Below are 118,867 nucleotides of genomic sequence, written 5' to 3'. Positions count from 1 at the left end.
GGCGGTGGCTGGAAAGTAGATTATCAGATTGATCCCATTCCCATTAAATCCATAAAGCAATGCCATGCAAGAAAAACCTAAAACGTAACAGAAAGATAAAACACTGACCAGTACCAACACAAACAGTGTTCAAATATAAAATTACAATGGTATCTTTTTCTACTCACACTTCAACATGCAATGATGACTACCAGGCTCTTCTTGAAAACAAGTTAGGCCTATATTGAGGTCTTGAAGGCAAATTACCTTGGATAAAGATGTCTGCTAAATAAACAAATAATAATAATAATAATAATAATAATAATAATAATAATAATAATAATAATAATAATAATAATAATAAATATCCTAAAAATATTTTGGCCATTATAACTTTTAAATAAAACCACTTGATTAATAATAATATTGGCCTCAAGTTTAAAGCATATCATGTTATATTCTAGCGGTATATCAACTTTCACTGAATTTACTGTATACACAAACCAGAAATGAACACACGCTACTCTTTGCAAAGCAAGGCAACCAACTGAGAAGGTTGAAACGCATGAAAGGAAACCCTGTGCTAAACAGAGCAGAAGAAATCTGAGCAACAAGGCCAACCTGCTCTGAACTGGTTGAGGTAAACAGTTTTTTTTGGACCTCTTCCAGGAGGTAAATGTTATAAAGTGAGGCAAGTCCTAGTCTGTGCAGTTCACAGCAGATTTGCAGACTGCTCAGACTGATGCTGCCTCATCATTTTTAAGGTACTTCTAAAAACCAACACGAGCGCAAGTTAATTTGTCAATGTTAGCAGGTTTTTACACCACCACATTTCCAAATATTTTGCATCATATTAATTCTGTGAAACGCAGACAGCTTAACACTCAGCACCACATACAATGTAGCAACATGTGTCAAAACGCAAAACCCCAAAGTGTCACAGACTGATCTTTCAAACACAAATATGCATAGCTGGCTATGGATTTCAGAAAACGGTTATGCAAAGGGTCAAAGTTCATTCTATGAATGAACAAATGCCTCCCTGTTAAACTAGCTGACCCTCTTTCCAAATCTCATTTAAATGAAGTTGAAGCCAAGCAAGTGTCTATTGGGCATTGTCGATGTCACACCTTCCCTGTCTGTGTGCAAATTAGACTGAACAGAGTACTGCTATTGAAAGATTCAGAAAGAGACAGAGTGAAAGGCAGGCAGAGAGAAAGCAAGAGAGAGAAAGAGGGAGCACGAGAATAGGCATGCAAAGAAAGTGTCTTTGAAACTTCCTCAGGGCATTCCCGGGGAGTGATCAGGGCAATACCTGTGAAGTCTGCCTGCCGGGGGTTGCGTAAACATCCTCGCACCCCGCACACAGCACACTGCAGGCAAGGACGATCAAACACACACCCACACACACACACACACACACACACACACCACATAATGCCACTGGGTGCTGGACAACGAAAGTACTGTCTTTGAAGATCAGCAGCCGTTTACAAAGCACAGGGACTGCTCTGATTGTGTACTGTTGGGTAAACCTATACTCTCCTCCTCCTTTCACCATATTGTATCAGGAGCCTTTGAAAGATACCAAGGCACCACTAAAATTGCAGACAGTACCCATAGTTTTATGGACAATACTATAGTGTTGGCTCAAAATCTTGAGAAGTTTCCTCTCTCATTAAGTGTTTAGCTACCTTCTTCAGTTTATTGGGCTTGTACACCCCCTTAAATACCTTGGCAGATTTTTAAAAAATTTGCAATTAGCTCATTGAGTTCTTTAAGAACGGTATAGATATGCAATCTAAAACTGTCAAAATATTTTTAGTTAAAGGGGTTTATTTATATTTGTTGTTTTTTGGGGGGGGGTGGGGTTTAAGCTTTTGCTGGAGACTGTACTGTAATTTAAAGAACTTATGATCTTGCAATTTACAGCAATTGTCTAAAAAGTTGTTGCCATTGGTAACACTTTTCCAAAATCAAATACTTTTTTTTATTCTTAAAAAAATCAATTTAAAACCTTTGTAGTGTTCATGGGTGACTGCACACAACCCCAACTCTTAACTCAAGTTTCGCACTTTCCCACTATCTTTCTAGCAGTTTACAGAAGTGCGAAATACCGAACTGTGATGAAGGTACAGTATCTACAATTCTATTCTACCTGAACTGTTAAAATTGCCATGTTTTGTGATCTCCACAGCTGGAGATCACAAAACATGTCCTGACATGCAGGGCCACACATTAGTAAAACATTATACAATCATTTACATAATCATTTATAGTATCTTGATGCACTGCAAACCACTTGTAATTGAATGTTGGATGTTAAATAAATGTCAAATTTCAAATAAATAAAGTAAAATACAAAGACCATCATTTTAAATATGAAGGTTGACACTTACAACTGTTTACGCAAAGGGGTTTAATCAATTAACGCCGATTTATAACCTTAGCTTATGTTAGTCTTTTTGATCAGGTGTCACAATTCATCGATACACAATTATACATTTAACCCCTATTCACACTGTTAAAGCCAGTTGCAAACGTGGCCGATACGCACACTGACCCATTAAGAAAGAGAGCTGAAACGGCTGAACTCTCAAGGATCTAACCCAGAACCACGGTGATGGCTCTCGCGGCACTCAGCCGAGCCCTCTCCACTGGTATCAACTGAAACCTTCTGCCAGAAGACTCACAGGGAGACCCACTTACTGAAAGACAAGCAACCTTGTGGATGAACAGACAGCCTCAACCTCAATTACTGTCAATCCATCACCTGAAGGCTCAGGTATGCAGTGCCGAGCTCTCGATTAGCAGAGAACCTTTCAGCACATACTGTATGTGATGGAATGCTGGAGAACCCCTTTCTTACCCTTCAACAGCAAAGGGCAGCCACCTCACCTGATGACGTTTTTAAAAGAGGAGAACTCTTCCTGCCTCATTTGTCAACCAAGCTCAGACTGACTGGGGGTGCGATCCACAGCTCTCAACTTCAATACAGAATTTCAGTGGCAGGTGTGTGAGGTAACTGACAAAGCCAAAGGGGCCTCATACTGCAATTCATGCAGAACAGCACTGGAGAAGGATTAATCAAGGTTTTATAAAACTGAAATCAAACTGTGAATGTTGCCAAGCTAGCAACAACCTCAGGCCTCATACGGTTCATATGTAAATGAACCCGGTAAAGCTTGTTTGACAATAAGCTGAAGAAAAATCTATATAAATTCCTTTTGATTTCACATCACACTTCAATGCAAAATAACTCATTTTCTCTGGTTCACTTCTGTATTATTGGGAACTGTTTTTATTTATTTTTTTATAATCAAATTCATATTCCTAAACCCAAGACAACATCCTGAAGGGACTGTGTTTGTTTGACACATTCATATATGCTTTTAAACTAACCAAACCACACTCAGTTTGAAATAAACATCCCCGGTGTAAACAGGCCCCTGAAATAATGCATGCAGGCATCAGCAGGCCTAAGCTTCCACTGACCATATCAATGAGGCACAAACTGAGGCGTGTGTGTACTTGACTTGACTTTCTTATAGTTACACTTGTTTAAAAAGTTTGAAGTTAAGGATAATTATACAATGCTCAAGATCACTTCAGCCAATCGGAAACAGACATTTCTTATTACGCAGCAAGAGGAAAAACCTTTAACCATGCAACTGCAATTCTAGCCATGCAGTTATACTGCAGCCCCAGATGAAACCTGCATAACAGTTCAATATTAGATGCAATGTATGTGGCCTTGATTCAACTCAAACACAGCACATCTGTTTTGTTAAAGTTGCATAAAGAACTGTAAACTTTAATATGAAAAGGCATTGCATAGATAAGTAATAGAGCAGCATCCTCTGGTAACCTCTGGAATGATTACATTTGCCTTCAGCCTGTGTTTACTAATGCTGTCTGCCAGTCACTTTCACCTGGGTAACCAGGCATTGCAACATGATAATGCCATATTTAAATTACCATTCCAGCAAAACAACCCACTAGCCAGCAGTGCTACTGAATTAACTGGGGCATGCCCTGTTTAACTGCGGTCAGAGTTTATGAACATACTTGATTACCCACTGTATTCCATGTGGAATGTGTTGGATTGTCCCCTCACTCAACTAGAAACCACACGCTGCATTTGTCTGTCTGTTTCAGTGCGAGTAATAGGACTCTTATGTGGCTCCAAAGTCCTAAGCAATTGTGAGCTTGCTTTCTTTGTTCACCATGAAAAGTGTCTTTATATATTAAAATAATCTCTCAACTTTAAGGCTGCAGGGTCAATTTGGTTCCACGGCCTAGCAGCTCAACACCCTCACAAACTGTGGTCCCTCCGAATTCAGAAGATCTTCATCACAACATTAAGGAGTCAGAATTATTCATATATGGTAACAAAGGATTTAATGCCTTGTTTATCACTCTTAAATACATGCCGGGGTTATTAATGTGAAATATTTCAGTAAGCGTGCATACTGAACAGCATAAAAAAAAGTTTTACATATTGTCCTTGCTTTGAAAAAAAAAAAAAAATGGCAATATTGAAATATTTTAAAAAGCTTAGATTTGCACTGTTTTCTTATCCCAGCTTTCATCTGATGTACCTGCTTTGTGGATTTCATTTTGAAAGATTTCTCTTTGTCCCTGTATGTTGGATAACCTGGTTAAAGGTCGTCTGTCAGAAAAGGACACGTCCCAGGGCCTGTGTAATATATGTTATTGGAATTGCCACTGTGCACCGAGGCAAATGGAAGAGGGAGATCAGTCCCATTCATACGCTTCAGTGTACGTCGTAATCCTTCACTGGTTTCCTAGTCTTCAGTCAGAGTAGGGTTGCTATGGGTGACCTATCAGAGAACCCTACACCACAATCAAAATGGCTGACCTTATTTCCACCCATCATGTGCTTCTATGCAGCCTTTTCTCAGCCTAGGGTTCCAAGAGACAGAGCAGGGTTTCATAATGACCTGTTTGAACAGCTTCCTGAAAATGACAGGAGTGATTACCAAGGGAATTAGGGATGTAAAAGTACAGATTTGTAAAAAAAAACAAACATGTAATAGAATCAAGAACATAGTATAAGTTATAAATTGAATCTCCTTTGCTGTGCAATCAGTACAAAATCGAGCTCTTTATTTAACCAAATTATTTGATCAATGCGGCAATACAAATATGATCACACACAGAGGTTTTTCACGGTACAGGTTCAATTTACCATTAACATGGTATAACCGTGAGAAGACAACTTTGTGAATTATGGGATTGCGATAAGACGAGTGAGCCCTGTACTTTTACGCCTCACAAACAAGTGAAACTGCAGCTTTAGCAAAGGTTTTGTTTGTGCCTGCTGCAACACATAATCCCCCTCACCCCAGCCTGACCTGCTGTATGCAACAGAGGAAAGACTGCTACCTGGGTTGGAGATTAACCTCCCCCAAGAACACACAAACTCACTAAGCACATTATTTTACAGTCAAAATCCACATTTCCTTTACTCGTTGTGGAAAATGTAAGACAATTACGAAATATTTTAGTAAGGAACAAATAATGAAATGGAGGAGTCTAATGGATCCTTGGGTAATACTAATAAGTTTATTAATTGTAGAAAATGTAAAACAGAGGAGATTATGAAATATCTTAGCAAGGAACAAATAAAAGTAAAACTAATCCGGCATCGCTTGGGAACATAAAATTGTGCTGGCTTTCAATGGCTTTCAAAGATATGAATGACAAAATTGTCTGAGTGCTTTAAAAAACAGGACATTTGCATATTTATACAACATGCAATGACTTTGTGCCAGACTGACAGTTAGAGGAAGACAATACTCACAAATCATGCAGGATTCTAGAATATAGTCAGGTTCCGGATTGGAGAGGGTATCACACCATTAATTTAAATAGGGATTATGCCGAATTATACAGAATGTGGGATGCTGAATGAGGCACATTTTACTGTAGGGAGTTTGATTCATGTAAATAGATGATTAGGTGGCCCAAACACTTATTACTCCTTTTACCTAAACTTAGTTTGATTCTGGACTAAAAAGATTTATAAAAACTACTGAACAACATTAAATTCTGGTTTGTAAGGCAATTTGGTGGGGCACAAGGCTTAGTACTAGAACATTTAAATAGGTATTTCCTTAAGGCACTGCTGTATTAGGACCTAGTGTTAAATGTATATGTTTGTGTGTTTACTTATTCAGCATTGATAACTATAGATCGTTTAGGGGTTGGGTGCTCATTACTGTTTTAGTTGACAATCAGATAGAAATTAAAAAGATTAGCTCTCTTTTTGTGGGCTTTATAGAATAATGTTCACGGCTTTCCCACATAATAGGGGAGACTGAATTTATCTCCCGGAACATCTTTTTGGACATATCCAGGGCATAGGTTGGAGAGATTAATTTTTTGGTAGCCATGGTGCTCATCATTTTCGGATAACTGTCATAAACACATTCTGCAATAACACAATTATAGATCATGTTTTAGTGCAATAAAAAAACCACACACACAAATCGGTACAGTACAGTTTATACACACAAAGAAAACTGATAATGTTAAACTGATCTGTAGGACTGCAGTTCTACTTTTCATTTCTCATTTGTTAATACTGCCTTTTTCAGGGCACAGATGATACCGTTCATCTATATGACAACTGGAACCTGCCTGGCAGGCTGGTTTCTCTGTGATCTCATCCCTTCAGTTAATGCTGGATTGTGACGCAGATAAAAGAGATAAATGTCAGTCAGATTAAGACAGCCATTAATCCACTGCACCAGCAGCTAACCCATTAATAATGTATTCCCTTTGCAGAAACAGCCGCACTTCATAACACATAGCTTATTCAAGATCTACTCTTTTGCAGGAAAAATCGACACTGCGATCTGAATGCCAATTTTGTTCTGATTAAGAGCTGTGTGGAACAGATTGCTGTACCATGGGATTGATATAGGAGAACACTCTGTACTGCACTAGAAACTGCTTCAGACTCTTCAATGAAAATAGATTTATTCTATTTACAAAGACACACAGGCAAAGAGACAAATAGACACAGACAGACAGAGATAGACATATATATATATATATATATATATATATATATATAAATATATACACACACACACACACACACACATATATACATATATATATATATATATATATATATACATACATATATATATATACACACACACACACACAGTAATTGCTCTAGTTCTTCATTTGAGTTAAAATGTCATGTTTTGAACATTCAATTTGATTATCTTATTTAGTTAAAAAAAAAAAAATCTTTCTTTAAAAAATACAAGTTATGCAGAAAGTACATTCGGTAAAGTGAAGGTTTCATTTATATTTTTGAAAACTAATAGAAAGTTGTCAACTCATCACTTTCATTAATACATCTGTGCCTTTATTGCAAGTGTTAGCGCTCCCTAATGATAACAGCATGCTGTAGCACAGTAGGGTAGCCGTTAAATGTACCGTAAATAATTCGAGAACGGTTTCAAACTATCTTTTTTTTTGTGCCCACTGTTCATTTCAATTCAGTCTTGTTGTTGTACACTTGCCTTCCCACGTTATGGAAGTACAACGCATATACAAAAAAAAAAAAATCAATAAAAGCCTACAAGATTACAAAATGTGAAATAAAAACAAAGTTACTGTTTTGAGCTTGTTCTTAAAACTTTATATCACCTACATTTTCCTAATAGATCTGAAGATTTCATACTGTTTATTAGATGAACTGTGGCACAAAATCAAAAGCTATCAATACCTGATTTTAGATCACAGTTCACCTTATTAAACATTGAAATCTATTATTGTTATCATATTGATAAACAGCCATGACATTTCATTTCTTACCTGTGTTCTGTATGGATCATCTGGTCATTATTTGTCATGGTACTACTAAAACAAATCTGCTCCTGAAAACTCCTCAATGTGTATAGTGTGGTGGGGAAACAAAATCAGCACTGCAGTGTGCAATAGGAGAAACATTCATTTAAAGAATGAAAAGGTTTTACAGTAAACTCTTTCCCTCTGACCAGCTCCATATAACAAGTCCAGCTTACTATTAACATAATATTCTGCTTTTCCGACAACCCACTATTTTTTAAAAGATATTTTACAATATTGTGCGACAAAACACTTCACTATCAGAGGAGACAGAAACCAAGTTATGATACAGGCAACTAAAATTAAAATAAAGGGTTGCCTGCCACAGTCTTGATCAACTTGGAAAGAGTCTAACCAATGTTTTATTAAGACCATATCAGTCCATTTACTGGTTAGAATGGAAAGACTTCACTCCATCATGTTTAAATTGTGTTATTCCTTTTTGTAGATAGATAGAGAGAGAGATAGATAAATAGAGATAGAGATAGATAGAGATAGAGATAGATGTGTGTGTGTGAGTGAGAGAGAAAGAAAATACCCTGATCCTGCTTTTATTACTTTGCTGATCTCTGCAATACCTTAAAATCTATCCGCAGTAGCATACTCTACCACTGTAACTACTACTGCAAGCTATGTGACCCTGGGGCATAGAAACATTGCAAGCTCCACGGCTCTCTGAACCTCTACTTAATGATGGTATAAGAGGAGACCGACACATTCCTTTACCTCGTGGCCAGCAAATACATAGCAAGGTCTCTGAAAAATAAATTATTTACAGTGACAAACACACCGAGTCTCTGGAGCTGGGGATGAAATAATGAAAACGGCAATAAGAAGTCTGAGCATGCATGACCGAGATTCATTGGGAAAGCATCACAAAAAAATGCAGCAGCTCTTTCGGGTTTGGTTGCAATCCAAAGCTTCAGTGCTTGGAAAATATCACATTACCCACAGAACAAAACACAAACATATCAACTGGCCCCTTCAGCAGGCTTGCTAAAGAGACTGCTAGCTATTATAAATCTAGCCTCCAAGAATAGCACAGGTTTGCATTGGTTAAATGAATCTTACTCCAAAGGGAATCGGGAAGAATGCAACAAAACAGGGATTAATAGAATCGATTCAAATTAACGGCCAAATTACACCAGGCTAAAAAGAAGATCCCGTTTTTTACCCCCAGAAAGAGCTGTCCATTTTGAGCAGATTACAATTAAATACAAGCTGGGACACAAAAATCAGAGCTGCATGTACTTATCTGCTTGTTTGAATTTCCATTTGTGGAGTGTGTTGTTTCCCTATAACAGCTCATCTCTCTCTACTTGAAGAATGCATGTAGGCTGGCAGGATGATTTCCTAGCATTCTGAGATGGAAAGTTGTTTATCTGAGCAGGATATTGGGGCCAGTATCTCTGTGGTGTTTCCTAAGTAGACTGTGTGATCTTTAAATCTGTTTTAAAACTGAAATGCTGAACCCACGGCAATACAGAGGAGCCCTCCCCCAACCCCGCTTTACACTTCTTTCTGGTAGGGTGGGAAAAGCAATCACTTATCGTCATTGATCATTTGCTTAGTCTTGCACTGAAAAATGTTACAGCTAATTGTTTCATCGTTATATATTCTGATGCTCATCTAAAACTAAAAAAGTAGAAGCAGCACTGCGTTTCAGGGCTGCTGGCAGTTCCAGCTCAGGTTATCCTTGAGCAGGATTTGAACTCCTGACCGGTGCTATTGACAGAGCTCCAGTCCTGTCATGCCTGTAAATCTCCACCACAGGCAGCCTGTGAGCGGACGGGTGTGATGGACGGGACAGCGTCAGAGCAGATGACATGAAGACCTTTACTGTTTAACAGCATGGTGGCGGCTGCTGCTGCTGCCACCAATTTATAAAGCAACACTCATTCTTATTCAACAGGACAACCACAGGAAGAAGTGACATGTCCTGGGTTGGTTTTGTGCAAGTCTATGTTAACCAGTTCAGCTGCATTATTACCACTTCTCAATAAAAATGATAAATTAAAAAGCACTTTTAAACCTGTAACACTGTAAATAAAATGTAATCTACATTGTTATTTTTTTTATTTTATTTGAAAATGAAAAACGCAACAGTCCAAGTTTTATATCAACAGCTCACTGGGCACATACATAATGTTATTTACATTTTAAATAGTGAGCAGATAGCTTTGTTAATTGTTGTTTGAGTAGTATTGTTCCTTGGGATAACCAAATACTGAGCTCAAGTCTAAATACTAAGTTTCATTCATTGTGTTGAGTTTGAAAAATAGTCGGAATGATGGACACAAACAAAACCGGATTCATTCTCCTGTGTCTTTTTGAGAACTTGTATAATGTATAGCACAAAACAGACCTCTAAACCACTCAGGAATGCTACATATATATTTGACATGCACGTTAAACCTCCTCGAATGACATGGAAATGCCAACTAAATCCTGTATCTGTACTACAGTGTTGATTTTGATATCCCAGCTGCCCTAGCGGTCTGGCGGTGGCGCAGTAGGAAAAGGAGAAATATGTTCGTTAGACCTGTTTTGCACGTTTGCGGGAAGAAAAAAATTCTCTTCTCTCACAGGTATTTTTTGTGTTGGTCAGACCAATTTCTTGTGAGGGTTTGGGAAATTTATTCTTAGGAAGCCTCTTATACGCGCTGCCTATGGGTCAGGCTTTATTTTAAGGGACTTTTTTTTTATTAACTGTTAACAAAACAGCTAATAAACATGTTAATGTACATTATTTTCTGTTAACAGATAGTTAATATTAAGAATAGGCCAGCTAAAACTGCAAACACCAGAGCCTTATGGACGATCAAAACCCAGTCGATCATATGCTCGAAATCGGTTCAAATTGTTACTGTAGTAATGTTTAGCAAATTAAATCAGGTTCTTATTAACCTTAACCCCAAAATTAGCAATGTTTGTTAACAGTTAACAGTTTTAAAAAAAAAAAAAAACAGCACTTAAAATAAAGTGTGACCAAGTCGTGATTTCATAAAACCGCCAGGTTCTCGGCGTTTGACATTTAAGTTGAGTTAAAATTGCAAAAATCAATTGATTAAGAATCTGTATAAATAGCCATTCGAAAAGACATGATTTTAATTAATGCAAGAACATCGATTACAGTTGCACGACTTCAAGAAAGCAATGTCGAGGTCTTCTGACCTGAGTCCAATAGAACATCTGTGGGACCAAATCACCAGTGTCATCCACAGGAAACAGCCACAACCAGCCAACCTTCACCAGCTGGCTGCAGCTGCACAGGAAGAGTGGCGGAACATCCCACAGCAGTCTATCCAGAGGCTGATCAGGCCTATGCGTCACCACTGCTCAGGGAGGTCATACCCAACACTAACTATGTCATGTTTTCATTTTGACAGTGTGTCATGTGCCAATGAATGATAACAAGATAACGTTTCCTGGGAGCGTGAATTAATATAAAATCACCTAGTAGCTTGTAAGAAGCTAATCTGTTAAAACCGCTCATATTTTATCTGCAAGTTTCTTCTTACTGTTGGAACAGATCAGGTCCTGACAAGCTCAAATCCGATGGACAGTATAAAGACATGCAAAGAGAACCATTTTCACACACATTCTCTAAAGTTTTACTCAATTGTCAAGTGCTGTCCACATTACCCCGGAATCACGTTTAATGACCCTCCTTCGTGAAAAATAAACACAAACCAGTGAATACTTGAAGCCTTGTATTGCCAGGCTTTCCTGCGAGCCTCAATTGCGAGTTACCTGTACAACACATAATATATGTGCGGTTAAGCACTAAAAGCTGGAACTGCTATGGAACATATTCGTATTCAAGACCTCAAGCACAACACACGTAGGTTTCTTATGCAAGTTCAATGACAGTAAAACCTGGGGTATTGATTTCCCCTTCGTAATTATACTGGCAGGACCAACAGGCTGCAATTTATAAAACTGCTTAAAATAACTACCAAGGGTTCGCAATAAACAATAAGTTAAAGCACGTGGTGTAGTGAGGGTGCGTGGACGATATTCTCTCCACTCACTTACGAGTTTCCTGGACTGAGCCAGGGAGTTCTGCAATTGCTTCATGTTTTGAATCAAGTGCTGTGAAGTAATGTATTAAAAAAGTTTTTTTTTTTTTTTTTTGTGTAACGATTTTATTTCGCGTGCCCCCAAGATCATCTGTTATACAGACTGACATCCCCAACCAGAATTTTCGTTCACCCCTTTTGTTGTTTTATGGTTCAAACTGTTGGCGCAGACGTTGGAAATTTTGGATTTGGTTAAGGTTGTGCTGCATTCCTAATAACCTCATTGCTTTGTCGGGTGTCTATTGGCAGATACTTGGGGTACTTAGAGCAGTGGCTACCAAACTGGGTCCAATTCACTTCTAGGATGCATTTATGAAAACCCATACTATTAGATGCACTAAATGAATCAATTTGTGGGCCACAGGGAGCAGTGTGGTTTGCAGGAGTACAAAGGAGAGTCCCCATGGTGTTGTAGAAACAAACACAGGAGCAGCGCTGCAGAGAATCAAGCCTGCAGCAGAACTGAAAGCATGTCTCTTATATGTAACAAAAACAGGATCTGTATGTCATTACCAGGATGAGTCACAAACACAAATCAAGATGGAAAAACAAAAGGAAAATCTTACTAAAACAGCAGCTTTCTCTCATTTCCTGGTTGCTTTTAATGCATTCCTAGCGCTCATAATTCAATCTGAATAAAGATACCCATCTCCTGAGAAGGGTAAAAACAAGACGAGGTTTTCTGCACTGGTGTAATTTACAAGGACAGCATACATGGTAGCTTATTATAGAAAATATCCGAGCAAATGTTCAGTCAAATTCAGGCAAATGGTTCTCTTTATTATCACAACCGATGAAAAGATCATGCAAAGTGAGTTACAGCAAGCTCAAAACTGAACCAAGCAGAAGTGGTAAGGATGTGTAACCAAGTATGATTACTATTCTATTAGCAGTTTTCAAGATAATGACTTTTACAATTATCTTTCTGTCACACATACCCGTCATCAGGTACATGCACCCCCCATGGCTCTTACACAGAAGAGCGCAAAGCTAACACTCACTGCCCTTTTTTACATTATTATAAACCCACGCTGCAGGTTTAATCAATGAGCACAGATACCGTCGTATTTCCACTGGAAAGCTCTCTGAACTAACGGGAAACACAAGCCTTTCATTACATGCATTCTGCCTCTTAACAACATCAATCACACCGCAGACACAAATCAAAACTCCCAAAGAAGAAATCAGGATAAGAGGACAGTGTCTAATAAACCACTTTTGTGACACCAAAGACATGAAAGCAGTTTAACAGGATGAGAGAGCGAGATTAAAAAAGACTCAGCCCAGCACTGGAGATAACTGATTTATTATGAATTCATTGAAGGAAGAAGAACCACTCTCTCTTCTAAGCTTCGCTCAGAAGAGTTCAGCACCATCACTACACATCTCCTCGGCGAAATTTAGCTGCTGTGTTAAATATGATTGTTTGTTTCTGTTTAATTTCCAAAACATCTTAACTTTAAACTTGAATTAGAAAAGCCATCATAAGAACTATTTAATTACTTTTTATAAATAACTGCATCTTGTATGTGTGTGCAAGGCTGTACTGTATGTGTACAGCATTTAACTGTACACGGATAATGCAGTGAGTAAATCTTGAATACGAAACAACACTGTACCCTTACTGCGATGAAACACTAAATCTATATTTACCCTGCTTATTTTTGACAACTTTGGCTAAATTCATTGACACTTGCCTGACATTAAAAAAACGTAACTCTAAACTGTTAACACCCTTAGTTTTAAATGCATCAACAGCACTGTTTAAATACTGCATAGCTTTTTTTTTTTTTTTAATGCTCACAGCGTTGCAATAAAGACGAATTCACCAAACTCACTTGACCTCAACACAGGCCACCACAGGAGAATCGCATGAGTGTATTATGAAAGCGTTTAAAAACATTCAAATTGTTTATTTATGGAATACTGCACCCCCTAGTGGTGGGAAAATAAACAGCATGGAGAGAAATATTATTTAACAATGCAATCGAACTAAAGGGAATAGTGGAATACTAGATTAAAATCAGGGAGCCCAAAAAAGGGGGTTCAAACTTACAAAGGGACTGCGCCAGGACTAAACAAAGAGAAACTGTTTAGAAAAGATTTAAGCACAGGGGGCCCACAATTGTCCCCTTGGCTAGGGTTTGTTGGAAAGGGTCTTTTCAGTTCGAAAGGGCCTAACTCTGAGGAGGGGTTTCCTCCATTTGTGCTTGGGGATACAGAAATCTCATGCAATTGAGAAAAAAATGAAATCTCATGCGACTGGTGAGCACTGTGAGGCTGCAGGCGATACAATTACATCCAACCTCTTTATTCCCCTACATAAATAAGGTTAGTATCAGGGGAAAGCTTATTTCAAGGGATTTCTAACAAAAAACAATTAACATTGGTCATTCACTTAAAGGGTTATGCAACCCCACTTGGTACGCTTGAGCCTCAAGATCCATGTACTCTGTACAGAGCTGCAGACTCAAGATCCATGTTCTCTGTATAGAGCTTCAGCCTCTTTGTTTAAGGGCTGTGTTTAAGGCTTTGTAAAACAGCTTACTCTGACCTGCTCTCTGAACTGCTCCTGTGACAGGCAGTCTGCCATATTCACACACCCGAGAAGGCATCCTGTAGGGTATTCTTTGGGAAATTCAGGGACTGGAAAAAAGAACAAATATGGTCACATACACTGGATCTGTTATAAAAGCAAGGCAATTCATTCTTCTCTGACAAAGATCCAACATTAAGCAAACACATCTTGAACAGCAACACTTTAAATGGATTAGGTATGTTTTTAAAGGGACTGAAATGGTGAGCCAGTACAAAACAGTCACCCAATCATACATAGAAATCTTTTAAAAAATGCAAATCTGATGAATTTGTAAACTAGGGTTGGGACGACAATCAATCACTGTGCTATTACACTATACTGCATTAGATACTGTTCTGGTTTACCTCTTTTGTACATTGTCCTGTAAGAGGCTTCAACCTGGGAGATCTCCTGTGGAGTGGGCCTCTTCCCTGCGGCTGCGATCCACAGACGACCCCTGTGAGACGAGTACCAGGTCCTACCTTCCACCCTGCCACGAATCACACAAAACATACAGGCTTATCACTTCTACAAACTTACATGCTTGCTTTTTATTTTCATTAAAACATGTTAGGAGAGGTTCTTCCATATCCCCAGATTCTGATCACTACCTTAAGTGAAGAACAGCTACAAGCGCTAGATATAGACGAAACTACAGTTTGACACACTAAGAGGGTCACATAGAAATAATCAGTGAGTGAGGAGATAAACACTGAGGAACAAAACAAATGTTACCCGTTTAGAACCACTGTGTGTCCCCTCTTTATGGTAATTGTGTGGGAGTTCCACAAGTCAACCACGAATAGCAGTGACATCACAATAGTAATAGTGATATAAGCAGTTGTAAATACTAGTACGCAATGGTTTTACAGTCAACTCCCATTAAAGATGAATTTCAAGAGACCAGAAAAAAAAACAGTAGTAGAAATAAAAGAAAATAATGTCTGTGTCCAAGTACACATCTGTACTACAAATTCACTTGGGTGTTTTGGAGGGTTGCTTTGGATGCTTTCCTCGTCACTCAAAGCTGCTTTCTGAGGGCCGTCAGTCTACACTGCCTAACATCCCATGGAAGGCAAGTGGCTGAAGTCATTTCGGACAAAATGTATGTCGCTTATATTTTTACCCTGCTCTTCCAAAAATGTCTTCCCGTCTTCTGCAGATAAACCTTTAAATCTGCAGGGCTTTGATGTTTGTTTTACTATTGACTGTGTTTTGTTGTGTTCATGTACTGCTGGTTGAGTTTGTGTTCAGAAATTATGCTGAACAGTTCATCATCAGCCTTATTATACACAGGCAATCTTTTTTATACATGGCTCTTGTGCCACTACTGTGTATAAAACCGTAAAACACCAAAGTTTATAGGATAATTATTTAGCGTGTATCATAAAGCTATTTATTAACTACTAGCAACACAGACATTTGTTACCAACACAAAACAAATGTTGTGAAGACCTTGATAGAGCTGTCAAAGTTGTGTGCGCTGAAACAAAGTAACAGCAGCAGTGTGTGCTGTCAGAGAGCGCAGGAGCTGTGAAGAGGGCGGGACTCTACCTCTTGATTCCCTTGATAAGCAGGGAAGCCCAGGGCTGGTGCATGCTGAGACACCAGCCGTCGTCAGCGATCTCCTGCAGCTCCTTGTCCTGGATCCTCAGCCGGGTACGCTCGGCGCTGGGGTCACTCTGAGTACCCTTCAGCTGAGAGCTCTGTGGCTTCCTGAGGGGGACGGGGCCGTTTGGGTCCACCCACTGCAGAACAAAGCAAAGCATGGGTCACTGAACGCACAATCAGAGTGCTGGGAAGAACAGGGTCTTTCATTCAAACTAAAAACAAGAGTAAAATGAACCCGATACCCCATCAAATGACCTATTAAACAAGGAGAGAAACCCATTTCGGCAAGTGTTATTCATATATTTGAATGCCTGCCCCAACGCTAATAAATCATCCTTGTGAAGTCGTTGCATGGAGCAAAACCTTGTCAGGAGCAACTCTCAGACATAAGCGGGGTTCCCCCACTTATCTACAATATGCTAAAATCAGGGAGTTCATTCAACATGATGGTTTTCCTTGTGACTGTGAACCACACAATAGCTGTTCCTCCCTGTCCATCAGCAAACTTCTATTAAAGTTCAGAAAGAGGTCCTTAGAATAACTAATGAAATAGTTATACATATAAAATAGACAAATGTTATGTGCAATGCTATGGGACAGATATATACATACATATACATGATGTAAAAACATATAGTGACGTTATAATTTTTACATTAACACAGGTTTCTGTTCATCTCTTCAGCATCTGCCTTTATATTGTGTGCTGTAGATACCTACCACTGGTGCAGCCTGAATAATATTGGGGTTCACCAACTCTCGCAGGTGCTGTCGGGGGCTGAAGTCAGCTGGCTTGGAGCTCTGTCCCAAGGACCCAGTGTTCAGAGCATGGACCGTGTCATCAAACCTAGAAAGAGAGAGCGCTCTTTAAATATTGTGATGTACTCCATGAAGCATGACAGTGCAGCTCTGATTCACATCTATACAGAACATTACACATGTACAGGGTGATTCATAAAAAATGCACTACAGTTTCACAAAGTTCCATGAAAACTGTATCAATTTATCAAAACAGGTTTATTAAAAACCATCACAATTGTGCTCAATATATTTATATTCATGTTTTGCAGGTATAGCATGCACTGCCTGCACGTCTGTCCCTCTAGGTGGCGTTGCTCACTTGCTGTAGTATTCGGTCATCTTCTCCCCCTCCTCTAGGATCTGACGCCCGGCGAAGTCGAAGGTGATCTTCCTGCCCTGGCGGGAGGCGTGGCGCAGCTCCCGTAGCTCCTCCCCCCGCTTCCTCAGAGCCTCGCGCTCCGCCTGCGATAGCCACTGATTGGAGTCCGTGGAGAAGTAATCCGATTCGTCATCAATCACCTTGGTGCGACGCACGCTGAAGAAGGAGGTGGGATTACTACACACTTGCAAGGAACTTTTGGTATGGACTAGGAGCAACGGTTTTGATCACTATTGATACAAATAAGAACTGAAATGTACCGAAACCAAACAGCAACCGATTAGGATTAAAGGGACCGTTAAAATAGGTCTTGAAGTGAGCATATGTTAGTAATGAGTGACAACAAGCAAAACTTTGTGTTTGTGTACTGTTCTGCAGTTCAATGCACAAAATACACACTGGGGTACGAACTGTTTGCGTTCACTTTCTATCCTTTTTTGTTTCAGTCGTCACATCCTGGTCACTTTTTAAAATGCTGAATCCCCTGCAACACTCTGTCCATAATGGATGTAGAAAATGTAATAAATACTACATTTGCTCTAAGATGGACAGTCGGAGTTATTCCACAAACGAGGGTGGCTGGGTAGTTTATGGCCATCATCACAGCACTCCATTAAATCAAGCTCAGCACCTGCTTAGCAATGTGTTGCAACTACAAGTGTTACAAAAAAAGTTTTACTTCTTATTAGCAGTAGGACCCTTATAATTGGTACCCATTTTCACTGCGATTACAAGTCTCTTATAGATAACAATATAAAAATGGTCGTATTAATAATATGAGGAATGGAATAGAGTAGTGAAATCAGTTTACGTTTGTTTAGCTTTTTAGCTCACCACCACGAAGTGACGTCTCTTTACACTGCATGTACAGGAAGCAATTACACTTAAAATAAAAGATAAAAGAAAAACTTCTGCAGATAAGGTGATTTACTAATACCGTATTCCTTCAAATTTAAGATTTGGAATGTTTCAAACCAACTTTTTCTTCTCAAAAACATACAGGCAACAATTTTCAAAGAAGCTGAAGTCCGGAAGACGTCAAGTAACACAGAGGGCTCCTCCAATTCAGAAGAGGACTCCTCCAATTCAGAAAATGATGACTAGGAGAGATCCATTGTTGTTACACGCATGCTAATTTGCCAATATACAATATGCTTTACTAACATGCCTAATAGACGAGTTTGTAGCATTGCATTGCACAACATTGAGTATTCCTTTATAGAAATAGCTCATAGGCATAACTGAGGTATCTTTGTAAATGCATCTCTTTATTTATTTTTTCCTCAAATTAAGGGTGGGAAATTCAAAGGAATACAGTATTTCCATTCCTTTTCTGTGGCCAGTCAGTGTATAATGAACAGGAACATCATCCTACAATGACTATAGGAGGTGGAAACTGTGAATATTAGCACACATTATTAGGATTTTCCCCTCTGCTACCAACCTGTTCTTGTCGAACTCTAGAAGCTTGTCCTTGTGCTGGAGGGCCTTCTCCAGCCCTGCCTGCACGCGAGCCTCCTCGTGGGGCAGGACATCCTTCTCAGAGCCCTCACAGCCCCGCTCCACTCCTGACAGACAACAAAGGCCACGCATTTAAGGAAAACTACAATTCTAAAGGATGCCATGCAGTGTAGTTTTAATAGCTAGAAGAGTCTTGTGAACATACTGTTGTGCCAACAAGGGGTCAGACAATTCATTTTGATCTTAGTTACAACTCATAATTAGGGCTTCTGATTTAGGTTTTAACCGATAAAACCCCATAAAACACCCCCGATACAAAAAAAAATGAAAACTGGTGGATAGCCAATAAACACCAAAAAACTATGGAAATGCTTAATCTATTCACCCTTTTTACATAAAAAAAATTAAAACCTACTACAAAAATAATAATAAATTCATTTCTCTGTGCTGCTGGGCAATGTACCGCCTTCCTGACTTGTACCTACCATTGATTAGTTCTGAATACTTTAAACCCGCCCCAACTACTGAGTGACAGCACATTCCTACACTTCTACTGGAGACTCGGCTTGCGAGATTTAAAACGAGATTACAATCAGGATGAAGGCTTGTTAGAGGGATTTAAAGCTTTATTACAATTAAGATATGGAGGATTTAAAACTTGTGGTGAAATATACAAAAATGCCTCCACACAAAAACCCCAGAAGAATGTGCCTGTGACCAGAGGGATTTTGTTGTGGAAGACAGCAAAGGAAAGAAGGTACAACTTAGTGTGCAAGCACTGTCGTGTTACTATACATATTTTGACACACAAAAAAAAAAAAAAAAAAAACGCTCAAGCATTTTGGAAAGTAACCGAAAACACTCATTTCATACAGTATATCAAAAATGAAAACCCCGAAAAAAACACTTTACATAAGACTCAAACAGCTAAAAATAAGCACCGAAAAATACAATTAATAAAACCTGAAAAACAGAAGCCCTACATATAATATTGTAAATACTGTTTTTTAAAGCTACAGGGTTCACAACTGACCTACCTGCCATGAGTTTCTTCAGAAGCTTCTGGCTTTTGTTGGAGTCCCGCTGGAGAATCTCCTGTTCTTCTTTAGTGCAAACCTTACAGTACAAACATGAGAAAGTTTTCAATTAAAATTAAGTTTGTGTTTTGTTTTAAATGTGTTCTGTGCAGGGATAAAATATTAGGGAAGCACTGCTCTCAAGAGACGGCTTCTCATTAAAATAATTTTCATGTATTTCTAAAAGTAAAATCAAACTGACAATGTAACAGAAATAACAAAAACTAATGTACACATAGGAGCTCTTAAAATAACCGCACAAGGTATTTACTTGAAAATGTGTAACATCATTTTTTATGTTTTCTAAATACAGCGTTTAGGAAGGAAGTATGTGCAAGTGAGCAATCTGATCAACCTGGATAAGCCACAGCCAGATTTTACTGGATCATTTTACAGCACCAGGGATTCACCTTGGACACCTCTCTGTGGTAATCCTGGGATGTTTTTTCCTCATTGAGGTACAGATTAAACATGTGAATCCCCTATGTAAAATGGGCAATAAATGTTCCAACCCCACAGCATCACAATCCAGCAAGGGAATGACTTTTTTGTACAACGCTATCTAGCATGCTAGCAAGTGCGGCAGTTCATTGAACGCCTCCTGCCTACAGCCACTAGACTCACCAGGCTGCCACAGAAGAGACAGGGTCCCGAGCCCTCCTGCTCACAGACGATGCGGCCGCAGGTCAGGCAGTTGTTGATGAGTCTGTGTTTCTGTGCCAGGCACTCACAGGTGTGGCGCCCTGGAAGGAGAATCGCCAGTTTGTCCTGCCCTTCCTTCGCATACAGACTCACAAACTTCTTCTTAGAGGAGGAGGAGGAGGAGGAGGGCCTGCTTTCCTGTGCCTGAAATCAAATCATTCCAGGCGTCTGGACTTGCACTTGTAGGTGCCCCATTCAAATATATATTTTCACTATTCATTTAGTATCCAGTGATACATTTAGAAATAGTAAACTAAAAAGAAGCCTCTCAGTTTCCATTTATCATTACTTAATACATTACTTTTAGTATTTCTAAACGTTTTAAAAAGCCCATGTTGAAATTCAATTATTATGTACTTAGCTGTATCATTCCTGCCATCAGGAACACAAATATACCATTCAGAAAAACAAGGTTATCCCCCTCCTTATTCAATTGGAGTTTTACTTAGTATAATATAATCTCCTACCACTGTTTGTTCTAGTAGCAGTGTTAGCACAGAAACGGACGTAGTGCCATGCAGGTTTCAAGATGGGAGAGCTTGCATCCCTAAAACTATCATTTAGGGAATGTAGACAAACTGTTAACAAGGTCTGCTTTCTGATAAACCAATGAAAGAATGTAGTAAACAAGACAGCAAAGAATTACAATGTGTTGTTACATTGACGTGGATTGAAACGCTCTGCTTTCTACTGGCATGAGACTGAGACACTGGATGTTTATTAATGCGTACCTTGGCCAGATCTATGGGTGTCTTCACCTCCTCTGGCCCAGGCGCTTGTTCTGTGTAGATCACAGTCTCCTGTTTGTTCCTCCCTTTCCGTTTGGATTTCTTCAGCGCATCGCAGCCTCTCATCGTCTCTGAAACCTCTGCTTAAAGAAACAGCTTGCTTTAGATAATGTAACACAATTTTTCCCAGATCAAACCAAAAATAAATATTATTGGGTAAAACAAAAAAAATCTATATTTTTTAATCAAAATAATATTTACTGATTCATGAATGTTATACTGCCCAGATGCTAGAATTGATCTTGGCAAATAGTTTGTGCTCCTTCCACTGAAGAGTTACTGTATACAACAAATCAAACAGCCATTCACTCATTGTTTGCCTGACTTTCTCAGAACAGGTCATATATATTTTATTATCTTTAAAACATTGGCATTATAATGTTGGATGCAGTTCCCTTTAAAGTAATGCAGATATTTAGGGATTGAATTAAAGTGCCCGTTAATAAAGTAACAGGATGTCACATGAAATATAGATGTGGTAAAATTACAACAAAAACAAATTAGGCACAAAAATGTTCCTTCTGCATTCATTGATAAAGTTTGGAGTTTTTTTTTTTTTTAAGAAAACTATAACGTTCTCTCTTACTATTTCACTACCCGATAGCAGATACTGACTCTTTCTCTCTGCAGATATCTTGGACAGTCTAACCTGTGTCCATCTCCTCGTTTCTGTGGTACAGCTGTACGATTTCCGGGGCTCGTTGGCGGGACCTTTGCCATCTCTCCAGCAGCTCACAAATAAACTGCCGCTTCTTTCCATCTGTCCCCTGGATCAAGTCTCCTACATACTCCTCAATCTCCTCTGCACTTTCAATGGATAAAATGTACCTGTGCAGTAGACATGTTATACCCTGTTAGAAGTCACAGCAGTGGTCAGAGATGATCCCAGACTCAAGCTGGTTAGAGCTTACAGCCGAGATATTCCATCACAGGTGTTTGGTTGTTTGATCACTCTGGGTCTGATACTGAATGTCTAATGAACCTCATTAATTTATATATATATATATATATATATATATATATATATATATATATATATACACACACACACACACACACACACACACACACACACACACACACATATATATATTTTCCTCAACAACTTAGCCACAGCATTTGAAATCTGTACATTTGGTGTAGCATTCGCCTTTAAACCATTGAGATAAACCAATACATTTGTCAAACCTGTAAAAAAAAATTAAAAAAACACCAAGCAAAGCTGACCTCAACTACATTTCCCATCCTCCTCCTGTTCACATATGTAACAGATTAATTTACCAGTGAGCAAGAGGGAAATGTAGTTCTGAGAGGTCTATGCAGGTAAATCGGAAGCCATCTTGAGGCAGGGAATGCAGTTTAAGTTCAAAATAAATAAAGGTAAATAAATAAATAAATAAAACAATAAAATGGACAAGTGAGAGCTGGCCTGCATCACAGAAAGTTACTCGTTACACGCCAAACACTGCACGCTCTGAGGCATATACACAAACCAGAATTCTTAACAAAGAACAGCTACTTGAAACAATCATTTAAATAGTTCAGGAAAAAAAAAAGTCTGAAAGAGACTGGATGAAGAAAAAAAACATATGCCTTTGTGAAGAGGTACTGGGTACTGCGTTTCTGAAACCATCAACAATCAAAACAAACGAATTAAACACTTTGTATTAGGTATGACACAACCAATGTATGCAAGTGCATATAACTCTATTGTGTGTTCTTCAGTGAAACGTCACTGTCCCGATCACTTTTATTCATTCGTATTGCATTTATTTTACTCACTGAATGATGTCATCACTGGCATCCAGTCCAAAGTTGTGAATCAGCTTATCCTGACACCAACGGAGTAGCGGCTCCGACATTATCCTCCTGTGAAGTGTCTCTATTGAACCTGAATTAAATCAAACGATATGTCACTTAGCATCTACTTATCTACCACAAAAACACAACACCTTTTCCGGGTACACGTGAATACCGTTCCCAACTGTCACCGTGCCCTCCAGGAAACACATAACTCGAGGACAATGGTTCCTAGTGACATCGCTAAAGGCGCAGATGTGTCAGTTACACTTAAATAAATACATACATACATACATAAATAAAGAAATAAATGACATTGTCTAGAGTAGTAAGAGTACAATGAATAGCTGGGGTAGCATTGATTTCTTTTTCAAATCATTAGCCTATATTTGACGAGGAAACGAATATCTAATCAGGGATACCGAGATATTTAGAGTTTTGTCAAATGAGGAACACATGCTTCAAAATCTCACGTCGTTTGCATTTATCTATCAGTATTTGTAGTGTATGCACATTTAATTCCACTCCCACGCTGTTAATTGTATTCCCCTTTTCACCGCTAGAGGGAAATAAGCTTTACCTGTAAAGCCCGCAACGGCTCCTCACACTGCATTAGGAGCCTTTGCCCCTAAGATTGTGTGTGAATGGTGGACGATTTTCTCAGAAGCAAATACTTTTCAAATCCTTTATGAAGAAAGTCTCAAATGTATTTAAACATAAAATAATGTTTATCTTTTAATATAAATAAATATATTTTGCTAAGAAAAGCCAACTGCCTAACCTTTCTTTAACTTCAAAGGCGTGCTTATTTTAAACCAAATAATGACAGTATTGTAGGTTTCTGATGGCACGGCGGCTATTTTTAGCCCTGTGCCAATCTCTTCATATTGTTATCGGCTGTGCATCTAGCTTGATCTTGTAATTCAACCCTGTGATTCACAGGATAATATTACCTGGTGTAAATAGAGGATACTCTTTGAACGTTCATAGCAATGTAGTTATTACACCAATTAGAATAAATTATTAACTTAATTTTAATTTTGGTCAAGCCAATATATCCTGCCAGCACACTTCCGATGGCAATACAAAAGGGCTTCATGTGAGTCCAGATGAAATTCAACTGAGAATGTTAATATTAGAAAATGTGTTTTAAGCCTTGATTGTAACCCGTTCACATTAACGACTGTTTGGAAGAATGTCCAGCCGGTCACTGGCTGTGGTTAAAACAGTAATAATTGACTGATATTTAATCTGTGTGGAAACAGTAACGGGGCAGGTGCCAGCAGTGCTCTAGCAACGGCTACCTGCTGCACCTGAGCAGCTATGAGAGAGTTGGCCAGGGTGCATGCTGCTCAGAAGTGTGGGGGGTCCTACAAGAAGAGACATTGCGTGGATCTCTGTGACAGAACTGCTTGGAGCAACACAGGCTGTAACTGCTGTACAAGTATGCGAATGTCATTTTATTATTAACCGTACCATGTTTCCTAATAGACAACTGTTATAGACAAAAGGTACTAAGATTACTTCCCTCGGCTGTCACTCGATAAGCTCAGGCTGCTGTGTGCTGTGTACTGTTCAGTTTGCAATAGTCAAAATAATCAAAACCGGTTCATTAAAAAAAACAAACAAACAAGCAAACAAAAAAAACACACACAGGTATTTGTGTCTGTCTAACCTGCGTCACAAAAAAATTGTATGTGTCGTCCTATCCCAGTGAACAAACTGACAGTTGCGAATCAACACTTTCAAATTCATTTTCTTTCTTAATTATATGCTTTATTAGCATTTTTGTATGCGGGGTGCTACTGGATTTTAAAACCACGGTTAGAACTCCTTTAACTAATAAATGTCCTAGAATAAGATGCATAGTGCTTACCAGCCCATTGTTCCAGAGCAGGTACGAGAGCACAGATGCAAGGTAACCACATCTAAGAACAGACAGGGGTCAACGCACCCTGTAGTACACACCTTAATTGATATTTAAACAATATGTTTTATTACTTTTCATCAATCCAATCTTTTACATTTTTTGAATTTCTAATTTAGGCCACTTAAATCAGGAGTGCCTTACACAGCACACTATATTAAATTAAATAAGAATAATGAACCGGTATGAATCATTTCAGAGGGCTGTATCACGAATAAAAGGGTCTACTATACTGTATATTAATTTGGATGATGTCTGTAGGTTGTAAAAACTAGTCCAGTGGTGGACACCAAGGGATTCCAAACCCCTGCTCACCTCCAACTGAAACTTAAGAAATTACAGGTAATAAATACTCAATTTCAAAGAATTCATTGGGGAGTGCAGTGTGTCATAGTGAAGTAGGAACACAACGGTGTGGAATACGTGTCCAAAATCATTACTTAGGTTTTGGAAAAACAGATACTGACAAAATCAATGTAATCATTTTAGAACACATTAATTGCACATAAGCCTACATGTAATGACCAGACAAGTAACATCACAGCAATAAAACCAGTGCATGGGTTTTTGTGCTCAGAGGCATTACATTATCAGATTTGAGGATGACAAGAGGGATTGTTGGATGATACAATCATATCTATACAGCTGTACCATTATGTATACACTGTCAGCCAACCAGAGTGTAGAAATGATCCTTACTGTGTTCTGCTGTGCCTGTGTTATGAAATCCCTGTGGACATCTGTCCATCTGTGTGTCACGCTTACAATGCTGTGTATAGCTGGAGAATTGCTTTTCCAGTTTTCATGGAACTTGTTATTAATATTATGCAGCATGAGTTGTAAGAGAATATCAGAGTGAGGATATATTGAAGTGTCTGTCTGTATGTCACAGAACTGCTCATCAAATTGTCATGAAACACTTCATTGCTAATTCTTAATCTGTACTATCCTGTATGGCATGCTGATCAACTCTTTCATAATACCGATGGCTGTAATTTTCATTTGCAGCTGTGGTGGTTATGGCTGTTACTGACCTACTTGTTTTTACTCTTATTTCCCCATTTGTCTGTGAACCAGCTGGAAAAGGAGCGCCTGGCCACCATCGAGAGACAACCACATCTTGTCATCAAAACTGTCGGACATCATGAGGTCTGAAGGACTGGGGGACCATAGGAACAGCTACCCGAGAGAAGGTATGACTGGTTCAGATTATCAGTGCCTCCCTGCATTCCAAGCACCTCATATGTAACCACTCACCTACATTTCCCCTTGTATATTTATGCTGTGCCATCCATTTGCACATCTCATGAAGATTACAAAAAATATCTGTATCAACTAAAACTGAAAAGATTGCTATGATTCAACCCAAGCTGTTTGTATAAATAAAAGATAACAAAAACCTTTTCAAAATAAGTGGTAGTACTAATAACTTTTTTTAATACAAATCCTCTGCTTAATGTGTTATTCTGTTATTTTTGACATGCTAGGTAGGTTATTTTATCTGCTCTTTGATAATTAAGTGTGGCTGCATATTATCTGTAATTCCAGGCTAAACTGGCACATCACAAATTAACAAATAAACCATTCCTTCGGTTGTAAGCATTGTTATATATAGTTTATTATATAGATTGAGATGTCTTGTCACAACATCCTCTGGTCTCCATTGTGTTGGACTGTGCTGCAGACTAGAATCTGTACCGTTACTGCTCATGCAGTTTGTGTGTTGTAGTGACACATGCACCAGTAATCTCATCATACTCCACTAAATCACTGATGACCTCAAACAATTCACATCCCTCCAGTTAAATCATTCAGTTAGTTAATATGCTTGGTACTAAAAAAGTGTATGTTAGGAAGGGTAGCCCCTCCTGGTCAATGCTATGGTTATACAGAAGTCATTATTACCAGTGCTGTTAACACTGGGATAGAGGCGTGAAAGGCTGCATGCAGTCTAAAATGGTCATGAGTGAGAAATGAATCCGGTGTGCAGAATTATAACCCTTAATATGAATACCCTTAATAAATGCCATTTTGGAAGAGTCATAATTGGGTTTCAAATGTAGTGCTCAAAGTGTTATGAAACTATTTGACTATCAATCACTGGTCGTTCTACCCTTTGTCTACATACAAACAAAGGAATTGTTAGAGAAGAGGTGGCAGCAGCTGCAGGAGGTGACCCAGAAGAACCAGGGCATCCTGGAACACAACAAGCAAGTCCAAGTACCAGCGCCAGAGGTGGGAGGAACACTGGGAGCGGGCAGAGGCGCACAGGGAGGACATTGCCAGGTAACCGCGCAGTCACCAACCAGCAGGTACACACCCAATTTGGAACATGCAGACAACACTACGGGTGTAAACGTGTTTCCTATCAAGCTCTCCAGCGGCCCTGCTGCAGTCACTACATGCAGCCTGCAGCAAAGCTACAGGAAGCAGCAGTTTATAGAGTGGGATCTGAAATACCTGCATATCCTACATTAACATTAAGATGAATTCTCTGCCTCAAAATGGTCTACAGTAACGTTTAAAAGGCTGAAAATATAAATGAATGCACTGGAAAGCATTCCCTTAAGGCTTTGTAATAAAATCTGATTACTTACCATGTTTAGCCTCACTATTCAAGCAAATCGCCACATGAATAACCATTTCTGAAAGTTTTTGTCCCTTAAGCAGTTATACACACTTGACAAGTAGTGTGCGTAGAAAGCTACAAGTAAACACAGAACTGAATTGCAGAAAGTCAATTCAGGACTCGATCCACAAGAACTCCCTGACCTGCCTTGGGGAAACTAAGAATTACAGATTACTTTAAAAATTCTGCAATTCCTGTGTAGATTAACCAGACAAATTAACTAGGACCAGTAACCTTTTTAGACCTGCAGATTGGAATTATCCACTAAATCACATATGGTTCAGCAAATTTTCATTGATGATAAACTAGTCATTTATTTCAACTGTAAAGTTTTACACATTTGAAATTAACCGCCAGAAAGTTAACACAATGAGATATTCCTGATAAAAGGATAAAACGGCCAGTCTGCCAATAAATTTTCCAGTCTCAGACAGCAAAGATGGTTGCAGAACTCCAAGGTAAAGGTGAACAAATTGTAACACCGCAATCATTTTTTTTCTCTTTATTGAGAGCTGTATTTTACAAGGTCTAGACTCCTCTGGGCGTTTTGAAGTTCATTCCGACAGTTGGCTGGGTGACCTGCAGGTTGGACAGGCTACCGAAGTCCTGAAAAATTACAAAAAACAAATCAGCAAGCGGAGAATACATCTGAAAAACACTCTCTACAAAAGCATGCTGCTGCAGAATACAGTGCTCACTGAATCAGAAACCATGACACGTTTCTTTGATGGATGTGATAAATGTTTCCCATTAAACCTTAATATTTACATACAGCTCAAGTTAACTCAGTCTCTATACAATTGACAGAAGCTGAAAAACTGAAGTGCACACACACCAGGGGGGAAAAATACAAAATAAAACAGACATCCCCCATCTGATTAATTTTTACTTAAGACCTGAATGACACATCTAAAAGGATTGCATGTCAGGTTGAAGATTCTCAAAACCTAAATTTAACAAAATTGTAAGCAAGACATTTCCGAAATGCAGCTTTAATATGCAAGCAGCATAAACTGGGAGGCATCTAATGGATTGACTTAATGGCCAAATAATTTAAATATCATAACAGACATAACTCACACATTTGCTTAAAAGTTACACCCTTATCCGTGTTACACAATTCTTTTTAAAGCAGAACTAAAACAGGAGTGTCTGAAAGCTACGAGGTCTGACAGGGACGAGGGATCCCAACAAACACGGGAAAGGCTTTCAGTTTGCTCTCCCTGCAGTATCAATGATCAGGCAACAGTGAATACCAGAATCACTTTCGATACAGGGTACCAAACATATTTAAAATCTATAAAGTCACATGCTTTAACATTGCCAAGATGGGAGATGTACACAAGACTATTTAATGTTAACCAGTGAAAGCCTCTTAATGTCTCAGGGTCTTGGCAGCTAATATGCAATACAGATTGGAAAATGGCAGGTTACAAATTAAATGAACATTCACATTTCCATGTGTTAGTGACCCTATATATGTTGCAGTACTGTGCATTAAAAGGGGCTGTCCTTTAAAGGGCCATAACTGAGATGCAGCCTGGACTGAAGACAATGATCTTAAAGCATTCAATAGAATGAGTAGCATGCCTTGAATTGGTTGATTCTTTGACTAGGAACTAAACTCACCAGCAGCTTCAGCATCTCCTTGGTATCAGGATCAACTTCAATGATCTCCTGGTCCAAGGCAGAGACCTGAAAGACGACATTGCATTAGCAACCAGAGAAATGATAAAAGAAGTTTAACTGGACAAGACACTGTCACACAATGTGATTATCCACTGAACAGGACTGTTGAAATGTATAGGGCATACTTTGTAACTTAATAAAGTAGTTCTAACTGCAAAATAAAGTTATGGCACATTTCGCAGAAGATACATATTTCTATTTTAAGCAGTTTATCAAGGATTACGGAAAACCCTTAGCATACAAGTGCAAACTAAGGCTTTCTTCAACTAAAATCAAATAAATCTAAAGAGGTCACCATTAGTTATATAAATTAAACAAACAAGTTTTATCTCGTGAAATTGCAACCAAAAACACATTCAAAGCAAACATCTTTTACATGCAGCATTACTATGAAGTGTCTGAAAGCTACGAGGTTTGACAGGGACGAGGGATCCCAACAAACACGGGAAAGGCTTTCAGTCTGCTCTCCCTGCAGTATCAATGACCAGGCAACAGTGAATACCAGAATCACTTTCGATACAGGGTACCAACATCTGTTCAAGAATATCAGGAAGAAAGACCTTGCTGTATTCCACTACTGCTCTTAATTAGAACGACTTCCTGTATCTTATATTTGACTTTACTCATAGATATTCATATTCAGGTTTTCTTTAATTGCTCTTATTTGAAATCATTCTCATCCATTCATCACACTTACTACGTGCTCATACTAGACTTGTACAAGCAAATATTTTTTAAGTTAACTACTCTTGGTCAAACCCGTTCTTGCATGCAATTTACTGTAGTCTTTTTTTTTTTTACTCCTATTTGAATTTGATCTTTTGCTACTAATTGTATTATACTTTACAACTGCTCTTACATGTAATGTGAAATTTTGAAATGTGACACTTTACAATGTGATATTTTCTACTGTGATACTTTGTAACAATTGTAAGTTGCCCTGGATAAGGGCATCTGCTAATAAATCAATAATTTTGCAGGTCCTACAAGCTACCCTCCTCCAAGTGGTTTCTTTTAGAATACTGCTGACCATCTCAAAAAAACACAGCTGGAAACTGCTTGCAAGACTGACCTCAGGAACATAGTTGTCCCTCCTCTCTCTCTCCTCCTCCTGCAGTTTGATGGAGATGCCTCTGACTGGTCCCCTCTGGATGCGCTTCATCAGATGGGTAACATACCTGCAGCAAAAGGGAAAAAAGAATTCAGGAAATACTGTGTTTTTTAATTTTAAAAACAAGCCTTATGTTCTGTGCACGGGAAGACATCTCTATCCAGGACTTTAACAAATCGAGTGACACTTGATTTTGTGATTGGAAGATGTTACATTGCCATCACAATTTACATGGAGCAGAAACCCTTGGGTGTAACTATAGTCAGATTCCAAAACAGAATGCTTCTCAAACTCAATTTGACCTAGGGATGAAATTCGTGATAATCGCATAGTTAACATTTTTTAATTATTCGATAATACTATGTAACACAATTTTTGTTCCTGGGTAGTAAGTGTTATTTCCTAATTGCTTATGCCTCAGAAGTATAGAAAATGGCTATTATTCCCCACAAACTTTGCTTTTGTGACCAGGACAGTGATATTTTGAAATTTACCTATCTTACCTATTTACAATTTGTCAGAGCTCTAGATAAGGAGTCGGCAGCCTTCAAGTACCTTCAAGACTTCTTCCCTAAGCTGTCTGAGGCAAAGGTCAAAGCCTGTGTCTTTGTCGGACCACAGATAAAGAAGATCCTGGAGTGCAATGGATTCCCCAAAAAGCTCACTAGTAAGGAGAAAGCGGCTTGGAACAGCTTTGTCGCAGTGGTTCGGGGCTTCCTGGGCAATCACAAGGCCGAAAACTATGTGGAGCTGGTTGAGAGTCTGGTGAAGAACTACGGCACAATGGGCTGTAGGATGTCCCTCAAAGTCCATCTCCTTGATGCTCATCTTGATAAATTCAAGGAGAACATGGGAGCGTACTCGGAGGAGCAAGGCGAGCGCTTCCACCAGGATATACTGGACTTTGAACGCCGCTACCAAGGACAGTATAATGAGAAAATGATGTGAGACTACATTTGGGGACCGATTCGTGAAAGTGATTTACAGTATAATCGTAAATCTCGAAAAACTACTCACTTCTAAATCTTTTGTAGTCATTTTTGTATTACTTTAGTATAAATACATGTTAATTTGGATTCATAGGTTGTTTTTTTCTGACTATGTGAACGAAAAGACACACATTTGCCCGTTCTCATTGGAAATAGGTACATTTCAAAATATCACTGTCCTGGTCACAAAAGCAAAGTTTGTGGGGAATAATAGCAATTTTCTATACTTTTGAGGCATAAGCAATTAGGAAATAACACTTACTACCCAGGAACCAAAAAAAAAAAAAATTGTTACACGGTGTAATCGGAGAAAACGATAAAATCATCGGTGTGTACTAGGGCTGCTACGACTAAATAAATCTATTTTTTGATCGACTGCATTCCTAATTATATACATGGATATAAATACTGGATAATCGATTCAATAATTACATTTTTGTAACGCGCATAGTTAATACAGTTATTTATCAACAAAACTGCTCAGAACACCCTACCTTGCAGTATTTCTACCAGACAAACAGAGGGTGTGCTCTTGATTTCCTGCTTGTGTTAACTAGCATCTGATTCGCTGGTCCAATCTTACCAGCGAATCAGTTTTGAGAAAATTCTTTGTAAGTACACCCTTCTGTGCAAATGTGCAAAAAAAAAAAAATGCAGCGACTATGTTTTGGGCTTAGATTTCTGCATTGCGTTTCACAGATAGTGAAGGTTAGGTGGTACAGTTTAAACAAAATGCAATGAGCGATGATGCAGCTGTTGCTGAATTTAAAAAAAAAACGTTTTTCCTAAACTTGTGTCTAGTTTATATAGCTTACATTCCAAAGTACAGTAATCTGTTTGGAATAAATATTTTAGTAACACTCCTGTAGTGTGTTAAACTTGCTAGGCTTGCTGCGAATGTGTTGTGTTTCTTTTTCTCTTGACGCTACCCAGGCGTAATTACCCCTCGCATTCAGTGGTTGTGCACATGCTTTCACTGAACTGCAATGATATTAAAATGACAATGTCACAGGAAGAGGCATGCACTGAAAACGTGTGGTACAATCATCGATATTTACTAGAACAGTATTTTGTGCACGCATATTAATCGACTGCTACTTTGAGGCTTAACTGACAGCCCAAGTGTGTACTTTCACAACAAAAAAATATATATAGCAGGGAAATACAGGACCATTGGATGTACGAATGTGGCAAAAGCACAACAACGAAAGCAGAGACAACTTCAAAAATGCCCTTCTGTACTTCACTCCTGTGGTGTTAAAAAAAAAGTCAGCAGTCAACAAGGTCACTTTAATAACATACTTTCTTTCCAGTGCAGCGCCCTCCCTATACTGTCCTCAGTTCCACCCTCAATAACACTATAACACAATTTTTGTTCCTGGGTAGTAAGTGTTATTTCCTAATTGCTTATGCCTCAAAAGTATAGAAAATGGCTATTATTCCCCACAAACATTGCTTTTGTGACCAGGACAGTGAATTCAAAATATCACTATTTCCAATGGGAAAACGGGCGAATATGTCTTTTCGTTCACGTAGTCAGAAAAAAACAACATATGAATCCAAATTAACATGTATTTATACTAAAGTAATACAAAAATGACTACAAAAGATTTAGAAGTGAGTAGTTTTTCAAGATTTACGATTATACTGTAAATCCATTTTCTATACTTTTGAGGCATAAGCAGTTAGGAAATAACACTTACTACCCAGGAAAAAAATAAATAAATAAATAAATAACTGTTACACTGTGTTATCAGTATATAATTTCAATGCATTCATTAAAATGTACACGTTATAGGCTGTTATGCCACCAGAAAAACAGGCTACCTCGGGCAAAGTTGATAACGGTATTGAAACGTGTTTTCTTAAATTATAAAAGAAATAGATAAAAAATGAATATGCATAAAGATCATCATGCCCATACCGTTTTATTCCACACTTACAGGTTGTATAGCACAAAATAATTTATTTTGCAGACTATCTGAAAAAGAATTGAGAATAGTTGGCAGTATGTATGTAAAGCAAGTACTTTAAATGTATTGAAAGAAATACAGATGCTTCATATTTTGTAATCATGTACTGTTCCTAAGTACACTTAAATACATAAATAAAATGTGCAAATAAAGCAGGAGGTAAAAAGCTTGCAGTCCCATTTTGACAGACTTAAAGGTATCACGTTTTGCAACTGTTTTGCAATGAGTAAATTCAGACAATATGAATCAGATTACACTCATCGGATTAAGTGCATTATTTCGCTCTTTAGAAACTATGCCATTTTTCTAATTACAGATCATCTTGCAAAACCCACTGCCTCCAGAATGCATGTGATGTATAGTGTACAATACCTGGGGAAGGGGGTGGCCATAGGATATACCCTTAAGACATTACAGAATTCTTAAAGCATTATAAAGAATTAAAACAGGAGTGTCTGAAAGCTACGAGGTCTGACAGGGACAAGGGATCCCAACAAACACGGGAAAGGCTTTCAGTTTGCTCTCCCTGCAGTATCAATGATCAGGCAACAGTGAATACCAGAATCACTTTCGATACAGGGTACCAACATCTACTAGTTATGCAGTGCATTTGAAGATTGTCAGGCATCTTTTAAAGGGTTCATTTGGCACTGGTGGTAATTAACCTTTCCAGGTTGTTGCCATCTGAGGGAGTTAGGATCCTGCAAGTTCAGGCTACATAACCCCTACTATATAATGTAATTATATGTATTAACTCCTCAGTACAGAGTAAAAAACACTTAATATTTGCAGAAGTTGCAAGAGATTTGTGAAATTTCAAGATCCCAAAGCATTTTTGCAGGCCATTTCACAAATTATGTAAAATGCAAAAAGCCAAGTTGTATGTGCCAGCCAGGTGTCACAGTTCTTTATATCGGCAGTTATAGGAATCAGTGGCACCTGCTGTAGCTCAGATTCTAGTATAGAAGAGTTGTCAGGAGGCTAAAGCAAATCCTGCTTAATGTATTGAAATATCGTCACAGGGTACCCAAATTTGCTGCTTGACTGCACAGATCCTTCCGGAGACAAAAGGGCTACCCCAAAGCCTCCAATTGTGTTACTTAGAATTTTTCATCAACAAATTCAACATCAGTTGAATGTTATTAATCTACTCTTGTATAATGTTAGTGTAGCAAACACAAAACTGACTCTCCAAAACAGAGAGAAATGTTTAGATTACTGAATGGAACGATACTGACCTAAAACCTCTTACATCTGAGGAGCCAAAACCACTTCTGTTACCAGTTAAAGCCGCACGGTTCCACAATCCTGTTGCATGTACTGGGTGCATTTGTTCTGCTTTTCCACACTTTGAATTCTACATGTGCAATTTCTTTACATCCACACATGTAGTTTCAGTTGAAAGGTCACCAAACCGCCTTGCTGTCTTCAGTCTGCATGCTGAGTTCTCATGAAACTACTTGCAGCAGGTGGCAGTTATAAATCACACCTTTGAGCTCTATTATAGCTCAAGAACCACAATAAATAAGTTACCCTGACAATGTTATACTAAACATTTTACAGGAAACACGTCACTGTTCAGGTTTGTGGAGTCCACTTACCCAGCAATCTTGTTGCGGAGTTTCTTGCTGGGGATGATAGCAATCTCCTCGCAAACTCTCTTGTTGGTGTGGAAGTCATTGCCCAGGCGGGTGTAGTATTTTTCAATGATGACCCGGGCGGCCTTTTTCACAGTCTTTGTCCTGACACGTCCCTAGAATTGAAATGAAAGAAACCAGTTTAGTAAAAAGTGCAACTGACAGAATCAATGACCAGGCAACAGTGTACCAGAATCACTTTCGATACAGGGTACCAACATCAATTTGTCTTTACTAGTTCATTCCTTTATTGAAAGTGTGCCTGCATCTTGAATTTCCCACAAAATGAAAACGGTTACCAGTTACTGAAGTAATGACACCTCTAGTCAATGCGGACCCACAAACACCTTTCAGACTAAGGTGGTTTAATGGTATAATAATTTCATTTAAAAAAGGCACACATGTAAATTAAGCTGCCTTGATGAATAGACTGACGGTATTTCTATAGAACATTATCAAAAGGTGTATACATTAGGGGTTTTCATATTTTAATGTATCGTACAGAACATTAAAAAACAAAGTTGTCTTTACATGTACATTCAAAAACATTGGCCAAACACCTGCAACGTGATATATGAACATTTTGAACTGTAAATAAAAATACATGTAACTTGCTAAGTTGTCAGAAATCAATAAGAACACGTTTAATAAACGTGCTTTTCACATGGGTAATCCCGCACATAAATGCGGTTAACACAACTGTATTTACGTAACTGGCACATTACAATTTTTACACATAACGTGAAGTCATTTTCAAAACACAGCTAGGGTTTTTTCGCATTGTATTTCATAAGTTTCACATTGCAAATACGAATGATTACTTTCAAGTATGGAATCACGTTCAAAAGAGAAAATATATGGCTGACGAACACATCTTGGTGCCGTACAGTATTGAAAACATATTACTGTACGGGATTACTTTCTACAAGTCTGTGCAACACCGACCTTAACGTGCAACCATTTAAAAGATTTGTCAGACCACCGGTATAGCTATACAAGGAAGAAGAGTCCCGACCCCTCGCTTCCACACTTCACATAATGGAGAACAGAGCTCCGTCCGACACGGAGTGAGTGACTGTCACCCTCTCTTATAAAACACGTTTTAACACTTTAATCCTGGTGCTTTCGCTGCCCATACAATTTTATAGTGCATGTTACGTGTTTAAATGCTGCACTAAAGTCAGAAAACAAATCGTTACGTGGTTAAAGCAAGAGGATTGAGAAGGATTTTAAAAAGAAGAGATTTCCTCAAACACCCACCATGTTGGATCAGGCTGGTAGAAGAGGGCAGGGCATGCCGGGAAAGGAAGTTTAAAGGGTCAGAGGCCCGAGGGGACTCGGAAGTGAAATGGGTTCTGGCGTAGGTAATGTCCTCTTTATTATTATACTGACCCCTGGCGGTGGAGGAATAAGCACCCTCTTTAATTAAAGCCAGTTTTTCTTTCTAAACTCGGGAACTCAAGATGTTAAACCAAAAAAAAAAAAAAAAACACGTGTCAGTAACTTTACATTACAAAAATACAGCAGTAGTAATTACATTAAAAAAGTATATACAAAAATTACAAAACTCACTTAAAGCAACTTAATACACAGCGATTTCTTGCCTGCTACTGTGAAAATGTTCGCGCATAGTAACAGACCGTTCGATAACGCTTAACATAATTTTACGGGGCTCCATCAAAGAGCGCTCTGCTCATCTTGAACACAAGTTAGATCAATCAGGATGCAATATTAATTGGATGTCACTAATATAGTATTAATATTGTAGCGTGCACGGGGAAGGCAGCAGCAGGGCTGATAGGCAACGCAATCACACACAAAGGCTCTTTTATACACAGGCATCGGCGCTATGCTTTGCAAGAGGTCCCGGGTATTCGCGCCCTGCATCTGCTTGTGTGATGCGCCGAGATCGCTACAATATTATCAGTGTTTCTTATTGGATTTCAGCTGTTGAATTGCAAGCAAAAAAGAAAATCACAGAAAAAAATTGCCTTGTCACAGGCTGGCTCCAGTTCTGTTGTAACCCTTTAGTTTAAAAGGACTGTTGTAGTAAATTAGTTTAAAAATGATGGGAATATCATTGGGGCATATATATATTATATATATATATATATATATATGTGTGGTTATATATATATATACACACACACACACACACACACACACACACAGAGTACCAGTCAAAAGTTTGAGTACACCTGCTTGAAACCAGGTTTTTCATGATTATCTATGCTTTTAACTGTATAAACTTGTCTATAAACAATTAATATTTCATTATATGATACATGTACTTATATAAGCTAATAATCATAAGTGAATTGCATGCAAAAATTTAATTTTTAAATGAAAATGTAAATCTTGTCAGTTTCAATAAAATGGTCACCCAAAGCAAGGGGATTTCAGTTTGAAGCCCAAGTCATTTAAAAGTCTGAAATGTGTATAACACGGTGTTAGAACACCGGCCTAAGTATAAAAGTGTCTTTATTAGATGTTCTCTGAGATAACTAGCATGTTACCTAATTAACCTTTTGTCACCAATTATTGTTAACAGGTGAGAGTCCATGATTACTATAAATACAGGTAGCATAGGCACAAGTTTGTCATTCCTCAATGTAAGGGAGCAGAAAATGACAAAATACGCTCAGTTAAGCAAAGAAAAGACGGTCTGTAATTACTTTCAGAAATGAAGGTCAATCTTTAAGACAAATCACAAGAACTTTGCAAGTGTCTGTAACTGCTGTGGCAAAGAATTTCAAACGATTTGAAGAAACACTCATGAGGACCGAACAAGGTCAGACAGGCCAAGGGTGACCTCAAAATCAGAGAACAAGTTAATTCGAGTCACAAGTCTGCAAAACTGGCGACTAACTGCCCCTGAAATACAAGCTAAGTTAAATGCTACTAGAAGTACAGATGTTTCAACATCAACTGTTCCGAGGAGATTGCGTGAAGCTGGCCTAACTGGAAGAATTGCTGCAATGAAACCATTGTTGAGTGCAGAATAAGAGGAAGATACTTGCCTGGGCCAGAAAACACAGACATTGGACGTTTAAGGAGTGGAAGTCGGTCTTATGGACCGATGAGTCCAAATTTGAAATATTTGGGTCCAACCGCCGAGTACTTGTAAGATGCAGAGAGGGTGAGTGCATGAGTTCTGCATGTGTGGTTCCCACTGTCAAGCATGGAAGAGGCAGTGTCATGGGCTGGGGTTGCTTTTCTGGTGATAGTTGGTGATCTTTACCAAGTCCATAGCAAACTCAACCAGCATGGCTATCATAGCATACTTCAGAGGCATGCCATTCCATCAGGATTACGACTAGTTGGGCAGTCCTTCGTTCTTCAGCAAGATAATGACCCGAAACAAACCTCAAAATTGTGCAAGAACTATCTGGCGAAGAAGGAAAGTGAAGGACAACTCAATCTAATGACCTGGCCTGCCCATTCTCCAGACCTCAATCCCATAGACCTTGTATGGGACGAACTGGACAGAAGAGTCAAAGCAAAGCTACCCACAAGTGCCCTACATCTCTGGGAATTGCTGCAAAAGAGCTGGGAAGACATGTCGGGTGATTTCCTGCTGAAACTTATTAAACGAACGCCTTGTGTTTGTGAGGCTGTCATTAAGGCAAAGGGTGGCTATTTTGAGGAATCCAAGATTTAGAGACAATTTTCAATTTTCTTGAACATTGCTTTGATACTCCTTATGTTTTGTTTTGTATATTGTAACATGTGTTTTCTTTTTCAAGTAAATTTACAGAAACGTATATGATGTAAAACATTGTCAATTATGAAAAAAACCTAGTTTCCAGCAAGTGTACCCAAACTTTTGACTGCTACAGTATGTGTGTGTATATATATATATATATATATATATATATATATATATATATATATATATATCCCTTACCTCTTATGATTTGATGAGGTTCGCTGTTTATAAGTTGCCATTCAGTTTGGGTTGCCAGACAGATATATGCAAACGCAGGCAGGATCAGCTCAAGTGTCCAAGTTACCTAGCAACCATCAACTCTATTGTCAGCATTACAACAGTTGATGTTTACTAGATGGCACTAGCTCTTACTAACAGATCAGAATAAATTGTTATGTTTAATGTTCATGGACATTATAATTGCCCTTTCCATTTTAAAAAAATAATGAAATACAGAACAGATTATGGTGTGGCTAGTAATTAAATTATTAAATCATGCCTCTAGCTATAGAGTTACACACGTTTAAAATATCTGATTATCTATTAGATGCTAATAGTTTGTAATACTTTCACATGCAGGTAAATCATAGAGGAATTTAATCTTCTGCTGTCCTTCGTCATCTAGTCAATTGTTCAATACCTACTGGGTTACTGTACCTACGGTAATGTGTCCAGGCACAGCACACAACCTTGAATATTGCAGCAAAATGCATGTCTGATCAAAAGTTGATTTATAATAATAAATCGGCAGAGTTTTAATTTCAAACCGTGACTTTGTATTTATTCTCATAATGCATTAATGTACTCTTAAAATTAAAACTCATTTTATTGGCTAGGTAGCAATGCTGTTTAGCAGCCAAATAGCTTTCATATCAAGAAAAGCTATCAACTATACCAAACACAATCAAGGTTAGTGTCAATTCCTTTTTTTCAATTCCAGTTATTACTGTTAATCTTCCAGTGAGTCAGCGTATGTATGTTCGCTCAGTAAAGTCTGTATCGTAAAAGGAATTGGAATACATTTTTTAAAAGGAATTTGAATAGAAAAAAAATTGACCCAACCCTGAACACAATATTAAAAATCTATCCAGCAACACATTATACATTACATAAACAATTCTGCAGAGTGGTAAAGCACTGAGACACCAAGTGGCCATCACAGGGTTAAAACGTCATTTGAAGCAATTTGCTCCAATAGAAAAGACTGGAGTTTCAGGTCCATGTCTAATCATGATGGAAACTTGCGTAAATAGTTTTTCAGATTGTGTTCTTCTCGTCGTGACATTTTGCATGGAAAACCACGTGAAGCCATGAAAGTTACTTTTGTGGTACAACAACTTTATTGGTTAAAAAAAAAAAAAAAAGTCACTCTTTGGAAACCAGTTGCGTTTGAGATACCAAAGAAAACGTGTGGATAATTAAGTTTATCATATTTCTGGTTTGTAATATAGAAAATAAAAGAACACAAATACTCAAGAGAAAGGTTGAGACATTTTATTTTACAAAAAAAGGGTGCAAACTTGAGTTTCCCTTTGAATGCGGAGGGAATACAAAGTGTCATTTCAAAGGTCATGTGATGACTGTTTCACACGAAGCCCTGGAAAATAGGCATTAAGACAACAGCATCAGGACCTTTTCCAGCAAAAAAAAAAAAAAAAACCCCTCACAATTGAAGCCCTTTACTAGGTTAAACCATTCAAATACATTAAGCAACATTCATATTCAACACAATAATATTATTATTAATAATACAATTAAGATTTCTTCACCCCCTGCCCCCCCCCCCACTGAATAGTTTTGAAACCAGTGCCAAGAGTAAAAATATGAATAAAGTACTGTAGGACACATTTTAATTTTTTTTTTCTGGAAATCAAAAAATAGAATCTGAACAAAAGGCGGCATTTTCTTTTACAGAACTGTTCCATGGAGACATGTCTGCATTTTAAAATAGATTCGAAAAAATATTGTACAAATTTCAACTTAAAACAAAGCGACAATTGCAGTCAATTTTAATAACCAGAATCCCACCAAAAATTAACATAAACAAATACAGAAAAGCAATAAAAAAAGGGCAACATACAAGATAATAAATGACAGCACATGAAGACATATGTTTTGTGAACATCTCCCATGTTTAAACTTGAATTCATCAGCTTCTGTAGGAAATACAAAATGCACAAATGCTACAATGCTCAGGAATAAAAAAACTCACAAACCTACACTTTAACAGGATTTAACAATCCCTCTGAAACGTGAAAAATATTTACTTTTTAAACTAAACTCCTTACTTGCAATTCCTTGCAGTTAAATAAAACCACATTTAGTAGATATTCGTATGCTATGCAATACCCATCTATGTTATACATTTAACTTGGGGTTGCTCAGTTGCGCAGATGGAACAGGTATCTACCACTAAATGCAGTTTTATTTTAAAAAGGAGAGTAGAACCAGTGGAAAATCTACTGGCAGCAGCCTTCTTGGGATTCCTTATTATCAGTCCAAGTAAGAAACCCTAAAGACTGCTGCCAGCAGTTTAACATCAGGGCTAAAGAAAGAGACGTATTTATAGTTTACAAGTTCAGAGAAAGAGAAATGGGCAGTTAATGGGTTCATTTGTTTTGTGCAGCAACTGGTGGCAGTGAAATCGCCTGTCTTTAAATCTCACTGGTAATTACATCTGACAAATAAACAAGCTAAAACAGTAAGTAATGCATCTATCCCCTCCCCCCAAAAAAGAACACAGTAATCTGTTCAGTGGAGATGCAATTCAGAAACATGTAAGAAATCCCAAGTGATTGCATTTGACTTGATGCAAACATTATTTGATGTTATGGAAGACATCCAGTGAATTTAGACAGCAATGTATCTGCAGCTAGAAAAAGTAAACCCAGTTAGTTCCAAGCACTTGTTTTAATATCTGCCACTTCAAAAGAGGGGATGGAATTGCTCAGTACTCTGATCTGCCAGCAATCAGTAAAAAGACGGAAGTTCAGGGGGCCGTTTCCCACTTTAACTCTAACTCTGAGAGCATCATACAGCATAAGCAACTTTTGCAGTGTTTCCTACACCTCTCTGTGCGTCTCAGAAAGTAATCAAACTTCAACTTGAATTCACAAGTGGTCTGGGGTAGCTGTGCGATTTCCATGGATGCACTGCAGCACCATCGTGGGAACTGGTACAATTTACAGAAATAAATGACTTTGAACCCAAGAGAAACCTTAACCCATTTCACATCCAAGACCACTACATTTATTTTCACCTTTGATACCTGCAAACCAAATGATGCTCAAGACAATATCTAAGGCAGCAGATTACTGTAAAAAATGATCCTAAAGTCAAAATGGACTAGGCACCCTATGCGGTCAGTGAAATCTACTACCAATAATTCAATAAAATATTTGTGTTCCCACCTGTGACCTCATCAACCTGCTTAGCTTAAAAAAAAGGCACAGATTGCTCTTGCCTCTATGCTGTTGTAGGCTGTACAAGCATTATTCTACAGAGCTTTTCAGATCAAAAATCAAAAGGTTGTATTAACCATATCTCAGACCTCAAAAAAAAAAAAATACAGAACATATATGAATTATTTGTGATTCATCTTGATTTGGAAAACTACTCCAAGCTTACCACAAGGTAACATTCAGCAGTCCAAGATTACTGATAAATCAGGGTCTGTGAAAGCAGCCATCAAAGATTATCAGGTAACACCATTAAGAAATGATTCATTACTAATGTGATTCGGTGCTGATAATCATGGCAATCGTGACCATGCTAAATTTGCATTGGCTAAGGTAAGCACTTTTCCCCTCTGAATACCTGGATCTCTTCTAGCATAAGAGACAGTATTACTGGTTTGATTTTTATTAAGTCAGATATCAATTCATATTTTTTATAGCAGACTTATTGGGGTTCCTAATTGCCGAGATTGATCATTTCATTAAAAAATAAATCAGATACAGTAGGGAGATTAGATTGGTCAGGCCCAGGTGTTTCTTTGGCTTATGATTTCAGACCTCTGAATAACCCTGCACCAGCTCTACTGGGCTTCCTACCACCTACAACAGAGCAAACTTTCCAAAGCCGGTTTCTGACCCACGTCAGACCTACTGTATACTGAAGGCATCTTTAAAATAACCAACAGGGGGCCACTCCACTGAGTAACTGGCTAAAGGGAATAAATAAGGCAGCTTTTTGAGCTTTTTCTCCACCAATGGGGAAAGTTTAAGTAACAATGTTAAAATGGCTTTTATTTAAGCATAAAACATGTCTAAAAGTATCACATACACATAGTTGCCTTTAGCAAAGGCCTCATTGCCTTAACAAGAGTCCTACTAAAATTACAAGGTCTGGATTAAAAGAGGCTTTGGAATTAGTAAGCACACTAACAAACAGCACCGCCCAAGATAGTAAGAGTTAGAAAAGCCCTATTGTCTGTTCTGTATGAAATCTATTCCAAGGGACATTGGTACAACCTCTAAACTAAAACGGAAATGGTGTAAACAAGAGACCAAAAAAACAACATGGCTGTCATGGTTATAGGGGCTAACAGGACCAGACATTTTTACATATTAAGCCTAAAATGAATCAGGAGGCACATTATGTATTGCAGCAGTGTAATACCATTCACTCTTGTTTTATTTTTTAATTAATGCAAAGTTTGTTTACAAGTGTCTCAGAATTCATAAGCTGAACTATACAACCCGAAACTACCTCCCATTTTTTTCAAGTAAGTCTTACATATAATTTCAAAGAGAGTAAAAACTTAAAACTTCAGTTATACAGTTGTGCACATATACAGACCAACTTGTCAAAAAGAATACCTTTGCATGAAAATCAGCTATAGGAGTGGTTGTATCTTAATAAAGATGACCAGTTTGTCGATAAAGCACAATATTTTCCATTACTCCCCGCACTTCTGTTCTAGCGGAATTATAAATAACATTTTTTTTTTAAAAAGAGAACAAAAGGAAGAAATAAAAAGGAAGCATGTTGGTAATGATTTCATAGGTATTGTCCATTAGCCATCTTGCTGCCTTAAGACTAAAAAGGCCATCTGTACCAGGCCTCGCACGATTACAGTACTGGTGTTCCTTTCAAGGTAAACATTAAGCAAGCAATGTAGTGCTGTCAAATTCACCAGCTGCATTATACAGCATGGCCACTTGGGTAAGCAAAAAATAGAAGTTTACAAAAAAAAAAAAAAAAAAGAACCCACTCACATATTTTCCAATTCACATTTAAAAACACTTAAAAAAAAAAAAAAAAAAAAAAAAATAAAAAAAAAAAAAAAAAAAAAAAAAATAAAAAAAAATACAGTTCATGTTGCAAACTTGCAAGGTGTGGCCAGCACAGACGGGATGGCAATCACCACTTTTAGAACTGCGTTCACAAAAAGGTAACCCTCCAATACACATTCATTCAAAGTTTGAGAAAAATAAGAAATGTACACGAGTTTACAACCATGGTTCCCCCCTTTCATTCAGTTTTCCCAAATATCTGATTTTTTCATCTTTGTAAAAAAGATCCCAATGATTTCAATTTCTTTTGAGAGACATTTTGTTTACTGCCTGAACTGGGAACCGACACAACTGAGCTCCAGTAACAATCAGACCAGCCCCCCAGTAAGAAGATCCCCCCTTAAATTCATTTCAGCATGCTTCTGTATCACTTCTGAAAGCATGTTGGTACATTTATGAATTTGGTATTAGCTATTTTTATCCATTTTCAATAAGCACTCTATTCCTCAGCAATGAAGATCCTGCGAGGCATTTCTAAGTGGCCAGCATTCATTAACCTGTACTAAACTACAAGATCTTCTCCCCCCCCTAGTTCTTCCTATGCAAGCCTGTGCAACCAAGTTCCCGATACCTCTTAATACTGAACAGTGTGGGACATCAGAGTGCACTGAGGTTAACCTAATCAAGTACTGCACTTGGTTTAACTGGTATCAGTCTAAAAACACTATCAGTTGGCCAATATGTTTGATACAAAAAAATAATAAAATGTTTCACTTTAATTTATAAGGTTAAAAAAAAAAAGTTTCTCATCCCCTGATCTGCATGTAAAATGTATTAATGGACAATATTTACAGAATAGAATTCTCCAAAGCAAATCCCTCTACAGCATTGGTGTTTTAACATTCTCTCAATTAGTCAAACATTTGTACATACATTTATACGCACATACAGACATGTTTCAGGAAAGCACATCGAAACTATTTAAAGTTTATAAGAGCTGTCCTCAAAGATTTTGGCAGTACGAAGATGAGGGATTGAGTCAAACTTTTAAAAAGTAAGAAAAACCCAGCAAGTCCTGTTTATTGTTTTGAGCGACAGATTTACTTATTTAGTGAAACATTTACAGATATTTTTTAGACAATAACTACGTTATAAATCAGCTATACTTAACATGATTACTTGAGTCTCTCAATCAGATAAAGGATTTGGCTGTATGTCAATACACTTTAGTGACACTAGGTGGGGCTCATGTTGGAGAATCCATCCATCCATTATTATCAACCGCTTAATCCTTTACTGGGTCCCGGTGAGCCGGAGCCTAACCCGACAAACACAGGGCGCAAGGCGGGACTACACCCTGGACGGGACGCCAGTCCATCGCAGGGCACAACACACACACTCTCACAGGGCAATTTAGAGTGACCAATCAACCTGAACAGCTGGAGGAAACCAGAGAAAACCCACATGAACACAGGGAGAACATGCAAACTCTACACAGACAGAGCCCCAGGCCAGAATTGAACCCAGGAGCTGTGAGGAAGCAGCGCTAACCACCACGCCACCATGTCGAGGAATTATGGTGGGGAATTAAATGTCACATTATCTTAACGGTAAAGCAAAAATCAGGGCAACATTGCAGGTCACAGAGGGGCACAGGCCCAGATTAGCCGACAACAGACAATGTTTTTTAAAGTAGGTTTAACTAACACAATGAAGCACATACCGAGGAAAAGCAGGCACAAAAACACATGCCCGACAACTCCTCTGGCTTTCGCACTAATGACATCTCTCTCTGACAGACAGGACATTGCCCTGAGCGTCTATGGCACAGAAAGCAGCACTGGTTTGAACCCAGTGCTAGGTGCTAAGCTCAAATATCCAACAGACAAAGTAACTACTTTTGGTTTCCACTCGCTATAGACTAGGGCTCACTTAAACCATGTCTGGGTGTCAAACTGAAGTAAAATAAAAAAAAAATAAACGCATCAGGCAGCACTGTATCTGCCAGAATCTGCCTTTACAGGTACGTATGTAGAAACCTGGTTACATGCATGAAAAGCTTATCAATTTGTATGGTACTGGCAACATTACTCAATTAGCTTAAAAATAAAAAGGCATACACCTTAAACTGCCCTTCATTTTTTACATTTCTTCTAAACCCACGCCTTGTGTACTACTAGCTGGCCCCACATTTTATTTGCATGCATATACAGAAATCACTATTGATTAAGTATTAGATGCTGTCTTCTATGCAAAGGAAAACAGTGCAGTGCAATGGGACTGCAGTCCTAACTGACCTCAACTTGTAGATTGAACCATCACTGTGCCAGAGTTGGCAGTGGGCACCCATATGAACAGCTGACTTCACAATAAACAAAGTCTTTTTTTACTCACATTCTTTCTATCTCCTTTCTTTCTTTGTTATCACACAAATGATCTCATTTAGTACTATTCCTGTTGTGACCACTATCTGAATAAAACAACCAGGATGTGTTATGTACTTAATTCTAAAAATGTACTGCTACATGCTGAGAATTAGGTTTAGGATCAAACTGTGCGCCTGTGGTTAACAGTAAATGAAAGACCTATTAAATAAGCAATGTAATAGGCCACTAACCAGGGTCCATATCGGAGTTACTGCTATTAAGCCAATAAGATTTTAAAACAATATGTCAAGTTTCTCAGAGGGTTCAGTTGTCAAAAGCACCACTGATTGCCCACAAAACCTGTTCTTTCTTGGTGAAGGAAATGGCGCAACTGAAATCAGGGATGTTCAATTCCACAGCAATTACTTCCTAAATGTTTTTGTTCTTGTTCAGTTACTGGGTAATTCAGGCACGTTTGAACTGGGGGAAGAAGATTTTGGTTAGTTTTAAACCCTGTCAGGTAATCTTTTTTTATTTCTGAAAGAGAATAATGCTGAAAGACTTTTGACAGAAATGCAAACTGCTGCCGGGGCAGGGTATGTCAGTGTATGTGCCTTCATCCCCTCAGCAACCCGACTGCTAGATCCACACCAAGGCTTTCACAATCGTAATACACGAACGGCTAGAAAATGACAAAGGTGATGCAGTTTTCTTGCAAAGCCACTACGACCTTAAAAAAACAAACCAAAAAAATCATCACAACTTGTGTATTGTAGGGCAGATGCGATTTGAGCTGCTGTACCATCTCGCCAGTTTTTCTGTCCATCTGTCTACGTCAGCTTGCATGTTCTCCATTCGCACACATTCCAGGTCACCCCCACCCCCCCATTCAGTGCGAACAGGTCCTGATAAAAAGCATGACTTTAATCCTCATGCAGTGTAGCGGGTCAGCTTTCTATGTGCATTAAAGAATCCACCTAAACAATAGGCATTCTGAAATAAACAGAAATCCTTTGGGGCGAAAAATGAAACAGTAGATCACAAATGGTTCTCACAGTATATACGCTACATAACTATATAAATGTATGAAAAAAAATGTGTTTCTTGACTGTCAGTTTTAGTTTACTCTCTTTAATTTAAGCCAGGACATGCCCCCCCCACCCCCCCGAGATGCAAAGTCTTGTTTACAGTGAGGTCCTGGGTAGACCGAGGAGAACAGGGGGAGGGATGTAGGAGGGCACACCTCCCCTTTAAGGTAAGTCATTGTCTTTCTATATCCCCAGTTTCTTTCAGTGACACAGTAGGAGTACCAGCCAGGAAAGCTGGAAAGTCATTTCAGAGGCCCCTTGTAAACTGAACTGCTGGAAAAAAGACATTCAAATAAAAATAATAAATCAATAATAAGACACGGTAAGAAGTGCAATCCTGCCTGAGTGGTTTGTAGATCCTCTATCCCAGCAGAAGGCTCAGGCTTGAAGCAATAAGAGATCCATTTAAAAAAAAAAAAAAGAAACCAGACAATTTCATTTCCTTTGGAGACGAGCAGATTGGAGCGTACACGCCGCTCGCACACACAGGTCCCTGGAGAAAGAGGTTGGATTTTTTTCCTTTTACTTTTTATTTAGATTTCTCTTAAAAACGGCGTCATTTGTGTCTCGGCGTGTTCTTCTTCCTTTTCCGCTTGAAGAAACAGCAGCACCTGAGGGAGACGAAGATGAAACTGGTTAAAAGTGTTGCGGGTCTCGCTGTACAGCAAGCCGTGGTTTTATCCGAAACCGTTATAGAAATTCAAGAGCAAGTAGCTTCAAATTCTTCTTTTTTTTTTCTGTCCCCTTACCTTGATGCCTGCAATCATTCTGAGTTGTTCTTGCTGTAATTACTCAATAGTACTGTGTGTGTTTATTTATTGAGTGTTAGGGTGCTTTTACTAGGACCAGTGCTTTAGTTCTATTTGCCTGCCATAAACATGTCTAAGAGACTAGATGAGCCAGTGCCATCCAGTGATCAGCTGCTTTGAATAAGGGCAGTTTTTCTGGCAATACACTACTGTGCACTAGATGGTGTGGGTGCTTACTCATATAAGACTCTTTGGCTGATCTAGCCTGAATTATGTATGTCTATGGCACACAACTAGAACTGAAGAGCAGCTTCTTAACCCCCAGCCAAAACACCTTAACACAGACTTCTGAACAAAAAATCTATACGAACCGCACAGAACAACTGCAGACAATAACTCCGAAAACAGCATTTAAAGCCACTTACTTTTTAGGCAATACTAATCAAATTGATTTAATAATAGCAAACACATATTTGGGGTCTGAAAATAATCATTTTTACCTACATAATATTCATCTCTAGGTAAACATCTCTAGCACCTCTACTATCCTCATACCAAAAACACCACAGGTTTAGAAGACTGATCTCAATCCTCATAACATGAACACCAAGGGTTTAGAAGACTGATCTTACTGTGGTTTTTTGGAGAACATATTTCTCTGTTTTGAACCTAGTAAGGTTGATCATCGGCATACATGAGATCAAATATTTCCATGTTGAAAAACTGTCTATTAAAGACTAACTGCATGAAGGGATCACTATAAAACTGAAGAAAGGGCTCAAAGGTGCTTTGTGAACTGTCCACCGATCTAAACAGATTGGGCTGGAAGAGATACTGCATCAAAAGGCACAATCATTTTCACAAGCCTCTTCTGTACCTCAGCAGTTCTACATGTATACATAAAAAGAAAGAAAAAACACTAGAGAACATGAGTTTAAAAAGAGCATGCACACGATGTGAAGAGCTCCAGATGCACACGGTGTGAAGAGAAAGCTCCAGACTGTGACATACAGAAAGCGTCAGAGTGGATTACAGGTGTTCTAGACATCTCTACAGAGAAGAAAGAGCAGGCAGGCCGGCTTGGAGGAATCTACCCACATACAGGACCCTAGAAGCATTCAGTGCCAGCAACATGGCAGGCTGCTCTGGCAAGCACAGATAGAGAAGTGATAAAAACAGCATTAAAGAGTTTACAGCTTCAAATGACATGTCCATCACTCCCGTTAACTTTTTATATGAATTCTTATGTACAGTTAACCCCCTCTCTTCTGGTAGAAGAGTCTTCATGTGCTCACTTTGGGAGGACAAGAGGAACTCAAAGTATCAAAACAACAGTGTTGTGTGAAAAACGTTTGTGCCGGTTTTCCGGTGATACGAATGAATTAACTGCTTAAGTATAATGAGTTGCATTCATATTAAATGTCTATAGATGACTGAGGTGACGTCATACACTACCTAAAGGTTTTGCAGAGCGTCTAGTGCAAGGCTACTGCAAATAACATTGGCTTTTTTTTTTTTTTTTTTTTCTGTTGCTGGAAATACACACTAGGTGGCACTGTGTTCATCCAGTCATCTGTGGTGCAGAGCAACAACATTACAGAACAAAAGCAGCTACAACTAAATGACTGGCCTTGAAGCCAAAGCAGTTGACATATTTGACCAATGGCATTCATCAATTGCATAATGAAGCGATTTACTCTTTAAGGCTCATTTACCCTCCTCAGTCCTTAAAATCGACGTTGGGTTTTCTTTATAAATCTCGCAGTCATTTTAGGGATGACTTTAAAATGGGGGCATTACAGAGGTCTTGACTTTAAAAACAGCTGCATCCTTGAGCCAAATGAGGATTTTAGTTTGCACAGCACTGCAGCATTCAACAGCTGATGCAAGTATTACAAAAGTATGCATTTAGATCCAGTGGGCACATTCCGTTGAAAACAGCGAGTCAGCCCCTTCTCGGAGGAATCAGCTGTGCTGTTACTTTGACCGATACCGATATTAATGCTGTGTAGGTGGATTGTGCTGAAAGTGCTGTTCAGTGAAAGATACTTTGGTCTACTGAGAACAAGTATGTCTAGATCATACATCCCCAATAACAACTGCAAACACAAAACCCATCTGTATTGCGATAATAGATATACAGGATATCCATGTTAAAAATATGTAAGGGAAAACATTGTGACTGTACTTGGTACTACGCTATTGTAGCATATCATAGCTTTAAGGGTACCTGGGTGTACTGAATGACATCACAGTGACACCTACTGTACACAATGAATGGCAATGCACTGCAAGATGGATTTATTTTTCTAGGTTTATATTAGCAAATGTCACTGTCTGGTATCTACTCTCTAATCTATGGGATTTTACATGCTTTTCTGCAAATGTTTAACTAAAGACAATGAGACTGAGGTTCTGTAAAACTATAACATTAGGGGTTCTGTAAACAAAATATAAAGCATCCCAAGGGGCATAATGTAAGCCATATGGTATCAATAATCAAACAGCTATGCATGGTACAAAGCAAGTGCCTTATAATAATGAAATAACCCTGTGCTTACCACCAGGTTACAAGTCCTACCTACTAGGGAAATACACAGCACTTAACCCACACAAACCACCTTGGAAATACAGCACCAACATCCCTCTGCACCTCTCGCTTTTTAAAAACCAAATTGTGAGAGCGAGCAAGTCAGACCCAGAGAACTGTTTGGTTTTATTTGTAAATCCCAAAGTCTAGTCTGGTCCACTCCCTGTTTGTGTGGACTGGAGAGAGGGACTCACCACAAGTTGAGCATTTTCACGCAGCTACAGAGAGTGTAAAGAGAAAAGACAAAGAGATTAATACACAGAGGTGAGATGGGACTGTCCTCATGCTAGCCAGACGTGCAGGAGAGAGAGCGAGAGAGAGAGAGAAAGAAAAAAAACAGAGATTTACCCAGGGCAAGTGCCAGGACTTATTCGGTTGTCCCACCTACTGCAGTTCGAATATTCTTTCAAACTCAGTTCTAAAGCTAGCACCACTACCTCTAAAATGTACCAGTTGTGTAACTGTAGGACTGTTTAACATGTTGGCAATCCTGAAATGAAACAACTTGCTCAGAAACTTGTTTTGTTGTGAAGATCGAACTATGTGAAATACTGGAGCAAAGTTAACAATTTTGCCCTAAATTGCCTTTTTTTTTTTTTTTACATAAAATCAGCACTAAAGGTTTTCTTTGGGAAGGCATGGCTTCCTCAAAATAATAAAAATAAAATAAATAATTTTCTTTCATGGAAATCTATCCTAGCTACTGTTTATCTAGCTTCTAAATTCTAGCCTGCTCTGCACTCTGCAATTTGCTTTTTAAACTAATAAAATACAGCATCTATTACAATATAAATGCTGATTAATGGCTTACAATTGCAACACTACCCTTTAAAACGATGCTCATGCCCTTTCTGTCACCATAAACTGCTCTCTGTTTCATCTTATGCTATTAACCAAACTAAAACAGGCAGCCCAGCAATCAGGGGATATTGCTATTTATGACATCCAGGATTCAATGATTTGACAAGCACTAAACTCATTTTGAACTTCTATATATATATTTCAAACCACAGGTGCCTCCTACAGCACAAGCTTGGTCTACTGACTTGACCCAAACCTGTTAAGTCTCGGGATTCCTCAAGGGAAATGAGCTATGTTTTCACAATGAGATATTGGAAGAGATCAAGAGCAGGACTTTCTAAAGCAATCACAAGGATTTCCTTTCTGTCGCTGTCTTCTTACGCTGGGTAGCAATATACCTGTGTTACAATTTACATGGTTATTATAAAACACATTAGTAGTAATAAAGTGGGAAAATCAATTTGGCTCTGGATTAGGAACATTTATATCACAAGAGAACACATCAAAAGGAACACCTGCACTGCATTATAGAGTGGTCAGGCTGGCATCCCGGATAAATCCCTTTGGAGTTGGACTAAAAGCAAAAGAGATCATTCGAAAAACAGCAGGCAGCAGATCACACAACAAACACTACATCAGATCAGCCCCAAAACCAACATAATGAAGTATTTGTGGAGTTTCACCACTGGGTTGGCATGGTTTAGGCTGAAGTTGCCTGTACCATGCTTTTGGCTAAACACAGCTGCTATCAATACATATACAAGGTCCCAAAAGCAAGAGGGTGATTTCCAGCGCTTTTGGTTTCCTATTGTAAATTTAAGCATAAAGATCAAGGGCGGTACATGCGTGTTCAGGAAGGTCCACTGCCACCCCATAACTGAGCAGGAATCCACTCTAGCTCAATAAGGGTTTTTAGTCACTGTTTAAAGAGAAAGAAAAGTAGGCTTTTGTTTTAATGGAGGGCACATATGTTTTGTTTTCTACAGAATGAAACAAAGCTGAACATGCCAATGTATTCTACCGTTTTAAATTGGTATTTTCCATTATGGATCCATTTGATGAAACAAACGATGGTCATATAAATCTTGCAATGCAGTGATGCTGTTTATACACTAGGTTTGAATAAGTTAGCGATGACACACTCCAGCTAGACGCAATTATGTCTGCTATCAGACAAGGAGGCAAATTAGAAAGCAAGTTCACCAAACTACCAAATGAACTCATCTTCACCCAGAGGTAACCCAACTAATTCAAAGTATCGTTGGGGTTTTGGAAGGCTGATAAAGCAAACCAGTCTGCATTGCACAACCCCTGCTTAATGTACAAGCACCTTGTTAATACCACTTGTTTCCTGGTATTCAGACTCAGGCACAGATCAAATTAGTTGTCAAATCCAAAATTATGTTACAGGTGTCAGCTACAGGGAATGCAACAAGTTATGGTGTTAGTCCAAGAAACTTGTTTGCCTCCACCTGCTAAGTTTAAAAAAGTACATATTTTATCTACAAGGGGGTTGTAAAAGGACTTAATGATCACCTCTTGTAATTTTAAAATGCTAAAAACATTGACTAATGCCAAGCAGGACTGCAGCAGGTTCAAGAGACAAAGTGACCAGCCCCATTCTAGAGGTCAATGAATACCAAGAGCACCAGTTTGTCAGTCCATGTTTTGATAGTGTGCCAAAGCCCCACTATTCTGTTTTGCCTTAAGGATCTCAGGCTTTTAAATATTTTACATGTGTCAGAAAAACAGGGATGTATCAATTGCATTTCATTTGATCTTTTGGTTTCATGTTGTAACCATGGAAACCTTTTTGTTCTTATTTTTACATTTGAGATGCAAATTGGGGTCGATTCATTACTGCTGTAACTGAAGCAACATGTTTATTTTTTATTTTTTCCTGTAAATGATTATCAAAGGAAAAAGCTCCAGTTGTTAGTCAAATGCTAGGTCTAAAATGTTTGCATTATCATATCAAACTAGGGTTTGAAGGGATCTTGTGTAAATCAGTGCACAGGAAACAAACTTCTCTCCGCTTTAAATAAATGACAGAATCAGTTTTCCTGTCTTTCCTATATTTATCCAGGCTCATGAGGTGGTGAGTGTACCAGACAAGCATTATATAAACCATGACTGTTTCAGTGTCAATATTCATTTTATTAGCCTTGGTTGTGTACATGACCCAATAAGGTATTCTAAATCAATTTTTATTATTGTTTAAATTTAGTTTTTAACTATTTTAAACCCCATAAGAATGTCCAATTCTGTTCCCTCACCAAAGCAACTCCCAACAACAGCTCTGGATAACTGAAGGTCAGTGGACATCCTCTGATACCACTGTGGCAGCTGGAGCAAAAGCAGGCTTGTTTGAGGGTTTCCAACTTTACAATAAACTACTAGTTCCTTCCATGATCATATCAGACTAAAGATATTCCAACAAAAATGACAGCTGGAATAAAAATAGCTATTCAAATAACGGACATGAGTTAACAGAGATTTAGCAAATGCCTTTGTAACGCCTAATGAGAACAAATGAATTAGAAGATGGGTAAATAAATTGTTCTGTAATGTGGCCTCATGAAGAGATAAATTCCCTGCACAATTAACAATCACTTTACCCAGCAATTAAAAAAGGCAGAATTACAGAAACCAGGAGGATGTATTAAAACAGTAGATTTGGGAGCAGCTTGTGGATAATTATCTATCTGCTGGGAACAGGCAACTCCCCCACCCCCAACTGGAACAAATGCATACCCAGTTGCAAAATACTCCCTCCCCTTGCCAACCACATCACCCTCCCACCCTGGCTGTTTTAGAACGGAGAACACATGGAGATGGGTGCACACAGTCATGCAGAAGCACATACAAAGTTGCCATCACTGGAGAGATCCAGGCAGTGCTGTGGAAAGGAGTAAGGGTCTTTCTGTACATACTTAGCCTCGTCCACCACCTCCACCTCCGCCTGGGCTGTGATTGGTGCGCTGGAGTGGGCAGCCAAGGGGTCGTCTGCATTCAGCTCTCCATTGGTCGAACTGACAACCTGTAGTAAGTGGGAAGAGGAGCAGGCGCTCAGGATTGAAGACCAGTTTCTAGTAAGAGTGCTAAATACTGAGTTCCAACGTAAAGCAACATTTATATTAGAGGCTTAAAAGAGCAACTTGGTATGGGTTTGAGTTATCTTAACTAGTTTCACTCCGTATACTTTTTTCTTTCTAAATCAAGCCTTTGTGACTCTTCAAACTGTTTAATGCACCAAGGTTGCCTCAATATAACTCATTTGCACATCTGGTACACCAGAATGTAACCAGTAACACTATGCCCACAGTGGACATGAGAAGTGCCACATTTGTTCTGCGTGGTATTTCCTTACTGATGCATTTCATAAACAGAGTTCTATAGTGGGCTGGTTAATAGCTACACTCTGGTGTGTTGATGTTACCATAAGAGCTCTACTGAGGACACAGCGGTGCTTTAAGGATGTGAGAACACAAAACAGAAAATACAAAAAGTGAATCTAAACAAGTAGAATGCATTAGTGAAGATAACCAATCGCAATTTTCTTACCCCCGATTAACTTAGTAGTATTTTCACAGCACCATTTAGTTACGGATTGTATTCTTTCTGATGCTTACATCTTATTCACAACACCTACAGTGGACTTACCAGCTGCTCCCAGTTCACACCTACACAAAAAAGACCCAAAACAGAAGGGGCCAAGTCTTGAATGTGTGTACCTGTACTGATCCCCCGTGCCTGTCCGCGGCCAGGTGGGACGTTAGGTAAGAGGTATTTGTCTGCCGATTGGGCTGCACTTCCCAGGCTCCTCTGCGGTCTGAAGAAGCCGTCTGCTCGGAGGGTGTTAGTGAGTGCAAGAGGGGGAGGCGAGTGGTGCAAAACCGGGGTCATGCAGCACAGCAGCGAGTGGAGCCCAAGCAAAGCAATAAGAGAACGTGTTAGTTATTAAAAAAGAAATCAAACAAAGAGCTGGGCAAAGCCTGACATAAACACTGCAAGAGAACAATGAGCTATACCACAGGGTTGGTGGATATTCTAGTGCAGAGTTGTGAAATATTCATTCCTATGGCAGGTGCAGTGGCGGTAACCTTTTGATACTGTGCTAGTTTAGTGGTATCCAATGAGCTTAACCAATGCTTGGTATGTTAAAGGCTTACCGAACAGAGTGTGGGGTTTAGAACAAGCCCATTGTTTACAGTAAGTCTTCTGTGTTCTACCCTAACATTTGGTGCCAAGATCAAAGCCATGTCTCTATCTATTCAGCTTATTCCAGCTCATCTGGACCAAATTCTGGGATGGCGTTTCTTCCATTTGCAGTTAATGATACATCACACCACGTGTGATTGAGAAAAGGGTTCGAGTGTAGGTGTTGTGTGGAGGAAGAGAAGAGCTGTGAAACTCACAACCCACATAGGAAAAATGTGTCTGAAGGTGGGAAAGCATGCCCATTTTGAATCATCTTATTTCTCTCCATGTGGGGGTTAACAAATTGCATTTATTTTAAATCTTGTGTCAAGAGCTTTCTAACAATTTTAACGACAAGTGACTGATGTAAGGGGTTGAACAATTCCCCCCCGTGGCCCGAATAAGATTATTTTTATATTTATTATTCATGTTCCCTGGGTCATTAATAAAACTATTGATTTGATTTGAACAGATACCCATGAATGAATTTGTAGAAATTCAGACAAGGCAACTCTTCAGCTGAACATCACATTGAAAAACTCAATTCTGCCAGTTTCTGGGTATCTGTTCGGCATTCATTCCACTGTAATTGCATTGCAATTATTACAACTAGTTATATTGTCAGTACTGACACCCAGTAATACATATTAAAGTTCATGGCTTGTGTGAGGATAACAAGCAACAGCAATTACTGTGATTTGAAGATTACTAAGTAAGTAACATATGTGCAGTTTTTATTTCCCAGTTAATATAAGAGTGGCAAACCAAAGCTCCAAAATCAATTTCCTTACTTATCATTTTTATTATGTAGAAGGTATTTTTATTTTATTAAACCTAAAAGTACAACACTACGGATACAATAACTATAACTACTGCTTACTGTGCTGCAGGTCAAACTGTCTTCTTGCAGCTTGACCACACAGGAAGCAATAAAATATTTTAACTTGCAGCGTTGTGTTTTAAATTATCGGCACGTCCCAAATTCAAATATATCTGTTTTAATTAAAGAAACAGGCAAGGGCCCAAAATAACAAACACAATAAAAGGGAGGTGTTGCTGGTAGTAAAATGGTACAGTAATTAAATTGATGTTAAAGCCTTGGTTATCACTCCTTTAAACATATGGCATGCATTCTCTTGTGACATGAGTAAGTGGACTTAAGTTCTCTGTAAATGGTTATTAAAGGTAGATCCAGGATTGAACACCTTCTCAGTGTAAGCAGCAGAGTGGTATAAACAGCTTGGCCTGACTGCCTTGTGAAACAATCACGCAACTCAAACCGTGCTTTTAGCAGCCTGATAGGGATTTAAAAGCGGTTTTAAAATCAATTTCCATTATTAGCATCTGCGGCATTGTCCATGCTCCTTCTCCTGGAGTTCTTTCTTTGGCATGAAAATCGCTTTTTGTACTGCAGATCAGTTTTACACTCATGTGTCCTACTACACAGAAATTGATTAGATAGAAGAAATTGTTTTTAAAAAAAAAACAAGCAAAAGATGTTCAACACAGGAAAAAGGGCAACCAGTTATAATGCTAAGGACAGGTAAAAAAAAAAAAAAAAAAAAAAAAGGATTTGGTTAGCAGTCCAAACATTAGAACGTGCTCATCTCTCTTCTCTGGCAAGCTTTAATATAAATGTGTTCCCAGCGTGAACCCACAGGTCCTGGGAAAGCTGATACAGCGCGCTGCAGAGCTGAGAAATGAGGGATCGCCTTACCTGCTCAGGGCGTCCCCATTGCTTACTGATCAATAAGCAGCGTCCCGGTTGCCCCGCTTCCCATCTGTCACTGATGTTACAACAATACACTGGCAGATGTCTTCCCATTATTACTTCTTTAAACCGGTCTTAAAATCTCAATGTATTTTTGTATTAAAAGCTACAGTGCACCACAAATCAGGTTAAAGTTTGCTCAAATACAATTCCTTGCGTTTGTTTATTCAATTTTTTCAGTTATGCGAGGTCGTTTTAACTGCAAAGACAGCTTCTTACAATTACATGATGCAACATGGACACTGGAAAAGACTTGAATGTACAAATGAATGAAAAATATATATATATATATATGCATGTAGTGAACTTGGTTAATCAGTACACTGAAGGCACTAGCTGGAATGTTTGATTCAGCTTCAAATAAAAGTCTTACCTTTATATACAGCCCAGAGACTGGTTTATTACTAAGCAGTGAGGGGAAGAAAGCTTGTGTCCCAACAGCTGAAATGCCCTTTGTGAAATGTAAACTGACTGTGGTTTTGTGATACTGTAGGAGTTCACAGCAGGTTAGCCTTTGGACGTGTGTAGTTAACTGGCTCCAAGACTGGGACAAGGCAGGTTTTAACATGAACACCATTATTAAATCATGAAGCATCTTTAAAAACACCTTGGCTTACTCTCTGTGATTTTAACAATTACAGATGTATACAGGCATACAATAACAGGGTACATTTTGACAGGAAGAGATAGCAATCATTTAAATTGTGATGCTATCGTCACAAGATATATAGGTTTTGGGTGAAAGTAAACACCAACAAGAGACTGGGTTCAATGCAAACTGGGCAGTGCACATTTCAAAGCAAGATATTATCGTTAAAATGCAATGAAAACATGAAAAACTTATTTTGTAACCAAATTGTGATACATGATGCATCCAGTGTCTTTCTGATGTTTTGTGCATTTCTGTACTTTTAGAAAGAGAATTTTAAATTGTCACGAATAAAAGTACATTTTAGTATCAACTATCAAGTTCTTGATTATGAAAAAAACTGCATAATTTCTTGGTTGTAGGAATGATAAGAGAATCAACAGCCATGTGAATCATAGGAGACACAGCGATTGGAAAAGACCACATTGTGTTTAAATGTGCAGCGTTACCTCGTTATAATGTAACCCTTTACTGTACATCTGTTTATAAAAGTGGTCAAGGCTCCCATTTGCCCCATAATGCCAGCTCAGTAGCACTGGATTGTAGTGTGCGAGTGCCTTGGGCTCAGTGGATCGTGTACCCACCTGGTTGCGGAGCGGCTGTTGGGAAGGCCGGTCTCTGTGGGCGTGACTCTCACGTGTGATCGCTGATGTTCCCGAATCCACGTGAACCGACCCTACCGGCGTGGGCTGAGTAAAGAGACAAGCAGAGGTTCTATGTAAAAAGGAGTGAAAGGTTTCTTCATTTTATAACTGAAAACTCATCTTATTTATATAACTCAGCCATATAAAAAAGTACAGCATTTGTTTTGCAACATTTTCCAAACAAATGCAAATGATAACCACACAAAGAAATGACCCAGTTACTGGTGGTTTTACAATCAAGACACAACAATAAATAAAAGTAAATACTCACAATCTGCCGTCCGACCCAGTCGTAAGTGTAATCAAAAGTGTAGCCTTTCCTCTCAAACAGCTCAGTAAACAACGTCCGTAAATATTCATAGTCTGGCTTTTCAAAGAAATCTAACCGTCTCACATAGCGCAGGTACGTTGACATCTCTTCTGGAACAAGAAAGAAGAGAGTTATAAAACCACAGTTCTTCATGTTTCTAATACAGCAAGACATGGTTCCAATCACTTATTTTCCTCTTAAACTGAAATCCGCACACACACTGAAGAGGCAGATATCTTCAAGAAGCGATCGAGAAATAAATATACGTTTACCATAATGTCTAATGTCTCTTCTATAGTGGAAAATGTGAGATCTATGAAGAAAAAAAGACCATTATTCCTGTCAAGACATGTTTGCCATTCCTGTTGGTATTGTGCTGATGAGAGCCAAACTGTGGTGAGAACATACCTGGGAAGTTCTCACAGAGAACCTCTATGGGAGTGTTTCGTTTTGTGTCTCCGATCTTCTGATAGCGTTCCTTCAGGGTGTCTGCCTACAAAACAACACAGATTCATGGAGGTTCAATTAGCATTTCACAGTTTATAAAACCAGCAGTTTTTATTAGTCAATTAAGCAAAAAATCTGTAAAACATACCTTTAGCCCCTGCCAAGGAAGACTGCCCCGGAGAAAATACATAAACATATGGCCTAATGCTTCCAGGTCATCCCGCCGACTTTGTTCTTTGGAAGAAAAAGATCAAGCAAGATGTCAAACCCACCAACACAAACCATTTAAGAAACCCTACATTTCAATAAAGCCCTTAGTCGAGTTCAGAGGCTCATGTAATAATGGTATGTTAAAGGGGTTGTCAGAATGTAGTGCCTGAATGACACTGGACAATAAGGGAAGAGAGCTAACAAAACAATTCCAGTAAATCTTACCTAATAGGAATTAATGTCATTTTGTAGGCGTCTCATTCTCTTGTGATATGTTATGATAAAAGATCAGTAGATTTTTTTAATTGTGGAAAAAAAAAATACATATTTACCATAAGGTGTGCATATGTTATAATGGATAATATAAGTGACATGGCATATTAGGTAATATTTACTGGGACTTTTATATAATTTTTTTTTTTCTAAATATTTAGTGTGCCCAATTTTTTTTTTCTCCTCACCGCAGCAATTTCCCACACAGCTCAGGAGATCTGCAGGTTCTGTTGGCATCCTCAGATCCCACAACCAAGCCAGCTTCCCCTTTTACACCAGGTACTTGACAGCAGATGTCCATGAGCTACCGGTCTCTGGAGGACAAAGGCCAGCCCTGCACGTGTCTGCTCTGAGCTCACTGGGTCCCTGGCCAGCAGGGTTTGCTGCAGTGCGATGAGGAGAAACAGTCCCTGTCGGTTTTACCTCCCAATGCAAACGCTCCCTTTTGAATCCCCAGCAAAGACCCATGACTCTGCACAGCCAGGACGCAAACCTGCACTGTATGACTCACACTGCACACCACTTGACTGTGCTTCTACCAGACGTGCCACTCAGGGACGCCATTTACTGGGATTATTTGTCAGCTCTATGTACTTTAAGACACATCAAGTTTATAAACCAAATGACTCTACTCATTTAAATGGCGTGCATTTCCCCAGGATATTTTCCTTAACTGAACTGGCACAGCAGTTTGCAACTAAATAGTGTTTGCTTTGTTTGGTTTCGACTTCAAATATGGCAAATATTGCTTACTCTGCGCAACATTACAACCCTCACCACCCTACACACTGAAACAACAAACACAAGCTGTTCTTTGGAAATATATTAGCTGCTGTTTACAGTGCATCAACAAGAAACAGTCTGGAGTCACCTAGGAAACCTGCTTTGCAAAGCTGTCGAACCAACCGATTCACAGGCGAGGAAATCCTTGGAGACAGTTTACTGATAAGGAGCCAAAAGGAGAAAGTTTTGTGATTTAAAAAAGCAGAAGCCTTGAACCAACTGAACTGACAGCAGCACCTATCTCCCAGTATGGGGCAAGACCCACCTTTCCCTAGATGTGTGTTGATGGACATGTATCTAGCAGTCCCGGTCAAGCTCTTGTGTTCCCGGTAGGGGATGTGTTTTTTGGTTTCAGGGTCTATGTACTCCTTGGCCAGTCCAAAGTCTATTATGTGAATAATGTGTTCCTTCTTGTTGCCCTGCCGTCCAATGAGGAAATTCTCAGGCTTCACGTCCCTGTATATCAAGTTCTTTGAGTGCACGTACTCCATCCGCGAGATCTGCAGAGAAAGACACAAAAGTAATATTTCAAGAAGATTAGCAATAAAAACTGGCAAACGTCTTCCTAAGGACATTTAATATATAATTTAATACAGAAGCTAGAGGCATCAGCTTGCATTTGAGTACCAATCTGCTGCTTTTCCTATGATTGACATGTTTTCAATGCAGATTTAATTTTTGTGACCTTACGAAGTGGACCAGACATGTAGCATTGTAGTATCTGCAAGGAGTGTACGATAAATATTCTTAAACTATATTGCCACACAAAACCAAAATTCCCCTTTACCATAATGAATGTGTTTTCCATAAAGGAATATCTGAAACCTATGAAATGTTAGCAATATATAATAGGTAAGATGTACTGGATTTACTCTATTAGCACCATGTATACTTTAATGGTTATTAAGAGAAATTAGAGTACACTAGTTTTAGACATAGCAAATACTAGCCTAGAGTGAATGTGTCAAACTATTGTTAAACATGTGTTAACTATTTGTATTTCACATACGTAGAGGACAGAACTTGTGAAAGACACTATGAAAGACTTCCAGATCCTTGTCTTGATTTTTTATAAATACTACTGTACAATAAGGTCTGTGAAATATGGTTTATACATAGAAGGAGTGAGGTAATAAGATCTGCCAGTGTTTATGATCATTAGAACAGATTCCTACAGTATGTTCATATTACAGGGGTCAAAATACAGCAAGTCTCCCATTGCATAGCTGTTTGATCCATTCCTGGTGTTGATCTTCCCATAACCAAAAACCGAGATTTGTTATGTCTGAACCACACAACAACATTTGAATTGGTAATTTCCAACAAAATCAAAAGCTCCCAAGTGCTGTGTTGAAATGACCGTTAAGGGTCCAGATTTGTAATAAAATAACCGAAATGCATTAAACCAGTTCCACAACGAGACTTACCAGTTGTATGGCTATCATTAACACAGTCTTGAGTGAGAAAGTCCTGTCGCAGAGGTCAAACAGGTCTTCTAGGCTGGGACCCAGTAGCTCCAGGACCATGGCATTGTACTTTCCACAGGGGCCAAAGTAAAACACCTGGGGCAATCCCTCTGCTGTGGGACAGGGATACAAGGAGACAGAGTCAGCAGCACTCGAAAAAGAGGCTGGACATTCATAGGACTGCTAAGTGAACTGAATCTTTCACCTGCACCATTCGGATTTAAATATTTATTATTTATTTTTAAAAAATGAATACACATAGATGGAACGTTTTGAACCTTCATTAAATTCCAACAAGCACTGCTTCAAATGTATCCGGTGGTGGGGAGCAAAAATGAACACTGTACTGGTATTGACGCCTATAACACACTTCTAAAAATAAACGCTGCACAGAATGTTTCTCCCCTTTCTTTAATGAATAATCTGATGGGGTACCAGGCTGATTACATTTTTTAAAACTGTAAAATGGTACAAATTATACTTTTGTTTTCCAGCTAATTCAAAATGAAAAGACTATTCAAATATTCACTCAATTTTTAAAGAACATCCGAACATGAAAAATCCACGTTCGTCCCAGCACTACTAATACTGTGTAGGTTAGCTGAACTACCTTCTTTCCTCCTCTAGAGGGCAGGGCTAGGTTGCCACACATTGACAAGGCTGTTTGTGAGAACGCCTGAATGTCCACCGGATCGATCAGTGGGACCCAACCGTGTCTGCTGGTTTTCATTCCAACTGAGCTCTCAGTCACTTAACTAGTCCCTTAACTGAACTGATAACTTGCTTAATTAAACCTTCATTGTTTAACACTTAAAACAGTTGCAGAGTTCAAGTTACAAAATGTTATAGCTAACTTGAAATCTGCAGCTATTTAAGAGCTGAAAACAGGTAAAAAGGTCTAATTAAGTAAATTATCAGTTAAGGATATTTCTTCACAGTTTACTCCATATACACATTAGTGTTGTACACATTAATAGAGTGCCTTAAGGCAGCCCACAAAGCCATGCCCACAAAGCCATGCCACTTGCACTGTCCTTCTCAGAATCACAAATAGCACGGTCTCGGAACTGTGGCTCCCAACTAGGAAATGAACTGGAATCCAATAGCCCAGTGCTGCACTGTGTGCTTATGTTGACAATACAATCCTCTGGCTTGAAATGGAGACAATGAAACCAATTTCTCTTAATCAACTGGAACTTCTTATTGTATGTAACTTTGCTTGTAGTCTTATTCTTTGTGCAGTTCTGAAAACTTTCTAAACTAGAAGCATTTTGAAATACAGGAACGGACTTCGATGTCTAGGGAGATCATTTTATCAAAACCACAAATATGCAATTGATGCGTATTTAAATAAGTTAAACATTTATAAAGGATAGGTAAAAAAAAAAAAAAAAAAAAACTAAACAATTTAAGCTTTACAATAAATACATTGTACGGGCCTATAACACATATACATAGGAAGAACTGATGAAAAATAAGCAGTAACCCAGGTGAGTCACTTTCCATTTTACTGAAGAACTGGGCACTTAGACACAGTATAGATTCTGCACAGTACTTTGTAAGGTTAAACAGGGAGTTGTCCTTTAGTTCATCTAGAGTTCAGCTTCATTTCAGCAGTGCAAGGTGTCGGCACAGTAATCTGATGAATACCAGCAATAGTCCTTCCGCAATAAAAACCTGTTAATGATAATAATAATGTATTTTTATATAGCGTCTTTCCAAGATACGAGACTAGGGTGTGTGAACTATGCATCCGCTGCAGAGTCACTTAGAAGAACATCTCACCCGAAAAAGACTGAGCACAAGGTTAAGCGACTTAAAAATCAGGGTTACACAATGAGTCAGTGGCTGAGCTGGGATTTGAACCAGGTACCTCCTGGTTACAAGCCCGTTTCTTTAACCACTGGACTGCACAGCCTCCTATGAGGTTAAGTCATATGTGGAAAATCTGTGGGAACCTCCTGCTTTAAAAACCAACAAATGACACCAAGCTTTCCTCCCATTCTATGGCTTATTATTGAACACACTGAAACTACTGCTCCAGCAGGAGGAGCCTCAGCCTGCCATTGGTAACAGAGGCTGGTTGGAAACGATTAGCCGTCATTTTCATTTTAAAAATACTAACTAGGGACACAGGCCTCCAGGTGCCAAATCACAAGTGACAGAACAATGGCTCCATTTTCAAAACCCCATTACTGGTTTTACCATTTAATTTTGAATGACTATATTTTGAATTTCAGCTGATTTTCCTATCAGGATGCTAAAGTCACTTCCTGTGTAACAGATAACAGGGTCACTCCTTAGCCCAGGAAGTGATTTTATATTAAATAAATAAAACTAATGTTTGTATATGTGCAATAAGACTTTGACTGAAGTCTAGAAAACCTCCGGTCTACACAGAAATGTACAGTTTTCCATCAGTAGTTACAGCATGTAAACACCGATAACATTTGTATTTGCAGTTTCCTTAAGCAGCTCCCACATGACTGTCATCAACTTCTACGCAAGTGTTCCAGCAGCAGCCACAACATATATTGCATTCTCTCTCTGTCTCTCTAACTACCGTTGGAAACAGCAGTTGTTCAATGGCAATATTGTAAATATTACAGTAGCCTCCAAACAAAAAAGTTTAAACTTGAATAATCTGCATGGTGATAGGTAGATTAACACAAGTGATGCACAACAGAAGAATTGCTTTGACATCAGGAGCAAGGTTTTACCATCTGCTGCCTATATAATACAGCCTCTGCCTGGATCTGGACAGCTAACAAAACCCAGCCGATTTTCCTCCCTAACCTGTAGAAGCTCAAAGACTGATGCAGCGCTGCTTATAGGCCCCCAGCCAAGACCCACAGTTCGACTGAGATTGTAACCACTTACGCTGCACGTCACACAGTGAGTGCGGTAAGCCACTGAGGACCGCTGTCCCTCTCCATTACTGAACACTTAATTCATAACATTTTAAAAATCTAATAGTACCTTTATCCTAGATCATCACACCTGTGTGTGCGTGTGTTCAAGCCCACAGTGAGCACCGAGCCATTCAAGAGCAGACACAGACCTGTACTGTTTAATATGGAAATAACAGCCCTGATTTCCCTTCACAGGAAACCAAGCCATTTGCAGTCAGGTAATCAGGGCTTGTGCTCCGTCTCCTGCATTCAAAAGTGGGAATCAGTAGATATAGAACTAAACAAACACTCTCCTTCTAAAAGTCTCTTTGTCAGGCATAGCTGATCAGCTAAAAGAAAAACAATTTAAGTGGCAAATCCGATGGCTTACAAAAGAAATAACCTTCAAAATGAATACTCTTCAGTAGCATCCGTGAATGTAATGCCGAGATGACATGCGATCTGACCTGTTTAAGATTCAGCCAGCATTATGTGTTTTCTGTAGCTGTCAGGGAGCAGACGGCCCTGCATGGGTTTGACCCAGTGATTAGACTCCTGCTTACATTTCTCATGATTAACAACATCCAAAAGTTTAACCTTGGCAGTCTGCCTGAAGGACTAATAGCCACAAGGCCTTTTTAAAGTGTTCATTCACAACGTGGACCCCAATGATTGTGTGTCTGTCTGTCATCACACTGTCCACGGTGAACACGACAACTGCCTTAAATATTCACTGATCTTCTCCAAACTTCTAATCGCGGCTCCTGTTCGGACTGTATTCGAGTATAATTGAATGTTATCCATATAGTTGTATTCTCTCTCTGTCTCACTCACTGCCGTTGGAAACAGCAGTTGTTCAACTGCAATATTGTAAATCTTACAATAGCCTCCAAACAAAAAAAGGTTAAACTTGAATAATCTGCATGGTGATAGGTGGATTAACACAAGTGATGCACAATAGAAGAATTGCATTGAAATCAGGAGCAAGTTTGCACCAACTGCTGCCTACATATAGTGGCTCTCAAAAGTCTTAGACATTTCCACATTTTACTGTGTTCCAACATGGAATCAAAAAGGATTTAATTAGGAGTTTTTGCCACTGATCAACACAAAAAAAAAGTCCATAATGTCAAAGTGAAAAATAAAATCTACAAATTGTTCTAAATTAATTACAAATACATTGCTATGACACACCTAAATAAGCTCTGGTGCAACCAATTGTCTTTAGAAGTCACATAATTAGTTGAATGGAGTCCATCTGTGTGCAACTGAGGTGTTTCACATGATTTCAGGTTAAACACACCTGTCACCTCCCACAGTTGGTTAGTACATTTCCTAACAAAAAGTACATCATGAAGACGAAGGAACATTCAAAGCAAAATCTGGAATAAGGTTCTTCAAAAGCACCAATCAGGAGTAGGATATAAGAACATTTCCAAGGCTCCCCCAGAGCACAGTAAAGTCCACTATTAAGAAATGGAGAGAATATGGCACAACTGTGAATCTGTCTAGAACAGGGTGTCCTCATAAACTGAGTATCTGTGCATGAAGGGCTCTAGTCAGGGAGGCCAGCAAGAGGCCTATGGCAGCTCTAAAGGAGTTACTGTCTTCCACGGCTGAGTTGGGAGACACTGTGCATATCGCAACAATAGCCCGGGTACTTCACAAAACTGGCCTTTATGGGAGAGTGGCAAAAAGAAAGCCATTGTTTAAAAAAAACAAACAAAAAAAAAAAAAAACTTGCACCAAATCTTGGCTAGATTTTGCCAGAAGGCATGTGGGAGACTGAGACCAAGTGGAAGAAGATTCTATGGTCTGAGGAGACCAAAATAGAGCTTTTTGGCCTCAATGCTAAGTGCTATGTTTGGCGCAAGCCTAACAATGCACATCATCCTGAGAACACCACCCCGAGCGTGAAGCATGGTGGTGGCAGCATCATGCTATGGGAATGCTTCTCTGCGTCAGGGCCTGGAAAGATAGTGAAGATAGAGGGCAAAATGGATGCAGCAAAGTACAGAGAAATCCTGGAGGAAAACCTGCTGAAGTCTGCAAGAGACCTGGGACTTGGGAGAAGATTCGTCTTCCAGCAGGACAATGACCCCAAACATACATCCAAACATAAATGGAGTGGCTTAAAAACAAAAAGGTCAATGTCCTGGAGTGGGTCAGTCAAAGCCTGGACCTCAATCCAATTTTTGAGCAATTTTTCAAAGAAGAATGAGCAAAAATTGCAGTGTCCAGATGTGCAAAGCTGGTAGAGACTTATCCAAATAGACTCATGGCTGTAATTGCTGCCAAAGGTGCCTCTACCAAATATTGACTCAAGGGGGTGAATACTTATGCAATCAATTATTTTCTGTTTTGTATTTGCAATTCATTTAGAACAATTTGTAGATTGTATTTGTCACTTTGACATTATGGACTTTTTTTGTGTTGATCAGTGGCAAAAACTTCTAATTAAATCCATTTTGATTCCATGTTGTAACACAATAAAATGTGGAAAAGTCCAAGGGGGGGGGTGAATACTTTTGAGAGCAACTGTAATACACCATCATTTGTACAATAAGTGGACCATTTTGTCTAAGGAGGTGAATGTCATGCAACTGCAGTTTTATAAAGTTAAACTTAGTTCTCTGACAGAACAGTTTAAACAATCACATTCTGAGGTAAAGTAGTACATCACTGTAGGCCAAGCAGACTTATTAAAAAGCTAGTAGCTTCAAATGTCATTTGTTTATTGTTCTTCCTATTTTATGATGTTTGCTATCAAGTTAAATCAAGGCAATATAACCTTACAACTCTGTCAGCCGTCATTTTTGAATGCAGTGCATCAAGAAATGAACAGCCGTGTGAATTTTAAAAGGGTTAAATAGCATTGCTAGCAATTAATGCTTTGAAAACAAAAACACAACCAGACAGGATATTGGTTTCATTGTCAGATTTGCATTTAGAAGCACATAGGGGTGTTCTCACACTACGACAGCTTAATAAAAAGAACGGAAAACAGCCCAAAATCAAATTCCCCGCTGTGAACGCCTCTACCTATCAAAAAGGAGCTACAAAAGGGTAGTTTGCCCAAACTCATTTTTACACAGGCAAGATAATGACTGTCTGAAAGTACTGAGGCTAGAAGGTATTTTACACCTTTGGAGTTTAGCTACGCTTTAGGGATTAAAAGATACTTTCAACTGGAAAAATATTAGAACAGGCTGACTTTTACATGCCTGTGGTGTGAATGCTTAGTATCCTCCTACTGTCACTTTGCACAGAAGCAGATGAGCCACAATCCAGCTCAGATTACACGGATCATAGGGTAATTACTGCCTGCCATGTGTCAGAGCTGGATAATGACTGCACTGCTGACTCAACCCCAAATCATCATCTGAGATCACCATCTAGTAAAATGTCTTCATTTTATCATCCACATTTTATGACTGCTCAGACAATTGGAAGCATGTGTAAGCACACCTACATTTGTTTTGTATACCTTATTGTGATGTTTCCAACCACTACGAGTGATTCTTATTGCAATTACTCAAATGCGGTGCTCTTTACATTTTTTGATTGAGTCGGCTCTTTAGTTCTAGTCTGTGATGTACAGCTATCGCTAAAGTTATGCATCACCTACAATTTTAGGATTGAGACAATATCAAAATTAAACCTATAAAAATTAAATGAACAACGTTTTGCTCCTGAACTCAATCCAAACACCTTCCAGAGACTGCTCAAAAATGAAAATTAACAATGCAATAAGAAACACTTACAAAAAGTTATGTGGACAGTATCTCTCTCTATTATTATAATTTTTTTTTTTTTTTAAATTTGCAGCTATTTAACCCTTAGAGGTCCATTTAATCAGCGCCTGTCAGGTGCATCAGGTCCAATTTATTTTATACGCACTGTTTAAAAGCATTTTTTTCACATTAAAATCGGTTTAAAAAGGAACTGCATATTAACAGGGCGCTCAGTCTTGCATCTCCAGCCAAGCCCCACCCTTTGTTCGCTGTATTTGTCACATACCTCTTTCACAGTAGTGCATACTGATAAATCCTCTCCATCACTCGTTTTATCACCAAACTCCTCAATAATGTGATCCAAGTCATTATTTTATTACTATAACATCTCAAAAAAGCTTTGCAAACATCTGTGATATTCTTTGAGCTCTGGATGCGGAAGCAGCTATTTTGTTTTTACATGTCCGTGCTAGGTCTGTGGTGCATGGCCTCTGTGTATTATTCAGATAAGCCCCTTGGGGGTCAAGAAGAGCTACTTCCTTGTAGTGACCCCTGGGCAACGTCTCCGACGGCAAAAAGCTCTTCAAATCGAACTTACCATGCAATACTTAAGCAAAGCAATGTTGGGCTTGGTTAGTACTTGGATGGGAGACCACCTGGGAATACTGAGTGCTGTAGGCTGCATGTTAAGCTCATACGAATATATAGATACGCTCCTTTTTTTCAGCTTCTCTCAGCTCCCATCGGTCTCACTTGGCCATTGAAAGGTTTTCTCTGCTTTTTCCAGAGAAAAAACAACTGGAGACCTGGGCTTGACGTCTTTTTGATGATATTGGACAGGAAAAGGAACATTGTAAAGTCGGACCTCGTCCAACATAGGACCGCATAGGGTTAAGGCTCAATAACTACAGTATGTCACATCCTGCATCTCAGCCAGAAGGCGAAGGCAACAATGGAACGATTTCGAGGCAACCGGGAAAACCCCCTCCTGCGTTCTTCAGTGTTCCCCCTCCAGGTTACACTCCTACCCTGACTCTGCATTCATCATGCTGCACACAGAGGTGTGCAGGGACATGTCTGGGAGTCCTGCCAAGCACAATGCACACAAGTTATTCCAAAGACTAACAAAAGGCCAAGATGTGAAAATGACAATTTTCATTCATCTATTATTGGCTAAAAACCACAATTATCTTAAAATTATGTTTTAACACCTTTTGTTTTTGTTCTTATTTTGACAGGTTATTGCTGAACTATCTATTTTTGCTCAGTCCAATTGAAGTAATATTAATTAGGGTTTCTCCATCTTATATTTTTAAATATATATTTCAAAACAAATCAAATTTACAAAATTGGGTGTAAAAAAAAATAAAATAAAAACAAGAGGAATTTAAATTGCTTGACCTCCGAGCAATAAAAGACTTATTTACTTTTTTCTAAAAATAAATGAATCACCGGCAAAAATGTTGCACCTCGTGCCTCGACACAGTTTGGATTGCATTTAAACTGGAACCTGGGGGTAAAGCACTGAAAATTATGCCCCAATATTGTAAACTGTTTAAAAGAGACTGCACTGAGCTAAACCAAACCAGCTGCAACCAGTACAAAGAAATCCCTCTTAGAGACCGACTTCAAGGCCTTGGTGCATTAATAAAGCAGAAGTGGCTGGTATGGGGGCAGACATACAGTAGCGTCACCTGCCTTCCAACATTACTGCTTGGCTGTGTGGAAAGCAGTGCTCTGTGAATACAAATGAGGCCTCACTGCTGGCATTCCCTCATTAACACACAGAGCTGGTCAAGGCAGGGTAGGGGAATCACACATATAGTGTCATACTGATCTTACTCTGCATTTTCAAGCCTCTTGTGATATTGTGATGAAAAATGCAGATGCTTGTGTAGCTTTGAGTGCTCGTGATTTTTATTATGGATTGAAAATTCATAATATAAGGCTAGGGCAAATATTTGAATATTCAAAACACTGCTTGAAATGTATAAAATGTTTGTTCATAGAACAAAACTTATAAAAAGGACTGTACCAAACCGATATCATGCTAAGAACACCAACGCATTCACTCGATGGGCTAGTGGGTTTACTTTAAAAATTGTGATATTTTTAAAGAATAATCAAACATGAGAATGTTAGTCCCAGGATTAAAAAAAATAAAGATTCTATATGAATACATTAATACATTTTATGATCAAATTTATCAAATATCTTGTCCCCCGTTTTGATCTGAAATGCCCAACGCACCACTGCCACCCGCAATGATCTGGCAGGAAGGAAGATCAATGAATGACCTCCGTTCCCCCCCCGTCAAGCCAATCACCTTGTTTCACCTGCCAATCAAGCTACTGAAACCCCTTGTGGGGTGCCTGACCAGTATGAGTGGGTGAAGCGCAAAAAGGTAAAACTATCCTCAACTGACTTTCCTTGCCAAGGCAGATGGAACCTCATGGCCTCACTGCCTCCTTGGTATTTCCAACCTTTTCTGTAACTGAATTTCTTTTCCACCTTCCTCCTCCACTGTTCACCCTTTTTATGCAGAAACCCATCTTATTCACTGCACCTTTACTCCATGTCCACAGCAACAGAAATATGACAATGGTTCCTGTGCTTAAATAAAATTAATATTTAAAAAAGAAAAAAAGTGCTACAATTAGTACTATTAGGTATCATATTCAGTGACTATAGAAAGTCTACACCCCCTTGAACTTTATTGAACATGCATTTAATGAGGATTTTTTTTCCCCCACTTATCTACACACCATACTCCACACTGTTAAGGGGGAAAGTTTTTATTGAGAAAATATTTATATTAAAATACAAACCTGAAAGATCTTAATTAGATAAGTCTCCACCCCCCTGACTTAATATTGGGTGGAAGCACCTTTGGCAGCAATTACAGCTGTGAGTCTGTTGGGATAGGTCTCTATTAACTTTGCACACACATATTTGACCATTCTTCTTTACAAAACTGTTCAAGCTCTATCAAGTTCCTTGGGGAGCGTTGAAGGACAGCAATCTTCAAGTCATACCACAAATTTCCGCTTGGATTTAGGTCGGGGCTCTGACTGGGCCACTCAAGGACATGTACTTTTTTGTTCCTTAGCCACTCCAGTGTAGCTTTGGCTGTGTGCTTTGGGTCATTGTCATGCTGAAAGGTGAACTTCCATCCCAGTTTCAGCTTTCTTGCAGAGGGCAGCAGGTTTTCCTCAAGGACTTCTCTGTACTTTGCTCCATTTATTTTCCCTTCTATCCTGACAAGTGCCCCAGGCCCTGCCGATGAGAAACATCCCCATAACATGATGCTGCCACCACCATGCTTCACAGTAGGGGTGGTGTTCTTTGGGTGATGCGCTGTGTTGGGTTTGCTTTGCATTTGGGCCAAAAAGTTCCATTTTAGTTTCGTCAGACCACAAAACTTTTTGCCACATGGCTACAAAATCTCCCAAGTGTTTTTTACAAAATGTGATTCAAGGTTGGCTTTCTTGAGTAACGGCTTCCTTCTTGCCACCCTACCATACAGGCCAGATTTGTGGAGTGCTTGGGATATTGTTGTCACCTGCACACTTTGACCAGTCTTGGCCATAAAAGCCTGTAGCTCTTGCAAAGTTGCCACTGGCCTCTTGGTAGCCTCACTGATCAGTCTCCTTTTTGCTCGGTCATCCAGTTTGTTGGGACAGTCTGATCTAGGCAGGGTCTTGGTGGTGCCATACACCTTCCACTTCTTAATAATCATCTTGACCGTGCTCCAAGGGATAGTCAAAGCCTTTGATTTTTTTCTGCTCAAGACTGCAGAGATGAACACTGCAAACCCTTGGCAAGATGCATAGATGAAAATTGCAAACCCTTGGCAAGATGCACAGAAAAAAAAACTGCAAACCCTTGGCAAGATGCACAGATGAAAAATGCATACCCTGCGCAAGATGCACTTAATTAATTTTACTTAATTAGTTTAATCACTTAAACTAATGTTGATGTCTCACTGCAACCTCATGCAGAGGGTAAACATTTGTTATTCATATAACACTCATTTTGTTGCATTCTTTCGATGGTTCAGCAGAGGTGACTGTTTTAGTTGACCTGCCTGTGGATGAAAAATCTACAAAAACCATTTGTAACACAAGTAAGGCTTAACTTAGTTTAGGTTAATTTCAGTTCAAGTGAGTATTTTTTAATCGTTTCTTTTACCACATTTTACTATGTTACAACCAACATTTCTTTTAAAGTACTAAGTTCACAGTACTTTAACAAGATTTCTACCATGACTAAAAAACTACAAAACTAAGGCTACACAGCTCTTGTGAAATCATCTGACCCATTTCTACTTTATTTTGGTTCAGGCCTTAGATTTAATATAAATAATAATTCTTATTTAAATCATGGTAGAATTCTCATACAACTACAAAATGTTAAATCTCACTTGTGAAAGTAGGTGTTTTGCTTAAAATAACTTGTGAAATTTTGCATACTTTACATCACCCAAGATTAGATCTTACCTAGTACAGCGCTCAATAATACTTTGAACATCAATTACAGGTACAAGAAGTGGATGAGCAGATGAGGAAGGTGTGGCTGAAATATATGACTGCCTCTGGAGCTTACTACCGTTGGCCTGTAAAAGATGACATTTCCTGAGAATCGTGGAGCAGGATTCAAAAGATTCTTCTGCCACCTAAACTTGTGGTGGAAAAAAAGTACAAGCAGAATTCAAATGTTCCATTTTGCTATGAAAGAATATTGGTTTAGAGTGAACTTTAAAAAAAAAAGGTTTTATTGTGTCCTTGTTACACGGTGACAAACTACTCAGAATTTAAAAGTGCCTCAATTAATACAATTAAGATTAACCATCCAAAAAAAAAAATGTATGAAATGAAAAGATGCATGTTTAATGTGCCAAGCAATATCTTAATAAACTGACGTTTCTTTAATTCATCTATTCGTTTTTATTTAGTAATAGGGAAGAAAGAAAAAAAAAAGAAAATATTTGAAGGATAAAGGCTAGCTTCATCTCACAGAAAACCAAACAGTGCGACACAAGTTCTCCCCTATAAAAGTACAACAGATAGCTTTAATGCATGGTACTTATTGTAAGAAATTTTACTTGCTTGTTGGTTTTTAAAACAGAGTTTGGTGTCCTTGTTACATGGCAACAAAGCTGGTGAGCCTCTTGCTTTAGGGCTGCTTTGCAGAAGTGCAGTGCTATACTATCTTTTCCCTCTGGAAACCTAGCCTTCAGGAGTTACTTATTTAAATCTTATATGAAATTAATATATTGAATAATATTTTTTTTGTGCTTTGTAATCCATTTATTGTGGAATGACCCTGCAATAAGAGCTCACTGGTCCAATACGGACCCATAATCCAATGATAAACAACATCCATCAACACACACCAGCATGTTTCTATTAAAGAGAACTATTCTGGGAATCCTTTTAATGAGCTGTTGTGGTGACATTTTAGAACAAAAGGCAAAGTTAACACCTTTAGATACCTCAATGCCATTCAAGTACCTGAAGGGCAATAGTTACAATTAGAGCTGCATAACTTGGTACAAATAACTACTACCTTTAGCACAGTAGTGACGGACTGCCCTAATTATAACTATGACCAATTATAAACCAAACTTTTAAAGGTTTATGTTTACAGATGCCCCTGGATGTTCTAATAAACCTTATTTATTTCAAACCAGAAATCCATCTCTGGCTATGCCAAGCCAGGGATTGTATTCCAGTTCAAGAAAAAGCACTTCAGCCTATAACTATAAAGCAATTGTTAAATCAAGGAAGCGTTATTCAATTTAGTATTATAAATCCAATCTTTCGTTCTCTGCCAGATGGTTTAAGGAAGGCCTTTTTCCAATGCCCACAATATCAAAAAGTTCTGTCTTATCACCTTCCAGGTGTCAAGTGAAGCAAGCATTTAGCAATAATCTTCAGCAAACACAGGCAGGAACACAGTTTCAACAGCATGCCCATAAATCACAAGGACAGGCTTTTTAGTTATTATGCAAAGCACAACACATGTTGTTCACGGGACTGGAAGTGGAATGTACTGTTCCTACTGTATCTCTTTTATTCTTATCCACTACAAAGATATCCCCACATTCCACCCACTGAAACACGTATGGAACTCTCACATGGCCTTGAGTCTGAATCATCAGGCCACCCAGTCCATAAGCTTTAACCATGAAGAAATGCTGCCTTGAAGGTCCCTCTTCTCTAACCACAAGACCACACTCACTCAGCTCTAACCTGTATGCCACACTGCCTCCCTGTTCCTAATCTCAAACCACACTGGCCTCCCTGTTCCTCATTTCAAACCACATTGGCCTCACTGTTCCTCATCTCAAACCACATTGGCCTCCCTGTTCCTCATCTCAAACCACACTGGCCTCCCTGTTCCTCATCTCAAACCACACTGGCCTCACTGTTCCTCATCTCAAACCACATTGGCCTCACTGTTCCTCATCTCAAACCACATTGGCCTCCCTGTTCCTCATCTCAAACCACATTGGCCTCACTGTTCCTCATCTCAAACCACATTGGCCTCACTGTTCCTCATCTCAAACCACATTGGCCTCACTGCCTCCCTGTTCCTCATCTCAAACCACATTGGCCTCACTGCCTCCCTGTTCCTCATCTCAAACCACATTGGCCTCACTGCCTCCCTGTTCCTCATCTCAAACCACATGGTCACACTGCCTCCCTGTTCCTCATCTCAAACCACATGGTCACACTGCCTCCCTGTTCCTCATCTCAAACCACATGGTCACACTGCCTCCCTGTTCCTCATCTCAAACCACATTGGCCTCCCTGTTCCTCATCTCAAACCACATTGGCCTCACTGCCTCCCTGTTCCTCATCTCAAACCACATTGGCCTCACTGCCTCCCTGTTCCTCATCTCAAACCACATGGCCTCACTGCCTCCCTGTTCCTCATCTCAAACCACATTGGCCTCCCTGTTCCTCATCTCAAACCACATGGTCATACTGCCTCCCTGTTCCTCATCTCAAACCACATGGTAACACTGCCTCCCTGTTCCTCATCTCAAACCACATTGGCCTCCCTGTTCCTCCTCTCAAACCACATTGGCCTCACTGCCTCTCTGTTCCTCATCTCAAACCACATGGCCTCACTGCCTCCCTGTTCGTCATCTCAAACCACATTGGCCTCACTGTTCCTCCTCTCAAACCACATTGGCCTCACTGCCTCCCTGTTCCTCATCTCAAACCACACGGTCACACTGCCTCCCTGTTCCTCATCTCAAACCACACGGCCACACTGCCTCCCTGTTCCTCATCTCAAACCACATGGCCTCACTGCCTCCCTGTTCCTCATCTCAAACCACATTGGCCTCACTGTTCCTCATCTCAAACCACACGGCCACACTGGCCTCCCTGTTCCTCATCTCAAACCACATGGCCTCACTGCCTCCCTGTTCCTCATCTCAAACCACATGGCCTCACTGCCTCCCTGTTCCTCATCTCAAACCACATTGGCCTCCCTGTTCCTCATCTCAAATCACATGGTCACACTGCCTCCCTGTTCCTCATCTCAAACCACATGGCCTCACTGCCTCCCTGTTCCTCATCTCAAACCACATGGTCACACTGCCTCCCTGTTCCTCATCTCAAACCACATTGGCCTCACTGTTCCTCATCTCAAACCACATTGGCCTCACTGCCTCCCTGTTCCTCATCTCAAACCACATTGGCCTCACTGCCTCCCTGTTCCTCATCTCAAACCACATTGGCCTCACTGCCTCCCTGTTCCTCATCTCAAACCACACGGCCACACTGCCTCCCTGTTCCTCATCTCAAACCACACGGCCACACTGCCTCCCTGTTCCTCATCTCAAACCACACGGTCACACTGCCTCCCTGTTCCTCATCTCAAACCACATGGTCTCACTGCCTCCCTGTTCCTCATCTCAAACCACATTGGCCTCACTGCCTCCCTGTTCTTCATCTCAAACCACATTGGCCTCACTGCCTCCCTGTTCTTCATCTCAAACCACATTGGCCTCACTGCCTCCCTGTTCTTCATCTCAAACCACATTGGCCTCACTGCCTCCCTGTTCTTCATCTCAAACCACATTGGCCTCACTGCCTCCCTGTTCTTCATCTCAAACCACATTGGCCTCACTGCCTCCCTGTTCTTCATCTCAAACCACATTGGCCTCACTGCCTCCCTGTTCCTCATCTCAAACCACATGGCCTCACTGCCTCCCTGTTCCTCATCTCAAACCACATTGGCCTCACTGCCTCCCTGTTCCTCATCTCAAACCACATGGTCACACTGCCTCCCTGTTCCTCATCTCAAACCACATGGTCACACTGCCTCCCTGTTCCTCATCTCAAACCACATGGTCACACTGCCTCCCTGTTCCTCATCTCAAACCACATGGTCACACTGCCTCCCTGTTCCTCATCTCAAACCACATTGGCCTCACTGCCTCCCTGTTCCACATCTCAAACCACATGGTCACACTGCCTCCCTGTTCCTCATCTCAAACCACATTGGCCTCACTGCCTCCCTGTTCCTCATCTCAAACCACACGGCCACACTGCCTCCCTGTTCCTCATCTCAAACCACATGGTCACACTGCCTCCCTGTTCCTCATCTCAAACCACATGGTCACACTGCCTCCCTGTTCCTCATCTCAAACCACATGGTCACACTGCCTCCCTGTTCCTCATCTCAAACCACATGACCTCACCTTACTCAGTGTTACAATCCACTCAGCACCTGAACTGATGGGTAAACTCGCACGATGTGTCACAATCTGACTGTGTGTTAAGAAGTGAGGTCAGGTTACCTCAGATTCGTAGCCCCGGCCTCTGAATAATTGACTTGCTTCTGCTCTGAAGAATGATTAGAGCTGGCCTGACTGGGAGTGCCTCTCTTGCCCCCGAAGGGGCTTCTCCCAATTAGCTTCACACAGAGTTGAAGAAAGAGCAGAGTGGGTGATGCGGCACGCAGACTTAACACTTCAAAGTGAATAGGAGTTAGTACAAAGAGAAAGCTTCTGTCAAGCACTGCCTTCGTGTCAGTGCTACAGTACAATGAACTGATACAGCCTGACGAGCCACTTTCAGCTGTAACTATAAACACTTGTACGTTCTAAAACTAGCAAATGATGAACTATTAGTTGGCCAACGATTCAGATGACTTCTTGACCATTTTTGACAATTGGACAAAACTGCTTACTTACAAGATTTAAATGGAAACTGTATCGGTTTCTTTCTAGTGGCTGGTTTCAGAGACCCTCATAAGCCCTAATCGTGGATGGCCTAACGATACCTAAAATATTCCAAGATTGCTGCTAATCGGGGTCTGTGAAACCATCAAAGTTGACTTCTGCTTTTTATTTCTGTTGACGGTTCTAGTTCTCAAAACTTTTGAGGAATTCCACTGTTCACTCTTTTCATGGAGAAACCCATCTTATTCACTGCACCTTTACTCCTGGGCTATGTACACTTCAGAAACTTTATTCGTGAGTGCAGGAAAAGAGCATAAAAAAAGTTAAACATATTGTTCACGTATTATATATTTAAATCAAACTCTTTGGGAACTATGAGACATTAACAGAAATAAAAGGAACATATTTTTATTTAGAAATAATAGATTTATTATACAAATATTTTATTATGTTTTCTGTTAATAGTTCCTGAGGACTGTAATCAATCCACAATAGTGAATCCATAGCAGGTTATAGTTACCAAACAAAATGAGATGCAATGCAAAGTTTCACAGATTCAGATTTACAGGAACAGGACTGTCTTACTGAACACTGCTATGCGTAATAAGATCCCAAAAAGCTTTGGGATTTATAAATTATGTATTTATTTATTTTTTTTAAAAACAAGACAAAAACTGGAGTTCGCTATGTAAAAAATAAATACATTGCGAATTAACTGAGATTACATTTATTTATTTATTTAAGGAATGAAAAAAATATGAAAATATTTGAAATAAACGGAGCACAAAGAGGTTAAGTGACCTGCTCAGGGTCACAAAATGAGTCACTGGTTGAGCCAGGATTTGAACCGGGGACCTCCTGGTTACAAGCCCCCCCCTTTTTTTTTCTTAACCTCCGGACCACACAGCCTCCTTATTCACAACCATAGCGGAGACCAGGGTAGACCATTTTGAGGGTACAGTTTTAAAAGATTATGAAACTGCCGTTTGGCAGTGCAATTAAGTGGCCATCAGTTGTTGCTGTTTCCAATAAACAATGAAGAAAGTAAATTGCTTCCCTAACAGGTAGTGGACTTGGCTTGGGTTTACATAATTACTGGGGAAAGTTCACGTTCAAATCTGGAACCGTTGCTTTCTCATAAATCCAAAGCAAGTATTTAATGAATGCATTCCATCAGGACATCAGTTGGGGGGGGGGGGTAACTTTGGTCTATTCTACCTCTAGCCAAATACCTGCAAGTGGGTCATAAAAGGTATTTTTAGATCCCTATTAAAAGGATAGTTCTTTATAGAGAGGTCCTGGGGTACAGAGAGGCGGGTTTTTACTAATTATAAACCACATGGACCATCTCACCCTTTACCCGCTAGAACCAACTACTGAGAAAAACAAGTTTATTAGCTCTCACAAAGTGAAAAATACATACCAAAAGACAGCTGTAATGGGATAAAAAAAGTCTGACAATTTAAGGTTTTCATGTTTGTTAAATTGCTTGAAATCTATTATGCCAGTTAACCTGCCAATTCAGTTGGTGCTGCCTAAATTGGGATATTGATAAAAATCGGGATTCCTGGTTCCCAACTCTGGGAGATTGTTCTTCCCAATGCTATATATGTTGCTTAACTGGGATGTCACTTCATTGAATAGCGATACAGTATTTTTCAAGAATGGAGATCGCTTTTCAGAGCAAGACAGGTCGCGTAGTACAGTGCAGGGAGTACGCGATTGTGCTGTGCCTTGCATAAACTACACTGAACTCTTAAAGGAGGAGGAGTCTCCTGTGGTTTCTCAGGCTAATGTTGCAAAGTTGGTGTGCCAACATCAGAGGTGCCTTGCCTTGTGATAAGATGTGATTTCATTCTTTTTCATTTCATGTAGAAATAAAAAAAAAAACAGCGATTCATTTAGGAATAAAAAAAAAACATTGACTTGTATTTTAAATTATGTATTTAACATTTAATCATAATGTGACTTAATTCTTTTCATTAAGAAAAAAAAGTGTGACTAAGATTCTTAAATGCCTCTGGTATAACTGGGACAGCCGCATATTCAGGATATTATTCCTTCTCCCGAGGCGTCAAAATAAAGCAGCACCGACTGTACACCTGAAAATACATGTTGAGGTAGAGAATAAGCATGCCAAAAGAACTGGAGCAATTACACAGTAAAAATCACTGAACTGCCCATTTCTAAAATACAGCATTAACCTAAACTATTTCCAGATTCATAAAGGTACACTACTGAAAGCATGGTACGGTCCACTGGCTCTGGTGCATAGAAGTAGGCTAGATGATCCATATGCCTTAATTTGGCTAATTATTTACCAGCATTTAGGACCATAAAATGTTATCTAAAAACATGCCACTAAAACCGAGCTTGGTTGAAATCAGAGTTTAGGGTGGGGACGTTCTTGTAAATTGGTTGATTTTGCCAGGAAACCTCCAAAGTTTCCAAATAGACACAGTGAGCCTCTGTATCACCGGATATGATTCACCACAAGCACTCAGACACATCAGGCGAAGCTGTGGACAGCTGGAATTCCAGGTTTACTGGGTGTGGCAGTGTGATCTGCAGCTCTGCCACACTGAAATGCCAGGCACTTGCAATTACAGCTTCGCTAGGCTTCAGCACTACAGGAAGTGTGAGCAGATTCAGTGAAAAGAAAATCTGTCTGAGTATTGAGACATTTCACTCTGTCTTCATTCCTCAGCTAGGCCGCAAGCAAGCAAGGCAGAACACCGACAGCAAAAAATATGTTTGGTTGACTTGCTGAGAACCTAGACTGTTGAGAAGTTTAGAATAAAAGCTATTAACTCATTTCTGTTTTCTGCAATTTCTGTAAACAAAAAAAAAAAAAAAAAAAAAAATACAAGCAAAAAAAAAAAGCATTTCACCAAAAAAAAAAAAAAAAAAAAAAAAAAAAACACATTCCACGTAAACCTGCTGCAGAACAAAAGGAGACAAACAAATCAGCTTTCCTTCAGATTGAAACTAAACAAATTGTTATAGGGAACAAATTAAAAATGTAACAACTGCCTTGGGTCCTGACTAATATCAACAATGACAGAATGAAGTCTATTCCCTCTTACCTGTGCTGCCCAGCTGCTTGTAGAAGCGGTATTCTAGATGGAGCTGTGGAGCTCGGGACTTGATTGGTTCCTGCAGAAGAAAGAGGAGGAGAAATGATAAACATGCTCGCCACACCTTCTGAACATTACTGGCACAGAGCAGAGCCACTGTCAGTTGTGTTTAGGGATGTAGGCCAGTGGTCCTCAAACACTTTTTGGTTTGTGGCCACCAACACTTACTGGTGGCCACACTGTTAATTTTTCCTAAAAAATACCAAAGTACATCATACGAAAAGTAGAGAAAATGCAGACATATGAACTTCTAAAAATGTTTATGTATCTCTATAATAAAGCCAAAGTGCTTCTCATTTAAAAATACAGCGCCCTTTTCAACTCTGTACTGGATCATAATTCCCAGAACCTTTATATTTTATTTATCCCTGCCACTGTGGTTTCTTTGCAATAAAATGTGCGAAAGACACACTTTCATAAAGTAATAGCATTACTGAGGTTTACTTCTGTCTTGTGACAACTGTCAAACTTAACTTAAAGTAAAATGTGGAAAAGGGGGCTTTGTTCAAAAGGAAAATAAATAAATAAAAACACCAATAGCTTTTGTTTCTTAGTCTTCTCATAACAAAAAACAGGATCGCGACCACACAAAATCCCACTGGTGGCCACATATGAGGAACACTGGTCTTGGTTGCTAAAGAAATACAGGGAGAACAGTACAAGCACCCCCCTTTAAAATATAAAATCCCAGCTTCTTCTAAGAGTCTATAGCTTCAGATGGTGTTCGTAGTCACAGTAGTTATTATAATACTCTGATCACGCAGAGTAGTTCAGAGTTCTACTTTTTATATCCATTGAATCATTTTATTTAATTGAAGCTTATAGGGGGATTCAAAAAGTGTCCATAGAGCAGGCATGACCAACAGTTTTGAAAGGTCACACTTCTGCATGGTGTGTCAGTAATTACCAAGCAGAGTCAATGGCTATATACCTCTCAAGCACCAAGCCAGTTATAGATCTACACAGAAATCAAAGAGAAACAGTTGTAAAGAGTTACAAAATAAATAAATATTTAAACGCTAGTTATAGGAACTGTGGGTGAAATGATTGATAATCCGACTTTCCTGAAGAGTATTTCATCATAGTTGTTTCAGTGCAAACAACTTGCTTGTAAAGTCCAGGTTTACATAAATCAGGTTCTCCAGCACAACATTACAAGCTATAAAAAGGTTCATGCCTGAACAAACAGCTGTTTAGCTTTTTTTTTTTCTGTACATTTTATTGATATACATGTTTAAGTAAGACAGCAGCATGGCTCACAGCAGCACAAGGCTGAAACTGAAACTCGAGGCTTAGGAAAGTTACAAGAGGAGAACAAAACTTCATTAAGAAACAAACACATACCTATTAGCAGAAGCAGACTCCATTGATTTCACTGCAATTACACACAAAACAGACACACCACTCCCCATAGCTGGTAGCTAACTCCGCAATCAACATCAATATGTCTAGCTTACTTTAGATTTACATACTCCCCTTTCACACCACTGAACGGCAGGCCTCTTGTTGCCAATTAGGTCTTCCATTTAACGCAACTGGTGAAAAGCTTCAGTAGCTTAGAGCTACACACCTTCACTGTAAAACCCTCGATCCAGGGTGTTGAGAGTATACATTCAAGTTAGTAAGGTATCGACTAACAGGCTTTTTTTGTTGGACTGGTTTATTTTGGTGCTTCTCAAACTGATGACACAGAAAGTGCAACGACAGGTTTGATTCAGTAGTTTAGCAAGCCCAAGTGTTTGCAGTGTAAACTATGTGGTGTAAAGCAGTGTGCTCTCGTACCGCCTTACAAGTCCAAATTCCATTGGAAGTATTTAACACCCAAGTGTGTTTATAGACAACCAGGCTTAGTGGGCCTTCACAAGAGTGTTTCAATGCTTCACAAGACTGTATCAAACACATATTCCTCTAGTCACATCTTTGACTACAGATGTATTGAGTTTTGATTTAACTTTTCCTTTCGAGAAACCAAAGCTATTTTTTTTTTTTAAACGTTAAAATCAGTTTAGTCAAAAAGCAAAGGGAAACTCATAAATCTTTAACTTTTTTACTTTAATGTGGCCATTTCCAGGTTCTGCAAGATTCTACACATACACCATATAACTTCACATCATGAGTTTGAGTATAGTTTAGAGCATTATTTGAATTACATTTAATATTATAGTACGCAATTTAATGGTTAGGGTTTACCATTTCTCGCTTCCTAAAGTGAGTACAGAGGCTACTAAAAGATCATTTGCCTATTTTGCTCCTTGGTCTTGGAATGATTTACAATCTAAATTAAGTTAGCGGCACAATGATCTGCTTGAGTTGTGCATGTTTGTTTTAAGTAGTTGAGTAGACTTGTTACTGTTTGTTACTATTTGATTGTTTCACCAATTGTTGATTGTATTATTATGATATAATACAATTTTATTTTTGTATCTGTTTTTGTACCATGTTTTATTGTGCTGCTGCTGCCTTTCTTGGTTAGGTCGCAGTTGTAAAAGAGATTTGAATCTCAATGTGCTTACCTAGTAAAATAAAGGTTTTAAAAAAATAAATTGCAGGTAAACAGACTATAACTAAGTCCCACAGTAATGTTCCCCCCACTTTCCCCATGGTTATACTAGTTACCATAGTTCGTCATGTTTTTAGTATGCTTTACCATGACTCTCTGTGCTTTAACATGCTTTCACGGCTTTATTACACTTTGCTGTGCTTTTACTGTGGGAATCTTTTATAATGGAAACACTGGGCCCTATTAAAACAAAACTCTTTAGGAAAAGGTTTTTAGGTTATTTTGATTTTTCAAGGCACAGTTTAACCTATGAGAAAGTTTTTAACACTCTTCACCCCAAGTCCTCAGCACCTTTAGTTCATCTGAAAAATGTATTCATGTTAGAACTTAATTTCAATGTCCTTATTTTATGGAATGTTTGCGCTACACTATTGCTATAATTCAGCTGCAGTCCTGTATAAATGTAGAATGCTGCAGAATCCCTAAAGGGTTTTTTATGTTGCAATTCACTCCTCCTATTATTCTACATCCATCACATTATGCAATGTTCAGCAAACCAGTTGCCTCATTGAGATCATTTGGAGGTTCATATGTTTTACAAAACACGAGCCCTGTTGAGAACAGCTACAGTGCTCTTAACACCAATCTAGTGGCAGGCCGTCACAAATCAGTGCCTGCTTAATAAGGCAATACACTTAAAGAGTACTGCATTATTAAGCTACACTTCCAGTAAAAAAATACAGCAAATACTGGAGAGATGGAGGAGTCCTGCAAGCATGGTTTAACTGCAGTTCGCTGGGGACCCAGGGTTGCTTTCGTCTTCCTGAAGGAATCGGAATGAAAATCGTATAGGTCCAATTTGCCTCACTGCATTCCAGAAACCACTACTGGCTAGACAAGACTCAGACTGGGCCCTCACCTCCAGGTTTCAGTAGCTAGGTAACACACCCATTGCTTTAGTTCAGAATGTGGATTTACATTGGGAATTTTTGCCCTTTTGTCCTCCTACTGTAATTGGGTTGAATCGATAAGCCAACATTTGAATTAGGCATTTCAAAATTACAGGTGCAAAATTTGTAGTCCCAAGAGGGCTGCTGGAGTATCATAGGTGAAACTAACACCAAGTACTGGGATGAAGGGTCAGCTGAACCTTCACCTTTAACCCAGCACTGACCTGGGTTGAGCGTTCTTGTTCTTATGAAACCCACACAAAAAGTATACATCAGAAGAAACTAGACGCTTTACAATGGCTTATTCATAGATAGTAGGTGGAAACCGAACCATTAATGCAAATGTGATGCATTACACATTCCACAAGGGCAAGCCAACACACTCAGTATCTTGTGGTAGTTTGCCAGTCCTATCACGAATGCTATTGTTTCAATGGCTTGGTACCAACTGAGGTAAAAATGGACTTTGAAATAATAGTTTGACATGTGTTTTTATATCATGCAATATGCTGTAGAGGGTTTTCGTATTGTATGTTTGTACTACACAATCCATAATCTATTAGCAATAGGTAACTATTAATTAAACAAATAAATGCAAATGGGACACATACATATTTGTATATTTCAGCAGTTTAGTTTACTGGCCTGCTGTTTTGAGTGGAGTTATCCTTCCTATTCTACTACAGCGTTCTGTAGTTCTGAGTGGAGGACTTGTTCGGTGAACGGCTGCAGTGAGTTTAAAACTAAAGAAATTCCAATTATTCCAATGATTTTATCAGCAGTTAATTTATGTATTTATTTTTAAGTAGCGAGACAGCAAGTGTATTTTGCACGGCTACCCAACAAAATGAACTTCACTGAAGTAGTTTACCGATGGTATGCCTCTATTGGCAAATTAAAAAAATTGTACATGTTGCTGACAGACCAAAACACAGTGGTCGGACCCCAGTGTAACCTTCAAGCAAACGCAGTGAGTGAACCACAGCAGTGCGTTGACCTTGGTGAAATAATGCTTCATACAAACCAAAAACTAACTGCGTCGCCTCTGCATTGCTTTAGAAGTACAGAGTCATTTAACACATGGAAGCATGTTGCTACTTACCAATTTGATGGCTACGTATTCGTTTGTGTACAGATTTTTACCTGGAAATGAGAAAGAAGAAAAATGAAATCAGCTCAGTTGTAACATGGTGGCACAGCCTTCAATCTGCATTCTGTCTGAACCATACAATTCAATAAGCACTCGATGGACAAGAATGGGCCTACAGCCCAGACTAAATATACCAACACCTACAGTAGTAGCAAACTAGAAACGTTCTTTAAAATCAGACTTTGCACCACTGTATAGTTCGCAGTAAGAGAGTATAAAAATTGTTCATATTCTACTGATACATGTCTGTTACATTCCACAGCTGTAAATTACAAAGGAGTCATCAGAATGACAAAAAATGGTGACCATGCACAGTAGAGCTGCAGTAAAATCTCCTGAACCCAATTAGTCTTGCTTCACAAAAAACATGAAAAAAATGTTTGGCTCCAATTTATTCAAAAAGACAAATATGGGGCTTAAGATCAGCTTGCATACATAACAAAAGTTACAGTGGCTCTCAAAAGTATTCACCCTTCCCTTGGACTTTTCCACATTTTATTGCGTTACAACATGGAATCAAAATGGATTTAATTAGGAGTTTTTGCCATTGATCAACACAAAAAAAAAAAGTTGGATGGGGGACCTTTGTACGATCAGTTAAGGCTACTACCCAGCCTGATCGCATTGTTTTGTGTTCAAGATTTGTTTTTGTTCACACTTATTTGGTTCTGTGAGCAGTATTTTTTTGTATTATATAGAAAGGGTGCTGCCGCATCTTTTGCAACTGCAGTTGCTTTGTTTGTTTTTGGTTCCTGCTTCTGGCCTGTCGTCACCACACGGCTACCCTGTCACACCCAGTTTAAGAAAACTGCATGATATCAGTAGTCTCCTATGCCAAATTGGAACGCTGACAGACATTTAAGTATACCTCCCATACTTTATTATTAGAGTAATTTGCACTTTGAAAGAAAATGACTCCATCTACAAGAAATTTACATGTAAACCCAAACTACCGGAAGCGTACTAACAGAATAGGGTGCCAAAAAGGCAAAACATTATTTTTGCATATAAACCACGCCAATGCCAGTGAATGCTCCCAATCCTGTGAAAGGCATATAGACAGGGGTTCACATGACTGGTATGTAAGTACGCATGCAAACCCATAAAGAAATGCGGATTGCCATATTATTTTTAAGGACACAAAGGCGTACGGTCAGTACATTTAACAGGAAAGCATTTTTTATAAAGCCAGCGAGGGTGCTTACACTTGCAAAGTGAGCTATACCTGCCTAACCTCGGGATTTCCTGGAGAAGCACTGTCAACGGTCCCTGGGAGGGTTCCAATTTAACTACAGTCCTTCCCTGCTTGGGCCGTCATTCGCTGCTTCAAGTTTTTATTAAAAACTTTGAGCGCGATAGTTGGAAATACTCTAGTTCATAAGATTAAATAATTCTTTTAAAGTGCACTTGAAACAACCAATGATAGCAGGGATCTCTACTAAGCCGTCCATTCAGAGAAGAGTGATGCAGTTACAGGGAGTGGTATGAAAGAAGCTTGCTTATACTTCGCTTCTCAAACTGAGCGGGAGTGAGAGCGATATGTTTAAAAGCTGTCGCACACACACACACACCATTTTACTCAAAATAATACATCTTTTGCCCTCAGGTATATGTCTATATAAATAACATTGTGCCGTCAAGCTAACAAGTTCAAAAACCCTAATAAAAAGTGATGAAGTGTTTGGGTTTTTGCTTTTGAATCCCCAGGGTGGATACTGAAATAAATACAGAATGGCTGATGTCTTGTTAAACATTGCAATAACCAGCAATCCAGACTCACGTGAGACCCTAATGATAAAAGTGATGTGATCCTCCTCATATAGAGCAACCTTGAGGAGACCGCAGCTTCAAGGCCAGCTCTCCGACATATCGCAACTTGAACTCTTCTACTTCCCCCAGTACAGGAAAAGCAGTCAAGCTAAAATGCACCCAGCACACGTTCTAAAATCACTTGTTACCAAAAGTCTTTGCCAATACAAGGCATTTTATAAAAGTTGTAGAACCCATTCACCAAATACCGTTGAACAGAGATTCCAGTCCTGGAGTACAGATCCATTCCAGGTTTAAGAGGTGTTCTGAAATAAGTGCTTAAAAAGAATGAGTCGCGGGGTTCCAAATATAGCGCTACACATCATCAGTGTTGCTACAACTGTTTAAATTATATGCCCGTAATTTTTATTTTAATTGTTAACATCCCGACAGCTTTTTACACTTATAACTTTAAAGTCTGTTTCAAAGCTCTTTTCAAAATGTCCGCTCTAGTGCACTGATAATGCAAGGATTATGGCCCACATTGTCAAACAGGTAACATAACAATAACTTTTCCATGATGTGGTATGGAAAAGAAAAAAGCTAGGAGCACTTGTTACTATAGTTTTTTTAAAATCACGTCCTGCAGCGATTTAGACTGGAGGACAGATCTCAAACCACAGTGCACTAGAGCAGCCATTTTGAAAATAGCTTTGAAGCTTTAAAGTTACAAGTCTCTATGCTCAACATGTTTACAAGTCGGGAGAATTGTTCAAATTTTGTACAGCAGGCCATCTATACCATTTAAAAGAACAGTAAGTTCTTTTGTGTTTCACTCAATTTGATGGAGAGAGAGAGAGAGAGAGAGAGAGAGAGAGAGAGAGAGAGAGAGAGAGAGAGAGAGAGAGAGAGAGAGAAATATTGGGGTTTAGGGAAAGGTCTGGTAGGTGAAATACTCAATACAGTATTCCTCACAGCTTCTTTACTCATTGTAACAGAGCTTTTCAGAGACCAGCAACACATCAGCTACTGATGGACAGATACAACAGGGCTACATATAGCAGCCCTCCGAGTCTCTGAAAGTCCAACATGTAGGCAATATGTCCTCTCTGGGGTCTGGATTACCACATAAAATTACCTGAGGTTTGCTCTTATTATTTATACATTAATCACACCCACTTGATTGAAACACAGCAGTGTGATACCCTGCGCTGGGGCAGACAGCATCTATTCTCTATTTTCTTTCTCCAGCTATAATACGGTTCTGGAGATCAGAGATCAGTAATAAAAGGAAAGGCACAAAACAAACAGCCTCCAAAAGTAGCAGAAGCTGACTGCAGTGGTTTCTTTAACATTCCAGTTTTGTGTTTACAATGCAGGTAAAGACATTCTGTAACCATACAGCATGTCCCTTGAAATGTGTACCTGAAGTATATCACCGGTACCATGACAAGACCTTAAAGCACAACATAGCTCATTTTAGTTCACCAAAAGTACGCTTCATAGTTGGTATAAATACCATTTGCCTTAACAAATTAGTACATGTTTAAATGATCATTTGATCTTATTATGCTTCATACAAGTAGCCCATCACCTGTATCATAATACATATTGTGACCTGCGTATAACAATAAGCATTGCTTCATGACATTGGTGTATCGTTTCATGTGACTGGTCGTATAGGATTAAAAACAGGTATTAGATGCCAAACCAGATTTCCGTTTTAAAATTATAAATCTGTTTACTAGGGTCAGCCTGATAAGCCATTGTAATTTTAAAAGATTTTGATATACTGCACTATAAAATGTATGGGAAACTGTCAATAATGTCTTTATCAAGTATCATCACAATTGGATGTGCAGTTCTCTAGACACATGTAAAACGAATACTGTATATGACAAGATGCTGGAGACGTTCATTTCCTTATATCAATTGGTAGAATATTAGGATGTATTGGGTTCGATTCCGGCCTCAGAGGCCTGGTGTGGAGTTTGCATGTTCTCCCCGCGTTTGTCGGGTACTCTGGTTTCCTCCCACAGTCCAAAGACATGCTGGCTAGGTGGATTGGACTCTAAATCGCCCTTGAGTTGCCCTGCGATGGACTGGCGTCCCATCCAGGGTGTAGTCCTGCCTTGTGCCCTGTGTCTGCCGGGTTAGGCTGAGGCTCACCACGACCCTCTATAGGATTAAACATTTACAGATAATGGATGGATAATTAGGGTTATATAAGTAGGGTTGAAAGTTGCAGGATTGAATAATTTCATTGTATAACCAAGTGTTAAGAGATAGCGTTAAGTAACTTTCCTATACAATGTTGTACACTAATTTTGTTTCTTCTCAGTTCTCTTTTTGGGGTTATTATGGGAGGGGTATGATTGTCAGGGACCCTCATGCAGCGAGTGGAGACTGCTATACAGTTTGTATCAGGAAATAAAGCAATAAATACATTCTCTATTTTGAATGAATCTTCTTACTCCGATCAAAAGACCTTTAAATAGAAGATCCAGTGTCTAAAGTAGTCATTTTCTGTTGTATACATCCATAAATCACTACGTTTCATTTTGTGATGGCCTTTGTGAAAAAAAAAAAGTTCACTCACAGCCAGGCAGAGACAGACAGGCTCGATGTGAACCAGTGTCCTCGCCAATGGCAATTCTACTGGACTGCTCTTGACTACACAGAACCTGCTGTTTTGAATCAACAACCTTGAAACACAGACTTCCATCTATGTTATGTACTAACTCTTGGCTGTCCTATGTCGGACCAGGTCCAACATCATGAAAAAGACGTCAAACACAGGTCACTAGTCGTTTTTTCTCTGGAAAAAGCCAAGAAAACCTTTCAATGGCCGAGTGAGACCGATAGGAGCCGAAAAAAAGGGGTGGATCTGAGCAACACACATAGCCCCTGAAAACACGGACATAAAACAAACAAGATAGCTGCTTCCGCATCCAGCGCTCAAAGAATATCACAGACATTTGCCAAGCTTTTTGAGATGTTACAGTAATAAAATAACTTGGATTGCATTATTGAGGAACTTGGTGATAAAACGAGTGATCAGGAGATGATTTATCAGTATGCATGACAATGAAGAGGTATGTGATAAATACAGAACAAGGGGTGGGGTGGGGCTGGAGATGCAGTACTGAGTGTCCTGTTGACATGCAGTGCCTTTTAAACCCGTTTTACTTTGAATAACATTACTTTTAAACAGTGTGTGTAAAATAATCAATTGGACCTGATGCACACGACAGGTGCTGAATAAATGGACCGCAAAGGGCTAACAGAAAGAAAGAAAGAATTCAGTACTGGTGCCGCTTACTTCTGCAATAACTTGTAATTTTGTGGCTTCACTGTTGCAGAACATGGAAACAAGCTACTACAGAAATAAGCAGTTGTGTAGTTCGTATAAGTACAGTTTTATGAGCGGTTTGGTATCAATTTTTTTTTCTTGCTCCCATATTTTAATTGGCATACGCTTCTAACATTACTGATGTTGGCATAAGATCAATTTTTCAAAAGACACCTTTTTAAATATATTGCAAGCTGTATAATAATGAAAAGACCTCCACATTTTGCCCATGACCTGGATCCACGAGCACCAACTCCACGCGCTCATCAACATGGTGTGTGTTCCAGGCTGCCATGACTGTTCATCTGACAGTGCATTGTATAGGAATCCCCTCCGAGTTGAGGTCTAATAGGGCTTGTATCTATCGCCTTACCCAATCGGAGTTCTCCAAAGTTGCCGCAGCCGATCTTCTTGCCCACTCTAAAGTTGGGCCCCACCATGAGGACCCCAGAGGAAGTGGTGGAGCAGGAAGGCCGATGCCCGCTGCGTCCCTGCAGCACCTTGCTGGCTCTCTGCCCTCGCTCCGTCTCCTTGTCTCTGATCGGGTGATCCATGATTCAAGGCAAGTCCTTCACCCTCCCAGCTCCCAGTCCCTGCCAGCCAGTTAGCCAGCCAGCCAAAAATGGCAGAGTCTGAGCCTGAGCTCCCCCTCTCGAGAATAGTATTTAAAAAAATAAATAAATAAATAAAAAATATAGAACTATACAAATTTTAAAAGCTGCAGGTAGTCACTTGCGCAGCAGAGCTCCAAGTGTGCACATGGGCCAGCGCCAGCCTCCCTTTACTGCAGCATGCTGTCACTTCATCACCATGAGAGAATGCCGGGGCCGGCCGCAGGGATCCACATTGGCTTCTTAAGGGAAACACTCCTACCACCTGCAATACAGAAGGCAACAGTGTCTTTAAAACAGGAATGGAATGTGGTTTTTCAGTACTTTCACAATTGCATTGTTGCTAAAAACCTGACGATTCTTCTGATATGCAAATATAAACATCTGTTTCTTTGAATTTCTACTTCCAACTGAACAAGAGACTTTTGAAAATTAGCATCTGAATAATTAATAAAAAGTATCAACTTTTCAGACCAATAATAATCCTGGGTTGAACATGTTTTTTTTATATTTGAATATCCATTCATAAACTTAAACAAATATTCTTTGATAGAGAGTCTTATTCTAATCCCTGAATACAGCAACACAGGTGGAAAAAATATTGATGTTACCACAAACTTAACTTCATAATCCAGGCCTAATTGACCCCTGCCTTTGGCAATCAGTAAACGCTCTACATGCAAAGTAAAACAATGTAATACAAACGTCAAGGCTATTTAACACACCACACATTCCTGCCAGTGTCAAGAAAAACAAGATCATCATGACACAGCACATAGAAAAGCACCTTCTGGTGCCAGTACTGTTAAAGTAGGTTGCAGTGAGCTGCAGTCACAGAATGTGGGCAAAACACTCTAGGAAAAGCAGACACACCCACAGGGTTTTTGATATGGAATCAAATATTTGTTACAGGGGCTAAATATTCTTCTTCTCGATGTGTCAATGGCCACACCCAGAAACCACTTTCAGTTACACAAGTTGTTGTAATCAGAGATGAAGCCTGTACAGGCACGGCACCAGGAAATAGATTACTGTCTTTGATTGAAGCTCTAAAACGAAAGGTAAAAGCACACCACCTCTTTGGCCTAAGGTTGCGAGAGTGCAATACACGCAATGAACACTCACAGAAGACTAATCCAGGATTTCCCCTCTCCCTAGGCAAATCATGAAATGAGACACCAATCCATTTAGATATACACTGTGTCTTCACTCACACACAAATATTTTAGATAATGCCTTATATTAATAGCTCCTCAAATACGTACTAATGGACTGTTACACTGGTTTGATTAAGGCCCTACATATTTTAAACAGTAAAATCAATTCTAAAATTGTATTTTACCAAATGAAAACTGAAAATGTCTGATTGAGGATCTTGCATGGATTTTCAATTTTCATAATAGCATCTTGATGCATTGTAACCACTGTAATAGACTGTCTGTAAATGTAACCCGTGTACTCATGTAGAGAGGGTCCTCAATCACACGGTACCTGAAAAATTACTGCCAAATGCAATCCTAAACATCTATAGGAGGACAACCAAGACAGTAATTGTGTTCAAAAAGCGAGTGTGGGACAGACAGTAAGATATAAAAGACTCATGAAAAAGGGTGACTGATCATTTACAGAACTTTAGATTGAAGCCTTATGAACAGGGCTTTGATAGGGCTTCTGTTTTTCAGAATTTACTTTTAATAATACCATTTTATTTTTAGACATTTTCAGGTGGCCAAAAAAATATATCTGTTTATCTGGGCTTTTTTATACCGTCCTTTCTGCCTTAAAGTACTCCTCTGCATGTGTACATGTCGAGGCATTCCCAGAACTGCTCAAATCAAATAACAGCACAGATGGGAATCACAGAGCATGCGATAACTCTATTGAAACAAAATACTGTACTATACAGTGATACCGGCTAAAATCTGAAATACAAAGAAAACATATAAATCACACCATATGGTCATCAAAAACAGGGTGGGATCAGGACTTGACATACGCTGTATTTTCTTCTATATTAGCTTGCATTTTTACTTCACTGTAAATTTCAATACAAACTGTTCAGCTCGACTACTTCTGAAAACAAGCCAAGTCTCAGAAAGATTTGCAAGGGTAAATGCTGGAATAATTTAATTCATTTAGTTTAATTGAATGAATAGCACAGCCGAGAGAGGAGAGGAGAGAGCGAGAGATTAGTGTGTGCGTATCCAAACTAGACATCCAATTTAAAACTGGAACTGGACAGGTTTATAAAAGCAATTGCATTTATTGATTGTTTTGATATTTTTATCCCCATGTCCTTACATGACGTATGTGCTTTTGTGTATCAAAACCCCTCTCAACCAGGCTGAAACAGAGAAAACAGCACAGTGGCAGAGAAAGAGCAGAAATTAGAGCAGAAACACGCTTCAACAGGACATCTAAAAAGAACACATGGAGTGAAAAGGCACTAGTAGCACCAACAGTTTAAATGTTATCAAAGTATTAAAAAACATTCATTATGTATTTTATTTTTTTACCCCCACGATTTTGACTCCATAACCCATGGGACCGGATCCCAAATATTTAGAATTTATCCTAAAACCAGGCTCAGAAATATGCAAGTCAATATAGGTGTTTACATAGTGAGCATACAGTGTAGACCAATTTTATATTCAAAATGTCAACATTCTTTGGTCTTTTCAATATACCGAATGTTTACATCTGCAGCGAATGAAGTTTGCACTCCTTTATAAAGTTATGGAGGCTTTTCAGATGGGTAAGAAAACATCAATGTGTTAAAGTTTAAAGAAATGAAATGGAACATAAGAACCCGAGTACCTTTCCATTTTAGAATTTTCTTCCTTTCTCTTATGCTTGCAAGGATTCTTAATTGTTTGTATCGTGAGCAAATATTACCTTAAAAGGAGGTGATACGCTGCTTTCACCAGAGTTCAGGGTTCCTGTTCTAGCAGCACCAGGCATATGTACCCCAGCCTAGATCAGCTCTAGTGCACAGCTGTGTATTTCCAGCAATACAAAAGTAAATATAATCCTTAATATCTGTTCACATGCTGGCTCAGACTTCCATAAAGACATCCAGCCTCAAGATTCTGTTTGAAAGAAAATGTGTAACTGCACATAGTATACAGTGGCAGCAACAGTATGTAGTTTCCCAAAATATTTCTGTATACAGTAGCCCAGTACTACACCCCTATTCCTGTCTTTATTAATGCAAGACTTGTACTGTATTCTCTTTGGTTTAAAATGAGCTAATTTTTTAATAAGCCGACGAGAGTCGGCACACCCCGCCCCCCTTTCCTTCTTACTCCCACACACCACAAACTAGGGTACATACAGTAATAGGCACAAAGGGTTTTTAAAAAACTCAAATTGCATTACTTTTACCCCAGGCAGCAGCTGGAGCAAGGTTATTTAAAGCTACTAGAAAAATTAAATTAAATTCAGGTTAAACCTGTCCCTTAAACTAGCAGACTCTCTTTTACAACTCATTAAGGAATTTGTCTCGAAACACAAACTGTCTTCTACAGCAGGTGTTCTTCAAAAGGAGCGCTACAGTCGGCATGTTTTCTTCCCTCTTGTGTTTAACACTACTGTTAACCCCTTTATTGTGCAGAGAATCTTCTTGTTTTTTTATGTTGATTCAGGATATGCAAATATTTCAAAATACAACACTACTGATAAACAGCTGCATCCTGCTCCATTTGCTGGAAGTGACATGACAGGACTGCAACCACCACAGACTGCCAGAGAGTTTGAATTACAGTAGAAGCCAGGAAGTGATCAGGTACCAGGAAGCTGGATAACTTCATTTAAATGTTCTATTTAAAACACCTGCAATTAAACATGTATAAGAAAGCAAAGAGCAAATAGGAAGAAAGGTGTTGAATGGAGTAGTTGGTAGTTATGAGTTGCTGTTAAATATGTTTGAGTGTGTGCAGAGTTGTAAAGCCCTCGGTTTCTGGGGAAAGAAACCATTACTTCCACCCCTGCTGTCTGGGACACAGCTCCTTTTATTGTACTGTTCTTTCTTTTAAAACAGCAGTCATATACAGTACATACAGCTATGGCCAAACATCTGAGTTACCTAGAATTTTACTGAGACAATAAAAATATTTTATTTATCATGTAATCAAAGAAACTACAAAGTGATATCGCAAGCCGTAATAGTAAACAATATCTTGTTAGATTTTGAAAGGTCACATTTTTCACATCAATTTTTCATTAAGTACATGTAACTCAACATGTTACCGTACCATTCAGCAGGTTTCATTCCACTTTGGGGTGATGCAGAACTTTTTGGCCATAGCTGTACAGTGTACTCCGCCCTACAAGTAGTAAAGTACCTAAAATGGCATGTAAAAAAAGACATATGCCTTGTGACAGAGATCAAATGATGCTTGGTGTTAGATCTCCTTCCCGACCTGTGAGGGTACTAGAAAGAAGGAGCCTTAAGCAAATGGCAAGACAATTTATTTCTAGGGTAGGTGGAAGTCGGCCATTTAGGAAAGGTAGGGAACTACGGCATCCAAGCTCACTGACCCGGATGGTAAACGGCGTGGCATCCGAGGATTGGAGGAGCAGATGCGCTCGTTAACCTAGGGGTCATGGGCGAGGGAATAAATAGGGGGGCGTAGCTTCAGTGATCTGTTCCTTTGCATATGGTTAAGCCAAATAACCTAGAAGGAGCCCATATTGTTTGTACCAAAAACCGCGAGTGTTCTGTTTCGTCTGTGTAATAACACTGTTCGTCTTGTGTGTCGTTTCTCACCAAGAATACTGAGCACGATCCGGAGCTGCAGCCACAGGCCAGCGTAAAACCCGGACATCACCACTCATCTTTCCACTACAGGAACTGTCTTTTCGCACCACTAGCACTAAAATCATGCACTGTCGGAACTGTGTCTGTTTTGTGTGAAAGAATCGGACTTTGGGTTACGGGTCAAACCCGTGGGATTATAATCAGAAGTGATACACGCCGCTGTACCACTTCCAACACTATTATTGTTTGAAGGTTTGCCATAAGGCTCTGGAAATTACAATAATTTAATAAACATCCTTGCACCTGTAAATCATTCGTCTGTGTCATTAATCCGCTCTGCACTGCTCTCACCTGCACGTATTCACCACTTTGCCACATCCTCCATACATTCCCAAATACTGACACACTTGGTAAGGACATCCAAAAGTGTCTAGATAAAACTGGATCCTTCCAATAACATTAAAGCTACAGACAGTGCCCCCGGTTCAGTGTTGCAATTTTCCAGTATCTTTTCTACTCTACTTCAGATCGCTAAGTTACATGACCTAATGTTTGTATTCTTAAAAGAGATCATATATTTTCCAACATGGAATGTTAACCACCTTAAAACACATACAGCAAAGACAAGAATACTAATGTGGTGTCTGCAAGTGTGATACAGCAGGGAGAGTGGCTGCACTGTCTACATTGCCGGAATCCCCTCAGTCTCTGCTGGGGAACTCAGACCAAGCTGAAAAAGCAGCTGCCCAGAGGATGTGTATTGTCTCGTTGCCTCACATGCCTTCCTGTACAGCGGTGCAAACAGCCCTGCAGGCCACAGACATCAAGCACACTCACAGCAGCTCTTGGTTTGCAAAGAGCTCCAAGCAACACAGCAGTGTGTCTCACAAATTAAGAGTTTTTATATCAGCCACTAACACTTGATCCCTACCTCCCCGAACTGATTTTTTGCATTTGGGTTAAACTCCATTTCGCACAAAAGCAGGACCCAACTGCCAAAAAACTGATTAATTAGATTGACATTACAATACATTTTCAAAAAGTTTACCACATTTCTAAAATCTGAAGACAGTATAAAACAGAACGCCCAAAATGAAACATCTCTCAAATTCAGAAGTTTAACCAAAGTAAAAATTTGAACTAAAATAAATCCCAATACACGCCTCAACGACCGGGCTTTTTAATTGTGTCTATCATTACTACTGTAAGATAAAGCTAGCAATTCCAGTTTTGGAATGAGCAGAAGTGACAAACCCAGTCATAGCTGAAACAAAGTTAAAGTTTTTAGTTATATGAATACGCAGACCAGGAAGACATTTTCTGTTTGCACTTGTCAACAGTTTGACAGAGACAAAGATTGACAAATGTCTTCCTACAGTCCCAGACTAACACGCTCAATAATTTGTGATAAGGTCCAAAACAAGTTTCGTAACAATTGAAGAAGTGCTTTTCCATATTAGGGGTTGACCAACTACTAATTTAGACAAAATCAACCACTATAGTTCAGGTAATAAAATAAATAAATAAATAAATAAATAAATAAAGGTGGTCAGGCTTTGCTCTTTGTGCACTATATTTTAAAACTGCATTTTGCATTAATGGACTGCACTTCAGTCTATCTGAAACTGCCCGCTTCACCATTACTTAATCACCTGATGAGCAATTAGTCAAGTATTCAGCTCTATAAGATGTTATATACTACAAGTGTGGCATTAGAATGTAGACAGGGCATCTACATAAGCAGTGATTAATGAGCAGGCACAGCTCTGCTCTAGTAGAGGAAACAGGTGCCAGCATGGCGTTCAAAGATTCCTCACCACAATTCCAATCTATCTGTTCTCAAACAGATTACAGACACAACTCCCCACAATGTTTAGACCAAAAATCAAGGTCACTTTGGCCGTCACTGATTACACTATGGAACTGTGGAAATTCTAAGATGGAAATGAAAACCAATCTGAACCAGAGTGAAGCAACTGGTCAAACTGCATTGATTCATGAAGATCAGTTTCCATTAGCAGGAACAGTAAGGAGAAACCACAGCATGACTCCAATCTGTTCCTATTGCACACATAGTAGGCAGATCCTACTAGAAACTCACACTAGCCCTGCACCCACGTCCCTTGTTTTGGTGCATTACTGAAATGGGCAGTCAGGCGCCCGATAAACCCAAGCTGAATAATCCCAGCATGAATAAATCACACTTGGGGTCTGTACAGTAGCAAGGACGGAGGGTTCCGTTAATTTCCTAAACTTATTTGTAACATATGTAAGAAAATCAGAAAAGCCATCATAAAAAGCCATCCATCACTTTTTATAAAGGACTGAAACTGACTGGCATTTCATTCTATAGGGAAAAGAATGTGAAGAAATACTGAACATGAAATAAACTGGCAAATAGTACACTGTACACTTGCTACTATGTAAACAGTAAGACTGTCACCTATATTTGGCTTGCATATTTTAGACAATGATAAACATGTAGGCTTGATTTTAAACTCTAGACTATGAACAGCATTTGTACCTTGACTGTAGGTTTACTAATAGGACTTAAAAGGGAGGGACAATGTATTTCATCACCACCCTTTTTCCTGATTATTTCAATAATCTACTGAATTGAAGGTAGCTGTGAAATCCAAGACCGGGTGCAAAGTTTCAAGACGTGTATTTAAAACCCAGAAGAGATTTATCATTAATACAACAGCTTTCATGGTGAATAGCACAAACTCTTTGTGAAATAGGGTGCCTGCAAAAACAAGTGCTGGGAATATTTACACATGGAGGTGAATAATCCAAACCTGTCAATTAGATATCGTACCAACTAGCGACTGGGGGGGGGGATGGGGGGGAGAACACACCCAACAACTGTATTACTGCTGGTTTTATCATCTTATAAAACATGCATCATATTGATTTCTTCTCCTTTCCTTAATGCGATAACCTTGGCAGGAAGTTGCAGGGGACAAGACTGAAGTCTGCACAAAACACATGCTTTTTAAAGAGTCCCACAATCCTGTCTGAGGATGCACCAAGTAATTCCTTGGTGTCAGTTTACTACATTGCCCCCCTATTATAATTCAGTCTGCAGAGTCAAAAATAAAGCAGATCTACACAAGTTTGTTTACATTCCCCAAAAGTTCTTTTAGCTGAAGGCACACAAGCTTCACCCCCACCAAAACATATATTCTAGGACTAGAAAGGATTGCACGGTCATTCAGCAAACAAAATAAACTACATTTTTTGCTTCCCACCAAGTAGTTTCACTCAACCAAACTAATGTGATAGAATTGATTCCCTGTGGAAAAGTCAACCAATGAACCACACAAACCCAGATCAGCTTCTTGGTCCTTCCTTAATAAATGAAAGCTAACTATTCAGCTTCGAAATAAATCATGACCAAAATTGAGGGTGTGTTTATAATCACTGACAAGCTCACTCGTCTTCCCCTCCATCTAATATACTTCCTGCATGCCATTACTATGTCATTTTGCCACAATGACAACCTAGAGTCGGTGTGGTGTAGACTTGTGGTAGAAATTGTGGGTTGTCCCTCTGCATTGGGTTAATGGAGGTGCACAAGAGATTGCGACCTTGAATGTTCAAAGTTCTTCCCACACGCTCAATTGGATTGAAAATGTGCTGGTCAAGAAAGATGTTAGTCCCACGGTTATGTTGTGGTATAACCTCCAGAAAAGCCCCAGCAACATATCTATTATATTTTCTGTTCTTTCTCGATGCAATGCTTTACATACACAGGACTTAGGGTAATAGTAATGAAGCATTTACCACTGTGCTAAAAAGAAAACCTAAATCAATGGTAAAACCATTCAAAGAAATAACAAAGGAGTTTTATTTATGAGCTCCTACATGCATCTTTTTGTAACAGTTCTGCAACAGCAAGATGAATTGAATATGCCCGCAGCAAAACTGTCTCATTTATGTATTTATGCCTTGATCAGCATAGAAACTACTATTTTTTTGGTCAGACAATTTGCAACACTAAACACCTAGAAACCTACAGCCTCACTCAACCAAATTAAATTTCAGTGCTATGGAGGAGTCAAAAATAACTGCAGTGTGTCCAAATTCATAACTACAGATGATAAGAGGACATTTGCCATACATTTATATGGATTTTATGTTACAACTAGTATTTCACAAACTGAAGTGCAGGGAGTATGCAGAATTTAAAATCCATACAAATTCAGTATACCACAAATAGAAAATTGGAAGGCACATTATATTCTAATATTATAAAATCAAAATTACAATATACATCTGATCCTGGGTACAGATGTTATCCTGGTCATAGAACATAAAGCACAGTTCTAAAGTAAAAAGTTGTCTGTCTTGTATTAAGCAATGTTACAATAATAATAATAATAATAATAATAATAATAATCATCCAAACGTATTTTTGATGTAATTGTATACTCCTGTCAGCTATTAAAGTCTGCAACACTAACAAGCAATTGTGCGTAAAAGGGAGAATGGGAATAAACTAGTGCTTCACATTAAAAAGCCCATAAACACTGAAGTTGAAGGCAGCTGAACAAGAAGTGGACAATCAGACAATGTAGGCTTTTTTGAAAACAGCCCCAATCTAATTCCATCAAAAGGTCCCAATTGTGAAGAACAGAAGAACTGAGCGCCTCACAGCTCAATCACAGTAAATAAACCAAGTCTACTTCCAAAAGCCTCAAGGCCTGAAAGCATAAACAAAACGTCAGCCTCACCACCACTTTACCAAGGGAGGCTCATACATAATTGAAGTGTTTAAAAGGTTTAGCTGCTGCTCAGGAAGAGCGGCAGGTCGTTTCAACGGGAAAAAATGCAACAGGACCTGTTTTTTTTTTTTCCACGGTTACAGTTACTGGCTACCAGCTTCTATATTTAGAAGCCAGCTGCCTGCAGGGCCTGGCAAAGTTCAGGAGTGATCCGAGACCGGCTCAGTACTGCGGACTGAGAGGAAGGGAGGAAGGAAGGAAGGAAGGAAGGAAGGAAGGAAGGAGAAAGAAAAAATGAAAGGAGGAAGTCAGTAACATACAACCAGGGATATCAGTATGAAAGTTTTAGACCATGACACAACAGTACAGAATAGAATAATTGGAAATTAATATACTACACTGTAAACAAGAAAATGGAAGTCTCTAAAAAGGCTAAACATGTGTCTCTAGCAGAGTAGTATACAGCAGGAGTTTTACACAGCGATGGAGGTAAGCTCTTCTGTACATCCTGCAACGTTACTGTAGATCACTACCGAGAATCGGTTGTTGAGAGGCATTTAGATTTAAGTCTTCCCCAAAAAAGAAAGGCGGAAATCAAGAGCAGTACTGCGACTGCTTTACTTGCAAAGAAACAAAAACAGTTGACTTCCATGTTCTAAAAATCCACTGAAAACCATGAAGCATGAAACACATTACATTTTGACCTGACAGAAGTGTTTGTTTGTGCAAATATCCCTCTTGAAAAAATTGCACAACCAAAAGTTATGTAATGTAGCAAATGTTATGTAGTAAATGTTGGAGTGATTCCTTCATCAGCCCAGCTGAGACATGAATACTTACCTAAAGATGCCGAGTATCACAAGCAGGAGATTACGGAATTGTAAAAGAGGTTGGTTGCTTGTCAGTGCTCACTGACAAGTCAACTGATGCCCAAGATCAGTATGGGTTACACATTGCATTCGTTTTTGATGAACATGCAACTGACGTAGAACTGAGAGCTATCCTTTCTGATACACCGTTTCACAAGCTATTGTAAAGTGCTTGAATAACTGATGTTGATGTCAGTGCATTCAACTCTATATTTGATGTTTAAAAAAAATAACCTGTAACCATAATTTATAAAATAGTTATGTGCACATGGAGACAACCTACAAACAAATGTATGGGGTCTAATGTTTGAGAAAGTTTCTTGTGACAGACAAAAGGGGCTTTGAATACAAGTATTTTGCATTATCTGGAAAGAAACATTAAACATTTTTTTTATCATCCTTGGGAACTCAGAGGTATCTGAATTATTTGAAGTGTTTTATTGAAACGTTCAAGATAAATCATATGACTGAGCATCTTTTTGGAGTAACAGAATAATGAATTGTATTCATCCATACAAACTTGTTGTCTGTCTTCTGACTGATCTGGCTCGTTTTAACTAGCACAGCAAGGCAGTCTCTGCTACAGTCTCCATGCCTGGGCGAGCCTCGCTAATCCTGTATGGATCCTTTCCTTAGGGAAAGAATTCAATCAATTCCAGGTGTGTCTAAAACAGTTACACTACAGGTAGCTGCGTCGTATTTGCATTGGCCAGGCAATAGTAGCAATACTGAAAAGACACACAGAAGGGACAAGTGCACCTTGGAGACAACAAGGATTGTCTGTGCCAATGAGTGCAACATCTTTAGTCCAAATTTGATTAAACTTTGCTTGAACATTAATAATTGGGGCCATTCCATAAAAATACATTTGTTACTAAGGGTGTGCCAAAACTCGTATTTACCTTTAGAAAATGTGTTGTTAGGTATTAAATGGAATAAAAACGTGTTAATTACTCAACACAAAACACTGATTTTCCAGTTTCCCTTGTTTACACACTTGAGTATCAATCAATAACAAACTGACTGATATTATTTGATATAGACCCTGTCATGACTAAACTAACTATAGCTTTTATATTTAAGATACTATTTGTCTTGTCTATCTTTGATAAGATTTTTTTTAACAGATATCAAGCCAGTGGTTAAGGTCAAGGTCATGTTGTTGAAACCTGTAATGTCAAACATCCCTCATTTTTTCTACTATTTGTAATGACCACTCACCACTGCAACCTACTGATCATGAGGACTGAATATAAATTGTTGACCTTCAATCCCATTGTCAATCTAATCTAAGCAATGGCTGTTACCAGGCTATGGAACTCTGGAGGAAAGACCCCAGCCTGGGAAGTCTCCATCTGGACTGTGATGCACAATCTTTGGCTGTTTTCACACCCTAACCCAGCGACACTGCAAAGGCCAATGCACACTCCCTGTGGCCCCTCCGCCAAGACAGACAATGTTTTGCGAACAGAATTTGAACCACACTTCAATTTCTGTTCTCGCCCTGCAATCCAAGCGGCTGTGCTTTTGCTAGCCAGCCACTGCAGAACAATACAGAGGTCAAATTTTTCATGAATTTTTGCCCGAGGGGGTGGAAAGACCCTGCACCTAATTTTCTAGAGAAGAGGTCAATTTACTCACTGACATGATTAGCAGTTGTATTCAAGAGACTGGCAGAATCTTTTGAAGAGAGAAAGTTGGGTATCTGCAAGGAACTCACCAGTACAGAGCTTTGCAAAAGGGCGGAGAAGCTGGACATCTCCCTTAATTTGCCATTTGTTATTTTTCTTACTTTGGTTTTGTATTAATGCACATTTCACATATTGCTGCTGGTCTGGTTCCTGACCTGGTGTCTCACCACTCATTGACATGCATAACCTGTGTGTGGCAGTTTGAAATCTGATCTTTCCCGATGTAGGCTGCGGGACAGCGGGTGCATCCAAGCCATCAGTGCAACTTCAGGACCTCTAGATATTTCTTTTGAGTCAACACTGAGAAATACCATCACTGCTGCTAAGGGATGCAGAAACAGAACCAGACTGACGGTTATTAATATGGGTTGTGTAAGTATCTGGTGCCAAGCACATTTCACCATCATGCTGCAGGCACGAATCAGTTTTAGCCTCTGAACTGTATTCACGTAGGTGGAATACTAGACATGATATTACTCAGTACTGGAAACGAAGAATAAACCACAGAAAGAATGGAGTTATTGGTTGCCCATTTTTCCCCCCCACACTGTTCCTTTGCTTACTAAATATCTTAGTACCCCTAAAAAGACAATCATCCTTTCAAAGAATACACCCATGGTCTCAGTCTTTCTTTTTACACTCAAATGTGATTTTCAAAACTGCCAAGACTAGAATCACATTGAAGGTCACCCCAGCAAATCAACTTTTTCAGTGCCAATTAACTTTATGAAAGACCACTCTAGGATAAGCACACACCTATTCACGCTATTGGTTTTGGTAGTTTATTTAAAACATCCAACAATGCTGCATGTGTACCTTCAGGGTAACATTAAAAAAACTATGCGTTTCCGTTTAGCACTGTAGGTGCGAAACGCACAATTTCTTTCTTTTGTTTTTTTATCAATAAAGTGGTTTTTTACATGAGTTGCTGGGTTTCCTTTAATGTATTTTGAAATTGTTTTAACCATTTCCTTTTCTTATACAGTATTAGTTCTCTGTTTAATGCCTACTTTCAAGAGAATAATCCACCCATACAGAATTGTGTTAAATGGTCTTTGGAGCATGACAGAGACTTTAGGCTTCCTTAACCATCACACTCCTCAGATATTACAGTAGGCACAGGTCCTAATAAAGTGGCTTTGCACTTAGGCCAAATAGTTCAACTTTTGTTTCATTGGACCACAGAATACTTTGCCACATCTTTTCAGAGTCTCCCACATGCCTTTTTGCAAATTCCAAGCAGGATTTTACATGGGCTTTTTTGACTTCCTTCTTGCCAATCTTCCATACAGGCCAGATTTGTAGAGTACCTCAGCTATTATTGACACATGGACAGTTTCTCCCATCTCAGCCATGGAACGCTGTAGGTCTTCAGAGTTGTCATTGGCCTGTTGGTGGCTTCTCTGACTAATGCCCTTCTTACCCAGCTGCTCAGTTTGGGAGGATGGCCTGCACTAAGATATTCAATGCCTCTGAAATCTTTATACCCCTCCCCTGATCTGTGCCTTTCCACAACTTTATCTCGGAGTTGTTTTGAAAGCTCCTTGGTCTTCATGGTAGTATCTTTGCTTTGAATGCACTACCCACTGTGGGACCTTATAGAGACAGGTGTATTTAATCTGAAATCATGTAAACCACTTTTATTGCACGCAGATGGACTCCACTTAACCTACTGTGTGAGTAACCTACTGTTATTTAGGTGTCATAGCAAAGGGGTTGAATACTTATCTAATGAAAACTTTTCAGGTTATTATTTTTAATTGGTGTGTTTTTTCACACATTGAAAGTGTTAAGTAGGTTGTGTAAATCAAAAGGAAAAAAGCAAATCCCATTTAAATGCATCAAGATTTCAGGTTGCAACACAACAAACTGTGAAAACGTCCAAGGGGGTGAATACTTCCTATAGGTATAGACACTGTATGCTCCTTCACAGGCCCGGCGTTAGGGGTAAGGTGACATAGGGAGCTGCCAATGGCGGCAAACAACGGGGGCACAAAAAAAAAAAAAGAATTTCTACTAGTGTGAACAATGATAATCCTTTATGTATTTGCAGAAACTGATACCTTACCGTTTTAATAACTTTATATATATATATATAATTTTAGCATTGCCGTTTGTGTAGATGGGATTTTTTTGGGGGGGTAAAAATTATAAATGGTTGGTCAGGCTCAGGGGTGAGTGTGAAATGTGTACAGAAATGACACTATGGAGACATGGAGAGTATGGAGAGTAACAATATGGAGATGTTATGCATCGATTACATTTGATTAAAGTTATTCACCAAGATTTAACTGATGGAGTTTAACCATACAATACCAAACACATGCTGCTTAAGTTAATATCGCCAGCCCTGCTCCTGCAGCTACTTGCTAAGCATTCCAGCTCAAGGGAACCAAAGGTGGCTTCTAGACCCATTGCAGCTGAGGCTTGCGTCAACTGTTTTTTGGTGGAAAGGCCCTGAAATAATTCTGTCACGGTCACCCTCCAGAAAAATGGAGGTAATCAAAACGGGTATTTTAGCAAGCTTCACAACATATGGGGAGATGAGTTCATGTCTACAACGACTACCTTGGAACTCCTTCCCCCCCACCATCACTTATGGTTTCTGTATTAACCACAAACGAAGGAAAGACCTCCGCAGAATTTGGTCCAGTGAAGCTGTAAGCAAAAAAGTCATCGGTAATAAAAATGATCTGGCTACAATACAGTCCTCTTTATATATAACACAAACTTCCCTGAAGATTGTCGTATGTGCTATTCTGTACCCGTTACTAAATGGATCAGACATAGTTTAAAACTGTTTTGTATATGACAAGAAAGGGATTCAGAGAAATCTGAAAGGTATCTGGGGCCCACAAAGAGTGTGGAGAATTCAATGGCAGTGCTGGACAGCCACAGAAACAAACACGTAGTGGAACCAATTAAAGACACTCATAGGGGCTCTGCTGCATAGTTATCTGCTTACAGAAGACAAGCCTGAAAACCAAGCGTGGCAATTGATTTGAAAAGCAAACTGCCAGCTAATACAAATGTAGCAACTAACTTGGAAAGCAGACAGTAAAGGCTAGGTAACCCATGCTAGAAATATTAGGTTCTCTATATTAAAGCTGTATATACTTTTTTTTAAAAACTGTATACAGAATAAGGTTTCCTCTATATGTAGCTGGTGCCCTTGAAGTTAATTTCAGTCTCAAAGACCCATCTTACAGCCCAACCCAATAAAGTATTAGAAACACTGCAGCTGCCATTTAGGTTGTCAAACACTGAATTTTATGCCAGCTGGGAAAGCCTCTAGCGGTGGTTTAGTAATCGGTTGCAATGAATCTGGCCCTATAAGCCACCACGTTTGCAAGGGTCACCAGGAACTCAAATCAAAATGCAAAACTTCAACCACATCAAATAGGAAACATTTCTTTCCACACTGCTGAAGGCACTAGACATTTAAATGTGTTTGACCTCAGTTTACTTGACTTCAAGTCTTAATTCAGAATTTATGATTGACAGCTGGTATTTCAGTTTTTAATACCCGAAAGCTGTCCGAGTCTCAAGGACAGTGGTATCCAGCTCAAACAACCTGCAATGTTTCTAACTTTGTCAGTGAATTACAAAGGGGAATGTGTTTTCTGTTTTGTTTCCGTTAGAAACGTTAAAACATTAGCGTTCAGGATGTAGTTTACCCGTGAGCCAAACACAGAGGCATGATCCAGCTAAAGCAAAAACAGCAAATTCTAAGTATGTACAAACAGTGCCACCGGACCTGGGTTTTATACAGAAGGTTAAAAAATCCTAAGACTTACAGCAGGCAATCCACTCTGTCCTTGTCTCAACAACAAATAAATACACACACACTGCAGTTTCCTCTTTTTGCTCCAAGTGCGTTCTGGGTGATAAAGTCCACAGTCCTTTAAAACTACTTTTTTTTTTTTTCTAATGGTAGCATTGTATGAATCTAATGCCATAGCCAATATTTTCAGTGGCATCATGACATTTAGCATTGCTGCAGTATCCCACCTTATTCCCCTGTATCTGATTCCTACACAGATCTCCAGTTCACTGCCGGTTTGGTTCTTATGGAATAGAGGCCACGCTTTCAGTGTTGCAGCTGGAAGGGACTGAGACACAAGGACGGGTCTTGGGACTTTGCCAATGTCACACAGCAAGCCAGTGACTGAGTAGAGATTTTCAATTCTTTGGTACTGGAATCCCTGCAGTCTCTCGAATAAATGCATGTTAACCATTCGCAGAACTATTTGAAATCTCAGTTCAATGCCCTGAAAGCTATTTTTAGAAAATTACTTCCGTGCAATCTGCAGACCTGAACGTATGGCGGTTTTATGACAGGGTACCCAGGTTGACTGTGCACCGTGGATTTACTGGCATGGTTGATTTACAACCATCTTCACAGGCTAGCAACAGATATATTCCCACAGCATGCCAACACAGTATATTATGACATTTCAGAAGCCTAAGTGAACAATCTAGCTATTCTTCTGAGAAACAGACCTGAAGATCAATTTGCTACACAATATTCTAGATCCAAGAATGCACCATTTGTCTGAACGGTTACAAATATAACTTCCTTAATTTGTATGCTTTTTGGAAAACACAATAGGCAACACAGCATTTATTTCTGTATTTATACAACCGTGAAGCAAGAATAAATAGGCTTACATCTGAACACAAGCTTTCAATTTCATTTGTCAATACTGACTAGAGCCATACAGTGAATTATACAGCTTAGTTCATGTGGTGTCAGCACAGTGAAATTAATGGTAGAAGTAGGTGTTGCGCAAAACCTTTGCATGCAAGAAGGTGTTAGTTCATTCTCTCACAAAAGTGTAGGCTGTTAATTGATAGCCCCTGTATGCGAAGAACATTGCTGTGCATTCATTTCATGCATGTAGCACAGTTTAATATTCATGAAAAAAAAAAAAGTCAACTGTGTTTATTTTCCTTCCCTTGTTTAAGAATTACTTCGACAGATTTTTTTTTTCCCCTCAAAGAATATTGTTAAGCTATTCTATTCCTAGTTAAAATGGTTTGTTCACTATAGGTCAATCTGCCCAGCACAGTGTTTTTTTTTTTTTGTCTGTTTGTTTGGTATGCTTGTTGTTTGTTAATTTCAGTATGCCCAATTTAGAACGTCTAACTGTTTTCTTACTGCAGCAAACCCTACAACAGTTCAAGAGAACTGAAGGTCAGTGGGCATCCTCCGATTCCACAACCCAGGCCGTTGCCTCTTTACATGCAAACATGCGTTTCTCTGACTGTATGACTTACCCTGTACACCACATGTGTCCTGGACTCATTTGCAACAAGGAAGTTGGTGAAGGGGACACTTTGAATGCTGCACCCTATCACTACCAGTTAGCTCTGTGCTTTATTAATCTAAGTCACTAATTAGATGAAAATTAAGTTGAGAGATACTTTTGCATGAAACAAACAAGATTATATTGGGCATCATGCATGGCAGAATTAATATCAGACAATCATTTCTTAATTACTTTGCAAGGTATACGTGCTTGAAGGAGAAACAAAGTTTCAAAGTCCATGGGCACCATTATCTATAGTGCTGTATATGAAAAGAGTGAAACACAAACAGATTCTGAAACTCAATAGCATGCACTAAACAATATCCACTAGCACAACTGAAGCAGTCCTTTACATAAGTAAAAACAGATATGTACAGTGCCGTGAAAAAGTGTTTGCCCCCTGTCTGATTTTCTGCATTTTTGCACATTTTTCACATTGAATTTGGTCAGATCTTTTTGTTGGAGTCAGAGAAAAAAATAAAACCAAAGTTTGGTGCTTCTTTCATTTGTTTGGTGTGCAAGGTAATCAAACATGCAATCTTCAGGTGTGAAAAAGTTATTGCCCCCCTAGTTAACTCAACCCAATTAAAAGGGTTAGTTAGGGTCAGCTGTTTGAATACTTTGGTTACCAATCAGGCCTGATTTGGGCCAGCCCTGCCCAATATAAATCTGACTAACTTTGGCCCTTAACATCAGAGTGAAGTTGTCAGCACACAGGTTCTTGAGGTACATCATGCCACGATCAAAAGAAATTTCTGAAGACCTCCGGAAAAAAGTTGTTGATGCCTATCAGTTTGGAAAAGGTTACAAAGCCATTTTAAGGCTCTGGGGCTCCATCAAACGTCAGAGCCATATTGTCCAAATGGAGAAAGTTTGGGACAGTAGTGAGTCTTCCCTGGAGTGGCCGTCCTGCAAAAATCTCTCCAAGAGCAAGGCATAAAATCGTCCAGGAAGTCACAAAGAACCGTAGAACAACATCTAGGGATCTGCAGGCCTCTCTCACCTCGGCTAAGGTCAGTGTTCATGACTCCACCATCAGAAAGACACTGAGCAAAAATGGGATTCATGGCAGAGTAGCAAGGTGGAAACCACAGCTCACTAAGAAGAACATGAATGTTTGTCTAAAGTTTGCCAAAAAGCACCTGGATGATCCTCAAGCGTTCTGAAACAATGTTCTATGGAGAGATGAGTCAAAAGTGGAACTTTTTGGCCAACTTGGGCCCCGTTATGTCTGGCGAAAACCAAACACTGCATTCCACAGCAAGAACCTCACACCAACGGTCAAGCATGGTGGTGGCAGTGTCATGATTTGGGGATGCTTTGCTGCATCAGGACCTGGGCGACTTGCCATCATTGAAGGAACCATGAATTCTGCTCTATATCAAAGAATTCTAAAGGAGAATGTCAAGTCATCCGTCCGCGAGCTGAAGCTGAAGTGCAGCTGGGTCATGCAGCAAGACAATGATCCGAAACACACAAGCAAGTCTACATCAGAATGGCTGAAGAACAAGAAATTTAAAGTTATGGAATGACCTAGTCCAGACCTAAACCCCATTGAGATATTGTGGCAGAACCTGAAAGGAGCAGTTTATGCTCGAAAACCCACAAATGTCGCCAAGTTGAAGCAGTTCTGCATGAAGGAGTGGGCCAAAATTCCTCCATAGTGCTGTGAGAGATAACTACAGGAAACGTTTGGTTGCAGTTATTGCTGCTGGAGTAACCAGTTATTGAGTAAGGGGGAGATTACTTTTTCACACAGGTGCATTGGGTGTTGCATAACTTTCTTTCATTATCAGGTTAAGCTATAACCAATATGAAAATTCACAATGCTCAAGGCATTAGACAAAAAGCCAGCTGTGGCTAGGTTAAATATTTTCTTGTATTGTATGAGAGATACAGGTTCTTGTTCTGTAGTTAATTTGCTAGTTGCAGCAGACGCTTGTTAATCATAATCAAAGTAACGCTGACAACATGAAACACATCCTAATCCGTTTACAAGCTCTGCAAGCTACTTCTATTATGAGAGAAGCGATCGGCTCTTCGCTGTCAACATTAAAAAGATATATTTAATATGAGTAGGGAAGAACATGGGCTTATTTGGGTTCATTGAGGGGTTGACAATTACATCTGGTTAGTTGTCAGTGAAGTGTGAACAACAAACTGCATTAAAACAAACTGCTATTTATTACTATAACATGAGCTCTGGTGGTCTTCCTTTATTGTTAAATCTCTTGCAGTTGTCAAGAGAATTGCTCTAGATGCCCAAATTGATAAACCTGAGAGAGGCACCCCACACACACAAGGCATTAAGCATGAATCACAACAATGAAGACGGAGGGAAGCTGAGAACACAGCGAACAGCAGCTGATCTTCAGCACAGGAAGTGATACCAGGGCAGAACTTGAAAAATATCTTTAAAATAGTGAAAAATAAAGCTGAGACCAGAAAGGAACCAGTGATAAAGTTAATACCAACTTTAATGTGCTAAAGTTTTCACAATCAAAAAAAAAAAAAAAAAAATCCCACCTCTGCCATTGATGGTCACTGACTGACTCACTGTGTGACCCTGAGCAAGTCACTTAACCTCCTTGTACTCCATCCTGCGGATGAGATGTTAAATCAATGTCCTATTGTAAGTGACTCTGCATATAATGCACCGTTCACAGCCTACCTCTGTAAAGCGCTTTGTGATGGTGGTCCACTATGAAAGGTGAAATATAAGAAATCTAAAAAAGCACTTCAGATTATAAACCAACTTAATGGAAAAGACCATTAAGTTGGTACCTACACTACCACTTTGACTGGTATCTTAGATACTGTAGTGCTTTTTTAAAAAAAGGCTCACTGTGGTTCAATGATGCAACTCGTAAGATGAAATATGAAGGTCGTAAAATAGACCGGAGATGGCAGGAATCTAAATTGCATGTTCATTACTCTGCATGGAAGGGCCATTTGGTTAAATATAGGAAGGTTCTGGCATTGGCTAGATCATATTATTCTAGTTTAATTGAAACAAATAAAAAAAAAACACAATGCTACATTTCTTTTTGCTACCCTACAGAATCCTACCCTTGACACTGGAGCCTCTCACAGCTGCAATGACTTCTTACATTTCTTTAAAAATAAAATTCTATACATCAGAAATGAGATTCGGCAGACTCCTGTTAAGGAGGACCCCAGCACAATTTTATCAACTACACCTATTAAGGCTATTATGGGTTTTTTTTCTTCCATTGCCTTACAGGAACTGACAGAGCTAGTTCAACATATGAGAGCTACTACATGCTCTCTTGATCCTATTCCACAGCACTTAAGGTAGCTGTGGTAAAGCCTATGCTTAAACACAATTTGGACCTTAAAGTCTTCAATAACTATAGGGCAATCTCCAACCTGCCATTCTTAGATAAGGTTCTAGCGAGAGTTGTTGCAATTCAATTACAAAAAATTCCAACTCTTAATGGTATATTCGAGAGGTTTCAGCCTGGTTTTTATGCTGCACATAGCACGAGACAGCCCTTGTTAGAGTTGTGAATGATCTGCTGATAAGCTCTGACTCAGGCTTTCCATCAATTTTACTTCTAGATCCACGTGTTGCCTTTGACACTGGAGACCATTCTATCCTACTGATTTGTCTTGAAAGCACAGTGGCACTGTCTGGCCTTGTCCTGTCCTGGTTCAAATCTTATTTTTCTGATAGATTTCAGTTCACCTCTATTGGGGAGGTAAAATTGTCGTTATCGGAAGTTGTCTGTGGTGTTCCACAGGGCTCCATTCTAGGTACCTTGTTGTTTCATTATATATGCTACCGTTGGGTGACAATATCCACAGATACAGAGTGAATTTTCATTGCTACACTAACACCCAGCTATATGTGTTCCTAAAGCCAGGAATTTCTTCTGCCTGGGTGTTATCATCTACTTGCCTTACAGACATCAAGCATTGGAAGTCACAGAATTTTCGAATATTGAATTCAGATAAAATGCTAGGTTATGCTAGGGGGATCACAGAACCAACTAAAAGGAAATGCGGGACTACATGAGCTCGACCCTTGCAGTCTCTCATCAAAACTTAAACTAGAAATTAAGAGTTTGGCCAAAAGATAATGCGAGCCTGTCATTTGAGACTCGCATTATCTTTTGGCCTTTACGTTCAGTATAGGACTGATTTTTAAGATTTTGCTGTTAACTTACAAGGCCATGAACGGATTAGCACCTAGTTATTTGCAGGCATTACTGACCCCTACGGTCAACAAAAGCAACATAGGAAGGAGGGCTTTTTCTTGTAGCGCTCCTAAATTATGGAATGCTCTGCCTTTGTTTGTCAGGGAAGCTGGGACTGTTACAGTTTTCAAGTGAAGACTAAAAATGCACTTTTATAAAATGGCTTTCTTATTTTAGTGGGTTTTAATGTAACTTTAAAATTACTGCTTTTGTATTACGTGTATACTGTAAATATTTTATTTAAATATTCTGATTGTTGCAGCTGTATGCATGACATTCTATACAAATTATTGTGGTTTGTTCTTTTTTTCTGCTATGCACTGTACAGTGCTTTGTGACACTTTTGTATAAAAAGCACTGTAAATAAATAAATGCATAATGGAGCACCGACTCCCAGGTCATTCAAACACCAGGCTATAATAAAAAAAAAAAAAAAAAAATGTTGATTTGTTGTAACCTCTCAATTTTCACCCTACACAAATATTTCAGGCAGTTTTGTTTCAAACCCTGCAGCAGCCCACAATTTATAAGCTGCACTGACAATTCCTTGAGGAATCATGTGCGGCTGTTTGGTAACAACACATACTTACTCACACTGTTTTTTTTGTTTTTAAAAAGGTCAGCTAGGACTTAAATGCTAGGACTAAAATTTATATATTAGTTTACTCAAGCTTACTGTAGTGTACATACAAATTCAAACAAACAACGATGAGTCAGTTACACAAGCATGCCAGAAAACATGAAAATAAATATGTGATTATGCACAGAAAGTGTGAAAATGTGTCCCAGCATGCCTAGTGCATGAAAGAGTCAACCCTATTAGGTCTAGGTGACTTGGGATGGGGAGTAGGCTATATACCAGGATTCTTAGTGGTCACTAGACAAGTGTTCCTCTTCTATTCAGGTGTTATACAATATTGTTCAGATCTGTTCATCTCAATAACTTAAAAAGCTATTTCCACAACACAGGACAGGTTGATCGGAGATCTGTTGAGCCGAGTGACTGGTAGTAATAGTCAAACACAGCCCATACTGAATAGTTAAAAACTACCTGCATAAAGACATACAGCAATAGCTGGTCTGCTGGCCTAGGGCATGGCAGCCAAACCTCTCCTGTGTTCCCAATCCCATGCAAAAGTTAACAAAACTGGCCTAGGCCTGTTTGGCAAGATAGCAACCTTGACCAGCAATCCAGCAGACAAGCATGAAGGAGACTTCTGCAGCGCGCTGTGTGTTTACAGAGGAAACTGACCAATGTTCAGGAGACACATTACTGGAAGCCAGTGTTCTCAAGAGGAATTCTGAGGCAGACTTCCTCTCGCAAGACTACAACCAGAAGTAAACGATAATGACACGGTAGCTGGTGTACTTGTATGTCAGTGTATGAAAAGTCCTATCTTCATCTGGACATACTTGGATATTAAATATTTAATAATCAGGTACCATTAATCTGTTAAACCAAACTCTGCTATTTACTGCCAAGCTGGGGGCTATACAACCAGTATGTTGTTAGCTTACATCCCTTACCATGGCTGTAAACAGAGCCATCAGAATCATGAAAGAGTAGATCACCATGACAGTAGACAGCAAGTGTGTGTGACACATGGCCTACTGAGGGCAGGCACTTCCTTATATCCTTCCCAAGTTCCATCACAATTGGATAGGCTGGAAGACAGCCAGGTAACAATGGCAAGGAAAGCAATAGCTGAGCAGATCTGTCACTTAAAGCAGGAGACAGGAGGGGGTTAGGAGACACAGTTACATACATTACAGCATTGTTAGCATTTACACATAGTTTGATTTCCAGTTTTACTCTTAACACCTACAATCTAATTTTTCTCTGACGAGTGCATGAAGGAAAATCAATGCCGTTTCAGTCACACATCAAATCTGACTGACTTCAAAGATGATGCTTGGTTAGCAGGTGTATGAAAGATAACAAATATGACCGGGGCGTCACAGTGATCTCAAGAGTAAAGATTCTATAGTTCTTACATACTTTTTAAAAATACCGTTTTGCTTTAAAAATCAGCAATATCATGGTGGCTGCCCATTAAAGGAACAACAAAGTTTATGAACAGTGCAATGTATTTTTTCCTGAACCAGCACTTAGTCTTTACGAGAATGCTTCTTTGTCCAACAGGCTGCACTTAACAGAGTACTGTATGTCACTGTGAAACACTAAAGCAAGCAAAAATTTATTGCTGTCTTGCAGAGGTATTGCCAATGCAGTTCACAAAGCTGAAAATGTAAGTCAAAACCTCTCTCTACAGGTTTTAGGGAAATATTTTGATAATCTCAAACAGGGGTACAGTGTTTGCTTTCTGCAGCTAGGAAAGCTGCCTATGTTTATGAACAGGGTACAAGAGAAACCTGCTTACGATCCTAAGGCTGAATTTAACTGAATTCATGTTGCAATATTGTATACGTCTGACTAAATTGTGTCTAGCATTGTTATTGAATAACCCATCATCTTTAAACCGGAAGTGTTCCTCATGCATCTCACACCAACACAGTACTTGTGGTTGGTTTAATACATGACTGCAATGTTTAGCATATTCCAGTAGTTTATCAAAAATACCTTGTTTATTTACAGTATGCCCACAGTTCTAGCTGCACCCTCCCCTGTGTGAGGATATTCAGTAATGACATTTAAGCTCATAATAATTAAAATGTGGGACTTCGGTTTACCCAAATTGTATTGTTCTTTTTCCAACATTCTCATCCGTTTACAAGGTAACTACTGGAATATGTAAAACTATGTGTTTAGGGAAGAGAGGCAAGGTGTAAAGAAATGTCCAAAGATAACCTGGAGAGGTGACAATGTATCGGTAGGTATATTCGTCACGCAAACATTCACAACACACAAACTGCATCAGCGGTCCATCCTCAATATAACCATGGAGCCAATGGCGAGACGGTGCAACATTAATAAAGGCATAATTGCTGGTGTCCAAGAAGTAAAAAAAAAAAAAAAGTTTTTAGTACTTTAACATTATACGTGTTTTCCCTAGCCATTATTAGAAATTAAATACATTTAAAAACTAGGCTACATTAATGCTTAGAGTTTCGCTTTTGTCAGCTAGATAATAACTTATAACACTGTCTGATATTTTCATATTTACAATATTTCATAATGCATACTGTACTAACAATAACCAACAAGCCTATAAAAAGAAATAGAAAGACATTTAATCTGACCTTAACCGTAGTTATGTATTTTACACTATATGTACAATCCTAGCAGGGACAGACTAGGAGTCAAGAAATCACTAGAATTAACCCACCCTTAATTTAGTTCTCACTGCGCACTCACAGAAAGCGCAGGGCAAGAAGGCAACAATTAAGGGTTTTGGTTTTGGCTCTGATTTATATTATATTATATATATATATATATCTATATATATTATATATATATATATATTATATATATATATGCACACACACACACACACACACACACACACACACACAACCCAACATCACCACCCTTTCTAACCCCCCTTTTTTCGGAAAATCTAAATAAATAAATAACGTTTCAACAACCCCAGTTACCCACAAGATAGTGTGTCTTAAATAAAACTCCAAATACAGAAGCAGCAGCCCAAGTGATATGTCAAATTTCCGTGAAATACGCGTTTCGTTGTTGTTCCAACAAAAGTAACTACACGGAAAAAAGAATGAAACAAGGAGCACACTGACAAACACAAATCGATGTAACCGTCGCTTTCTATATAAGAATATTTTGTAACGTACAGCCAAAATTATTGATATTTCCCTTAAACGTTTATTTTAAACAAAAGGAGAACATATATGCATCTTGAATTACTTCATTGTTTTTATCCTAATGATCTGCAGTAAAACTTCACAAAGGGCATGGTCCCATATCCTCGTCTCTCACAGCACCGACAATATTATTTAAATATATTTCCTGGTGACTGATTCAACCAATAGTCTTTCTATTAAAGAAAAAAACCACGAAAAGGAACAAAAGCTGGACTCACCTTTACTCTGTGTTGGTTGTGTTCAATCCCGCAGGTTCTAATAGCGATCTCGGTCCAGTGGATGGTATCGACAAGTCTGGACGTGTTAAAGCTTTATATTTTATCCGACAGCTTTGTACCCCTTTTTCCTTGCTTCTCTTCGGAGCTGTGAAAGGCTCCTGCAGTCCCGGAAGTGCTGATCCAGCACCACCCGCCTAGGAACACTTCCGGGTTGTTCGCTTGGGCGTGGTTTCTGTAGTCTTCATGTTGTCAAGGTGATTCATGAGAAGTTTATTATTATTATTATTATTATTATTATTATAATAATAATAATAATAATTCCAGATAATTAGGTCATTATTTAGCCTATACCTCGCCAGAATTTACTGAATTATTTTATATAATAATATATTGTTTGTTTTATGGCACTGCAGAATAACTACATCGCATTAAACGCTTATCCGGGACCAGACGTACCGCAAAAAACGGGATGATCCAGGTTTTTAGGTTTTTTTGTCCCAGTCAGAAACACTAAAAGTGTTAAATAGTCCCGTTTTTGCAAACAAAGTGCCTTTGCAGAAGTAAAAGCCAGCGCTAGTGCCATCTAGTGAACTGCTACTTTGGCTGAAGTTAGTCCGGACTGCAGTACCATATTACAGTAAAACAAATCTCTCAGGAGTGAAATAACCCTGTGATATGTCATCAGAGGACCTTCTAAATAAAGGAAAAAAACTATTTTGTACAAAACCAATTTTTATTTATTTCAGACGTCATTCATGCACAGGTTTCCTCTTTTCAATACTGTCATTTCAAGCAATGTTTGTTGGTATATTCAAGTGTTTGTCCCAGCACTGGTGATTCATAAGGGCAAGAAGATACTAGAACTATCACCATGACTCACATCCACAAAGAGGGATTTCATTATGACATAAAGAATAGCAGAATGAAGCATTGTAACAGGGACGTACACCTTTGGGAATGGCATCTATTGTCTTTCGGGCTTGCGGGTGTGAAATATTAACTTTCTTAACTAAAGTATTCTTCTTGTTGAGAATCTCTTTGTATATCATTTCCGTTTCAGTCAGTACATTGTGGTGGCTTTTTAAAATTCAGTTTAAAGCACACCTGTGGCCTCAGTAGCAGTTTCAAACACTGTCTAAGTGCAGCTGGTACACCAACGTGTAGCCATTAACTCGTCCCCCTGCAACAGATGTAAGAAATGCCACATTTATTCTATGAGACATTTGTTACTGATGTGTTTCTTACATCCACTAGGTGCAGAGTTTTGTAGGGGAACATGTTAATTGGTACACTATGATGAGATCAGACTGATGTTTGAGAGCTTTATTGAGGCCACATAGGTGCTTTAAACTGAGTTTTAAAAACTCACCTGGATGTGATGACTACAACAGAAAATGACATACAAAACTAATCTAAACATGAAGTTGCTTTTTAAAATCCTGTCCAATATTGTATTTGGTATGTAATGCTAAAGCCATTTTTCTGTGTGGTGCTGTATCTCTTTCTGGTAGCTTGCTGTGTCCTGGCATGTACACTGTGCTGACCTTCCTTGCATCATTTAAATGATTCCCCTCAGTACAACTTTGTTTTCTTGCTCAGCCGGGC

General features: G+C 39.1%; 3 protein-coding genes and 3 non-coding genes across 10 annotated transcripts in view; all 6 read right to left on the bottom strand.

Moving 5' to 3' along the window:
* Positions 1-23,362, bottom strand: part of trip4 (thyroid hormone receptor interactor 4) — a 40,308-nt gene extending 16,946 nt beyond the window's left edge. The window contains exons 1-11 of one of the 2 annotated variants that reach the window (XM_041219179.1): positions 23,136-23,362; positions 22,003-22,181; positions 21,297-21,433; positions 20,488-20,709; positions 19,825-19,903; positions 18,771-18,894; positions 17,267-17,482; positions 16,867-16,993; positions 16,090-16,283; positions 14,901-15,025; positions 14,512-14,603 (exon numbers count right to left, since the gene is read on the bottom strand). In XM_041219179.1, coding sequence (XP_041075113.1) covers positions 14,512-14,603; positions 14,901-15,025; positions 16,090-16,283; positions 16,867-16,993; positions 17,267-17,482; positions 18,771-18,894; positions 19,825-19,903; positions 20,488-20,709; positions 21,297-21,433; positions 22,003-22,181; positions 23,136-23,215 — 1,575 coding nt within the window. In that variant the 5' untranslated portion in view covers positions 23,216-23,362. The remainder of the gene's footprint in view (positions 1-14,511; positions 14,604-14,900; positions 15,026-16,089; positions 16,284-16,866; positions 16,994-17,266; positions 17,483-18,770; positions 18,895-19,824; positions 19,904-20,487; positions 20,710-21,296; positions 21,434-22,002; positions 22,182-23,135) is intronic. The other variant, XM_041219178.1, reaches the window with a different exon arrangement.
* Positions 23,363-28,196: 4,834 nt separating this feature from the next.
* LOC121295026 (40S ribosomal protein S17) lies at positions 28,197-36,443 on the bottom strand. The gene is made up of 5 exons (XM_041219303.1): positions 36,369-36,443; positions 35,073-35,224; positions 30,471-30,576; positions 29,339-29,404; positions 28,197-28,315 (listed from the first exon to the last, which is right to left on the bottom strand). The coding sequence occupies exons 1-5, from the start codon at positions 36,369-36,371 to the stop codon at positions 28,238-28,240; spliced, it is 405 nt and encodes a 134-aa protein (XP_041075237.1). The 5' UTR covers positions 36,372-36,443; the 3' UTR covers positions 28,197-28,237.
* LOC121295137 lies at positions 28,859-28,987 on the bottom strand. The gene has a single exon (XR_005946858.1). It is a non-coding gene; the product is annotated as a small nucleolar RNA SNORA71 (small nucleolar RNA).
* LOC121295135 lies at positions 29,794-29,922 on the bottom strand. The gene has a single exon (XR_005946856.1). It is a non-coding gene; the product is annotated as a small nucleolar RNA SNORA71 (small nucleolar RNA).
* Positions 33,924-34,052, bottom strand: LOC121295136. The gene has a single exon (XR_005946857.1). It is a non-coding gene; the product is annotated as a small nucleolar RNA SNORA71 (small nucleolar RNA).
* A 9,028-nt stretch (positions 36,444-45,471) lies between the features above and the next one.
* Positions 45,472-117,426, bottom strand: LOC121294818 (casein kinase I). 4 transcript variants are annotated; one of them, XM_041218925.1, is made up of 13 exons: positions 117,263-117,426; positions 91,443-91,945; positions 85,921-85,961; positions 81,318-81,387; positions 62,363-62,514; positions 61,201-61,435; positions 59,818-59,903; positions 59,631-59,715; positions 59,184-59,332; positions 58,853-58,957; positions 55,383-55,493; positions 54,582-54,688; positions 45,472-48,119 (listed from the first exon to the last, which is right to left on the bottom strand). In XM_041218925.1, the coding sequence occupies exons 2-13, from the start codon at positions 91,621-91,623 to the stop codon at positions 48,065-48,067; spliced, it is 1,377 nt and encodes a 458-aa protein (XP_041074859.1). In that variant the 5' UTR covers positions 91,624-91,945; positions 117,263-117,426; the 3' UTR covers positions 45,472-48,064. The 4 variants fall into 4 exon arrangements, with proteins under 4 accessions (XP_041074859.1, XP_041074861.1, XP_041074862.1 ...); XM_041218927.1 differs by having other exon boundaries at positions 59,184-59,329; XM_041218928.1 differs by lacking the exon at positions 55,383-55,493.
* Between the last annotated feature and the right edge of the window lie 1,441 nt (positions 117,427-118,867).

Source organism: Polyodon spathula, chromosome 19 (assembly GCF_017654505.1).
Source record: "Polyodon spathula isolate WHYD16114869_AA chromosome 19, ASM1765450v1, whole genome shotgun sequence".
NCBI classification, from domain to species: domain Eukaryota; kingdom Metazoa; phylum Chordata; class Actinopteri; order Acipenseriformes; family Polyodontidae; genus Polyodon; species Polyodon spathula.
The sequence above is the reverse complement of the archived record's forward strand: the minus strand, read 5'-3'. Positions and strand labels throughout refer to the sequence as shown.

What these genes read in the sequence shown, in the direction of transcription:
- LOC121295026 (XM_041219303.1), bottom strand. An exon ending in CTCCGCAACAAGATTGCTGG is followed by an intron (nt 30,577 to 35,072) that starts GTAAGTGGACTC and finishes CTTTTGCTGCAG; the next exon opens with GTATGTTACCCATCTGATGA. An exon ending in GGGACAACTATGTTCCTGAG is followed by an intron (nt 29,405 to 30,470) that starts GTCAGTCTTGCA and finishes GTCGTCTTTCAG; the next exon opens with GTCTCTGCCTTGGACCAGGA.
- LOC121294818 (XM_041218925.1), bottom strand. Translation starts at nt 91,623, where the DNA reads ATGGATCACCCGATCAGAGACAAGGAGACGGAGCGAGGGCAGAGAGCC. An exon ending in AATACGTAGCCATCAAATTG is followed by an intron (nt 81,388 to 85,920) that starts GTAAGTAGCAAC and finishes TTTCTTCTGCAG; the next exon opens with GAACCAATCAAGTCCCGAGC. An exon ending in TAATGATAGCCATACAACTG is followed by an intron (nt 61,436 to 62,362) that starts GTAAGTCTCGTT and finishes CTTTCTCTGCAG; the next exon opens with ATCTCGCGGATGGAGTACGT.